General features: G+C 57.6%; 8 protein-coding genes across 21 annotated transcripts; 5 read left to right on the forward strand and 3 right to left on the reverse strand.

Moving 5' to 3' along the window:
• Positions 1–20,036: 20,036 nt before the first annotated feature.
• Positions 20,037–32,135, reverse strand: ZNF623 (zinc finger protein 623). 3 transcript variants are annotated; one of them, XM_028093523.2, is made up of 5 exons: positions 32,054–32,101; positions 27,203–31,190; positions 24,506–24,698; positions 24,001–24,100; positions 20,037–23,845 (listed from the first exon to the last, which is right to left on the reverse strand). In XM_028093523.2, exon 5 carries the CDS (start codon positions 23,779–23,781, stop codon positions 22,267–22,269), a length of 1,515 nt encoding a protein of 504 aa, XP_027949324.1. In that variant the 5' UTR covers positions 23,782–23,845; positions 24,001–24,100; positions 24,506–24,698; positions 27,203–31,190; positions 32,054–32,101; the 3' UTR covers positions 20,037–22,266. The 3 variants fall into 3 exon arrangements, with proteins under 3 accessions (XP_027949324.1, XP_087878836.1, XP_027949323.1); XM_088022710.1 differs by lacking the exon at positions 27,203–31,190 and having other exon boundaries at positions 24,001–24,698; positions 32,054–32,120; XM_028093522.2 differs by lacking the exons at positions 24,001–24,100; positions 24,506–24,698; positions 27,203–31,190 and having other exon boundaries at positions 32,054–32,135.
• A 13,891-nt stretch (positions 32,136–46,026) lies between these two features.
• Positions 46,027–51,073, forward strand: GFUS (GDP-L-fucose synthase). Of its 3 annotated transcripts, none has more exons than XM_028093528.2 (11): positions 46,027–46,113; positions 47,031–47,187; positions 47,480–47,631; positions 48,761–48,889; positions 48,967–49,040; positions 49,233–49,366; positions 49,464–49,528; positions 49,893–49,959; positions 50,119–50,198; positions 50,351–50,450; positions 50,709–51,073. In XM_028093528.2, exons 2-11 carry the CDS (start codon positions 47,127–47,129, stop codon positions 50,762–50,764), a joined length of 918 nt encoding a protein of 305 aa, XP_027949329.1. In that variant the 5' UTR covers positions 46,027–46,113; positions 47,031–47,126; the 3' UTR covers positions 50,765–51,073. The 3 variants fall into 3 exon arrangements, with proteins under 3 accessions (XP_027949329.1, XP_027949328.1, XP_027949330.1); XM_028093527.2 differs by having other exon boundaries at positions 46,033–46,113; positions 47,517–47,631; XM_028093529.2 differs by having other exon boundaries at positions 46,033–46,113; positions 47,517–47,631; positions 48,761–48,808.
• Positions 51,074–53,930: 2,857 nt separating this feature from the next.
• PYCR3 (pyrroline-5-carboxylate reductase 3) lies at positions 53,931–59,232 on the forward strand. Of its 2 annotated transcripts, none has more exons than XM_028093533.2 (6): positions 53,931–54,053; positions 55,794–55,858; positions 56,395–56,574; positions 56,914–57,126; positions 57,441–57,533; positions 57,750–59,232. In XM_028093533.2, the coding sequence occupies exons 1-6, from the start codon at positions 53,954–53,956 to the stop codon at positions 57,930–57,932; spliced, it is 834 nt and encodes a 277-aa protein (XP_027949334.1). In that variant the 5' UTR covers positions 53,931–53,953; the 3' UTR covers positions 57,933–59,232. The 2 variants fall into 2 exon arrangements, with proteins under 2 accessions (XP_027949334.1, XP_027949335.1); XM_028093534.2 differs by having other exon boundaries at positions 56,974–57,126.
• Positions 59,233–59,980: 748 nt separating this feature from the next.
• On the reverse strand, positions 59,981–64,083 carry TIGD5 (tigger transposable element derived 5). Its single transcript, XM_028093525.2, has one exon. It carries the CDS (start codon positions 64,081–64,083, stop codon positions 62,134–62,136), a length of 1,950 nt encoding a protein of 649 aa, XP_027949326.2. The 3' UTR covers positions 59,981–62,133.
• Positions 64,084–64,564: 481 nt separating this feature from the next.
• On the forward strand, positions 64,565–78,488 carry EEF1D (eukaryotic translation elongation factor 1 delta). 3 transcript variants are annotated; one of them, XM_028093531.2, is made up of 8 exons: positions 64,565–64,653; positions 73,349–73,469; positions 73,914–73,985; positions 77,274–77,373; positions 77,457–77,557; positions 77,691–77,909; positions 78,084–78,278; positions 78,386–78,488. In XM_028093531.2, the coding sequence occupies exons 2-8, from the start codon at positions 73,353–73,355 to the stop codon at positions 78,422–78,424; spliced, it is 843 nt and encodes a 280-aa protein (XP_027949332.1). In that variant the 5' UTR covers positions 64,565–64,653; positions 73,349–73,352; the 3' UTR covers positions 78,425–78,488. The 3 variants fall into 3 exon arrangements, with proteins under 3 accessions (XP_027949332.1, XP_087878837.1, XP_087878838.1); XM_088022711.1 differs by having other exon boundaries at positions 64,572–64,651; positions 73,346–73,469; XM_088022712.1 differs by lacking the exon at positions 64,565–64,653 and adding an exon at positions 70,546–71,645 and having other exon boundaries at positions 73,346–73,469.
• A 1,128-nt stretch (positions 78,489–79,616) lies between these two features.
• Positions 79,617–83,040, forward strand: NAPRT (nicotinate phosphoribosyltransferase). 3 transcript variants are annotated; one of them, XM_028093517.2, is made up of 13 exons: positions 79,617–79,869; positions 80,082–80,221; positions 80,324–80,391; positions 80,649–80,779; positions 80,897–81,012; positions 81,214–81,410; positions 81,491–81,631; positions 81,939–82,023; positions 82,120–82,200; positions 82,293–82,395; positions 82,479–82,633; positions 82,737–82,844; positions 82,927–83,040. In XM_028093517.2, exons 1-13 carry the CDS (start codon positions 79,644–79,646, stop codon positions 82,987–82,989), a joined length of 1,614 nt encoding a protein of 537 aa, XP_027949318.1. In that variant the 5' UTR covers positions 79,617–79,643; the 3' UTR covers positions 82,990–83,040. The 3 variants fall into 3 exon arrangements, with proteins under 3 accessions (XP_027949318.1, XP_027949317.1, XP_027949319.1); XM_028093516.2 differs by having other exon boundaries at positions 80,082–80,209; positions 80,309–80,391; XM_028093518.2 differs by having other exon boundaries at positions 80,082–80,209.
• A 1,826-nt stretch (positions 83,041–84,866) lies between these two features.
• MROH6 (maestro heat like repeat family member 6) lies at positions 84,867–89,288 on the forward strand. Of its 2 annotated transcripts, none has more exons than XM_088023069.1 (14): positions 84,867–85,127; positions 85,196–85,348; positions 85,509–85,663; positions 86,267–86,384; positions 86,536–86,720; positions 86,808–86,945; positions 87,059–87,173; positions 87,283–87,426; positions 87,505–87,678; positions 87,847–88,014; positions 88,266–88,385; positions 88,639–88,741; positions 88,850–88,915; positions 89,065–89,288. In XM_088023069.1, exons 1-14 carry the CDS (start codon positions 84,867–84,869, stop codon positions 89,286–89,288), a joined length of 2,124 nt encoding a protein of 707 aa, XP_087879195.1. The 2 variants fall into 2 exon arrangements, with proteins under 2 accessions (XP_087879195.1, XP_087879196.1); XM_088023070.1 differs by having other exon boundaries at positions 85,220–85,348.
• Positions 89,289–92,485: 3,197 nt separating this feature from the next.
• On the reverse strand, positions 92,486–98,199 carry GSDMD (gasdermin D). 4 transcript variants are annotated; one of them, XM_028093515.2, is made up of 11 exons: positions 97,755–98,199; positions 95,639–95,860; positions 95,283–95,475; positions 94,645–94,741; positions 94,331–94,433; positions 94,052–94,114; positions 93,723–93,788; positions 93,432–93,607; positions 93,207–93,348; positions 93,036–93,109; positions 92,486–92,881 (listed from the first exon to the last, which is right to left on the reverse strand). In XM_028093515.2, the coding sequence occupies exons 2-11, from the start codon at positions 95,853–95,855 to the stop codon at positions 92,636–92,638; spliced, it is 1,377 nt and encodes a 458-aa protein (XP_027949316.1). In that variant the 5' UTR covers positions 95,856–95,860; positions 97,755–98,199; the 3' UTR covers positions 92,486–92,635. The 4 variants fall into 4 exon arrangements, with proteins under 4 accessions (XP_027949316.1, XP_027949314.1, XP_087878839.1 ...); XM_028093513.2 differs by having other exon boundaries at positions 94,573–94,741; positions 97,755–98,198; XM_088022713.1 differs by having other exon boundaries at positions 92,486–92,878; positions 94,573–94,741; positions 97,755–98,195.
• Between the last annotated feature and the right edge of the window lie 7,135 nt (positions 98,200–105,334).

Raw genomic sequence — 105,334 nt, forward strand, 5'->3', positions numbered from 1 at the left:
CCCTTCCCCTCCCCCCATTTATGCACTCTCTGTCACCCTCTCCTAAAAAAATTTTTAAAATGTTAAAAAAAATACAGCCCAACAGTCTTTGTCTTTTAACTACAGACTGTAGTTATTTTATATTAGTTGATTTGCAGTATTAGTAGCAGTATTTTTTTTTAAGATTTTTTATTTATTTAACAGAGAGAGAGTGCCCTCGTCCAATAGGATCGGTGTCCTTCTAAGAAGACGGCCATGTGAGGACAGACGCAGGAACACCCTGACGACGGAGGCAGAGACAGAGGCAGAGCCGCCGCGTCTGTAAGCCGGGGTGCGCCAGGTTTCACCGGCACCATCCGAAGCAGGGAGGCCCAGGAAGGACCCTCCCCTACAGGCTTCAGGGGCAGCATGGCACTGCCTCTGCCTGCACCTCAGGCTTCCAGCTGCAGAACCCAGACGACAAATTTCTCATGTTTTCAGCCACCCAGGTGTGTGGTAGTTTGTCACAGCCGCCCCAGGAAGCTGACCCGACCCACGTGCACACGCGTGGCCGCGGGGTCGGCACGGAAGTGTCCTTCGGCTAGGACACGTATTACGGAAGCCCGTGACGGTGTTAAAGGGTGGGGACAAGGAGGGTCCACGCCAGACTAGCCAAACGCGTGTGGAAGGACATGGGGTCTCCACTAGCGTGGAGGCAAACACGCCAAAACCACATGCTTATTTACGAGGCACACGACAAGCGCTCGGGGACACACTGCAGCCTTAACAGACTATCCCTGGGGATGAGGCTGGAGGACAGGGTCTCTGACTTCCTGCTCTGTTTCCCACCGAGAGATACTGAATTCGGTGAGGCTTATGTTGAACTGTAACGTGGAATAAATTTCACTGAAACAACATGCACTTGGCTCCTTTTTTGAGACAAAAGTTGCCTGAGTGATTGGTCAAGGGAACCGGAACGTCAGTGCACCGCCCTCCCCCGGGGTGAAAGTCCGCAGCTTCTCATCGGACAGTCAGACCACAGGGAACTCCCGGTGAGGGGATTTCCAAGGGTCACAAAGGGCAGGGATGAAGTGGCAACAGCACACCTCCTGGGCTTTCTAGGACCCAAATGGGAGGTCCGGGCTACCGAGAAGACCAAAGACAGGATGGCAGGCGGCGGGAGGAGTGAGGAGGGAGCTCCACGTGGCACAGGGGGCCCAGGCCAACCCACAGGGAGCTCTGAGTGTCCCTTGGGGAGAGGGGTGGAAGGCCAGGTCACAGGCAGACTCCCCCGTCAGCCCCCAGTGGCACACCTATTCTGCCGCAAAGTGGACTTGCATCCTCTGCCCCAGATAAATGCAGATAAAAGAGGCAGCATGATGGGGCGGGTGAGGCGGGTGGGGGCGCGCTGCTGGCCTGGCTCGCCTGCCCTGAGAAGGCTGATCCTTCCTCTCCTGGGTCACTCTTCCCCCCGGGGACGTGGGGATGTTCTCGGACCTCCGCGCTCCGGAGCCAAAATACGCCAGGAGCACAGAGTTTGTGGATAAAGAGGAACAGGCAAAGGAGGCTGCAGCGGGCTGATGCCTTCGAACTGCAGACCCGCCCGCGGTACATGGCTGAGGGGTCTTCCAGGAAAAGGCGGGACGTGGGCAGTTCCCACAGGAACCTGGTCGGAGCCAACCACGGTCGTCCTCTCCTCTCGCAGTGTCATGCTGGCCATCGAGTCTCCTTACTAAGTAGCGATGCCGAGTTCCTGGAACTAAGGATTCTCCCGGGAAATGAGGGAGGGGCCGGGGAGGCCTCGCGAAGGAGGAAGAGGAAATGTGTCCAGTGTGCCGTCTAGCCTTGCGGAAGCCCTAGCGTGTCCTGCATTTCCATCCGTCTCTCCATGTCCACACTGGCTTCAGTGATAGCTATGAGCGCAGAGATGCAGACCTCACGGTGCCCTTGCGCGGGTGCCCTCGGTGATCCCCACCGGGGAGCAGCCGCCTCCTGTCACTCGGGGGCCCCTCACCCACCATGTGCCCGCAAAGCTGAGCACAGACAACTTCAGACGGGACTCAGCCCACCGCTGCGGCCTAGCCAGCCGGCGCGGGTGAGCCAGGGCAGCAGGGGGCCTGGCGCACCCCCGTCCCACCGCCACTCGGCACCAGCGCGGCCCACTCGCATCTGTCAGTAAGTGTCATCAGACACAATAGTTGCACAATTCTGTGTTGTTCCTATTTAATTCCACACAATTGCATCATGAAGTGAAAGATGAGAAGCCAGAAACAGGTGACCCAGACACATGGCCAGCTGGTTTCTGCAGGACAGACCTTGAGCTTTGTGAAAGTTATCCTCAGCACTTCTTGCCCACGGATCCGAAACAGGCCATTAGCGCCTGCACTCAAATGCCCCTTGAAGGCCTCACAGCTCCGCACATCAGCGGGAACAAACCAGCCGCTTCCCTGCCCGACTGCTCGGAACTGGGAGAAAATACAAATGCTGCTGGAAACGTTTGGATTCTAGGGATAAAAGACACTCAAACTCTCCATTGGGCAGATTTCCATTTATTCTGGGGGCCTTGGGAGCCATGCCCAGCCTGCCTGCAGGAAAATGCCCTTCTCCAGCTGGTCTGTGGGCCGGGACTGACCCAGAGAAGCTCCTGCTGTGAACTCAGTTGTGTACCCCCCCAAATTCCTATGTTGAAGCCCCAATTTGATGTATTTGGAGGTGGGGCTGTTGGGAGGTGATTAGGTTCAGATGAAGTCATGAGGGTGGGGTCCCCACGATGGGGTTTGTGCCCTGATAAGATCAGACACCAGAGCTCCCCACCCAAGGTGAGAAAACAGCGAAAAGGGGGCCGTCTGCAGTCCAGGACGTGGGTCCTCGCCAGAACCCGACCCTGCCGGCACCCCGGTCTCAGAGGGAGCGTGAGTGAGCTTGTGGGCAGGGTGGGGGCAGTGGGAGAGGGTCTCAAGCAGACTCTGAGCTGAGTGTGGGCTCAGTTGTGCTCCTGACAGCAAAGGGCTGGGGGTGAAGCACAAGGATGGCGCAGACCCCACGCAGGCCTGGCTGGCCATCCACTGGTGTCTGGCCACATGACACTGGGAGACACACGGTCCCAACTGCCTGTGTTCATGACTGTAAACAAACAAAAGCAAGATGCACTATCGGTGGTTGGAGAGGTTGAGTCAGAACAGGGAGCCCACAGCCCTGGGGACACGCTGGCCCCACGCCTGCACCGCACGGGATGCTTTGTCCGCACACAAAGGATTTGCGGAGCACAACTCTCGTCGTGAGTTCCAGCTGCTAACGAAGGTGACTTTCTGATCCTCTGACATGCTCGCAAATGACAAAGGTCCCGGCCACAGGAGGGCCCCCACTTCTGGGGGCCACGGGCCAGACACGGGGCGCAAGTTGGAAGACCCAGACCTATTGCGGAGTGTGGTGGAGAGACAGGGGCAGGAAGGGGTGGGCAGGGGCACCAGGCCCACAGCCCGCCTCCTCCAGTGAGGCCGCTCAGGGGCCGGGGGGCTACCCGGCCACTCGAGGACCTGGCAGGCTTCCTCCCTCCAGGCTGTCAGGGGCAACCACAGCGCCTGGCCAGGGACGGGACACACGGGGCGTTGGGACCCCTCCCCTCTGCTGCCGTGAGAAGCCCAGGTGGGAAGCCTTCCTCCAGGGGCCACACTCGCAGGGCCTCCCGGTCAGGAGCAGTGTGTGCTGATGCCGCTGCCCTTGGGTCACCGGAAGGCCCGGCCACGTGGGTGCACCTGCACGGCCACTCCCCACTGCACCCAGCTGATGCTGGGGGAGGTTCCACCTCTGCCCGAAGGCTTTCCCACAGCTGCCACGGGTCCGGCCTGCGTTCAGGGTGGACCACGTGGTGCTGGCCGAAGCCTGTCCACACACCTCGCAGCTGAAGGGCTTCTCACTTGTGTGCTTTCCCTGGTACTGCGGAAGGTTGGAGACCCACCAGAAGGCCTGGCCCCATCCAAAGCCTGTGAAGGACGCAGCTCCTGTGGGAACCGTCTGGCGAGCAAGAAGCCAAGTGTGACCCGTGTCACAGATAAATGTCTGCCCCTCAGTGGGACGTCCCCGAGGCTCTGAGGCCGGCCACTGCCCGCAGCACAGCCTGCGCTCCCTGCGCCGTCCGGCTGCAATGCCAAGAAGCTGCACGGCCACCCGGTTCAGAGCAAAGCTCTTCCCAAAGGCAGCGCCTCGGCCTTCTCATGCCTGTGGACTTCCATGTGAGTTGACATTGGCCGATGACAGTGTCTCCTTGGTGAAGGGGCACAGACACTGACAGAGCTGGGAGCAGGCAGAGCGGCCAGCAAACAGAAGAGAAGCTCCCAGAAGAAAGTCTGTCGCATCAGCTCAGGTCAGTCGAATGAGGGACTCACTCCAAGCAAGTGGTTCGGGAGGGACAAAGGAGCAAACTATAAATGGCAGAAAACTGAAAATAAAGTGTGGCGTCCCCTGCCATTCCCTGATACTCAGTGAGCTTGAGGGCAGTGGCAGGTGGGCCCCCAGACAGTGCAGTTGGCTGGGGCGTCCCAGCAGCAAGGCCCTGCCCGGCGGCTGGCACAGGAGACAAGAAGCCGTGCAGCCCCGTATGGTTCTGGGCCACTCGCCCTCCAGGCTGTAAGCATCCTTCCGACCAGGTGCCCAACACCCTCTCCGCCTGGGGACCCTCGCCGTCCGGTATCTCCCTGGCTCGCCTCACACGTCCGTTTCATTGCACTTGTGAAAGGATCTGAAAGCAAAACCAAACCGGCGTGCGGCCACCACCTCACCTAACGGAGGGAGGCACCATCATCACCTCAATTTTACCAAAGAGCAAACAGGCACACGGAATAAAGCACCTGCCGAGGCCACACGTGGAGACCCTGCAGCAGGCGTGTCAGCCTCCTGGCCTCGTCCTGCGAATACCTACACCTGGAGTCTCCACAGGACGGCATGGGCCCCACAGACCCCACCCAGACTGTGCGCTGCACCTGCCGCCTGTCCCGCCTCACACAGCCCCACGCGCTTGGTGCTCCCCAGAGAAGTGCTTGGTGCAGGAACGTGGCCTGCCGTGCCCCGTGGGTCCTATAGTCAAGATTACAAAGCAGCTCCCCTCCGCCCCATTCCAGTGGGAGAGGAAAACGCCATCAGGGATGCGGTGTGTCGGGCTTCCCCAGAGGGCTCACCTGGGCAGCAACTCCTCTGGGATTCCTGAAACTCGGGTCCCTCACGCTCCTCAACCCACGGCTCATCTCTCTCTCTGTTCCAGGAGAGATGGGGTCTGGTCTGGGGCCACAGAATCCCTCTCAAAGGAGAGAAAAGGTACAAAGTGAGGGTGCCAGGGCTCAGGCCAGCCTGTGGGGGTTCCTCTAGAGAAGTCACCCCAAAGCAGAGACACTAGAAATGGAGAAGAGAATTGGGGCAGCGAGTCAAGCAAGATGGCCCCCCCCATGACCCTGTTGGTGAGAAAGGCCCCAGAAGTTTCCAGCAACTCAAAGGAGGAAGATGGGGCTGCTTCCAGAGGAGCAATGGAGAAATGCCCTTGGCCAGAGTCAGCCAGGATGGCCCCTTTACAGCACATAAAACAAGAACTTGTGTTTCCGGCCCCTTAGCCTAGCCTCGAGGCCCCAGGGCCAGCCAGGCACCGGACAGGCTCTGGAGGCCAACGGCACAGCCCTTCCCCAGAGAAGCCGAGCTCCTCCCGAAATTGTCCAGCATCATGTCCCAGGACAGGGCCCACTGGCCAGGGTCCTGATACCGCCACTGCTCCCCTGGGAACTGTGTGGACACCTCCTCGAAGGTCACTGGGTCCCGCAACACAGGCAGCTCCCCACCGGGAGCAGGACGTCAGACATGGCCATTCGTGAGGCTGCAGGACAGTGGGAAATGAAGACGCTAAAACTCACATGTTCAGGCTGGAAGAAAAGAAGGGAGACGGTCTCCAAGGAGGAAAACCCTCAAGAGGCCTGCAGGTTAGGTGCCAGGGAAGGCACCTGTTACGGACTGTTTGGGTCCCCGCAAATTCATATGTGGATCCCTGAGCCCCGGGATGGCTGTATTGGAAGGTGGGGCCCTGATGTCATAGCATTAGTGTCCTTGTAAGAGGAGACACCCCAGAGCTTACTCCCTCGCTTCCTCTCCCCCAGGCAGCCGTCGATGAGCCCAGAAGTGGGTTCCCACCAGAGCCCAACAAGGCAGGGACCTGATGTGGGACTTCTAATCCCCAGAGTGGGAGAAAAACACATAAAACATCCCTGCAGGACTGAGTTATGGCCACTCTTGCCAACCTAGTGCCTAGGAGGGCCGTTCTCTAGGACACCTACCATGGTCTTTTTTTTGTTTTGTTTTGTTTTAAGATTTACTTACTTATTTTATGGAGAGAGAGCGAACAGGGGAAGGGGCAGAGAGAGAGAGAGAAACCCTCAAGCAGATTCCATGCTGAGCATGGAGACTGATGCAGGGCTTGATCCCAGGACCCTGAGATCATCACCTGAGCTGAAATCAAGAGTCAGACGCCCCCACCTACCATGGTCTTAATGTAAACGGATCACATTCCCCCAACTCCATAAACGAGAACCAGTGAGCAGGCAGCTGCTGATCTCCTAAGCCACCATCAGGAGTCCCTCCCCGTGGAGGGGCTGGGCACTGGGGGCTCACCTGGGGCACATCTATGGGGAGACGGTGGGGGGGGCCCTCTGGGGAAAGGTAGGTGCAGAGAAGCAGCTGACCTGGGGAGACGATGAAAGTGAGCGAGGCTGCAGTCCAGAGGCCCCTCCTAGAGCTGCACCTGCTCAGTGGACCAAGGGGGAGTCGGGAAAAACCCGTTACATGAGTGCTTTTGTAGGGTCTGCTCCAGAATGGAAGGTGAATTTGAGGGTGGGGAGGGGCTGGCATCACTGTAAAAAAAATGGGAAAGCTGGCTGCTACTGAGTTTCACCTCCCATACGCAAGGACTCAGACATTCCAGAAAGCCATAGTCTGACACCAAATGATGGCTGAGACCAGCCATTTAGGGCTGAAAGCCAACAGCTCTGCTGCAACCACGTGCCTGGAGAATTTGGGGCTAAAAGCCCACTGAGACAGCCTGGGTTCCTCCCCAGGACATGGGACCAGGACATGGGACCAGCCCACACCCATGACACTGCATGCAGAGACATCCTCACGCACTTCCCCACAGATAAGGACACGATGCAGCCTTCCCCCAGAACCACGATGGTGCGGCCCCTCCTTCCTCATTACTCTTCCTATAGAGCCTCGTTATTCTTCACTGGGTTGGGGGACTAAGCCACAACCTCCCCTACACTGTGCAGCCAGGGTCTGCTCAGCCCCAGCTTCTGCCCCCAGCTCTGTTCAGAGCCGCCCTCCTCAGAGTCGCCATGTTCCTCCTGCCGCCAGGGGCTCCTGTGTCTTTCCCAGGCAAAGCAGGAACCCCAAGATACAGGGGAGGCCAGTCCCCAAGAAGGGACAAACCAGCTGGAGGAAGGTGCCTAGTTCCCCGTACCAGGGATGAAAGAACGAGGCCTCACTCCAGACCCCACACACACCAACAGAATCATAAAGAACCATGCGGAGGAAAGGTCCACCAAGCTCAGCCACTGGGTGCAATGGATAAATTCCCTCCAAGGCACATTATGAAACTGAGAAAAGAGAAAGAAACAGACTTCCCCTGGAGAAAGTAGCAGCCCCAGCTGACTCCCGGGTGAACTCTACCAAACCCTTAAGAAAGAGCAGCACAGGCCTCCGAAGCCTCTAAGAGAGCAGAGGACGGGCAAATACCGTCCAGCCGGCCTCCTGAAGGCCAGCAAAGCTGGGACGCCAAAACCTGATAACGACACAAAAGGACAAGAAAATCACAGGCCAGTCTCTCTCATAAGCACAGATATTATTTTTTTAAAGATTTATTTATTTGAGAGAGAGAGCGAGAGGGAGAGCACGAGCAGGGTTGGGGGAGGGTCAGAGGGAGAGAAGGTCAAGTAGACTCCCCACTGAGCACGGAGCCTGAGCAGGGCTCGAACTCATGGCCCTGAGATCGTGACCTGAGGTGAAACCAAGAGTCGGAGGCCAGTCTGCACCCCCAGGAGCCCCAGACACACATATTCTTAACAAAACATCAGGAAGCCTGACACAGCAACTTATACAAAGAACTCTGTGTCGTGACCAAATGGAGTTGACCCCAAGAATGCAACATAGGTTTGACCTTGGTTTGCCGGAGTTAGTGACTCCAGGTCTGGAGGGAGCCAGAGGAGGACATGACCACTTCCTGGAACAACGCCTTCGTCCAGCGACGTTCATGCAGTCAGCGCTCTCTCCACTCATACCTGCCTCACTTGTCCCGCCCTCCGCCGCAACAGCTACTCCGTCTGAAAGTTCTGACAGATGTTCATTCGGTTTTTCCTTTTGACACTCAGTGGGTGTTAAATGTTTTCCTGACTATGTTCTTCAATTGGAGATTTTCTTTACATTTTCAGGAGCAAGGCATCCCCTGTAATCAAAATGTCTTCCCCAACTTTTCCTAAGTCACTTGAAAAGGAAGCAACATAATCCACCACATTAACAGGATGAAGGAGCAGTGCCTGGGGGGCTCAGTCTGTTAAGTGTCAGACTCTTGATTTTGGCTCAGGTCATTATCTCAGGGTCATGAGATCAAGCCTGGTGTCAGGCTCTGTGCTGAGCCTGCTTAAGATTCTCTCTCTCCCTCTGCCCCTCCCCACCTTAAAAACACAGAATGAACGAGAAAACCCAATCAAACCATACAATTACCTCAACAGATGCAGAAAAGGCATTTGTTCAAATTCAGCATCCAATTCTGATAAAAACTCTCAGCAAACAAGGAACACAAGAGAGCCTCCTCAAGCAGACAAACCTGCAGCTACTATCATGTTTAACAAATACTGAACACCGTCCCTCTCAGATCCAGAATAAGGCAAGGCTGCCCACTCTCATAGCTTCCCCTCAGCTTCTATTGAAAGTCCGAGCCAGTGCATGAAAGTAAGAAAAATCCAGCCCTTAAGATGACAGAGAAAGAAGTAAAACTGTTATTATCCAAGGATGACCTGACTGTGTTTCTAGGAAAATCCTATGAAATCTTCAAATAAAAACTAGAGCTAATGAGTGAATTAAGTGAGGTCAAAGAATATAAAAATCCATTACGTTTCTAATAGCAATGAATACTGGGAAAATGAAATAAAAAATTTCTAAGTAACAACAACAAAAAGTCAAATACTTAGTGTGGTATAAGAAATTCCCAGTTCCTGGCACAAAGCTTGAACCCGTGGCACTTCCTGAATGACCGGAGTATCTTCTGTCCAGGGGAGCCCTTTCCATGCTTCTGCTAATGAAGTGACTGGAAAAGGCCCTTTGAACCACAGGACAGGGGCAACTAGAGGGTTGGGACTTTTCATCCCCCACCCCCACCCCCCCCGCAGGAGGGGAGAGGGCCTGGAGGTCCCAATCATTATATATATCCTATATAATGAACCTCCACAAACACCAAAAAGGGACAGGTTTAGAAAGCTTCCAGGTTGGTGAACACCTGGAGATTTGGGGGAGATTGGAGTACTCAGAACATGTGGGAGATCTGTGCATCTCTTCCATCTGGCTGTTCCTGAGCAGCATCCTTTTCTAGGAAACTGGTAATCTAGGAAGTGAAATGTTTTCCTGAGTTCCGTGAGCAAATTAATTGAACCCAAGGAAGGGGTCCTGGTAACCTTTGATCTATAGTCAACTCCATCAGAAGCACAGGTGGCAGCCCATACTTGAGATTGGTGTCTAAAGTTGGAGGGCAGACTTGTAGGATTGAGCCCTCAATCAGTGGGATCTGACACTATGTCCAGACACACAGCATCGCAATTTAGTTAACTGCTTGGAGCTGTGGGAGAAAAACAAAGGCTGCAATACATTGAACAAGAGATGTGCAATCCTCTACTCTCCAAACTACAAACAATGCTAAGCAAACTTGAAGACAGAAATAAACTGAGTGGCATCCCATGTTTGTGGGTCTTAAGCTTTCAATTGTCCCTAACTGATTTAGAAATTCAACACCGGGTGCCTGGGTGGCTCAGTTGGTTAGGCGACTGCCTTCGGCTCAGGTCATGATCCTGGAGTCCCTGGATCGAGTCCCATGTTGGGCTCCCTGCTCAGCAGGGAGTCTGCTTCTCCCTCTGACCCTCCCCCCTCTCATGCTCTCTCTCTCTCTAGCTCATTCTCTCTCTCAAATAAATAAATAAAAAATCTTTAAAAAAAAAAAAAAAGAAAAGAAATTCAACACCACTCCAAGCAAAATCACGGCAGGCTTTTTTGTAGAAACGTACAGGCTGATTATAAAATGTATATGGAAATGCAAAGGACCTCAAACAACCAATCTTGAAAAACAAAGTGGGAAGACTTACACTACTTGGTTCTAGGACAAATGTCAAGCTCCAGTAACTGAGATGTGGGGTACTGGCATATACAGGCGCGTGGCTTGAAGAGACAAGCGGAATGCACAAACGCAGAGAGTTAAATGTCTTGTGACAACCGCACCAATGCAATTCAAAGGGCAAAGGAAAGGGTTTGTTTTGTTTTTTTTAGAGTGCCAGGACAATAGGGGAAGATATTAACCTTAACACCACTACCTCACCCCATACCCAAAATTAATTTAAGATGGATCACGGAAGTAAATGTGAAAGCTGAAACTATAAAACTTCCAGAAGAAAACAGCAGAGAATCCGCATAACCTTGGGGCAAGCAAAGATTTCTTTCCTGGGACCCCAAGACACTCAGATTAAAAGAAAAAAAATTTCCTATTGGGCTTTATCAAAATTAAAATTTTCTGCTTATCAAAAGACAATTCAATGAAAAAGCAAGCCATACACAGACTGGGAGAAAATATTCTCAATATACATTTCTTAGAAAAAACTCCTATCCAGAACTAGAAGTGCTATAAATCAATAACAAGAAGAACAAGAAAGCTTAAAATGAGGAAAATATTTGAACACTTCACCAAAAGATACAGGATGGCCTACAAACACAGGAAAATGTGCACGGAGCCGAGTTACAGTGTTTGTGGGAGAGGCCCTGAGCCCCTCCAAAGCTAACGATCATCCCGATCATCCCCGTGACACGGTGACACCCTCAGCACAGCCCCTTGAACTGGGCATCCCCTGTGCGCTGCGACCCGGGACACCCAGTGCCCTGCCTGTAGCGGGGAAGGAGCTGAACCGGGGACACCCGGTGCCCCGACCGCAGCGGGGGCCAGCAGCCTGGGGCCAGCGCACGCACGCCGTCCCCGGCCGTGGTTTCCCGGGCAATGCAGCAAGGACTGACACAGGAGGATACGGGGATGAGCTACACCTTGGAAAGATCCCCCTGCGGTGCACACAGCAGCAGCAGCCGAACGGAAACGGGTGGGGCAGGCCGCCGGGCGACGCCGCGCGGGCCGCGGGGCGGGAAGGGGGCTGGCCGCGGGCACGGAGGGCCAACGCGGGCAGGCGGGGGCGCTTTAGGGAGTGCAGACGCGGACCTGTGGGGGACGCAGCGCGGGCAGAGGAAGGGCTCCCACCTGTGAACACTCGCCTTCCCGGCGGGGCCGCGAAGGAGGCGCAGGGAGCGGGACAGAGTCTGGATCCCCGCGCGAGCCTCCAGCGCAGCCATCGCCCCGTGGCCCCAGCCTCCACAAACTTTCCCGACGGAATTGCTTCTCCCGCCGCCGGAGGCGGAGGGGCGTCTCGGTGGTGCCGGCAGGGGGTCAGCTGGGCGCTGGGGAAGCTGGCTCGACCCCGCTCTCCTCCCCAGCCGGCCCGACCGCCGGCGGAGCCCCTGAGCGCCCCGCGCCCCGCCGCTGGTCTCCAGTCCCTTCCCCAGGTGTGCGGGGCGCTGCGCGGACAGGAGGCTGGAAGGGCCATGGTGCCGCTTCCCGAGGCCTTCCGTACCGGGGGGGGGGGGGTCCCTCGTGTCCAGCCGCTCGGGCCCCGTCCCTGCAGGGGCGTGCTGTGTCCATCAGGTCCCCGCCGGAGCCCACTGGCTCTCCGCTGGCGCGGTCCCTCGCTGCCCCGTGCGCTGGTGACCGCTTCCCCGGGGCCGCTGGGTCGCCAACTCCGACATGTTTGGCCCGCTGGGGTGCGCGCTGACCTTTATGGTTTCTTATTTTAGATTGTGGTAAAATACACAAAACTCGGAATTCATCGTTGTAATCATTCTTAACGGCACAGTGCACTAATATTAAGTACACTCACAGTGTTGTGCATATAAGCTCCAGGGTCTTATTTTTTTAATTTTAGGTAGGTTTTACGCTCAATGTGGGGCTTGAACCCAGGACCCTGGGATGAAGAGTTGTATGCCCCACAGACTGAGCCAGCCAGGCGGCCCCAAGCTCCAAACTCTTGGTCTTGCAAAAGAGGAACTCTGTACCCATAAAACCACCACTTCCACCCTCAGTTCCGGACGACCACATTCCACTTCCGGTCTTTATAATTAAGTGTCTCAGAGTAAGTGGACTCAGGCAGTATTGGTCTCTCAGTGACAGGCTTAGTTCACTTGGGGTGAGTCCTCACATTTCCCTCATGTTGTAGCATCTGACAGGACTTTCTTGAGTAATATTCCATTGTATGGGTAAACCACATTTTGTTCATCCATTCATCTCTTGATGGACACTTGGATAGCTTCCACCTCTTGGCCCTTGTGCTGCTATGGACATGGGTGTGCAAGGCCCTGCTTTCACTTCTTTTCAGTATTTACCCACAAGTGGAATTGCTGGGTCAAATGGTAACTCTTATTTTCAACTTTCTGATGACCGGTCCTACTGTTTTCCAACAGGGCTGTGCCAGTTCACATTCCCACCAACAGCACACAACAATTCTCACCAACACTTGTTAATGTTCATGGTGGCCATCCTAACAGGTGTGAAGTAGTATCTCATTGTCATTCAGATACGCATTTCCCTGGTGATTAATGATACCAAGCATCTTCTTATGTGCTTATCGGCCACTCAGATACCTTCTTTGGAGAAATGTTTATTGAAGTCCTTTGCCCATTTTCCAATTCAGTTTTGTTGCTGCTGTTTTGAGGAGCCCTTTATATATTCCAGGTATTGGTCTTTAATTAGATAAGTGATTTGCAAGTATCTTCCTCCCATTCTGTGGGTTGCCTTTTTCTCTGTTGATAGTGTCCTTGAGGCACAAGTTTTTAATTTTGATGAAGTAACATAGATCTATTTTTGCTTTTGTTGCCTGTTTGGTGTCATATCCAAGAAATCATCACCAGATCCAATGTCGTGAAGGTTCTCCCCTACATCTTCTCCTAGAAGTCTTATGGCTTTAGCTATTAAGTCTCTGATTCACTTGCAGTTAATTTTTATATATGGTGTTAGGTAAGCACCCAATGTCCCTTCTTTTGAACACGGATGTCCAGTTTTCCCAGCACCATTTGTTGAAAAGACTGTCCTTTCCCCACTGAATGTTCTTGGCACCACTGGTAAAAATCATCTGACTCTATATAAAACAGTTTATTTCCGGGCTTTACTCTATTCCAATGGTCCGTATGTCTGTCTTTATGCTAGTACCTACTGCCAGATTTTATACCCTTGGAAGCTGGAGATCTGGCCCCAACAGATTGAGTCCATAATACTGCATGATTCCATTTATATAACATTGTTGATATGACAAAATTATAGAAGCAGAGAAAACATTAATGATTGCTAGCTGAGAAGGAGGGATTTTAGGCAGAAGGGAAGTATGGCTATAAAAGGGTAGTGCGAGATCTTCTGGTAAGCAAATCTTCTGTATCTTGGTATCAGTGTCAATCTCCCAGTTGTAATGTGGTACTGCAGTCTTCAAGATGCTGCCATTGGCGTGAGGGTAAAGAGAACACAGAAACTCTGTATTATACCTTACACGTGGATATAAATCTGTAATTATCTCAAAAAGTTTAAGAATAAAAATGTGACTGTGGAGGAAGCCTGAACTAATTAAATCAGCTGTGTTCCAGTTGGGTTACCCCAGGGACTGTTAAAACTCTCCAGGGAGGGGCGCCTGAGTGGCTCAGTTGGTTAAGTGTCTGCCTTCGGCTCAGGTCATTTTCTCGGGATCCTGGGATTAAGCCCTGCTCAGGCTTCCTGCTCAGCGGGGGAGACTGCTTCTCCCTCTCCCTCTGCTGCTCCCACTCTGCTTGTGTTCTCTCTCTGTCAAATAAAAAAAGTCTTAAAAAAAACCTCTCCAGGTGATGCTGAACCATACCCAGGGCTGATCTTGCTGCTTCTGGGGCCTCCACATGGTTCCCTCTGCATAGAGCACACTGTGACTATCATGGTACTTGTCAAAGGTTGGGGAGATGGGGAGACCTAGCACACTACGTGAACCCCTCCTAAAGACCAAGTGGGAATTGGAGACCCCAAGACGGATGACCTAGGGGGATAACGCCATCCCAGGAAGAGCTAGGAGGGTGTGCAGACCCCACACAGGAAGTCCAGTGATCTGGTTTATGGACGGGAAGACCTTACCCAGGAAGGCATGTGCTCTGGCACGTGGCTTTGGCTCATTCCCTTGGTGAGGGGATGGTGGCATGGGGAGTAACTGGGATGCCAGCAGTCCAGTGCAGCAGGAGACCCCTTAGCCCAAGTCCTGATCCAATGTCCCTATACCCCTGGGGTCTGCGGACACCTAGCCCTGAGTCCTCTTGCCTTACCTGGGACAATGCTCCACCTAGCTTCCCTCTCCTGCTACTGCCCCAGCATCTTGGTTGACAGCACATGTCCATCACATGCTGCACACCAGGGCACGCCCCACATCCCAAAGCAGGGCAAGACTTGACCCCGTAACACTCAGCCCCACCCGTCACCATTCAGAAACTGTAATGGAAGGGCACCTGGCAGGCTCAGTTGGAGGAGCAGGAGCATGGGACGCTTGATCTCAGGACTGTGAGTTCAAGCCCCACGTTGGGGGTACAGATTACTTAAAAACTGAATCTTAAAAAAAAGAGAGAGAGAAAGCCAGAATGGAAAAGATTCCAAATTTGATGAAAATAATAAATCCAAAACCAATAAACAAATACAAAGCCAATAAACCCTGATCAGGATGAAAACAAAAACTCACCAATGCAGGGGCACCTGGGTGGCTCAGATGGTTGGGCATCTGCCTTCGGCTCAGGTCATGATCCCAGAGTCCTGGGATAGGGTCCCGCATCGGGCTCCCTGCTCCTTGGGAGCCTGCTTCTCCCTCTGCCCCCCCCCCTCCTGTCTCTCATGAATAAATAAATAAAATCTTAAAAAAAAAAAAACCTCACCAACGCACATCATAACCAAATGGCTGAAAGCCACTGATAAAATCTTAGAAGCACCTAGAGGAGAAAAAGACATAAACAAGAAACAAAGGCAGAGATGACTGCAAAGTTTTCATCAGAAATAATGCGAGCCAGAAGACGATGGAAGAACATCTTCAAGGTAATGAAAGAAAACCCGTCACCCTAAAACTTCATATCCAGCAAAAGTATCCCTCAAAACTGAAGACAAAATATAGATATTTTCAGCAGATCAGAGCTGAAACTTTCCTTGGGGTACCTGCAATAAAATAAATGATAAAGCACATTATTCAGGCCGCAGGAAGCAAAATGTAAGCTTGGGCCAGAAATAGCAAATATGTGGGTAAATGTAAAAGCCTCTTTCTTCTAATGTTAAAATTTCATTAAAAGATAACTGTTTAGGGGCGCCTGGTTGGCTCAGTCAGTTGGGTATCTGCCTTAGCTCAGGTCATGATCCCAGAGTCCTGGGATGGAGCCCTGTGTTCTGCTCCCTGCTCAGCAGGGAGCCTGCTTCTCCCTCTGCCTCTGCCCCTCCCCCTGCTTATTCGACCATGCACTCTCTCTCTCAAGTAAATAAAATCTTTAAAATAAAAAAAGTAACCGTTTAAAGTAAAAATAATTATGGTATGGCCATTAGAACACATTTAACAGTAAAAATGCACAACAAAGGACACTCAAAGGATGGGCAGGGGACATGAAAGAATATTGCAAATTTCTTACATTGTCTGTGAAAGGAGACTAGGTATAAGTATACACTTATAGTGTACACACACTATAAGATGGAAAGCAACAAACTAAACAAACAGGTACAGCAAATAGGAAAATAGGGAAGATAAAATGAAGTAACAAAAACTACTCAACCCAAAAGAAGTCAGGAAAATGGGGATAAAGAACAGATGACCAACAGAAAACAGCAGGATGGGAGTTCTAAAATCAGCTATACAGGGACGCGTGGGTGGCTCAGTCGGTTAAGCTTCTGCCTTTGGCTCAGGTCGTGATCCCAGGGTCCTGGGATGGAGCCCCACGTCAGCCTCTCTGCTCGGTGGGGAGCCTACTTTTCCCTCTCTCTCTGCAGCTCCCTCTCTTTGTGCTCACTCTCTCTCCCAATCAAATAAAATCTTTTAAAAAATAAATAAAATCAGCCATATCAATATTGAAAGTAAACAGATGAAGTTCACCAGTTAAAATACTACTTACCATACTGGATGAAAAAGCAAGACCCAGCTGTAAGCTGTCTCCAAGAAAGACACTTTAAATATACTGACATACATAAGTTAAAAAAAAAAAGAACATGGGCGCCTGGGTGGCTCAGTTGGTTAAGCGACTGCCTTCGGCTCAGGTCATGATCCTGGAGTCCCGGGATCGAGTCCCGCATCGGGCTCCCTGCTGAGCGGGGAGTCTGCTTCTCCCTCTAACCCTCCCCCCTCTCATGTGCTCTCTCTCTCTCATTCTGTCTCAAATAAATAAATAAAATCTTTTAATAAAAAAAAAAGAACAATTATACCCTGGAAGCACTAATCATAAACCCAAAACTAGATGCATTATATATCAGACACAGCGGATTTCAGGTTTAAAAAAAAAATACCAGAGATAAACATAGGGTCATCAAAAAACCAACAATTTTAAGTATTTAAGTACCCAAATCCAGAGCTGCAAAACACATAAAAGTTGACGTTAAAGGAGAAAAAGACAAACCCACAATTATAATTAGTGAGTTCAACACTCCTTTCTCAATGACCAAAAAGTAGAAAGAAAATCAGGAAAGATAGAGGAAACTTGAACAAGCAAACCAGACAATGTGACCTAAGTGCCATGTGTAGAATACTCACACCCAAACAATGGCATAACACAGATGCTTTTCAAGGGCACATGGAACATTCACCAAAATAAGCCATCATTTGGGCCATAAAACAAGTCCTGAATTTAAAAAAGTTCATATACATAGTATATTGTCCAATTACATGATGGAATTAAATTAGGAATCAGTAATAAAAATATATTTGAAAAATGCCCCAAGCATTTGGAAATTAAACAGACTTCTACATAAGCCATAGTCAAAATCACAAGAAATCAGAAAATACTTTTTCAGGGGCACCTGGGTGGCTCAGTTAAGTGACTGACTCTTGATTTCAGCTCAGGTCATGATCTCAGGGATCTCAGGGCATCCCAAGCTACTTCTTTAGAAGCAGCAATCAAGGGGCGCCTGGGTGGCTCAGGCGTTAAACGTCTGCCTTCGGCTCAGGATATGATCCCAGGGTCCTGGAATCGAGCCCTGCATCGGGCTCCCCACTCAGCGGGAAGCCTGCTTCTCTCTCTTCCGCTGCCCCTGCTTGTGTTCCCTCTTTCGCTGTGTCTGTCAAATAAATAAACAAAATCTTAAAAAAAAAAAAAAAGCAGCAGCAGCAATCAGGGCGCCTGGGTGGCTCAGTTGGTTGAGCAGCTGCCTTTGGCTCAGGTCATGATCCTGGAGTCCCGGGATCGAGTCCCACATCGGGCTCCCTGCTCGGCAGGGAGTCTGCTTCTCCCTCTGACCCTCTTCCCTCTCATGCTATCTCTCATTCTCTCTCTCAAATAAATAAAATCTTTTAAAAAAATAGAAGCAGCAACCACATTGGTAAATCTCTGGTTAGATTGATGAAAGAGCAGAGGAAGACAGAGATCACCAACACCAGGAAGAGGGAAATTCGTTTAAAATATAACTAATTAAGGGGTGCCTGGGTGGCTCAGTCGTTGGGCGTCTGCCGTTGGCTCAGGTCGTGATCCCAGGGTCCTGGGATCGAGCCCCGCATCGGGCTCCCTGCTCTGCGGGAAGCCTGCTTCTCCCTCTCCCACTCCACCTGCTTGTGTTCCCTCTCTCGCTGTGTCTCTGTCAAATAAATAATCTTAAAAAAATAAAAATAAAACTAATTAACAGATTGTAAAATAGCACAAAATATAAAAATGGAATGTTTTGAACTTTATGCCAATAATATATTAGATAAAATAAGTAATTCCTTGAAAGATAAGCATGTTACCAAAGTTACCAAAATTGGCACAAGAATGGAAAAATCGCAAGTGCTATCTATTAGAAAAATTGAATTTGTAATTTTCTAACAAAGAAATCCCCAGGGTTTCACCAGTGAAATTTATCAAACATTTAAAGAAGAAATAATAGGGGCGACTAAGTGGCTCAGTTGTTAAGCGTCTGCCTTTGGCTCAGGTCATGGTCCTGGAGACCTGGGATTGAGCCCCGCATCGGGCTCTCTGCTTGGCCAGAAGCCTGCTTCTTCCTCTCCCACGCCCCCTGCTTGTGTTCCGTCTCTCGTGGTGTCTCTCTCTTGTCAAATAAATAAAATCTTTTTAAAAAATTAAAAAAATAAAGAAGAAATAATATTATTACACAAACAACTTCAGAAAAAAGATGTGGGCAGACCAAGTCTATATAAATTAGAAAGGAAAAAGTAAAATTCTTTGACTATCTGCCTAGGAAATGCTAAAGAATCTGGAAATACAGGGGCGCCTGGGTGGCTTAGTCTGTTAAGCGTCTGGCTCTTGATTTCGGCTCAGGTCATGACCTGAGGGTTGTGGGTTCAAGTCCTGTGTCAGGCTCCACACTCAGCAGGGAGTCTGCTTAAGATTCTCTCTCCAGGGGCACCTGGGGGGCTCGGTTGGTTAAGTGTCTGTCTTTGGCTCAGGATATGGTCCCGGGATCCTGGGATCCAGCCCCACGTAGGGCTCCCTGCTCAGCGGGGAGTCTGCTCTCCCTATCCCTCTGCTCCTCCCCTGCTTGAGCTCTCTCCCTCTCATAAATAAAATCTATTAAAAAAAAAAAAGACTGTCTCTCTCCCTCTGCCCCTCCCCCCACTTACATTCTCTAAATAAATCTAAAAAAAAAAGAATCTAGATATTCTAAAGATTAGTGGAACTAATAAGTGAATCCATCTAGGTTGCAGGATACAAGGTCAACAAGCCAAAATCAAATGTTTTCTACACACTAGCAATAACAACTGGAAAACAGCTTTTTAAAAACCTAGACAGAACTCAAGAAGCATAAACTATAAAAATTTCTGTGGACTTAATTAAAAATATTTTTAAATCTTATCTTCAAAAGATACATTAAGAAAACGAAGAGATTCTCTCCCTCTCCCACTGCCCCTCCCGCCCAAAAGAAATGAAAAGGGAAGCCAAAGACTAAAAGTATTCATAATGAAAACATATTTGGAAAGAGACTTTCATCTACGAAATAGAAGAGTCTTACAAGTCGGTAATAAGAAGACAAACCACCACATGGGGCGCCTGGGTGGCTCAGTCAGTTAAGCATCTGCCTTTGCTTCAGGTCATGATCCCAGGGTCCTGGGATCGAGCCTGCATCGGTCGCCCCTGCTCAGCGGGGAGTCTGCTTCTCCCTCTCCCTCTGCTGGCCACTCCCCCCTGCTTGAGCTGTCAAATAAATAAAATCTTAAAAAAAAAAAAAAAGACAAACCACCCAATTTAAAAATGGGCAAAAGATGTAAAGACACATCACAAAAGATGAGGCAAAATGGCAATATGCACATGAGAAGGTGCTCAACACCATCACTGAGCAAATACAAATTAGAAACACACAGAGACACCATCACACCTGACTAGGGTGGATTACACTTCAGACAAGTTACAATATCAAGTGTTGGCAAGGGATGTGCAGCAACAGGAACAGACATACTGTGGGAGGAGTGTAAAATGGTACAACCACTACAGAGAATTTTTGGCAATTTCTTATAAAGTTAAAAACACACTTATAACCCAGAAATTAAATTCCTATGCATTAACCCAAGTGAAATAAAGAGGCATGTCCAAATAAATACTTTTACACAAATGCTCATAGCAGTTTTATTCATAAAAGCCAAATCTGGAAACCCAAATTTCTATCAACAGGTGGATGATTAACAAAGGTTTGTCCATACAATGGAACACTACTCAGCAGAGATACCCAAACACATAACTACTTGGTTGAGTCTTTAAAACATGCCAAAGCAAAAGAAGTCAAGACACACAGAATTACATACTGTATGGGTCCATTTATGTGATGCCCCACAAGCAAAACTAATCTACACTGACCCAAAGCAGGTACTTGGGACTAGGGTGGGATTAACTGGGAAAGGGCAAAAGGGAACATGTTTGGGTGATAAGAATGTTATTTTTCTTTATTCTAATGGTGGTTACATAGGTATATGGTTTCTCAAAGCTCTGTACACTTTAAATAGGTGTTTTACTGTATGGAAACTGGACGTCACCGAAGTTGATTGAAATGGTCTGGTAGTATCTCTTCTGTACCATTTGAAACATCTCTAGTAATGAGGAATTTTCCAGAAGATGCAGTACTGTAGGCCCCTCTTTATCACTTACCCCCTGAAGCCTTCTAGTGTTGCTGGAATTTAAGAACTCAGAATATGCCCTCACAGGCAGAAAAACTGGTTCATGTCATTTCAAAACTGGTTGTTTTGGTTAATGTTCAGAGAAAAGAAAATCAGAGGCAGCAACTGAAAGTTGGGCAGACCATTATTTACTGTGTATTACAGCTGCCCAGAGGTGTCTGATGTACCTTATCTGCAGATCCCTCTCCCAGGTCACCCTCTTCTCCAGCTGCCATGGCTCTCTCTCAGCTCTGGGGTCACCTCTTCTGGGAAGCCGGCCCCGATCCTCCACACCAGATTAGTCCCCTCCTTCCTATGCTCCTACACAGTGTGGAACTTCTTCAGCACTTAGCTCTGTGCAGTGATCTTTGTCTTCTCCATTAGACCCAACATCATCTTGTTTCCTAAGTGTTCAGCCCTGGTCCTTCTAGATCAATACATTTTCAGATAAATGACAAAATGAGCCAGAAAGCAGGGAAAGTGACCAGAAGAGGTCACCATGGAACTGCTGAGACAGAAAACCTTGAGCAGTGCACTGGGACTGGGTGCCCCTTGAGTGGATTAGAAAGAGACGCAGGCAACCAGGTGAAGGCAACACTCCCCAAAAGCAAGCAGACGGTCATGGGTGAGCTCTAAAGGCATAAATACGAGGCGTGCTGATCCTCCACGAGCTACTGCTTACAACCTCTGAGTTACATATAAGCAGAAGACATCAACAGGGCTGAGAGAGGATATTTCCAGTAGACCAGTAAATTACACTGTTAGAAAACAACAAAATCCAAAAATTTAAACTACAGCAGTACAACGCAAGAGAAGAGCCAATTACACATAGATGTGGGTGTGCTTTTTATTGCCTTGCACTAAGTACCAGGGACACATAATTAACTACGACCATGTCCTGAAGGAATCAGTAGTGCAATAATGAAAGAGATGGCAGATAAAAACGTAATTTTGATATACCAAAGTGAGTGCAGTAATAGAAGTGCTCACTAGCAACGCAAGCACAGAGGGGTGACTGGCTGAGCCTGACACGATGCCTGAGATGGGTCTTGACTCCTGCTGAGGAGCTGTCCAGGTGTGGAGTGGAGAGCATTCAAACACGGACAACGGGGAGGAGGCAGGCGCAGCTTGGGTTAAGTGGGAATGCCAAGCAGTTAGTGTTGCTGCAGCACCAACCATGTGGCAGGGGGTTAAGCAGTGGGAGACGAAACTCCAGGAAGCAAAAGGCCTTAGAAAGCAGGGCTGGGAGCTTGGAAATTATCCTAAGGACAACAGGGAACCAACTTGTGGTTTTAAATAACAAAAGTCTTTCTCCAACTTGCCTTTTTGATAGATCAAAACTTACCATGTGATATTCTTTTTTTTAAGTATTAAGATACATAGTTCTGCTTTAAAAAGGATTTTTAACTCGGGTGAATTGTGCAATAACATATAGAAAGCTTCTTTGAGACCTAGCCCATCCCCCAGCATTGTTCCAGCTCAGTCAGCTGTCCAGTCACGTGGCTCTCCTGATGTCACACCTTCATAGTGGAGGACAGCACCCCAGTGCTGCTGCACAGTGGTAGGTGACAGCCCACCCTGAAAGCAGCCCTGCCTAGGACTTCGGAAACCTCTAAAGTCATATGAGTTAGGACTCATTCCCTCCCTTCTAAATATCACTCACTGAGTTGGAGAGTCATTATTTTTTGTTATCTAGATGTTCCCCCTGACCTGCAGACTTCTCACCCAAATGTATGGTGGTCTTACTCAAAGGAAGTCCTTCTTGGTGAACACCTTGATTATTTTTAAAGTTTGGGGTTGAGCTGAAGTCTTTCCCATACTGACTACATTCATAGAGTTTCTCTTCAGTATGAATTTTCTGGTGTTGAAGGAAATTTGACCTCTGAATAAAGCCTTTCCCACAGTAACTACATACATAAGGCTTTTCTCCGGTATGAATAATCTGATGTAGAAGCAGCTTGGAGCTCTGAATGAAAGCTTTCCCACAGTCCTTACATTCAAAGGGCCTATCCCCAGTGTGGATTTTCTGATGTTCAGTGAGATGGGCTTTCTGGAGAAAAGCTTTCCCACATTCCTTACATTCATACACTCTCTCTCCAGTGTGGATTTTCTGGTGTCGAATAAGGTACGAACTCAAAAAGAAAGCTTTCCCACATTCGTTACATTCATAGAGTTTCTCTCCAGTGTGAATTCTCTGATGCTGGGTAAAGTTTGATGTCTGGCTGAAGCGCTTCCCACACTCATTGCACACATAAGGCCTTTCCCCAGTATGGATCCTCTGATGCTGAATAAGCTTTGAACTCCGAATAAAGGCCTTCCCACATTCATTACATTCAAAGGGCCTCTCTCCAGTGTGAATTCTCTGATGTTCGATGAGATCTGAGCGATGACGGAAGGCCTTCCCACACTCCTTACATTCATACTGTTTCACTTCTGTGTGGATCTGATAATGTCGAATAAGGCTTGAGCTCCTAATGAAGGATTTTCCACACTCATTACACTCATAAGGTCTTTCTCCTGTGTGAATTCTCTGATGGCGAATAAGCAAGGAGCTCTGGCTGAAGCCTTTCCCACACTCCTTGCATTCGAAAGGCCTCTCCCGGGTATGAATTCGCTGGTGCCGAACCAGGTCTGAGCTGTGATGGAAGGCTCTCCCACACTGCATGCATCGGAATGGCTTTCCTCCTGCATGTGCTCTCTGGTGCTCAGCGAGGTCTGCATAGTGAATGAAGTCCTTTCCACACATGTTGCACACATAGAGTCTTTCTCCAGTGTGACCTCTCTGATGCTCAGCAAGGTGGGAGCTCTGGCTGAAGCTTTTCCCACACTGCTCACATCTGTAAGGTTTCTCCCCAGCATGAGAAATCTGATGTCTAACTAGGTCCGAGTTAAATGTGAAGCTTTTGCCACAAATCTCACACTGGTGGGCTTCCCCTTCCACAAGCTCTCTCTGGAGGAGGAGGAGGTTTGAGCTCAGAACTGGGCTTTCTCCTGATTTACTGCCCACCCGAGCTGCCTCTCCTGCTTGGATCTTCCAATGGGTAACTGTTGCCCCCCTGAAACTGCCCTCCTGAGGGGGGCAGCTCCGCAGGCTCTGCCCTTCTGGGTTTCCCAACAGCCCCCCTAATCTGGGTTCAGGGAATGCCCCAGACTCAGAGGCAGGGGGCTCCATCACTGTGAGTGTTTCAGACATAGTCTGGGGCAGATTTCCATCCTCAGAAATTCAGGCTCCCGAGTCACCTTCTTGACACAAGTTTCTAGGAAATAAAAGAGAAAAAGATCATCTTTTCCCTTTGTCAACAGACAGGAATCTGCTGGAGCAGGTGGAGGACAAAACACATCCACAGAGTGGGAAAGAGGACTATTTCCTCTGCCCACACTCTTTACCCCTGTGTGCATCTCAACCACCTACCTCAACCACTTGAGAAGGCTCCTCTGGGGCTGCACCTCCAACACCCAACTCCAGGGACAGAATGGCTGGGTGGTAGACGGGGAGGGATGTGGCTTGGACTCTTAAAAAATTAAGACATATTTCCAAAGAAACACAAATGTACTGAACTTGCCACCTCTTCATTGTCCTCCTTTCCCTCTGTACCCAGCTTAGATCCCATGCTCTATGGTATTACGTTTATTTGGGGTTATATATTATAATCATCCTAACTCCCCCTGCCCTTCCTCTATCATCCCTGCATGGGAAAACCCCAACTTGGGTTAAATTCCACTTGCTTCCCATTCTGTGTCTGTATCTATGCCAAATGAGTTCTCTCTACATTTACAAAGCCTTGATTAATGAATGGGGCCCTGAGAGCCACTGGCAATGTCTACACTTTCCTCATTCTCCTGCAAGACCACCCCTGCTTTGTCCTCTCTTCTCAAATGCCCAATCCTCCCTCCTCCTTCTCAGCTGATGCCCTTACCTCAATGAGAGAACAGAAGAAATGAGGTGAGGGGCGCCTGGGTGGCTCAGTCGTTGAGCGCCTGCCTTCGGCTCAGGTCATGGGATCGAGCCCCACATCAGGCTCCCTGCTCCGCGGGAAGCCTGCTTCTCCCTCCCCCACGCCCCCTGCTTGTGTTCCTGCTCTAGCTGTCTCTCTGTCAAATAAATAAAATCTTAAAAAAAAAAAAAAGAAATGAGATGAGAACGTTAAATTTCTCCTACCCGATCTGCCAACCTACCTGTCCACACCCTCCCTCCTTACATGTGCTACACTGTCCTTGATCCAATCTAGGGTGAACACCTCCACCAGGGCACTAAAACCCACCCCTCTCAACCACTCAACGGCACCAAGCCTCCTCTGTACAAGTCTAGAGCTGGAATGTTCACAGCATTTATATCCACCAAAATAACCAACAGAGAGATGGGCAGATTGAAGAGTACTCTACCAGAGACTAATATGTAGCAATGAAGAATTGCTATACAAAAGCAAAGATGAGTCTCACAAATGTAATGTTCAGCAGAAGCTAGGCACAGTAAGAGTTCATTGTGATTCTGTTCACATTGAGTTAAAAAACAGACAAAAGCAATTCGGGGGGCGAGACCTGAGACACTGCCGACCTTTGGGGAGAATGTAAGGACCGGCAGGGAGTGTTGGTGATCTACCAGGCACTCTGAATCCCCCTGGCGTGTCACTGTGGAAAAGCTCGTTCGGTCAGGGCTTATTTAACGTCACAGTTGCCGGGGTGCAATGCCCAGCTCCCCGGCTCAGAGTGATGCCTACCCCCACCCTCCACCCCACTGGGAACCATGTGCAGGCAGGACTCTGCCTTCCCCAAGGTCTGCCCCTCCCCCCGAATGCCCACTCTTGGCTGTCCATCACTGCAGGACAAGGCACCACAAACACAGCAGCACAAATACAGTACGTCTGTCACCTCACACCTCTCAAGGTGTGAAGTCCAACCCAGTGTGACTGGGATCCCTGTTCAGGGTCACACAGGAGTCAGCCAGGCTAAGGTCACATCTGAAGTGCTGGGAAACCTGTTCCAAACTCATTCAGATGTCAGTAGGAATCAGTTCCCTACAACCACAGGATTGTCCCTGACCCCTTGCCAGCTGTCAGCTGCTCTCGGCTCCTAGGGACACCTGTATCACCAAGAACAGCAAATAGAACACCTCTCTGACTTCTCTTCTGCCACCAGCTACAGAAAACTGCTTTCCAATGGCATGCATGACCAGGTTGGCCCACCTAGGGCCTTGCCACCTTATGTCAGCTGACTTGGGACCTTAATTACATCTGCAAAATCCCTCCATGGTAGCTGTGAGGAGGTGCGTGTACCTTAGGCGCCAGGAATCTTGGAGGGCCATCTCAGATGCCTACCACACCACAGCCAATGCCTGGTCAATCACAGGAGCCTAGAGTGCCCTGGGGGCAGCTCAAGTGTTATCCCAATCCCAGACCTCCACTTTCAGGGAGTTCCCTCCAAGACGACCCCAAACAGGGGCGCCTGGGGGGCTCAGTCGTTAGGCTTCTGACTTCGGCTCAGGTCATGACCCCAGGGTCCTGGGATCAAGTCCCCCGTCAGGCTCCCTGCTCAGCAGGGAGCCTCTTTCTCCCTCTCCCTCCACCAAATACATAAAATCTTAAAAAAAAAAGATGACCCTAAACAATCACTTCTTGCCCCAAATCTGCACCCGTGGGAAACAGAGCCTGCTGTGTACCCCTGAAGGGATGCCTTCCAGACGCATTTCCAATGTGGACATCAAGGACAAGAACCCGCCCCTGAGGGCAAAGTTGGGGGTGAGGTGGAGCAGCAATGGGAGCAGAAGCAGAGGGAGTAACCAGGTAACATGTGCTCTGTGGCCCCGCCAGGGCATCCTTTCAGCACGTGTTTCTCTTTTATGTGAGCTAGAACTTGCATAAAGCACACATATCTTGATAAACTCCTTGTGACACCTGTTTAACCACCGGCAAGCCAACACAGAACATTTCTGTCATCCAAAAGGCTCCCCCTCCATGGGCAATCACCTCTTTTATTATAGAAGAATTCTGCCCATTAACAAAAGTTCAACTCGGGCGCCTCACCAGCTCAGTCAGTAGAACATGTGACTCTTGACCTTGGGGTTGTGAATCCAAGCCCCATGCTAGGGGCAGAGCTTACTTTAAATAAATAAATAAATAAATAAGTTCATTTAAATAGAATTATACAACATGTTTCTGTACCTGCATTTTATTCATCATATACCCATTTTTTAAAAAAAGCTTTTATTTGAGAGAAAGTGTGCGCGTGGGCGCATACAGGGGGAGAGGCTGAGGGGGAAGGGAGAGGGGGAATCCGAAGCAAACTCTGCGCTGAGCACAGAGCCTGATGCAAGCCCTGATCTCACAACCCTAAGATCATGACCTGAGCCAAAACCAAGAGTTAGACTCTTAATTATAACACATACCATAAAACTCACCATCTTAAAGTACACAGCTCAGTGTTTTTTGAATATTCCTAAATGCAATACCATCACAACCATCCACTTGCAGAACATTTTCATCACTCCCCCAAATATGTATCTGCTTAAACCCAGCATTCTGCCTGGAAAGTCATCAACACTGCAGGCACCAGCAGCTCACTCTTTTCACAGATGGACAGCACACCACTGCATGAATAGGTCACAATCTACTTCTCACCGACACCTGAGTTGTCTGTGGTTTGCGGTGATGATTAAAGCTGCTGTCAACACTCCTGTACTTGTCTTTTGGTAGATGAGGGTCCTCGTTTCTGCTGGGTGTACACCTGGGAGTGACTGCTGGGTCCCAGGTCCCAGGACTGCTCACTTTAGGGGTCACCTGGTCAAGACACTCTTGCAAATTCCATGGGGAACCAGTGCAGCTGTGGATGGCGATTCTTCCCCTTCTTGAGTGGGCGAGTCCATATGGTCATGCTGCTTTTGGCGGGTGATGGAGACAGCATTCAGGGTGGCTGGGGCTCGTATGAGTTACAGTATGACTGTGTGAAGCTGCACTGGCACCTGGTGAGAAAAGGCACACCCCACCCTCTGGGCCAGAGGAAGTACTTGGTGTGGGAGAGAGTGGCCAGTGGGGTAAACTGTGGCAGACTGAAGACTGCCCAGAATCTCTGCTCCCTCTGAGTGACAGAAATGTCACCTAAAATATGAGTAGGCACATGTCCGCCCAGCAAATGACTACACCTTGTAGAGTCCCCTGAAGTTAGGTGTGACCCTGTGACTGAGATCCAGCCCATGAGCTGGGAATGGAATGGATGTGTGCAGGGCCCCTACCTCCACATCTCCTCTCCCTCCTCACGGTGACACATGGGTGAGGCAAAGCAGCCAGGCAAAGTGGAACAAGAAGTTAAAAACACTATTAGAAACACTATTTTGAATCTCTGTCACAGCAACTTGAATAATGCTTAAGTAATACTAAGAAACAAGCTGATTACTCAGACCAAGCCTCCCAGTGATAAAAAAGAAACTGAACCCACACACCAATAACTGGCAATAAGGACAAGGAGCTGAGCACAAGTCTGTGGCAGGCATTTCTGTCCGTGTGAGATCTACCTGGTAATTCATCTGCCAACACAGCCCCCCGGAGCAGCGACCCACTCAGTGGAGCTGTGATACGGCACAGATGAGGCCTGCCTCCTGGCATTCACTGAGGATGTTTTTCAGAGTTAAAGGCTCAATAACTTGGTTTAAAAAAATCTTTCTGCTGCTTATAAAAATTACTTCAGTTATTTTTTCAAGCTATAAGGTAAATTATGCCAATTGAGAAAGCGAAAACAACAGAAAAACTGAAAAAAGAAAAATTATAAAATGACCTTTAAACCCACCACTAAGATTACCAGTGAACATTTTCCTCTGGTATCTCTTCTACACTAGTATTTCTATGAAATCAAGACTATACCACTCAGTTTTACATCCTGTTTTACTTTTTTATCTTTTTAATCCTTAGCCATTACAAACATAAGATACACGTCATAAAAATATTTCAAATAATAAAGAAGTGTAGACAATACAGACAAAATTTAGACGATGAGAATCCCCACCAATTCAACAGATTACCACTGTTAGCTGTTTTGGTAATACACATTCATTGACAGTTTGCTTGAACAAATACAGAAACTCGATTTTCAAAAGTAAAAATGGGATCACACTACACTCATCCATCTGCAACCTTTCCCCTATTTATAATATATCCTGGCGTTCCTCAAGTTTATCCACACAGATGTTAACCTGGTTCTTTGACCAGCACAGATAGTCACTGAATCCCTATTTGGATCAGACACCGGAAGGAACATTCGTCCCTGTGCCTCTGGTGTCACAAGCAGGCATGTGCCCTGAGGTATTCTGCCCACCTGCCTGACCCTTTCTCCTCCCCAAAGATGGAAGGAGTTAGCAGAATTAAAAGTCTGGGCAAGTAACAGGCAGGCAGCACACAACCTGCTCCACAGGGGTGCACACTCTGCTCTGCCCCTCTAAGCCACAGGTTCAGCGGAGCAGCCCCCGAGGGGCCCCAGCAACCAGCGCTTCTGGTGAGCAGGCACCAGAGTCTGTCTGATGCTCTGATCCAGCCTTTGCCCAGAAGTGAGGTGGCAGTTTGGCCATGTGCCTCATTGGCTCAGAACTCAGAAGGAGAGGTGGGGTACAACTTATTAGGTCCCCTCGAGCCCCACCAGGCACAGTGCTGAGCAACTGACTCACATTGTCTCACACACTCCTCTAAACCTTCTAAGGTAGGTGTTCCCTCCGTTATTTACTCTACAAATGAGAAAATGGAGACTAAGAGAGAGAGACAATTGCCCTAAGGTCACTAAACTAGTAAGCAGCAGCACTAAGGTTCAAATCCAGGTCTACCTTCCTCCACTGCCCATTTCCCCATCATAGAAGATTTTTTTCCCTTCCCACGTGTCACCTGTCACAGGATCATATGGGGTATTATGAAAGTAAGCTGATAGTTTAAGCCTCACTTTTCTTAATTAAAAAAGGAAGGGAGGGTAGGATGTTGGGTTTTGTTTTGGAACTAATATCTTTTTATTTTTATATTTAAAAGGACTCTTGTACTCCTTGCAAACAAGCTTACATGTGTCTACAAGAAAATAGCTTTAAAAAGTATGTATTTTAATGGTCTTCATAATTTCCCCTAACTTTAGAGTTATACCTGGCTTTGAATAAACATTTATCTGAAAATCAGCCATCTGTCAGTTTCTGCTTAGCTCCTTGTTTTTTGTGAATTCAAACAAAATTGAACTGATACTCTTTCATTTAAAGAAACCTGAATGAGGGGTGCCTGGGTGGCTCAGTCGTTAAGCGTCTGCCTTCGGCTCAGGTCATGGTCCCAGGGTCCTGGGATCAAGCCCCGCATCGGGCTCCCTGCTCCGCGAGAAGCCTGCTTCTCCCTCTCCCATTCCCCCTGCTTGTGTTCCCTCTCTCGCTGTGTCTCTCTCTGTCAAATAAATAAATAAAAATCTTAAAAAAAATAAACAAACCTGAATGAAAATGAACAAAAGGAAGTAAAAATATATCATGCCTGCGACCCCACAACATACAGAGCTACCATGGCCTACCTTTCTGTTACAACACAGAAAATCTGCTGGATAAAATTTAACATGAAATTGTGCAAATACACAGCTGATGTTGAGAGAGATGGGGCAATCCTTGGTGCTGGAAATGAAGTGGGATCTTAACCTGGAGTGGGACCCTGTGAACTTTGGGATGACAAGTGGGGGGTGTGCACGACATAGGCACTAGCAGCTTTTTCTCCCGAGCACTGGTAAAGGACTCACAGACTGGTCTGAGTCCCTGTTTGTGGCTTACAGCCTTGAAGAAGCAGGAAGGTCGCTGAGCTTCACCCTTGGGAATAACAAGAGCAAGCGGCACCTGAGTGAAACACAAACCAGAGCTGCACGAGAATCTGCACCTGCTCCTGCCGCTGCAGGGATGAAGGGCACTGAGAACCGGGTGTGTGCCAGTCACTGGGCAAGGTGTCTCGTTTTGTCATGTTCTCCTCACAACTATCCATGAGGTCCAGGGAGGTGACTTGCTTAAGGTCAAACCAGCTGCTAGCTGCTGTCTTCTCCCCCTCCCACCCCACGGCACTCTGGTTCCTGCTCCCGAGGATACTGATGGCCTTCGCCTCTCCCGACAAGTCCTGTGTCCTCTCAGCAGGCATCTTCCGAGACCCGAGGCAGCATGGACATGCCTGACAGCTCCTTGAACCACTTCAATGGCACCGCTGGGTTCTGGGTCAGAGGCTTCCCAGACCACCCCTCCCTCTGGCTCACGAGTGTTGTCGGGGCCTTCTCAGCTCTGCCCTCTCTCCACATCATCCCCAAGACCTTTCCAGGAGTCAGGAACCCATCACCATCACTCCAAGAGAGGCTGGAGCCGCGTGTGCAGGCTTGTGAGAAAGCAGCAGTCCCTCCCCCCAGCTCCTCTCTCTATCTGCCCTAAGAGAGACGCTGGTTACTGCTGGCATTAACATACTGTTAGAGGGCGCCTGGGTGGCTCAGTTGGTTAAGCGACTGCCTTCGGCTCAGGTCATGATCCTGGAGTCCCGCATCGGGCTCCCTGCTCGGCGGGGAGTCTGCTTCTCCCTCTGACCCTCTTCCCTCTCGTGCTCTCTGTCTACCATTCTCTCTCTCTCAAATAAATAAAGTCTTTGAAAAAAAAAACAAAACAAAACATACTGTTAGAATGCTGCCTCTGTAACAGGGAGAAAGGCTCCATCTGTGCGGATAGGGAGCAAGGTACCACCTGAAGCCTGGGGTAATGGGCGCCGCAGATCCTAGGTGGGCGAAAGGCACTTATTTCTATCACTCGTCGGGACTGGGCCCCAGGGTCAAGACGTGCTGCAGGGTGGTGATGAGCGCAAGTCTACAGACAAACTGCCCGAGTTCTAAGCCTGCCTCCACTAACATTCCTGGGGGAACCTCAAGCCGAAGATCCCGACGCCATGACGTAACCGGTGTGTGAGGGGGTAACAGGTCCCCCACTTCGGCGGACTCAGCCACTGGGATTGATAAAGTCTTCTAGGGGAACGGGAGCCTTTAGGAAAGCGCTGCATAAGCGCAGCCAACCCCCTCTAGCGCCTGAGAATTCTTCAGGCCCGAGGTGCGGAGGGAAGTCTATTCCTCCCAATTCCCTCCCCATTGCACCCCCACCGGGCCATCGGGGGCTGCTCTGCCCCTCCTCCCGCACCAGGGGCTCCAGACCCCGGGCCCTCTGCCGGGATCGTCTGGAGCGCTCCCTCGGGCTCCAGAGACAGCAGGCAGGCCGTCGGGCCCGGAGCAAGCAGCAGCACTGCCCGCGCCCGTACTCGTCACCTCCGCCCCGCAGCTCAGCCGACAGCGGCTGCGAGCAGCACAAGGGCGACGCCGGGCGCTGGAGCCAGGCGCTCCGCGGCGTGGGTGCGCGTCCCCGGGCGCTCCCCGGGGAGAGAAGGTACGGGGCAGGCCGCGACACCCGCCCGCCCGCCCCTGCCATCCCCGCCCCGGCCCGCGGCCGGAAGCGAGCCACTCACCCGGACACCCGCGGCGAAACGACTGCCGGCCGACAAAGCCCACACCGCCACCCACACGCCGCGGCCGGAAGTCGGCCGAGCCCCGCCCCGAGAGCTTCCGGGGCCGCTCTAGGCGCCCGGAGCCGGCGGCCTCTCGGTGGTTCGGACTTCCGCCGGCCGGGGTCCGGCCTCCGCGCCGCGGCAGCCCGAGCGCCTGTCCCCGAGCGTACGTGCGTCTGCGCGGAGCGGCAGGTGCCGGCGCTGCCGCGGGGCGGAGCTCAACGGGGCGGGTGGGAGGGGGTGCCGCGGGCGGCCCCGGCCGGCGGAGGCTCCTCGGCCCTGGAGCCGGCTCGCGGCCTCCGCTCCCAGCCGCTGGCGGCGTCGCCTAGGGCGTTCCCTCCACAGCCCCGCGGGAAGGTCCCCAAACGCCGTCGGTTGGCAGGCGGGGGCTGAAGCAGGAGTCGGGGCTCGTAGGCGAGCTCTCACAGCTAGTCAGCGGCCAGCCGGCCGCCCCTAGGGCCACGCCCTTACCCTGGCCGCGTGGCCGGTCCTGGGGGTGCAGAAGACGCCTCCGGAGACAGGCCCCCCGCGCCGCGCGCCGGAGCAGGTGTCAGATTAGGCCCCGCGTGGCGGGGGCGGCTCGGTTGGGAACTCCCGCGCTCCCGGCCCCCACCTGCCGGCGATGCACAGGACCCTTTGGGCGACTCCGGGGCCCTGGTAGCCAAGGCCGAGCAATGGGAGGAGCGAGCAGAAGCGAGAGAACCCCCCCCCTCACCGACCCACGGGGGCGGCCGAGGCGGGGGCTGGCTCGGCGGCCCGCGCCGCCGTCCCTGGCTCCTGTGCGTGGGCAGCAACACTTGGCGTCGCTCCGTGCGTGCGTGTTTTAAGCCTTCAAGTGGCAGGTGTGCCTACCACCTCATTGTGCGGTTGGCTGCTTGTACTCAGCATTATTTTAAAATCACCCCGTGTTAACGCACACAGTTGGTCTAGTCCACCCGCTCAAACTGCGCTCTCTACCCCTCCTGATTAATGAACGTTTCGTTTGTTCCCCGCTCTTCTCTACTGCAAATAATGCAAGAGCAGATCCTTGTACAGTATTCCCATGTCCGAGCAAGGATTTCTCTAGGCGACAGGCCCAGAGACGGGATTAAATGTAAGGACTGCAGCCTAACATGTGGCTGGATTTGCTTTTCAGTGACTGTCATAATTTATACTCCGGCTACGGGAGTGGCAGAACTCGTTTCCCTGCATCTTCACCAACACTTAGTGTCTGACTTTCTGAAATTTACCAATCTCAGGGGTGAAGGGCAGTATCCTGTTCTTGTTGCCAAATTCAGTGAGACGTCATTTACAAGCATGCAGGGTTGTTGTTTTTTTTTTTTAAGATTTATTTATTTATTTATTTGACAGAGAGAGAGCAGAAGCAGGAATACAAGGTGGGGGTGTAGGAGAGGGAGAAGCAGGCTTACGGCTGAGCAGGGAGCCCGAGGCGGGGCTCGATCCCAGGACCCCGGGATCATGACCTGAGCCGAAGGCAGACACTTAACGACTGAGCCACCCAGGCGCCCCATATGCAGTTGTTTTTAATAAATACATGTGATAAGTAGTTTCGCCAAATGTATCCGACCGTGTGCGCTCCGCAATAGAACATCGCCAGCCTCCCCAAGTGGTCCCCTGGGCTCCTCCCCGACCCGTACAGCTCCTTCAGTGAACAAATCTGATTTATAATCCGACCAAACCTCCATATTCATTAGTCACTTGAACTGATGAACTCTGGCTGAAATGACCTTGCCCCATTTTTGCACTGGGCTGGCTTTTTCTTTGTGATTTGGTGGAGTTTAGTTTGTAGTCTGGATACAAATTATTGGCATATTACATATGTTGCAAATGTCTTGCCTTTATCTGCTCGCAGAGTTACATGTGCCCTTCACTGACGCTGGTGTGTTCAGGCCTGTCTTTTCCTTTGTGATGTGTGCTCTGTTCCTCCCTCTGTCACAGGACCCTCATGGTGCTGTCTTTTCTCAGAGAGCCTTAACATTTTTACTCTCCATGCTTGGCCTTCCAACCATCTGGAATTTATTTCTGAATATGATGAGATGTTGGAATCTTATCCTTTTCCATATGATGAGCCAATCAATATCCCCGTAAAGTGAGTTAAACAACCCGCCCTTTCACATACTGCCTTGTCATAGAAAAGTGTCTTGAGAGGAATGGTACTGAAAAGAAATGAGTGTTGCAACTATAGTGAGTGGAGGCGTGTGTGGGTAAACTAGGAAGTGAGGGGTCGTGATACATAGGGAGTTATAACAACGTGACTACACGTATGTGTGGTCCACGGAGGTCGGCAAAGAAACACCCACCCATCCCTACTTAAGATTTAGAGGGGTTCCTGGCTGGCTCAGTTGGCAGAGCTTATCCCTCAGTCTTGGTCATGAGTTCTAGCTCCATGTTGGGGGTAGAGAATACTTAAAAAAAAAAAAAAAATCGTGGACACCTGGGTGGCTCAGTCAGTTAAGCGACTGCCTTCAGCTCAGGTCATGATCCCAAGGTCTTGGGATGGAGTCCCACATCGGGCTCCCTGCTCCGCGGGGAGCCTGCCACTCCCCCTGCTTGTGCTCTCTCTTTCTCTGACAAATAAATAAATAAAATCTTAAAAAAACAAAAAGTCTTAGAAATAGGACGGGTTGAGAGTAAGGGATCAGAACAGAGCTGGACCTCTCTCAACCTTTGACTTCTAGAAGCCTGGGGCTGCACCCATGGAACCGGTGGGTCAGTGGGAGGCTGGCTGGCTAGGAGCAGAGCCCACCCTGGATTGGATCTGCAGGCGCCACAGGGGCTGTCCTGGCTAAGCCTCCAGAAGTGGCACTGGAGAAACTGCATGTGTTCATCTCAAGCCTACAAAAAAGCTTGCTGGGGTTGCATGGTTTCTCTTACAGGGCCTGTCTCCTGGGAAGGACTCTGCTGACAGTGCCCAGGTGTTTGTCACTGTGGGAGGGCCACCTGCCTTTGCCCATCAGGCTCCTGTGGGAGTTAATACCTGTTAACCCCTGGGAAGAGACTAGTTCTCTGGTGCTTGAGTCTGGTCGCAGAGAGTTGTTGCCATGAGAACTTGGTGCCAGATGACAGATGCCACCCAAGGGGACCAGCTGTGCTGCTTCTGCTTAACTGCTGACTGTCTACGCCCTCCCTGTATTGCACAGTGGACCCCAAGCCCACATCTGGGTTGTGATGACCTTTAGAATAGCCTAGTCAGAGCGAGGTTTTTGAAGCAAAACAAAATCTAACTGGATTTGGGGAAGGACAATATTCACAAGGCGTGAGATGCCGGGAGCATGGGAGGACTCACCAGGAGCTGTTATAATCAGCAATGTGAAAAGGGGCCCTGGGCCCTGAGGACACATTCCTAACCCCTTCACCCTTAGCACAGCAGGGAAAGCTTCCTGGAGGAGGAGGCCTCTTACAGATGCCTCAGGGAAGAGAGGACAGCCTTTCTTAAAACGTGGGCAAGATCTGGGGCGCCTGGGTGGCTCAGTCGGTGAAGCATCTGCCTTCAGTTCCAGTCATGACACCAGGGTCCTGGGATTGAGCCCCGTGTTGGGCTTCCTGCTCAGTGGGGTGGGGGGATGGGGATTAAGAAGTGTACTTATCCTGATTAAAAAAAAAAGATGTCAAATCTCCCAAAATTAATCTAAAAGTTTAATGCAATTTCTATCAAAATTCCAGAAAGAATTTTAGTAGAGACAGATAAACTTACTCTTAAATTTATATGGACAGGACAGGCCCTAGAATAGCTAAAGATAATCAATCAATCCTGGAAAAGGAGAACAAAGTGAGAGGCTCATTCTCCCTGGTATTAAGACCTACTACATTGCCGCTGTAATCGAGTCTGTGTGGTGCTGGTGGAGGGATGGGTACCGAGATCAGTGGAGCAGAATACAGAACCCACGTCCAGCTGATTTTTGACAAAGGAACAGAAGCAATTCATTGGAGTTAATGATGTATCTATACTGGCTCATCAGTTGTAAAAAAAAAAAAAAAAAAAATGTAAAATAGCCAGACTTGGATTTTTTTGGTTAAACTTTTGTCAATATTATTAATAAGCAACAGTCCATCTCAGATATCTGTGGGTAGTACAAATTCAAGAGTAACCTCATTTTCCACCTGAGACCACGATTTGCTCTTTGAGACTCTTCCGGTGTTTTGCTTAGCTCTTCAGAGCCTTCCGGTATCCAAATTAAACGTATGTGCTTCAAAGCACTTAGCATTCCCATCACATGTCCAAGGCTGGTTATAAGGTTGATTGTGATGTGTTTGTCCAAGATGTTTCATCTTTGGGCAGATCCAGAAAATACTGTGTTTGATCTTTTAGTTGTTCTAGAGAATGTCGTCATGGTCAGCACGACTGAAGTCAGGTCTCCCGGTGACGTGATATGTAGCATAAAAAAGTGCTTCTGGATTTTTGGCCAAAACTTCTGGCTTATTCGTTTTCTCCAACCTTCTCAGCACCAGGGTCATCTTCTTGCCCTCAATAACGTTTTAAATCAATGCCTAAAATTGTTTGTTGCTTTTTTCCAGTCCTTACCTTAAGTCAAATGCATGTTTCATCTAGACCTACATATGTACAAATTCAAGAGAATATGAATTAATATTGCAAAATATTTCTCAGCAACTATTGCAAATACTATATGAATTTCTGAGGACTCCTGGAATCACAGATGGAAACAGGAAGAAAAGCAAGAAGCATCTGACCCGTTAGTTAATTTATCTTTTTTCCTACCTAGGTGCCTCCACCACTCAACTTCCCCTGCACAACCCACAGACCTTCATGGTCTTCAAGAAGTTCTGTTGAGAGGATGAAAGGATAAGCTACAGAAATAGCTCCCAGAAGTGGGAGAAAATACTTGCAAATCACATATCCAACAAAGTATTTGTATCCAGAATATATTGAAAAATTCTCTAAACAAAGAAAGAGGGATGCCTGGGTGGCTCAGTCGGTTAAGCATCTGCCTTCAGCTCAGGTCATGTTCCCAGGGTCCTGGGATCGAGTTTCGCATCGGGCTCCTTACCCAGTGGGGAGCCTGCTTCCCCCTTTGCCTGCGGCTCCCCCTGCTTGTGTTCCCTCACTCTCTCTCTGACAAATAAATAAATAAAATCTTTAAAAAACAAAAACAAATAATTAGAACACAAAAGATCTGAACAGACACTTCACCAAAAATAGAGAGAGACGGCAAATAAGCACACAAGAAGATGCTCACTGTCGTTAGCCATTAGGAAAATGCAAATTACACCCATGATGAGTGTCTATCAGAATACATCTCTTGGAATGGCTAAAATAAAAAACAGTAACAGTACTAAATGCTGGAGAGGAAGTGGGTCACTCCTACATTGCTGGAACAGCATGAGGCAAGAGCTCCATCCGGAAGCCAAGCATTCCCAATCGTCAGAAAGCCTGCCTGTGCACGATGCAGCTTGGACCTCTGTGGATTCGGAGTTATAAGCAGCTGCCAGAAGGGGTGGCTTGAGGCTGCGTAGCCCGAGGGCTGTTGGCTCAGGCTGGAGGAGGATGCCCCAGGGCCAGCCCAAGCAGCCAGCGCCCTGGTGAGGGGCAGTGGGGGGGCCAGACTGCCTCTCCGCACCACAAGCCGACAAGTCAGGCTGTTCCCAGGGCAGGAAGCTGCCAGGCCCACCAGTGCCACCAGGACCATCCTGCAGCCTGCTTGGTCTGCCCCATTGTAACACCAACCTGGACAAACCGAGGCTCTGAAAGCTACCATTTTCAAATGAATCTGGATTGTATTTTTAAACCTACGTCATTGTCTGTCTGCAACATAGGTGGGTTCTGAAGGCCATTTGCACCCAGATGGGCTATAGGGCTTTTGGATGATCTTTCATCCCACAGTGCACCACGAGCACCTGGCAAAGTGAATCTGCAGGTGACAAGATCCCAGTCCTCATTCAGTTCTGGCTTTTTATTTTCAGATGCTGATTTGTTGCCACAGAATGTGATTGTTCCATTTTGGGCAGCTTAGCCCCTGACACTGGTAGGCGCTGGCGGCCTGCAGTCACTTTGGTGGGCGCTGATTTTTTTTGCTTAAGTCAGGCAGTATGAAGTGTTAAACGTGTGCATTTTGTTTAAACTGTTCTTTTTTAGCCTGTCGCTCCACAGAGAAAAAGTCTGTACAGTATGAATGTTTGCTATATGATGATAACATTAAAAACTATGACAACACATGGTGGAAATAGGAGACGAGATCCCTAGGCCAGAGGTCATGAAACGCATAAGAGGCAGGTGAAAGCTGGGTGGGTGAGGGGCGTGTGACCCTCCCGGGAGCGCCCGGCCTCCCTGGCTGCTCACACTGCCACTTCCAGGCCGAGGAAGGGTCACCGCACACAGCCAAACTCTGAATGTGTCCTGCCGATCCCTCACAGACACGCGAAATAACTTAATCACAGAAGCAATCATTACATGGCTGTTGGAGGAAATACAGAAATACAGAAACTTGAAAGGGAGTGTAGTGTGAGGCGTTATTTTGGCTCTTTAGGAATCCTCACGCCACTAGGTCAGCTGATGGGGAAGAGGGCCTAGCGGGTTTCCGCGCGGGCCTCAGTGCCTCCCACCGGCTGCGGAGTCTGCAGTCGGACCGCAGGGAACCTGCTTGAGCTGAAGGACCATGGGATCTCAGAGCCGAGAGGCCTACTGTGTAGTCAGCATAACCGAGGCTAATGGGATCCCTGAGATGCAAAGATAAAATACTACACACATGGAGAAAAGGAGAAGCAGATTGCTCACGGAGGAGAGAATCTGCTTGCCTCAGACTTCATTAGCAGGGACTGTAGCTCTCTCCATATTTATTACCTGAATGTGTCACAGTCATGGCCACGTTGTGTTATGGTCATACTTCAGGGGGGCGCCTGGTGGGCTCAGTCGGTGGAGCATGCCACTCTTGATCTCAGGGTCCTGAGTTCGATCCCCACACTGGGCATGGAGCCTACTTAAGAACATGAAATAAAATCCTAAAAAAAAAAATGAAGTTAATTTCCTTTCTGCTCTAGCTTCTTCCTCCTAGGGTGTGATCTCCATAGTTAAAGTCAACATTAAGTCCATAAGATGCAAACGGATGGAGGAATCTCGCCAGAAAAACTGGAGAAGGTGTGACCCAGAAATACCAGGTGTGAGACAGGATGTAGCCAGGGCAGACACCAGGGCAACTTCCCAGGCCGGGGTTGCGGGGCAGGCGGTTCAGCCGTGTGTGGTAACTGCACTGTGTTGGGAAGGGTTGAGAGGAAGGTGTTGAGGGCTGTAGGGGAAGACGGGCTTCTGCGGATTCTGGGGGGTCCGGGGGTGGACTGTAATGACCATCTCTGGTTTTAGCCTCACACCTCTCCCCTCCCCCTTTCTCTTTGGGAAAACCTTGGTTTTTGGTTTGTGGCACCTCCTAGGATCCGTGGATCGCGGTATTACCAACCTGGGAGTGCCACCCGGTCCACATGTGACTGACGACGAGGCAGTCAGGCTCTCCTCTCTGGAAACCAGGTGCCATCCGCAGGCTTCTTTTCTTCTCAGACCACGTGTCCAACAACAGGGATGACACAGTACTGCCTTCTGTGCCCTGACCCCATCCCTTCCTCTCTCCAGAAGCTCGGCTCCCGCTAGCCACCTACTGGAGACCTTCAATTACGTGTCCTGGAGATAACTCAGATTCAACACGGGGAGGACCCGCCCCGGTTCTGGCTTCCCTCTCACCTCCAAACACAACTGTTCCTCCTCCCGTGGACCTTCTTCCCGTTTGTACACCCGCCAATCCCCCCAACATACGTGCTTTACCCTCACCCTCAACACCCTCCCTCGCTGCCCGCATCTGGACCGCTGCCATGTTCTGCTTTCTTCCTCAGAAATGGCTCTCAAATTTGTCACCTCCTCTCTCTCAGATTGATTTTTTAAAAATATTTTATTTATGGGGCGCCTGGGTGGCTCAGTTGGTTAAGCGACTGCCTTCGGCTCAGGTCATGATCCTGGAGTCCCGGGATCGAGTCCCACATCGGGCTCCCTGCTCAGCGGGGAGTCTGCCTCTCCCTCTGACCTTCTTCCCTCTCGCGCTCTCTCTCTACCATTCTCTCTCTCTCTCAGTAAATAAATAAAAATCTTTAAAAAAAATAAACAAAATAAAATATTTTATTTATTATTTGTCAGAGAGAAAGAACGCACACAAGCAGGGGGAGCAGAGGCAGAGAGAGAGAGGGAGAAGCAGGAGCCCGATGCGGGGCTCGACCCCAGGACCCCGGGATCGTGACCCGAGTGGAAGGCAGACGCTCAACCGACTGAGCCACCCACCCCTGCGATTGATTTTTTTTTAATTGAGTTGAAATTCACATAACATAAAATTAACCATATTAAAGTATAGAGTTCAGGGATAATTCACAAAGTTGTGCAACCATCACCACCATCTGGTTCCCAGAACATTGTCAAGCCCCCGAGAAGAGACCTGCACCATGAAGCCGTCCCTCCCCACTCCCCTTTACCCCAGCCCGGCTCCTGGCAGCCACGCTTCTGCTTTTCTGTCTCTGTGGATTTACCTATTCTAGATACTTCACATTCGTGGAATCATATGGTAATGACCTTTTGTGTCTGACTTTTCTCATTTAACAGAATGTTTTCAAGGTTTATCCATGCCATAGTAAGAATCAGTACTTCATTCCTTTTTATTGCCGAAGAATATTCCACAGTGTGGACACGCCACATTTCAGTATTGACGGGTACTTGGGTTACTTCCACCCCTGGCTGTTATGCATACTGCTACCATAAACGTTCCTGTCCAAGCTTCTGCGTGGACATCTCTCTCATTTCTTGTGGTGTGTGGGCATATACCCAGGAGTGGACCTGCTGGGTCATATGGTAATTCTGTATTTCACTTCTTGAGAAACCACCGAACTGTTTTCCACAGTGGCTGCACCGTTTTCCATTCCCACCACCAGTGCACAGGGGTCCCAGTTTCTTGTTTTCCTACTAGTATTAGTATCACTACCATTGCAGGGCTATGAAGTGGTATCTCATTGTGGTTGTGATCTGCACCTCTCTGAGGGGTTGAACATGTGCTTGTGGGCCATTTATATATGCCTTTGGAGTAATATCCACTAAGGCCTACCCAGGGGCGCCTGGGTGGCTCAGTCGGTTAAGCATCTGCCTTCAGCTGAGGTCATGATTCCAGGGTGCTGGGATCGAGCCTCATGTCGGGCTCCCTGCTCACGGGGGAACCTGCTTTTCCCTCTCCCGCCTGCTCGTGCTCTCTCTCTCTCTTTCTCAAATGAATAAATAAAATCTTTAAAAATAAATAAATAAATAAAATCATTAAAAAAATATAGTCTGCCCAATTTTAATTGAGTTGTTTGTCTTTTTGTTATGGGGTTTAAGGGTTCTTTATATGTTCTGGATACCAGGCCCTTATCAGATATATGATTTGCAAATACTTTCTCCCATTCTGTGTGATGTCTCTTCTTTGTTTGTTTTAAGATTTATTTATTCATTTGAGAAGGGGCGGTGGGGGAGAGGCAGAGGGAGAGAGAGAATCCCAAGTAGGCTCGATCCCACAACCCATGAGATCATGACCTGACCCAAAACCAAGAGTTGGACACTCAACCAAGTGAGCCACCCAGGTGCCCCTGTGGGATGTCTCTTCAGTCTCTTGATAGTGTACTTTGATGCACAAATTTTAAAAATTTGATAAAATTCAATTTGTCTGTTTTCCTTTTGTTGTTTGTTGATGTCATATCTAAAAATCCATTGCCAAAACCAAGATCATGAAGATTTACCCCTGGTTTCTTCTAAGATTTTTTAAAGGTCTTTGATCCATTTTAAGTTGACTCTTGTATGTGGTGTGTGGTAGGGGTTCAGCTTCCTTTTGCACGTGGACATGCGGCTGTCTGGGCCCCATTGGTCGAAGAGACTATTCCTTCCCTGTCGAATGGTCTTGGCAACCTTGCCAGAAATCAACTGAAATAGATGCATTTCTGGACTCCCAGTTCTATCTCATTTGTTTCTATGGCTCTCTTCATGCCAGTACCACGGTATTGTAGTTACTATAGCTTTGTGGTATATTTTGAAATTCAGGGAATGTGAGTCCCCCAACTTTGCTCGTCTTTTTCAAGACTGTATTGTCTCTTCTTGGTCCTTTGCAATTCCACGTGAATTTGAGGCTTGGTGGAGGAGTGCTGACCACACTGACTCCATCTTGCTCGTGCCCACACGATGACCTCCCTCAGGGCTGGTCAATGTAGGGAGGTTAATGCAGGCCCTGTTGGGAGTGTGGGAAGCCTTGTTCTGATCTTCCTTAAAAGTGGTGCACAGATGGCCCCACTTTGGATGACTACACTTTGTTCTTTGCTTATTCAAGGTTCAAACCCTCTGCCCCTCTTACCTCCCAGCCCAATGGTTCACAAGGATTGAGGGGGTGGTTTTCATCTTGCTTTAAGTCAAGAAGTCACAAACAACATTTTTTGTTTTTTTGGATTAAGGAAAAAAACCTCCCACTTTTTGACTGTTGTGAATAACGCTGCTAGGAACATGGTGCACAGATATCTGCTTAAGTCCCTGCTTTCCATTCTTTGGGGTGCACACCCAGACAAGGGCGGCAGCAGCCGCCCCTGTCAGAACCCTACCTACCAGTGGGGCATGAGGGCGCTGACATGTCCACATCCTTGTCAACACTTGTTGTTTTCTGTGTTTTTGACAGTTGCCACCCTAAATGGCATGAGGTATAAATGCATGGTTTTTGAAAGAAAAAAAAACTGGCCTAAGTACTTGTTTTGTGTTACTCAGTAGTCGTCTGCTCCATGCTCCCTCACTCCTTGAAACAGACTCTCCCATGAAATAAATGCAGAGAGTATTGTGAGCTGGAGCCAGCCGTGCCCACATCTAATGTCTGGACACGCGTGGTGCACAGACCCAAACCAGTGTCTGTTACAAGTGCATTTCATTAGACTTCATCAGGGCAAAGACACCAACAACCAATATTTATTGCCTATGATGATGAATTTCCAAAAATGAAAACAAAAGAAAAAATTGATGAGTATTTCACTGATTTTACTCATTGTAAAATGGTACAGGCTTTGACTTAATGTGAAAAGCGTTAAAAAAAAAAAAAACACACACAAAACACTGAGTGGCTCAGTCAGTTGGGGATCAGCCTTCGGCTCCAGTCGTGATCTCGGGGTCCTGGGATTGAGTCTCATGTCGGGCTCCCTGCTCATCAGGGAGTCTGCTTCTCAATCTCCTCCCCACTCATGCTCTCTCTCATTATCTCTGTCTCTCTCTCTCTCTCTCTCAAATAAATGGATAAAAATCTAAAAAAAAAAAAATAGGCTTAGGCAGAAACTAAATTAAAAAAATTAAAAAATAAAATAAATGAATAAATATCGGGACGCCTGGGTGGCTCAGTTGGTTAAGCGTCTGCCTTCGGCTCAGGTCATGATCCCGGGGTCCTGGGATCGAGTCCCGCATCGGGCTCCCTGATCAGCGGAAAGCCTGCTTCTCCCTCTCCCACTCCCCCTGCTTGTGCACGCTCTTTCTCTCTCTCTCTCTGTCAAATAAATAAATAAAATCCTAAAAAAAAAGAAGAAACATGCAAGAGTAATGTTCCAATAAATATGTGAAGTTGAAACAATGAGAAACAAAAATGTTTGTATGACCATGGAGAAAATTCTCACAAAAATAAGCCCAAATGTACACCTGCAACCCAATGCTTATAGCAGCAATGTCCACAATAGCCAAACTATGGAAAGAATCCAGATGTCCATCAACAGATGAATGGGTAAAGAAGAGGTGGTCTGTATATACAATGGATTATTATCAGTCATCAAAAAGAATGAAATCTCGCCATTTGCAATGACGTGGATGGAACTAGAGGGTATTATGCTTAGCGAAATAAGTCAATCAGAGAAAGACAATTGTCACATGATTTCACTCATAATGTGGAAATTAAGAAACAAAACAGAGACTCATAGGGGAAGGGAGGGAAAAATATAAAGTAAGATGAAATCAGAGAGGGAGACAAACCGTAAGAGACTCTTAACTGTAGGAAACAAACTGAGGGTTGTTAGAATGGAGGGGGGCGGGGGGGATGGGGTCACTGGGGGATGGGCATGAAGGAGGGCACGTGATGTAATGAGCACTGGGTGTTATATGCAACTGATGAATCACTGAACTCTACCTCGGAAATGAATAATACACTATGTTAATTAACTGAAGTTAAATTAAAAAATAAAAATTTTTAAAAAGCCCAAATGTAATTTTAATAAAAATGACTGTTACAGATGAAAGCATAACGCCAATTTAAAAAAGTTGTAAATAAATTGAGTCTTTTTAATAATATTCCAGCATTCTAAAACGTGAAAGAACTTATGAAATATTGTAAGTTGCTGCTGTAAGAGATGGTAAATGACACTCCATGGGGCTGAGGATTTTAAATTTGAATTGAAATATTTGCTAACATTTTCCGCAATGCCGGTTAATCGTCATATGCAGCCCTCTCACAATGTGGGAATGTGATGTATACAATGCACGGTTCACTTCTGGATCTAAGTACTGCTTTTGGGATTTTATTGACAATTCCAGTTGCTACTCCCTCAGCAAAGCAGTTTCTCCAAATTGAAGCAAAGTAAAAAACAAAAAAGCAAAATCAAAAAACCATAAGGACTTAGGAAAGACTGTCTAATTTGGTGTTATGGTCAACAGAACACAAATTATGTGACAGATTTTGATTATAACAACACGGTTAGTAACTGGTGAAATGAACACAAGAAAAGGAAGTCGTGTGGGATGAATACACAGCAGTTCGGGAAAGAGGGTCTTCAGTGTCTCGGCCACCCCGCGCCCCATCACCAGAGCGCCCAGACACCCGGGGCCGCGCTGACTTCCAGTCATAGCAAAACCCTACCTTCATGGAGAGTTTAAATGGAGTATATTTTCATTGTAAGGTGGTGTCAAGATCGGAGGACTGCGCGCTTTCTATTTACCGGTGTGTGAACAGGGTCGGCTGCGGGAACTACCTGCATTTAGGGGGAAGGCCCGCGGGTCCAGGGCAGACCACTCACCGGAGGGCCCTAAGGACCGGGCAGACCAGTCACGCGGAGGGGGGCGGGGGTCCGAGGGACGCGGCAGGGCTGTCACCGGGGGGCCCGAGGGACGGGGCAGGGCTGCCACCGGGGGTCCGAGGGACGCGGCAGGGCTGCCACCGGGGGTCCGAGGGACGGGGCAGGGCTGCCACCGGGGGTCCGAGGGACGCGGCAGGGCTGTCACCGGGGGTCCGAGGGACGGGGCAGGGCTGTCACCGGGGGTCCGAGGGACGGGGCAGGGCTGTCACCGGGGGGCCCGAGGGACGCGGCAGGGCTGTCACCGGGGGTCCGAGGGACGCGGCAGGGCTGTCACCGGGGGTCCGAGGGACGCGGCAGGGCTGTCACCGGGGGGCCCGAGGGACGGGGCAGGGCTGTCACCGGGGGACCCGAGGGACGCGGCAGGGCTGTCACCGGGGGTCCGAGGGACGGGGCAGGGCTGTCACCGGGGGACCCGAGGGACGCGGCAGGGCTGTCACCGGGGGTCCGAAGGACCCGTCCCGGACAGCGCGCCGGCCGCCGTCATCCCTTCAGACCCAGCATTGGGAGTCTCAGCCCCGGAGGCCGGCCCGCCGACGGTCGCTGTCCCGGGAGCCGTGGACCGGCGCCTGCTGCTCCCCAGTCCTGAGGCTGCGGAGTCTCAGCGCCGCGAAGCCTCCCCTGCTCTCCCAGCGCCCACCCTCCCCCGCGTGGCGAATGGGGTCTCCTCGCCGCACCCGGAGGCAGCCGCAGCGGGACCTGCCCCGCCGAGGCGGAGCCGCGAGAACTACATTTCCCAGACTGCTGCGCGTTCCCGGACTCCACTTCCCAGCAGCGCCCGGGGCGTCCCCGCGGACTCCTCTTCCCAGAGTGAGGAGGGCAGGCCCGCCGGGGCCCTCCCGGTCCCGCCCCCTCCACCTGGCCACCGCACGCGGCGGGAGACTCTAGCCCTGCCAGAAGCCGCTCTCCGGGCGACGGGCAGGTGGGGCAGGGCGCAGGTGAGACGGCGCCCGGCGCCGAGCGGCCCCGCGGGAAACCCGGCGTGGCGAGCCGGGGCCCAGACCCTGGCTGTTCCCTGACAGCCGGAGAGTCCTGAGGGCTGTCGGGACCCCGAGGGCGTGGAAGGGGAGCCGTGGGCATGGAAGTGGCGTGGGACGAGTCCGAGCAGCGGCGGTGTTTCCTCACCGGCCTGCTGCCGCACTGCCCGCGCGGTCGGGAGCAGCCGATGTCGGGGCGGCATCCCCTCCCGGCCATGCTGCAGCCGGGTCAGAGTCATGCTGCAGGGGCCCAGGCCGATTTTCAGCCCCAGGGATAGACTCCTTAAGGGTGGTGGCGCCCTGAGGCCTGCCCAGTTCTGAGCCGGAAGCGCCGCCTGGCCAGGAGGAACTAGGCTGGCGAAGGCTCTCCTGGACCAGCCGCGGGTGGGCCACCCAACTGCAAACACAGCGCGCTGCCCCTTCCTTGCCTGTGGCATGTGAGCTTTGGCTGGGAGTAACCTTCATGGGCCAGGAGGCCCCAACCCCAAGACTGTCTGCCTCCCCACTTGTCAGCTCGAGATGTGCCATCTGTCCCCTTTCTTGGCCCAGTGTGGGTCTTGGGTTGGGCCTGCAGGGCAGAGCCTGGAACCAGGCTCTCTTGAGGAGGTAGGAGCCCCAAGGCCCCTGAGCGGATCTAGGCAGAGGGCTCCCTAGGGAATGGGGCTGGGAGGGGAAGACTCAGGCCAGCCGGGTCTCTGTGGTCCCCAGCAGGCTCTCTGTCATCCCCAGGGGGTCTCATCCTGTTCCACTTGCCACAGGAAACCCTGGGCTAGCCCGTGGACGGTTGCTGTGGGGTCCAGTGCTGAGGGTAGTGACCCCAAACAGGGGCATCTCCAGGGAGTGGGGTTCCATCTGCCTCCCACCATTTGCCCCAACAGGTGCAGCTACCATGAGTGAGCCTGGGGGGTCAGTACGAATCCTAGTGACAGGTGGATCTGGGCTGGTGGGCAGAGCCATCCAAGAGGTGGTAGCAGATGGAGCTGGGCTGCCTGGAGAGGACTGGGTGTTCGTCTCCTCCAAGGACGCTGATCTCACGTGAGTGGACCCATCCCTGAAGCAAACCCTCCAGACTCAGAGCTCCAGGCCAGCCCTGTCGCTGAGCCTGGTAGCCTCATGTCTGGGTCTTTCCCTCCAGGTGGCTGGCCTGGCTTGGGTGTGTGCAGCTCTGCTTCTAGGCAAACATCCTTGCACCTGTTCCTGGAAGCCCACACCTTCATAACAGCCAGTGCCTGAACTGGCCACTTTCCTTTTTGGCAGCCCCTCCTGCCATCAGCCCTGCCCCCTGCCACCAGCACCCCAACCCCAGGGTGCTAGTTCCTTCCCTCAGGCCTCCAGGGGGCCTCTGATGGCCTGGCTCCTCCCAGGGACGCCGCACAGACCCGAGCCCTGTTTGAAAAGGTCCGGCCCACCCATGTCATCCACCTTGCTGCAATGGTGGGGGGCCTGTTCCGGAATATCAAATACAACCTGGACTTCTGGGTAAGTGAGAGGGCCCCATGGAGCACTAGGAACTTCTTGGTAGTCTCCCCATGCTTATGTTTTGGCCCCAGGAAGTCCCTGAGGGTCACACTTGGCACAGCCTGGTGGGGGCAGTCCCTGTGGAGTCCCCAATGATCCACACTTGCTTGGTAGGTCGATGGGCATGCAGGTGAGCCTGGGGGCATTTGGCTCAATAGGAAAAGCCATGGAGCTGACCGGGGGGTTGGGGGAACTGAAAGAAGCCAGTATTTGCTGTTTGACCTAGGTAGGATTGGTTCCTACCCCCTGAGCCCTCTGGGCTTCTAGACCCTCCTGCTCCCGGACCTCTCTGGTCCAGCTGCACTGAACCAGGCCCACCACGCACTCTGGGGTGCAGAGGTGTGAGCTGGGCTCTGGGTCTGAGGCATCTAGCCTGGGGGCGTGAGCTATGGTGGAAGGGGCAGGAAGAGAGCCTATAGCCCTGCTCCTGCCAGGCTGTGCCCCTGAGGGTTGGCCCCACCATCTCTGGGCATCTGGTCTTGGTGTGATTCAGCCCTGCATCGGGCACAGGGATGGCAGAGGCTCAGATTAGATTCTGCCCAAAGCCCCTGTCACCCCAGGGCTCTTCTTGTCTCAGTAGAGCAGTCTTCCCAGAGGGCTGCCTAGTGGCCATCTCCCCCACTCCTAAGAGTGGTGCAAATGCCCCGTTTCCTCCCAGGATCCAGAGAAAGTGGCGTCTAGGGAGCAGTAGGGCTGGTGGCTTCCCTGCTACTGGGTGGTATAGTTGGGTAGGCCCCTCTGGGGTAGGGGAACGGAGGGGCCCCTTCGTTGCCCCAGGGCCAGATGGGGCCTGCCCTCGCAGCCTGTGTGGGTGAGGTCCAGCCGGGAGCTAGGGGGTGCGGTCCTGTCCTCCGGCGCTCCCTCCCAGAGCCCAGGGGTGGGGCAGGGGTAGAAGGACTGCCTTCCATGGTTTCTGGAAGGTCTATGCTGGGAGGTTTTGCCTTGTCCCAGGAAGCAGTTAGGATAAACTGGCTCAGGTGCTGCCCTCGTGGGAGGGGCCGGAGTGTGTCCTGCTTCTGTCCCTGGAGGGGCAGGTAAGGACTGGACTCCTGCCTGGAGGGGCTTGAATCTGCCCTCCCGCCCACGCCAGAGGAAAAACGTGCACATCAACGACAACGTCCTGCACTCGGCCTTCGAGGTGGGCGTGCGTAAGGTGGTTTCCTGCCTGTCTACCTGTATCTTCCCGGACAAGACCACCTATCCTATCGATGAGACTATGGTGAGGGCGGGGCCCGACGGGGGCGGGGCCCGACGGGGGCGGGGCCAGGAAAGCAAAGGCCTCCTCTGCTCTCCTAGATCCACGAAGGGCCACCGCACAGCAGCAATTTTGGCTACTCCTATGCCAAGAGGATGATCGACGTGCAGAACAGGTACTCCGCCCGCGTGCCCAGCCGAGACCCGACAAGAAAAGGGAGGAGGGCCCAGAGGGTTCCCCCGCAGGGCTCCCGCACTTCATGGCCCCTCTTTGCGGGCCTACGGTTTTTCCATCCATGAGGCCAGGGCGGGTGCGGTGGGTCTGTGGTCCCAGGGCAAGGGCCGGAAGAGACGCTGGGACTTTGCAGGGCCTACTTCCAGCAACATGGCTGCACTTTCACCGCTGTCATCCCCACTAACGTCTTTGGGCCCCACGACAACTTCAACATTGAGGATGGCCACGTGCTGCCTGGCCTCATCCACAAGGTGCACCTGGCCAAGAGTGAGTGCCTGCTTGTGGGGCCCCAGGGCCTCAGCTGGGAGGAGGGGTGGTGGCTGGCACAGCACCCCCCACAGCTGCCCCCTCCCTAAATCTGCAGGCAGCGGCTCCGCCCTGACGGTGTGGGGCACCGGAAAGCCACGGAGGCAGTTCATCTACTCACTGGTTGGTGCCTAGCTCTCCACCCAAACGTTTCCTGGCCTGCCATGCTGCTTGTGGGAAGGCGGTAGCCTGAGGGAGCCTGGTAAAAGAGCTGGGGTCCAGGCTGAGCCTCTGGAGGAGCAGTCACTGGTCCTCACTGGGTCCCTGTAGGCACCTGGCCTCATGGGAGTCGCCAGGTGCAGCACTGAGCTCAGTGAGAGACACAACTCTCTGCTGGGCTGAGCTGGCTAAGAGCTGCCCAAAGGGAGAGACTTCTGGCTCTGATGGAGCCCGGGCTATTCCCTCACTGAGCAGGGGCACTTAGGAGGGGTGGCCTGTGGCCCCATGTGGTTGTAACTTGTGGCCTTTGACCCTTTTTGACTTCTAGGACCTGGCCCGGCTCTTTGTCTGGGTCCTGCGGGAGTACAATGAGGTGGAGCCCATCATCCTATCAGGTGGGCACCCTTTGGCCTCACTGCCACTAAAGCAGGACCAAACCCGTGTCTGTCCTGAGAACAGCTAGGTGGGGAGTGACAGTATTGTGGGGGGGCTGGGTGACAGGAAGGCCAGGCAGAGGAGGCCTGACCTGGCTGTTGGGACCCCGCTCCCCACAGTGGGCGAGGAGGATGAGGTCTCTATCCAGGAGGCAGCTGAAGCCGTGGTGGAGGCCATGGACTTCCATGGGGAGGTCACCGTATCCTTTGGCTCTGACGCACCCAAGATGGCTCTCCCCCTGGCAACTGGAGAGAGGAGGGGTGGTGCTCCCCCTGGGAAAGGCAGAAGAGGTTCAAGGGCAGGCAGGGGCGGGGGGTACCCCTTCTGCTGTGGCCTTGACCAGGCACCTAGTTTGATACAACCAAGTCAGATGGGCAGTTTAAGAAGACGGCCAGTAACAGCAAGCTTCGGACCTACCTGCCCGACTTCCGGTTTACACCCTTCAAGCAGGGTGAGCCCCTGGTCCTCCCATGGCTCTCCCACCCCATCCCGCGAGACCTCCTATCCCCTCCTTCCTGGCTTCGGCTTCTCTACTTCAAGCTGTGGACACCCTTAGGGTTTGGCGTCCAAATCTTTATCGGGGAGGAAGGACACAGAAGGGGTGACTGCATGTGTCGCTGGGGCCTCTGCCCTCCCCATCTCCTCCAGTGGAGGTCAGTGCAGCCCCAGCCCTCACCTGCCACCACCTGTTACCTGCCCACCTCTGCAGCTGTGAAGGAGACTTGTGCCTGGTTCACCCACAACTACGAACAGGCCCGGAAGTGAAGCACAGTGTGGGAGCAGGCGCGGGCTGCCCCCAAGGCCCCGGAGGCACCACCCTCAGACCCTGCAGGAGCGGAGGGCACTGCCCAGCAATCTGGGCCCACGTTCTCCCCTCCACCAGGGTGGCTCTGGGCAGCCGTGCAGTGGGGTCACCATTGATGTCTGTCCTCAGGGAAACCAAGGCCTGGCCAGGCTCTCCCAGCACCTTGCTCCCCAACACCAGTCCCAGGGTCCCAAGTGTGTCCCCTTTGATCCTGCTCTCCCACTCCCTGGGAGCTAATAAAGTCCATTTTCCCAGGCCTGGCCCCAAAAGCTCTGTGCCAGCCATTCCTCCTCCTCACCCCACCCCAACACACACACAGCCCCTGTCTCCCTGAGCCTGGCTAACCCCAAGACCTACCACTCACCTGCTGACTGCTCAGCTCTGGAGAGACACTGGGCAGGGTGGCTCACTGTCCCTGGAGTGGAAGGGCAGCAGCGGCTGGCCAAGTGGGTGTGCAGGTGAGGAGCAGGCAGGCTTCAGGGTAGAGGCGGTGGACAGTCAGTCGGTGGGGATGCAGGGCAGGGTACCTGTAACAGTCCCAGCGGGTGGTGTGGGCTCAGCTTAGCCTCTCCGCATGAGATCATATGCAGGCCTGGGTGACCTGAACTCCCTGGGCCTACCTGTCAGCACGTCGACTTTGCAGGACAAAGCTGGTCCTGGATTTGGACAGGCTGAGTAGGTAGGCATGTGGATGGATCCAAGGGGAGGGTGGTGACCCCAGGAGACAGCTGTACCAGGCCTGGCCCCTCACCTCCCTGGCCCTCAGGTGGCAGCCTGTGGTGGGGCCTGGCCTGCCTTTCTACCCTGGACAGTAACAAGTGTCACAAAGGAGGGCCTGCTGGGCCTGGTGGGTAGGGGTGAGCAGCACAGACCTCCCCATTCTCAGCAGGAATCCAGCCAAGTCCCCAGGGCGGCCACGCAGTGCTGGGGTGTGGACCCAGGAGTGCCCAACTCCAAAGCCCTGAGATACCTTCCCTGGCTTCAGGCCGGCCCTCCTCTCAGGTCACCTCTCTTCTGGGTCACCCTTCATCATCCTCATGCTGGTGGCTCCCAGCTTTCTTCTGACCCCAAAAGTGCCTGGTGTCATGTTAATTCTTTCCTCTGTTCAGGCAGTATTGGCTGTCTTCCTTGTGCCAGGCACGGCTTCCCACCTCTGTCCCTGTGCCCAGCTGCACCCACCCTCTTCCCCCAGCAAGCTGCAGTGTTTACCCCCCAGGGCTCTCCCCCCCCCCCCCCCCGTGGGCTGCAGTGTTTACCCCCCCCCCAGGGCCCTCCCCCAGGGAGCCACAGTGTTTATCCCCCCAGGGCCCTCTCCCAGGGAGCTGCAGTGTTTACCCCCCAGGGCCCTCCCCCAGGGAGCCACAGTGTTTATCCCCCCAGGGCCCTCCCCCAGGGAGCTGCAGTGTTTACCCCCCAGGGCCCTCCCCCAGGGAGCTGCAGTGTTTACCCCCAAGGGCCTTCCCCAAGGGAGCTGCAGTGTTTACCCCCCAGGGCTCCTCTGGGGCTGGCCCAGGACCTTCCCGTCAGAGCCTCCCCCACCGTTTTGGCCTCAACTGATGTGTTGCTTTCTCTGAGTGCCCACTCTGCTGCAGAATTCCTGTGCACTTCTCTGGGAATGCCCGGAGCCTCTCCCTCCCCTAGGACTTGGAGCTCTAGGACCTGGGTCAGCCTTCACTGTGTGTTCTTTGGGCTCCAGCCCTCTGTGAATGAAGGCTCTGCTCATGTCAGGGTTCAGGGAGGGGGTGGTGCCACAGTCAGCCATGTGAAAACATGCGGAGGGAGGCCCAGCCTAGGAGAGAGGCCTGGACACACCTGGCGGGACATAGATCATGGCTGTGTGTCCTGATGAGCCACCCTCTACTGCTGTGAGTATGTGTGTGTGTTTACTGCAGAGGGGCTGTGTCCCCAGCCAGAATGCAGGTCCTCCAAGTGCAGGTTCCGCTGCCTATACTCTGCTGCTGTATGGCCTTCATCACCTGCCCTGCTCATCACCCGCCCAGAGCAGGGCCCACATGCTGTGGGGGCAGTGTTGAATGAATGAGGGGATTTTATTGTTGAAGAGCTTAGACTGTGTCAAAGTAGAGTTTAGAATAACAAAACATTTTTTAAATGCAATCTAAAAAAAAAAAAACTACAATCTTAGATCTTCAAGCCTTATTCCTGTGTCAATTAAAAATTAAAGTACTCCCACCCCTCCCCTCCCCTCCCCTCATTTCAAACATGGCCCCTTGCCACAGCCAAGCGCTCCATCCGCACCCCCCACGCCCCTGGGACCAACAAGATGGACCAGGTCTCCGCTGGGGACCCAGGCCTCAGGAAGGCCTCTCCTGCCTTCTCGCAGCAGCCTGGGAGGCCCAGGAAAACCAGGATCCAGGCTGGCTGGAGGAGCTCCTCTAATCCAGTAAAGCGACAGGCCCCTGCTCACACATTTCACTGGCCGTGCCCACGTTATGCTGTCACCCGGACCCGCTGCAGCTTGGAGAGGGGCTGACAACAAGCCCCGACCAGGCAACCCTGCCCTCCGCACCTGAGTCCGCTCCCAGGCTCCAGAGAACCAGGGCGCCCTGAGGACGCGGCTCCCACCCAGGGAAACCGGCCTAAGGCTGGCAGGGCTCCGCTCCCCAGCTCCTGACGTCCTGATGGTGGGCCAGGGTCCGGACCTTGCCTGCCCCGGTCTTGCATCAGAATCAGGGCGGATGATTCCTCCTGGAAGCTAAGCTGCCCAGCGGCGACCCGCCAGTGCTTTCCCGGACTCTGCAGCGTCCCCGCGAGGGACACCCACCAGGCACGCTCCAGGGCGCAGACCTCCGGGACAGAGTCAGAGGAACCCCACCCTTTCCGACCCTTCGCCTTTGAGTGGAGTCTCTCAAGCTGCCTTCTCGCCTCCCGCACAGGGGCCACATCCTCGGCCAGCAGTGCTGCACCGCGAGGAGTATAGGGTGCCCCGCCCCACGCGGCGCCACGCGGTGCCTCGCTCTCTCGGGCCAATGAGCAGCGGCGGGGAGGGACTAGAGCGCGGCGCCCGGAAGGGAGTGGGCGGGGCGTAAAGTCACGGTAGCCAATCGACGATGACGGGGGCGGGGCGGCGTAGCCCAATTGGCGGGGCCGAGGGCGTGGGGCGGGGCAAGGCCAGGCCCGGCCGTGGCGAGATGGCGGCGGCGGCGACGCAGGGGATGGAGCCGCTTCGCGTGGGCTTCGTGGGCGCGGGACGTATGGCGGAGGCCATCGCGCAGGGCTTCATCCGAGCAGGTGGGGCGCCGCGGGTGTGGGGCGCGTGGGTCCCCGGGTCTCGGAGCCAGCGGGCGTCCGATGCGCGCCCGGTGTGCGAGGGAAGGGTTCACCTGTGCGCTGCTCACCTGCCTGGAGGGATGCATCCCGCAGAGCCCCTGGGCGAGGAGCGAGGACCACAAGGGAGCCCTCCGCGCGGGGTCCTCAGGGTGCAGCGGGGCCGGCCGGGCGGGCGTGGGCAAGGGCGGATCGCGGACGCTGCCCCTGCGGACTCCGCTCTCAGCACAGCAGCGAGGTGTGTGCGTGGGTGGCGTAGAGCTGGTTGTCCCCGCACGGGCCATGAGCCACGTGGGGCCACAGAGCACCTGAGATGTGCTGCGAGTTTGTAGAATAAAATCTGTGTCGGGTTTGGAAGATGTAACACACACAAAAAACGAAAAAGTAACATATTTGAGTAATTTTTAGTGCTGATGAAAACCAGTATTTGGAAGAGTAGTATTTTGTTTACACCGGGTTAAATAAAATGTATTAGAGTTAACTTTATCTTTCTCTTTTACTTGCTTAATGTGACTACTAGAAAATGTGAAGTTAAGTATTTGGTTTCGGTGATATTTCCCTGGACAGCACTACCTTAGAGCCTGGAATCTCCCACTAACTTCTGGTCTGCTGCCTGGGTCGAGTGGGTTGACCTTTGAGACTCCGATTCTGTTTCCTCCTTCTGTGCCAGCTCCACTGCAGTGGCAGGCTGCAGGTTTTCTCCACGTGGGCACTGTGGTTGTTTGGGTTGGGATAATTCTCCATCCTTCACATTGTAGGGTGTTTAGCCACTTTCCTGGTCTCTCCCCACTAGATGTTAGTAGCATCCCCCAATTATGACAGCCAAAGCTGTCTCCAGAGGTTACCACATGTCCCCTGGGGTAGGAGGGCAAAAACTTCCCAGGTGGAGAACCACTGGTTTATTGCAAGACAGGGCAGTGCTGTCCTGGTCTTACTCCACGGGTTTTAGAAACCTTTACGTGCAAGTTAGGGGCTGGCTTTCTGTCTTCAGCCTCAGTCAAGGTTCAGAAGGGTCAGAATCATCAGAACATAGCTGAGTGCACGTCTCAGGTGTTTTACCTGTAGAACCTGGCAGTACCGCCTTCCTGCCAGGGCTGTACGGGTTCAGTATTGAACACAGTACTGGTGTGTGTAGGCATGCGTGGTGGTGTCACTCTCGTGACTGACTGGCTCTGTGTTCAGGTTGTGAGGTGCAGTTCTGCCTTCCTGTTAGACCTTACAGAAACTTATTTCCCAGCCCTGTACGCCACAGATGCAGATGATTTCTACCCAATGGGCTCTTAGCCTCTGCTTGGACATCCCAGCACAGACGTACCCCCAACACCCAGGGAAGCTCAGCCCCTATTGGGCCCCCCTCCCCACCGTGCCCCCTCCTCCAATCTAGCCTTCCTGTCCCCGGAGGCTGTGTACTCATGAGACTAGGCAAGCTCCACGCCCCTGCATCTAGCCCCCCGTGGACTCAGCAGCAGCAGGCAGGTGGTGATGACTGACAAGCAGGATAGAATGGAGCTGAACGCCTGGTCCTGGGTGCACCGAACGCCCCTGCCAGGCCCTTGGGTTCTCACAGAGTGTCAGGCCAGCTAGGGGCCAGCATGGCTGAGCATGAGAGGCCCGGCAGGAAGGGGCAGGCCAGGCTGGGTCCTGCTCTCCCGTCCTTCCACCCCACCTTCTCACAAACCCTTCTGCTTTTGTTTTTCTCTCCAGGAAAAGTAGAAGCTCAGCACATCCTGGCCAGTGCACCAACTGACAGGAACCTCTGTCACTTCCAGGTGAGCTGGGCCCCAGCTCTTCTGAGTTGAGGCTTTTCTGGGGGGCTCATGGTGGCTCTTGGCCCCTGTCCCTCTGAGACAGTTCTTGGGGCCAGGGAAGTGGTGCTTAGTTAGCGAAACTTTTGAGATGGGCTGGGCTGGGGAAGGGGAGGTCAAAGACCAGAAGGAAAGCCAAGGTTGGGGAGGGCTAAGGCCGAGTGAAGGGGGTGTGTGTCTGTGCGCGTGTGCGTGCGCTCATGTCAGTGCACGTGTGTACACGTGTGTTGGGGCAGAGATGGTGGTGGGCACTCCCTGGGTTCAGGGGGCGCAAGGAAGTGCTGACATCAGGCGTCCTGTGAGGTGCAGCGTTGGTCCTGAGCAAGAATGGATGGTCTGGGTGAGTCTGGGCTTTGGGAGTGGGGGTGGTGCAGGCATTTGCAATGTGAGGGACCCCTGGGGACCCCTGGGGATGCAGGGTGGCCTCCAGCAGGAAGGGCCATGGTCTGGGAGGCTGTCCCCCATTTACCCCAGCCCTGATCCCACTGTCCCTACTGCAGGCTCTGGGCTGCCGGACCACCCACTGCAACCGGGAGGTTCTGCAAAGCTGCTTGCTGGTCTTCTTCGCTACCAAGCCTCATGTCCTGCCCACTGTCCTGGCCGAGGTGGCCCCTGTGGTAACCGCTAAGCACATCTTGGTGTCTGTGGCTGCTGGGGTCTCTCTGAGCACCCTGGAAGAGGTGAGTGGCCTGTGGGGGTCATGTGGGAGCTGAGCCTCTGACCTCAGAGCCCATTCTGCTGGTCAGAACTTCCCACCCTTTGCCATCCCAGACTGGTGCCAGTGTGGGTTTAGCCCTTTAGGAAGGTGGGATGGGTGAAACCTGTGACAGACAGCCTCCCAGACCAACCCGAGCCTGAAGAGGTGGCCAGGTGACCAAGGGGGCTGGGGCTTAGGTTCCTGCTAGCACCCTAGCCAGGACACGGGCGGGGAGGGAGCCCACAGTTAGTTGGCTGAGGCCTGGGTCTGCCTGACGGGGCCAATCCCACATGATCCCTGATTCCAGCTTCTCTCTGACCAGCTGCTACCCCCAACTGCACGGGTGCTGCGGGTCTCACCCAACCTGCCCTGCATGGTTCAGGAGGGGGCCATGGTGATGGCACGGGGCCGCTACGCCGGAAGCAGCGAGGCCAAGCTCCTGCAGACCCTGCTGGAGGCCTGTGGGCAGTGCGAGGAGGTTCCTGAGGCCCACGTGGACATCCACACCGGCCTCAGTGGCAGCGGCGTGGCCTTCGTGAGTGTTGTCTCATCCCCCACCCCCAGGCCAGCCCTTGGCAAAGCGGAGACTTCTCAAGTCCCTGCAATGACCCCAGCCTTTGGGATTCGATGACTTGGTTCCTGGGCTGCCTGTGAGCTCTACTCTCTGCTGCGTCGTTGCCTTCCTGGGCCTTTGTCCAGTCAGACCCCTGGGATCAAGCCCCAGCCCTAGTTCCTGCACTGGTGGCCAGTGCTCTGGGCCGTGTTCCTGAAGGTTCCGAGCTTTCTCCAGACCGGGTGCTATGTGCAGGAGAGTGTTGGCTTTGACAGTCTCCGCCCCCACTGCTACAGGTGTGTGCCTTCTCTGAGGCCCTGGCCGAAGGTGCCATCAAGATGGGCATGCCGAGTGGCCTAGCCCACCGCATTGCGGCTCAGACCCTGCTGGTGAGTGAGGGCAGCCCCCGCGGGGTCGTGTGAAAAGGGATGGGCTGCTATGTATCCCAGGAGCAGTGGGAAGGGGGACAGCAGGCCCAAGAAGCCTGGACGAAGATCTGGGATGGGGGTGGGGGGTGGACCCATGATGAAGCAGGCTATATGGGGCTGAGCTGGAGAAGGGGCTGCCCGCTTCCCTTGAGTCACCCCCAGGGTCCCTCTCCCCAGGGGACAGCTAAGATGTTGCAGCAGAAGGGGCAGCACCCAGCTCAGCTGCGGACAGACGTGTGCACACCGGGCGGCACCACCATCTACGGGCTCCACGCCCTTGAGCAGGGTGGGCTTCGGGCCGCCGCCATGAGTGCCGTAGAGGCTGCCACCTCCCGGGCCAGGGAGCTCAGTGGGAAGTAGGGAACGGGCATGGGCTGTGGGCTGCCCCCAGTCCCTCCTTCCTTGCCCCTTCCCCAGGACTGCAGCTCCCCCACCATGCAGGAGCCTCCTGGCTGCCCCCCGACCTCCACACGAGGAAATGAGGGACAGGCCTGGAGGGTTTCACAGGCAGGGGATCCCCTCACCATGGGAACCTCCCCCCCACCCACCGCAGGGCAGAAGGCACCATGGCAGTGGCCCACCATCAGGTCTCGGGATGTGCTGGCCAGCTGCCCCGTGTGCTCAGCTGGGTGGGTTGAGGGCAGGAGCAGGGCTGCTGCTGGAGCATCTGGGTAGGCCCTTCCGACAGCTGTCTGACTGCAGCCGGTTCGGGAGCGGGGGCTAGGGGGTACCCGGACACTGCACAAGAGACCGGCTCCTCCTCCTCAGTGAAGCCAGCACCGGTAGGCCCTCACAACGGTCTTGTCCTCGGGTTGACCTGCCATGGCGGGGGGCGTCACCCACAGGGAGCTAGCCCCTGAGAAAACAATGGGGTTGGCTGCCCTTTGCTCTTTTTCTGGCTCAGGAGGAGCTGCACCGGGTCCTTCCCTTGGGGAGCCCCCATGAACAGAGCCCTGGGTGGGTGGGCCGCAGTGCTGATCAGCAGCAGGCCAGTGCAGGGAGGCTGGGCCTAGCTGGCTGCGGAACAGGGACTTGGCTTTAGCTGGGTGTGGACCCCCTTCCCCAGCTAAGCTGGCAAGTGGCAGGTGGAGCCGGCCCTGATGACCGTTCCCTGGGTTGTCCTGGAGGGTCTCCTGGCCTGGCCTCTGACTGCAGGACATGGCTCTTTGGCACATCCCTGGCCAGCAAAGCCAGGAACTTGGGTCCCCCACCAAGGCCATGGGGCCTTTGGGTGGAGGGTGGGCTGCCTGACTCTTTCCCCCCACACTGCCCCCGAGACTCCTGGAGCCTCCCCAACCCACAAAGGCCCCGGAGTGCTGGAGCTCCCCTCACTTCCACCCGGTGGCCTACCGAGACTGGGCCAGCCACAAAGTGGAGCAAATTGCCTCCAGTTTACCAGCTGAGACTTGAAGCAAACCAGCCCTATCTGTATGTGGCTGATAGCACCCCCACAGCAGTGCTCCCCTGCTCACGCTCCTGTCCTCCATCCCTAGCCTTCAGCCTGTCCTCCCACGCACATCCCCAGACCTCCTGCCCCCCTACCCCATGGTCCTTCCTTGGCCAACTGGCCCTTCCTCCGGTTAGAAGGGTCAGCCCGAGGCCATTTCCACACCTGAGTGATCTGTGAGATGGGAATAAAGGCGCTGTCTGCTAGCACCGAGTGACCGATGTCTAGGCTGATAAAGCAGATTGCAAGGGCCTGGAAGTACATCTGAGCTGAAGCTTGAGACCTGGGAGCAGGTGGTTTGGGGGCAGAGGTCACCCACCCTGGCTGTATGGCACCAGCATCTCAAAGCTCTGCACGGGTACAGTCTTTGGCTTCCTCCCTAGCCCAACCTCTTCCTCCAGTGTACGTTGGTGGGTTCAGCGATGCGTCTTCCCATACAGTCTCCGAGAACCTGGGCGGGTTGGCTTGTGGAGCAGAAGACGCACCTCCGGCCAGCCCTGCCGTGAGCGGGCCACTTGGCGGAATCAGAGGCGCCTCAGTGAGCCCCCAGCCCAGCTGGAAGGGCAGCCGTGCCTCAGGTGGTGATGGGCCTGGACAGGAGTAGTGAGAGTGGCTTTGGGGCTCAGGGCTGCAGCATGATCATCGGCCGGTCACGACTCACCTTCTAGCACAATGCTCAGATTACTTTTTCAAAAGACCGGTGGACGGAATTTTTCATCAGTGTTTATATCTTCCTTACGTTTTCAAATTATGAGGTGTTCTAGATCTAAGCATTGGGTCAAAAATTACAAAATTAAGACCTCAAAAGTACCTGGTTGGCTGAGGCAGTAAAGCATGAAATTTGGTCCTTGGGGTCATGAGTTCAACTGCACGTTTGGTGTAGAGATTATTTAAATAAGTAGAATATCTGCCAAAATCCAAAAAAATATACTAAAATAAGACTTTAGAACAGGGATGCGTATGAAGTTGACACGAACCTTTATTATAAAGCACGTTGGGCCCACCTGACTGGGTGAATTCCCCCAAGGATGGGTGTGAAAAGGTTCCTCAATAGAGCATGCACCCCAAAAGCCCATGGTCCTCAAGGACACGCCCCTGGAGTCAAGGCTAGCCTGTGGGCACCCTTATCTGGGCACAAACAGCGCCCAGCCCCCCTCCCGGGCTCCCCGCAGCAATCCTGACTTGCTGGGCTGGGACCCGGGCTGGGGGTCCCTGGAGGGCACACTCTTCCCTTCACCACATGCCGACATGGTGCCCTGCAGCCCTCCGGCTGTCTGGGGGTGGCTTCCCGGGCACGTAGCCCCCTTGGGCAAGGCTGTGCCTCAGACGGCTCCCTCTGAGGGTTGCAGCTTAGTATCATCCCCACAGAACATGCAGGTCAAGGGCGGTTTTAGCAGAGCCTGCACACTGGCTTGTCTTCACCCAGTGCCCATGGGGGCCCTGAGGTCGGCCTCTCCAGACTCCCCCGGGGGCAGGCCTGGCAGAGCAAAGGCCAGGGCCTCCTAGCCCTAGGTCCCTGAGTTGCCATCGGATGTTACAAAACGTAAGACTTGCTGAAGCCCTGTGCCAGCTGCTTGGCCAGCCAAGACGCCAGCCACAGACGGCCAGAGGTGCCTGTAGGGGCGCGGGCTGGAGGAAGCTAGTAAGTGGAGGGGCCAGAGGGGCCCCAGCCGGGGGCCCCTGCTCCCAAATTCTTCACACCTTCCCTCAACTTTCAGATTTGAGATACACATGTGACACACACACACACTCTGACCGGGGACAGTTCCATGGAACAATTCAATTTATGTTCTCAGACTTGTGGGGAAGCTGCTCTGGGGGCTCCCTCCAGCTGCCTCGGCAGTGCCTGGCCACCCCCTCCCACAGACACACCGTATGCCTGCAGCCGCCTGGCTACAACAGGAGGATGTGGGGCAGGTGGGGGTGAAGGGAGGACAGAGGCAGGCAGCACCTCAGACCTGGCCCCTGCCTCTCACAAGCGCTCTAGGCAGCACCTCCCCAAAGGCCGTCCCTCGGAGGCACAGGCATCGCAGGACTCTGAACTTAGAGCTGGCCAGACACATGAGCCCTTTCCCCCTCCTCTCAAACGGAGCCACTCACACGAGCCCTTTCCTCCTCCTCTCAAACGGACCCACTCAGAAGCCCAGTCCCTGGGGCTACGGGAAGCAGCTCCTTAGCCATACCCTTGGCAGTGCCAGGAGTTCCAGTGGAGGAGCACTAAGGCACTGTAGGATTGTCCCCGTATGGCTGTCAGTATCACAGGCCTGCTCCGGGTAGATGGCGTGGCTCTGGGCCTGGCTGCTGGTCCAGGGAGCTTGCTCAGTCATTGGCCAAGTCACCAGGGGCCCAAGTCTAGAAGGCTGCTAACCCCATAGAATAAGAGAGCAGTTTGGGAATGGAATTTTCTTAAGGAAAACTAACAATCCCAGTGGAACAGAACTCTACATTTGCTGCTGCATCTGGAACGTGAGGATCCCCAATTTTGCTGGGCACCATCCTCCCTTCCCAGCCTCTACAGAGCCAACCTCCAAGACCAGCCCCGGGCTGGGGAATGAGACACCACCCTGGCCCCCAGCAGGGTATCTGTAAAAACAGACTCCGCATGGAGATCTCCGCATGGAGACTGCATGGCTGTGGCATAGGAACCATGAAGCACCAGGGCTCCAGACTTACAGGAGTGCTGGCCCCTTGTCCAGTGCATGTGATGGGCCACCCCGGAGGAGGGCAGGAGGTACGGACAGGCATGGAGCCCAATAAGGGCCAGGGCCGGAAAACCGAGAGCTGCTCTGATTAGCGCGCTATGTTGTGCACGGCAAGGGACCCTGGCAAAAACCACAGACACCACGAGTGCGCTTGCCCAGGGCGGAGGTGTATGAGCCCGGGGCCCCTCTTCCAGCTCCCCCTCAGGAGAATGGGGGGGCCAGTGCAGCAGGATGATCCTCCACAACAGAGCCCCTCCAGACCAGCCTGGGGGCCGGGATCCCTGGAGACCCCTGGGCCATGGGGTGGGCCATCCCAGGTGAACGAGGGAGGGGAGATGGAAGACTGTGCGTGTCTCCTCCCTCCAAGTGCAGCAGGAGAACAGCCGCTGGGGGGCCACTCTGGCTGGCTTGGTCACACCCCATCCTCAGGGACTGCACGAGAGGGACCAATGCCCCCCAGCCTCCGGGCCATGCTGATCAGTGAGCGCAGCTGCACCAGCTTTGGTGGCCCCACCTCCCGGGGGTCCTGATTCTCCAGCCACCGGAGAGCTGTCTCCAGACCCCGGACAGCCTCCCCAGCAGTGGGCACGGCAGCCTCCTCCTCCTCCTCCCCACCTCCCATGACAGAGGGTAGGCTGGCTGGGGGTAGAGGGGCAGCAGGGGCCAGCACAGGGGGCCGGCCAGGGCCTGCCTCCTCCCTGCAGCTGTCGGGCAGCCCCCCATCATCGTCCAGATGCAGCCACTTGGCCACCTCCTCGGGCGCCAGGCGCTTGTAGGCCAGGGCTGCCAGGTGCGTGAGGTCGCTGAGCACCCGGCTGTGCTCTGCAGCCTCCTCGGCCTGGCCGGCTGGCTGCCCAACACACTCCTCAGTGGGCCGGGGCTCGAAGGCCGCCCGCAAGCCGAGCAGCCAGCACCGCTCAATGCTGCCTGCCTGCACCAGGTCCCAGGAGAGGCCGGCCAGGTAGAGCATGTCCTTGAGCATGAAGCTGCGCATGAAGTCCAACGGGGAGCCCCCCGCACAAGACACAGCTAGCCTCAACAGCTCCCGCTTGTATAGCTGCTTGAAGGCAGCCACGACCCCCTGCTCCATTGGGGCAGGAATGTGTGCCCGGCTGCTACCCTTGGACAGGAAGAGCACCCGCACGGCACCATCCGGGGTTTGCAGCTCTTCTGGGGGGCTGAGGGGCTCGGGCCGACACCGCCGGAGGGTCTCCTCGCTCTCCTCCAGAGCGGGCATCCTGGCAGCTGGGCTTGGGCAGGGCGGGTGGGCCACCAGCAGCACAGCCTTCTGCTGCAGGCAGCTGCGACGCAGGTAACGCCTCACGCCGGGGACGAACTCCTCGAAGAACCAGCCCCGCAGCAGAGGGCGACTGAGCCAGGCATCCGGGCTGTAGCGATAGGAGGCGGGGAACTTGTCCTGGTTGTGGTGGCGCAGGCTAGGCGGGTCCGGCAGCTGCCCGATGACCAGCGGCTTCAGCTTGTGGCTACCGGTCAGGTTGGCGGCCAGCAGAACGGTCACCCGGTCACCCCGCCAGCGCCGGCCGCAGCCTCCCGCGCCAGGGTCTCCCGCGCCCAGGGGCGCGGCCTGCTCCGGAAGCAGCTTCCAGTAGAGGCCAGTGACGTTTGCGTTGTAGATCTGCTCGTCGCCGTAGCCGCCCTCGGCGGGGGGCGGCGGGGCCGGGGCCCGGTCGGGCAGGGGGCCGGAGCTGGAGCCGGGGGGCTGCGCGGGCTCCTGCTTGACAGGCGGGCCGGGCGCGGGGCCCGCGGCCAGAGGCTCGGCCTCGCCGTAGATACGCTGGCTGGAGATGCCGTGGCGCTTCTGCCAGCGCCAGAACCAGCCGTGGCTGGCCTTGAAGGTGCACTCGGGCCCATAGATCTGGCGCGCGAAGGCCTCGGCCTGCGCCTGGATGAGCGGCCCTGACAGCGGCACGCCGTGCTGGCGCAGCGCCAGGAACCACGAGTAGACGGCGCGATCGATCTCCTCCTCGTTGGCCAGCCGCATCTTCTTGCGCTGCGTGCCCACCTCGCCGCCCAGCTGCTCCAGGAACCAGCGCAGCTTGGGCTCATCCTTGAGCCAGCCGCGCAGCGTGCCGCCCGGCACACCGAAGTCGCGGCACACGCTAGCCTGCCGCTCGCCGCCCTTGACGCGCTCGATGGCCTGCAGCTTGTCCTTGATGGAGTAGGCCTTGCGGAAGGCCATCTTCACGGCCACCCGGGGCCGCGGCCCGGGCGCCGGGGGCGGCGGCCGCACGGCGGGGGCCGGGGTGGGCGCGGGGAGCCGCGGCGGCTGCGCGGAGCGCCCGGGCAGGGGGTGGCGGGCGCGGCGCGGAGCTGGGCCGGCCGGGGGGCCCGCGGGGTACATGGCTGCGGCGGCGGTGACGGCGGCGGCGGAGGCGGGGGCGCGAGGGCCACACGCCGGCCCGGCCGGCCGCGCGGGGCGGGGCGCTGGGTGCGGGGCCGGCCGGGCCCTCCCCTTTGTCTCGCCAGCTTTGGGGGCGCAGGCGCGCAGGCCCCGCCACCCGGCCCCGCCCCGCGCGCCACCCGGCCCCGCCCCGCGCCGCGCGTCCTCAGGAGCGTGCGGGCTCTTCCGCCCCGCCCCGGCCCGACGAGTCCACTGCGCCGGCAGCGGAGGAGGGTAGGCGAGCTGCGGTCCTGTTCCCGGCTGCCCGTTCCAGCCCCGTGGGGACGCAGCGAGCCCCGTGGTGGTCTCCCACTGCCTTCCGTCTTTGCGGCCGCGGGGAGCGTCGCGCCGCGCCGAGGGCTCTGGCGGCGAGGCGGGCGTGCGCGGGAGCCGCCTCCCCTGCGTGCGCTGTCCGCGGCGCGTGGTACATCCCGCTGCTTCATTTCCCGTGCGCGGCCTGGCCACCTCTTCCTTTCCCCAGCCGTCCCGCGCCACGAGCCCTCCTCCTTGGTCGCCGCGTCCTTGGCAGGTGTGAGTACCGCAGCCCGCGCCCAGAGGAGCCGCACGCGCCGCGGAGGCCCCCAGGGGCCGGGGCGGGGGGGCGGCGGGCGCTCGGGGTTGCGCCCGCGGCTCTGCGGCGTCAGGGCCCGGGGCGTCAGTGCTGCCGGCGTGCGGGCGGAGGGGCGGGGGACCGGGTGCGGCGGGCGCAGAGGGGCGGGGCACGCGGGCCACGTGGCCGGCCGGACCCTGCCGCAGCCCCTGGCCCTGCTGCAGCCCCGGCGTGGGGGGCGGCGGCCGGGGGTTGGGGGTGGCCGGGGGCTCTTCCTTTGTCCCGCACGCGCCTGTTGGCGCACCGGTCTTCGGCCTGGGGGCCGGGCTCCGGCCCAGCCCTTGTGGAACCCTGACGGTTCTTGGATGCGAGAAAGAGCAAGGACGCGTCTTCTGAGTGACTCGAAAGAAGTGCGCAGGGTTCTCTGAGTGCCCGGGAGTCACGATTCGGAAAAGGTTGCCCCGACGGGAAGCGCCGTAGAAGCCAGTGTCTGAAGGGGTGTGGGTAATTCCTCCCGGAGACAGAGGGGCACTGTGAGCGGAAGGGAGAGAGAGAGGCTCCTCCTGGAGCCAAGGGGGTGGTGTGGGGTGGAGGCTGAACGTCAGGGTTCCCAGAAGGAAGGGTCAGCCCGGAGCAAGAGAAATTTTTGGCTAAACTTGGTGGGAGGGGGTCCCTGTCCGAGGGGGAGCACCTCTTTAATTGACCCTGGCACATCCCTCCTCTGAGGAAGTGGGCTTGACCTGAGGTTGGGAAGGACATGTTTTAGGAGGCATCCGCTGGAGCGGCTCTGACACCCCGACCTTCCTGGGTACCTGAGCCTGTAAGTGGGCTGTCTTGGATGGGATCTGGTGCTTCCTGAACCTTCCTGTGCCTAGCCCCGTGGACAGCATCATCTTGCGGAGTGACTGGCACACAAACCTGTCATCTCTGTAGGTCAGTGTTCTGGGCCTCCTGCCAGTCCTGGGCAGCGCCCTCCGGGCCGGCCTTTCCTTCTCTGGAGTGGGGCTTGCAGTGAGGTTCACGGCCTGAGGAGAGCCCTTGATGGGCCGAGACAGCTGCGCTCTGGAGGATCTGGTGCAGGGCCATCTCCCCAGCGTTGCTCCTGGGGAGCAGGGTGAGGCTACCAGGGTGGGCAAAGGTGCTTGACCGATGTTTTCGTGAAAGCAGTTTTCTTGAAGGTGATTTTTTTTCCTTTTTAAAGATTAACCAAAAAATTATCTCTGGCATCTGATGCAATGGTGTCTTCCCCTCACTGACTCAGGGGCTTCCTTTCCCCACTGCAGTTGTCCACGGTGTGTGAGGCCTGGGGATGCACACATGAGGACTCAAGTGTGCACAGAAAGGTTGGGGGAGCATGTGCAGTGCTGGGGTCACCCCGAGGGAAGGGGGCACAGGGACCAGGCTGGTGAGCTAAGCCCAGGCTCTGGCGGCTAGGACAGAGTAGAATGGATCGGCTGCGGCATTTGAAGTACGGACGTTGTCGTGCCTGTGTGGGGTGATGTGGGCAGCTGCAGTGGGAGCCCTGAATCTGACGGCATAGGGGTCCCCTTTCTGCCAGCGGGACAGGTTGATGTTTCTAAGTGGGGCTTGGAGATCCCCCTGCAAAAGGCAGGTGGCATCCCTGCCTTGCACAGCTAGCCTGTGTGTGGAGCCGCGGTGTCCTGGGCTACCCCTCTGTGAGGCAGGCACCCCTCTGTGAGGCTGTCCTTGTTCACTCAGACATGCCAAGTGCTTGTCACTGTCCCTCCGACACGGAAGGTACCACGGAAAGCATTGCTGTGAAGCATGGTCCGACTCTGGGGGCCCAGAGGAGATGCAGCTGGCCTGCAGGACCCCTCCCTTCCCCATACACTCATGTGGGTTCCCACTTCTCCTGGAAGGTGGGCAGAGTTCCTCCGAGTGTGTGACTGGTGGAGTCGTGTCCAGAAGATGGGGAAGTGGTGTGGAAGGCAGAGCCTGGGGAGGGTCCAGCCCTTCCCAGAAACCTTCCCCATTCACCCAGGCTCACAGGGACTGACAGGCGCCTGGCCCTTTGGTGAGCACAGCTGCGGCGGGCCACATCCTTCCCTTCCAGGCCCTCCAGCCAGGAGTGTCCTTTTGGGGGCTACTGCCAGGTTCCCGTTCCAGCTCTGAGAAGAGCTCTGTCTGCGCTTCGGGGCACGGACTCAACTTCCCTGCAGTCAGAACGCAGACTGCACCAGGCTGGGACGGTTGCAGAGGAGGGGCCGTCTGTAGCCAGTCCCAACTCAGTCCGCTTTCAGGAGCAGAGGGTGGGGACACCTGAGGCCCCTTCCTTCTGGGTCTTTGCTCTGGTGTTCCTCAAGTTTGTTCCATTGCTGTGCCGTCTGGAGAGATGGTAGGGGAGGGGGTCCACCTGTTTCCCGGGCAGCCTGGGGTCCCCGCTGTATGGCTGGAGGCTTGCACCTTTGTGTTCTCTAAGGGGATCATTCAAACTCAAACTTGCTTTTCTCCTAGGACAGATGGGTTTTCAGTTCAGTTCTTCTTGGAACATGGGAGCTCTCAGACGAGGGAGATGGAGGCAGTAGAGGTGGGCTCTTGTATCTGAGATGGGGGGCAGGGGGAGCCAGGAGCCCCCTGCTGCCTGGTCCTCCAGTGTCCCTGTGGGTGTAGTTGGTCCCAACACTGGCTTCACCGCTTCCTGGTGACGTTGCCAGTGGGGGTGGCTTGCCGCCATGTGCAGGTGGCCGGCCCAGGGCCTTTTGCGTGCTCCTGTGGGGCAGCTGCTGGTGCTTGTGTGTGCCACGGCCCCCGAGGCCCCGTGGGTGCCCCTGTCAGTGACCTGATGCTGGTGCTCTCGTGCTTCTGCATGTGAGGCTGAGTTCCTGCTGGAGAAAGGAGGCAGATCTCCAGGGGTCTGGTGACTGGGCTGCTGGGCGGATCCCGGGGCAGGGCGACCAGGTCCATGCCTGGCTGCCTCAGCTCCTGGGCTGCCGCCTTTGTTGGATTTGGGGCGCGGCACGTGGTGTTTCCGGCCCGTTTTCCCGTGTGTGATCGGGCTAAAGCCCTGTCCTTGTGTGCACAGTGGGAAGACTGTCTCTGTTCAAGCCTGGTGTGATGGCGGTGTCCTGTTCCAGCACGGGCACCGGGGCTCGGTGGCTGCTGAGGCCCGTGGACCGGTTGTGGTTGTCTTGTGCCTTGTGCAGCGGCCTGGATTTAGTGGCAGCGTCACAGCAGGGCTGGGTGGGGATCCCCTGTACTGGGAGCACTGGGGTGCTGGCTGACCTCTGCCCAGGTTGGAACAGGTGGGAGGGTGCTCAGATGGTGTCCCCCAGGGCCTGCCTGGGCTACAGATAACAGCAACCCTAGGAGCTGCTCCTTTCAAGTGTCCGCCAAGTGGCGCTGCCCCAGGGGGGTGGACTCCTTCGCCTTCTGGGATTTTGGCGGTGGGTCTGCTGGGTGTTCATCTTCAGTTCGCCCCACCACACACCTCCACGCCACCTTCCCAAGCACCTTTTGCAAAGGCCTTCCAGCACGCTTGTGCTGCCCTTTCTGACTGCCTCTAACCTGTTGCTTTCTCTCCATGCCACCCTAGGAGACCGAAGTGAAAGTAAGTACCGCCTGTCCCTGCCGTAGTATGTTCCCTCTGCCCCAGCCAGGGAGCCCCCAGTCCACTTGCCCCAGCACGTGCGGCCCGGCTGCCGGGCCCCCGTTCTCTTGTCCGCAACACAGAGGTGCTGGGTTTGCTGTAGTTGGGCTTCGACCCGGTGGAGTAGGGCAGGGGTGGGCATCTCGGTACTTCCCTGGACCGAGCCAGTTTCTGCCTCAGGGAGGGGGCAGCCCCTGAGCAGGCCGGGAGTGGCCTGCCGCTTCTCTGGGCTGAGCGTGGAGCTGCGGCCCCAGCTGGCCCCTGGTACAGGCCACATCCCTCATTCTCCTGAGACGTCTTAAGCAGCTTCCCCTCCCTGAGGTGCAGCGGCCCCAGAGCTGTGAGCAGAGCCTGGTGTGATGTCAGGAGTCAAGGACAGCATTTAGGCCAATAGGGTCTGGCAGGGCTTCAACCTTGGGGGTCAGCCTAGTGGATACAGCTGAAGGAGCCCAACCACCCCAACTCTGGGCTGCTCTGGTGAGGGTCTACCGGGGGCTGGGTGCCAGAAAGACTGAAGGGCAGACAGGCCCTGCCTGATTGGCCTGCCATCCCCTCAGGGACAGTGGGTGATGTCACAATGCCTTGCCTCCTGGGCACATGCCCCCACCTCCCACCACTGCCTCTGCCTCCAGCCTGGCCTTGGTAAGCACCACTGCCGGCCTGGGGGGGAAGGCACAAGGGGGTGGCTCGGGGCTCCCTCCAAGACTGAGGCTTCTGTCCCGTGGCCTGTGCCATTAGAGGCCCCTGGCATGTCCCTTCACAGTACACGGGGGCTCTTCTCCCAAATCCTGGTGGACAGCTGACATGTCCCACTGGGTAATGAGAACCAGGTTTCAGTTTTGTTTGGGGGTGTTAGGAAAGAGACGGCGATCCTGTACAGGTAGTGGGGAGGGTTTGCTGTCCTCCCGGTGGGGACCTTGTCTCCTGGGGATGAGGGCCCAGCCGGTGGGTGCCCTCGCATAGGCTACACTGCATGACCCCACAGAAGCAGGGGGGGATGACCTGAGGGCACCCTGCTCGGCACCCTGGCAAGTTAGCTTCTGGGTGTTGGGCAGTCAGGGTGGACACTTCTCCTTTGGGGGAGCAGGGCCTGGAGTCGGATCTGTGGCTGGAAGAGATCTCTGTGCTGCTTACAGCCGTTCCTCTAGAAGCCAGCTGAGTGTGAGCTCAGACCACTAGGTACGCCTTAAGAGCAGACTGGCTTCTGGGCCTTTCTGGGCTTGAGCCGCTCCCGGCCAGAGGCTGCGGTGGTGGCAGTGGCCCCGACCCCTCAGTTCAGATGACCGTGGTCTCCAAACGAGAGAACACCACCTCTAGCTAAGAAGCTGGGGGCTTGTCCACCGTAGCAGATGGGACACAGAGCCCCCAACCTGTCTTCCACCACCATCCTGGTGATGGGGCCCCTTACGTCAGATGGCACTGAAAGGCGGGAAGGGCATCCTGACACCCTAGGGCCCAGAGAGTCTCAGGTGGCCCCCCTCTAACTGTAGGTATGGCCAGAGCTGTGAGCTGATGGGGAGCCTGGTTCTTCCCCGATGTGGCCCTGCAAGGGCGGGCCCTCCACCCTCTGCTCCCAGCTGCCCCCTGAGAGGCTGTCCCTCATCTGAGACCCTTGGCAGCTCCCCTTGGAGCGTGTGTTGCTTTGGATGGTGGTGTGGCCCGTGGTGCGTGTGCACTGCTACAGGGTGGGGTGGGCTGTCCTTAGAGACCGCCAAGCATGTTTCTGGAAACTGGAAGCACCAGTGTGGCAGGCGAGGTGCCAAATGTAGCAAAATCAAAGGATGTCCGGTTAGAATTATAGACGAGCAGTGAGTAATTTTTCAGCACAAATGTCGTGTTTCATGGAACATAATGATTCTAAGAATTATTCGTTTATGAAAGTTGGATTAACTGAGTGCACCCTGCATGTTATTTAGCAGCTCCCCGTGGATGCTGAAGTTTGGACACAGTGTTGTCTAGACCCTTGTGCAGAGCCTGGGTGCCTAAAAAAAGATTAGTTTTATGGTTAAACACACACACACACACACACACACACACACACACACACACACACACACACACACACACACACAGGTACGTATTTGTTTTTTGCTTTACTGAGTTTCCCACGGACTTGACTCTAGGTCCTTGCTTGTTACCGCATGGCACCCCCATTGGGGAGCCCTCCCCGGCCCAGCCAGCCCCAAGAGTCAGGCTGAGGAGGGGGGTGGGGGCGCCATCCTCCATGGCGCGCTGTGTTGCAACTGCCTTCTTGTGCTTGCTTTTTAACGCTGTGCGGAAGATGAGGAGCGGGAAAGCCTCCTGTACCCTGGAGACTGTCTGGGAGGACAAGCAGAGGTATGGGGAGGCCGAGCAGCGTTTCTACGAGCAGGAGGCCACACGAGCCGCCACCCCCCAGCAGCTCCTGGCTGAGGGGCCAGCCGTGAATGGGCCAGGGCAGGAGGAGGCCAAGGACGCTGAGGAGGCCGATGCCCCTGACAGCAGCAGCGTGAGGGACCCCAGGAAGAGCCACGATGGAAAGAAGCCTCTGCAGAAGAAGAGGAAGCGTTCCCCAAAGAGCTGGTTCGGCCAGGCGGACCTGGCCCTTGTGGGCCTCTCAGCCGACCACGTTTGGCTGGACAAGCCAATGTTTGACCAGGCAGAGAGCTCATACCGCCAGAGGCTGGCAGATGCAGCCGCCCAGCCAGCTTCCCTGGCCCCCCGGGGCCCCTGCACGCACGGAAGCCAGGTGGCCTGCCACCACGTGACCTGGGGCATCTGGGTCAACAAGTCTTCCTTCGACCAGGCCGAACAGGCATTTGTGGAGTGGTCTCAAGCCTTGCTGTTGGCCGCCGAGGGGAGCGGCAGACAAGGGGCTTCTGACACAGGCCAGCCGGCGGCCGCCCCCGACCTGGCGCTCACCCACCAGCCCAGCCCCCTGGCTGACAGCCAGTCCCCACTGGGCAGCCTGCAGGCGCTGGTGCAGGAGGTGTGGCTCGAGAAGCCCCAGTATGATGCAGCGGAGAGGGGCTTCTACGAGGCCATGTTTGACGGCCACCCCCCCGGGAAGGTGCGCCTGCAGGAGCGAGCAGGCCAGGTTGAGGCGGCCCGGCGGGGCCGCAGAGACCGGCGAGGGCGCAACACTGTGGGAAGCAAGCGGGTCGGGCCTCGGCGGGTTGATGGGGAGGCTTCCTCTGCCCTGCCCTACTGGTACTTCCTGCACAAGGATGCCGAGGCCCCCTGGCTCAGCAAGCCCACCTATGACAGCGCAGAGTGCCGTCACCATGCTGCTGAGGCCCTCCGCATGGCCTGGCGCCTCGAAGCTGCTTCCCTGGCTCACCGACCTGGTGCCCGGTCTGGCCCGTCCATGTCCAGCCTGAGACCCAAGTAGGAGAAACATGCCGAGCGGGTTCCTGGCCTGGGCTTCCCCGGGCTGGGGGCCCTGCCTGCTCTTCTCCCCACCCCCACCCCCGGCATGGCTCTCCCCGACACTCCTGGACCCGGCTAAGTTGGATACAGGAGTGGGTTGGGCAGAGGTAGTTCCTGGGGCAGTGCAGCAAAAACCTCCCAAGGTTTGGGGCTGTTGGGGGGTGAGAAGGGGTTAGCACAGGGCCAAGTCTGCCTTGTGTAGGGTTTCCCTTTTGACGGGGCAACTCCCAGAGTCCCCTCTGGCTGTCACAGGTCAGGGCAGGGGGAGTGTTGAAGGCTTCTGGCCCGAGCCCCACTGGGGAAGGCGTGGGAACCGGCACGTCCTTCCTGCCTTCCTCGTCTGGAACCACCTCTAAGGTGAGGTGAGTGTGTCTGGGACACCAGCATGCTGTCCATTGAGCCCCTTGGCCTGAAGGACACCCCTGGACGAGGCTTACTTGCCTTCAGCTTGGGGACCCAGGGCTTGCCCCAGGATGGTTCCGTGTGGCACCAGCAGTGGTCCGTGGATGCCAGAGCCTGGAGAAGGGCAGGGGTAGAGGCGGGTGGCTGGGCGGAGATGACCGGCTCTGAGGGAAGATGGCATGTGCAGCCGCAGGGGGGTGTGGGCTGTGGGGTGCTGCGCAGGCCAGGCCTCAGGGAAGCCGCACCATCCCAGCCTTGCGTTCGCACCTCCTCCGTGGGGTCGGATTTGCTGGTTTGACAGAATCCAAACCTTGGTGTGAGGGACAGGGTGTGGGACCCCTTGTGTCCCTGTTGGCATTGTGAGGGGGGGGCCATGGAGCTAAACTGTCCATAGTGGCCTGGCTCCTCCTGACGGGGTTACAGGGGTGGGTGGAGGAGAGTCACGGGACCCAGCCCCCTTGTCACCAAGGGCGCACTTGGTGAGGTCCAGTGATAGCCTGGGGCCCTTGGCACAGAGAAGTGGTGACATCGGGTCCATTTCTGTGGCCCTGGGTCAGGCACAGGAGGGGCCGTGCTCAGTGTGGGAGGGCAGGCAGGCCTAGTGTGGCTTCTGGTGGAGAGCTGCGGTTCTCGAGGTTACTGGCCTCCAGACCCCAAAGAGCTTCTCTTACATCTCGATTTTTTGCCACGTTAGCATAGAAAACAGAAATCCTGAAAGTACTTTATTCGTTGAAAAGTAAGTTTGTCACTTGTTACTGTTTACGACTTGTTCTTACAAGTGATGGTTTTCCCGAAACGACAGCTCAGTGAGCAGTGGCCTTGATCGACGTTCTCTACAAATCTCTTTAGCGTCTTGCTTAACAGGAGGCAGCTGGATTCTCACGCTTTCTTCTGCATTCAGTCTGTTGGTGTGAATTGTTTGATGGACATAAATTGAGCCTTGCACAGATGTGTGGTTGGAACGGGAGGACCGTGGGGACCCCCGGACGTTCCTCGCCCCAGTCTGAGAGCCGCCGGTCTTGGGGACAAGCCTGGGAACTGCCAGCCTGAGAACCAAAGGGGCGGGAGCAGGGATGGTGTGGAGGGGCTGGTTCAGCTCTGCCGAGACCCCCTGTGCTCTGACCCGGACCCCTGATCCCCCTGCACCCTTGGTTTCTGGGCTGTTGGTGGGGTGCTCTTGCAGGCCAGGCCTAGGGCCTTCAGGGATGCACCCTTTCCTTCCAGCCGACTGTCTTAGTCTCTCCTCCCCTTTCCAGCAGGAAAATGGCTACGAACTTCCTAGTGCACGAGAAGATCTGGTTTGACAAGTTCAGATATGACGACGCAGAAAGAAAATTCTATGAGCAGATGAACGGGCCTGTGGCTGGCTCCTCGCGCCAGGTAGGGATGTACTCGGAGCACTGGGGGACTGTGCCAGCATCGGGAGGGCAGAGGCATGTTGGGCCCAGCTGGCTCTGCTCCGGGTGCTGGTGGTGGGGTCTTTGGAGGTGTGGCCCCAGATGGCTCCTGGGGTTCTGGATCTGCTCGCGCGTTGGCACGGGGCAGACTGTTCACTTGCACCATCTCAGACCAGCGGGCATACCGGTGCCCATCAAGACGGCGTGGGCCTGAGTGTCCCTCGGGCCCTGTTGTCACAGCTACAAGACTCCGGCCGACTCGAGCCCTTGCGCTCCTTGCCGTCCCGCTGAGCTTTCACTCTGCATAGCTCTTGCTTGCTTTCTGTAGGAGGGTTTTTCTCTCTCTCTCTCTTTTTTTATTAAAATTGTTTTAATGGAAAAAAAACAAAAAAGCAAAAGACTGGTTCCTTCTGCACTGTCTCTACAGGAGAACGGCGCCAGTGTGATCCTTCGAGACATTGCAAGAGCCAGAGAAAACATCCAGAAATCCCTGGCCGGCGTGAGTACCTGCAGGCTCGCACTGGCATGTCTGACTTTGCCCGGTCCTGCTGCTGAGCACGTGGCCGTCGGGACAGAGTTAGGGCGAGGTGCACGGTGCTGGGTTCCCGCTGGGACAGGGACCTGCACCCCCACCACCACAGAAGCCTTCCCTGCTGGGCCTCTCGCCTGCTTGCTGGCGGTCGCCCAGGACTCCTTCCTGCGCTCACCCTGCCTGCCGCTCAGCGCCGTCCCTGGGCCAACGCCATGGTCCTCCAGCGCACTCCGCAGGCACAGGCCTGGAGGCGGCCTCCTTGCTTTGCACCCTGCTTGGGGAGGAGTGTGAGCGGCGGCATCTGCTGCCCCTTTCTCTTGCTCCCTAGGCCCTGCCTCCCCAGAGAGATGGGTTCACGGGCTGTGTGGAGGCCAAATGATAGACTCTGAGGCCCAGAGAGGGGCCGTGCAGCCCAGTTCAGCCTCCAGGTCCCAGATGGGATCAGGGGAGGAGGCCAGGTCCATGTCCAGCTCTGTTTCTAGCCTGGCTGGGCAGGTGTGTCCCTAGGAGGAGACAGACCTGCTTCTCTGCCTTCCTAGGCGGCGGAGTCAGGACCTCATTCTCCCTCTGGGACACGTGGTACCCTGTCCTTGAAGGCGGAATGTCATCAGAGTTGTGTTCCTTCTGGAGACTTTAGGAAAGACTCTCTCGTTGCCTTTCCCACCTTGAAGAAGCCGCCCTCATGTCTCGGCCTGTGGCTTCTAGCCAGCTGTGTCCTGACTCCAGCGCCATCTCACATTTTCTTCTCTTCTGCCTCTCGCTGACACGGGCCCGCCCAGATAACCCAGGAGCATTTCCCTGTCTGCAGAGCCTCCGCTTTGTCCTGTGGGCAGCGTCCCTTTTGCCACCTGAGGCCATCGTTTTGTTGGCTTTGGGGATTAGCACGTGGGCAAGTTCGGGAGCCTCTGCCTGCCACGGCTGGGCGGGACAGCTCTCAACAAACCCCAGGGGCTGTTGCCACTGCTTCCTGCCTCGGGGGCCCTGCTTTATGCTTGGCCCCCACTTGCTGTCGCCTCGCACCCAGGCCGGTGTGCGGGATTCCAGTCCCCCCGGAAGGCCAGGGCCGGGGAGCTAAGCGGCTCAGGGGCCGGCTGCCCTGGGGGTTCTTGGGCTACAGGAACTCTTCCTCTGGCCCTCAGGGCACCCTGGCCGTGTTGGGGGTTGAAAGCATGTGGGCGTTCTGCTAGGACTGCTGGTTTGCTGCGGTTGCTGTAACAAGGCACCCCAGACCAAGGGCTTAAACGGGACACTTTATTTAAAATCAGTCTGGAAGCTAGAAGTCGAAGGTCAAGGTGTGGGCAGGTTCTGAGCCCTATTGTGGGCACGTGCGTGGCCCTCATTCTCCTGTGTCTTTACGTTGTGTTCCCTCCAGGTGTTTCTTTCCAAATTGCCTTTTATGAGGACAGTAGTCAGAATTAGGGCCACCTTAATGACCTCATTATAACTGGATTACCACTGTAGAGGCCCAATTTCCAAACAAGCCCCTGTTCTGTGATAGTGGTGGGAACTTCAGGGGGGGTGTCCTTCAACCACTAACAGGGACCCAGGAAGGACATTGCTGGCCCAGCCCCAGGCTTGGATTTGGGTTGGAGAGAGCTCAGCAGCCATTGCGACCTGAGAACCCAGAGCTTCCTGGGAATTGTGTATGGTGCCAGGGGCAGGGTTGGATGTGGGGATGGAAGGTGGCACTGTCCCCTGTGGCCCACTGTCACAGGCCAGGACTAGACAGGGAAGCCTAGGTCTGCCTCACAGGCTGGGGTTGGGGGCCCTAGACTGCCTGGCATCCTCATTCCTTGCCTGGGTCAGAGTCGGGGTGGGTGAGGTCGTCCCAGGGCATAGACTTCAGTGAGAGACTTGAGAGCATGCAGGGCCTGGTGGTGGTTAACCCAGTGGCCGCCAGCACTCGGGTCTCTGCCCACCACTTTGGCCTTGTGCCAGGTGGGGCCTTGCCTGGAGCTTGCACCCTTGGGACCTGTCAGTAGGCAGTCCCCACTCAGTGGTGACACCAGGGCAAAGGCTTGAGGCACCAGCCTGCGGCCGGGCCCAGATGCATTTGCTCGACAGGTACTGAACCCCAGGAGAGGCGGCTGGCGGGGGGCTTGCTGAGATGGGAACCGGGCCTGGGTGTGCGGGCTGGTAGAACAGGAGGAGGGTGGTCGGGATTTCATCCCTGTGTGATGGAAACTTGCAAATGCTAGTGAGCGTGGCATAGAGAGCTGCGTGCTGGGGAAACAGGCTGGAGAGGAGGCCACATGCCAGGTGGTGGCGGCCAAGACGTGAGCGAGTCCAGCACAGCTTTCCATTGGTGGAGCGAGGGAGTTGAGCTGAAGGAGCGGAGTGCCGTGAGCAGAGCCCACCCTGGTGCCGGTGCTCCTGCCCCAGCTGCATGGCGTCTGGTCTCTGCCTTTGGCTGGGTCTGCTAGGAGCCAGATGTGGGAGCTAGTGGGTCACGGGTTAGGTAACATTGGCCTTGCATTGCTCACTGACCCCCAGCAGGGAGCCGGGCGCCTGTCCTTTCTGGGGACCTTTAGCTTGTCTGTGATTTGGGGGCGTGTTGAGCAGAGGAGGAGGTCGTGGGGCTTGCCCTCACGGAAGGGCCAGGTACACTCTGTTCTCCTGTCCACTCTGTTGGGTATGTATGTGTAGGCCCCCAAGGTGTAAGTCGGGCTTGAGGCGTGGTGCCCTGCTGAGGGGCTCCCGGTGAGGGAGGAACCCAAGGGAGGCTGGCGGGCAGCTGTGCGCCCCGCGTCACCCAGAGCCTTCAAGGGCCGGCTCCATGAGCCAGGTGGCAGGTGTATGGCCTGGGGAAGGCAAGGTGCTATGGAGTGTCTGCACCCTACACAGGAAAGCTCTCTTCTCCTACCTGCACTGGCCCCTGAACCCCCTTCCCTCCTGTGTCCAGTTCCGAGCTGTGCTGCCCGGCCCCACTGTGGCCCAGGCTGTCCCAGGGCTGTATGCAGTCTGCTTCCTCCCGCCCCAAGGGGCAGTGACAGCCAGGGTGTGGGTTCTGCACCACCTCCATGCCAGCGCTCGCTGGGCCCTGTGCTTCCTGCTTGGGTTCATGCTCACAGGGCTTCCTCCCCACTTTTGGGGCTGGAATACCCCAAGTGGACCCAGCGGGGGCTGACAGGAGTCTCTTCCTAGTGTCCAGCAGGTCTCCCACCCATGTTGGGGTTCTGGTTTTCAGTGGCTGTGAACAGGGGGACCCTGGGAGCAGACTGGGGTGCCGCATCCTCACCTTCCCCTGCCTTACAGAGCTCAGGCCCTGGGGCCTCCAGCGGACCCAGCGGAGATCACAGTGAGCTTGCCGTCCGGATCGCCAGTCTGGAAGTGGAGAATCAGAGCCTGCGAGGTGGTGAGTCCCTGGGCCTAATGGGTGGGACGCCGTTCCCCGCTGGCCTCCCCACCCTCTGACCAGCATCCCCTTTGCTCCTGTAGTGGTGCAGGATCTGCAGCAGGCTGTCTCCAGGCTGGAGGCCCGGCTGAGCGTGCTGGAGAAGAGCTCTCCTGCCCATCGGGCCACAGCCCCACAGACCCAGGTGAGTACCTCTCTCAGACCAGGGACCCTCTGCCTGGGCACTGGAGGGGGGCGGGCGGCAGAAGGTGCCCCTGGCCCTCACCCCCAACTGGGGCCCCGGTGGCACGGGCCTCAGCCTCCCTCCCCCACGGCAGCACGTGTCCCCCATGCGCCAAGCGGAGCCCCCTGCCAGGAAGGCGGCCCCTGCCGCGGAGGACGATGAGGACGACGCCATCGACCTGTTCGGCAGCGACGAGGAGGAAGACAAGGAGGCGGCGCGGCTGCGCGCGGAGCGGCTACGGCAGTACGCCGAGAAGAAGGCCAAGAAGCCCGTGCTGGTGGCCAAGTCCTCCATCCTCCTGGACGTCAAGCCTGTGAGTGGCGCGCCTCCCCCCCGCGCCATGTCCCAGGGGGGCTGTCGGGTTAGCCCGCACCCGGGGGCCCTGTAAGGGCTCTGCCTGCTCTGCTGTGCTCTGCGGGAAGCAGGGGACACTCCCTGGGGCCTGCAGCCTCCTGACCCCCAGCCTCCCCACCTCTTTCCCCCCCAGTGGGACGATGAGACAGACATGGCCCAGCTGGAGGCCTGCGTGCGCTCCATCCACTTAGACGGGCTGACCTGGGGGGGCTCCAAGCTGGTGCCCGTGGGCTACGGCATCCGCAAGCTACAGATCCAGTGCGTGGTGGAGGACGACAAAGTGGGGGTGGACCTGCTAGAGGAGGAGGTCACCAAGTTCGGGGAGCACGTGAGTGCACAGGCCCCCAGGCAAAGCCCTGGCCAGGCAGGTGGCCGCAGCGGGTGGGTCCTTGGGAAACTGGGCCCCGTGTGACCACTGGCCTCGCTCGTTCTCAGGTGCAGAGTGTCGACATTGCTGCCTTCAACAAGATCTGAGCCCGAGCACCAGCACCGGGCCTGGGTGTGTGAGGCCCTGCAGCCATTAAAGACTGAGATCGCACTCTCTGGCTCCTGTCCTCGTCGGGGCCCAGGGGGCGGGCACGTTCAGTGAGCAGCGCGGCCAGGCTCCGGGCCTCACGCTTGGCCTCCGCCTCTTTGGCGTCCCAGCGGGGCCCCGTCTTGCTCCTCCGCCAGTGACCCCGGGGCCCAGCACCACCCTCCCTTTTCTTGGTCTCTGCACAGCGTTCTTGTGGCTGTGTGTTCACTCCCTGTCTGCCCCTTCTCTGCCTCTTGGCTGCCCTCCGGATGGCACTCAGCCCTCGGTTACAAGTGCCACACCAGGCTCAAGCTACTGAAGCCAGAAACAGAGTATGCGTTGGCGGCTCGGCGGGGGCTGCCAGCCCCGCTTGAGGCACAGGCGGCCTCTCCACTCCACCTCCTCTGGGTTCCATTCCCTGCTGAGCTGACCCCAGGGGAGCAAAAGTGTCCAGGGAAGAAAGGTTCCAGGGGCCGTCCTGGCCCTGCTGCTGTGACCACAGTCATGGGCCCCCCAAGTGGGACCTGTGGGAAACCCTGCCAGGCCTCCCAGCATGTCCAAGGAGCCTGGCCGATTCCTTCGATGAGGCCCCTGCTGCTCCAACCCTCCAACCCCCGGGGCGCTGCCCGTGTCTGCTCTTTGGCCTCCCCCTCCCCTTCCCCCACTGGAGACCTGGACCCTGGGCAGGCCCGTGACAAATCGACCTGTGGAGTCGTGCCCACGGTCCTGTCCGGGCGGTACGTGGCACTGGCAGCCCCTCCCCTGGACCGTTGGCCAGCGAGGCTGGTGAGACAGCCATTCTGAGTTGGGGACAAAGGGTGTGGGCTGTGGTTACTTCCGGTCGAACCGGTGCCCTCCAGGGGCCCAAGCCGCACGGGAATGGACTGCCCCCCCCTTGACGGCGGGGGCCCTGGGGGTCCTCTTACTCTGTCAGCACCACACGTCCCTGAGCACCGCCGACGTGCCCCCTCGGAGCAGGCTGTGGAGTCCCCGGCACCGACCGCCCCTCCCCAGGGCAGGCTGGGTGTGGCCTTAGCGCGGCTTCGGGCGCCCGCGGTGCTAGTTGCCCTGCCAGGGGGGCGGGCCCCGGTCAAACCTGGGGCGGGGCGTCACGTGGGCGCGGGGCGGGGCGCGGGGCGCGGGGCGGGGCGCCGGCCGGAGTCCGGGCGTCGGGGCGCAATGGCGGCGGAGCAGGACCCCGAGGCGCGCGCTGCGGCTCGCGCGCTGCTCACCGACCTCTACCAGGCCACCATGGCGCTGGGCTACTGGCGCGCGGGGCGGGCGCAGGAACAGGCGGAGTTCGAGCTCTTCTTCCGCGGCTGCCCGTTCGGCGGCGCCTTCGCCCTGGCCGCGGGGCTGCGCGACTGCGTGCGTTTCCTGCGCGCCTTCCGCTTGCAGGACGCAGGTAGTCCCACCCTCCCCGGGCCGGCCCCCATGACCCTGCTGGTCACCTGCCACCTAGTCGCGTCTTTCCCTCCCCGACCCCTCGCCTGAGAGCCCCGGCCCAGAGTCCCCCATGGCCCAACAAGCCTCCCAGGACCCCCGACGGTCCCAGCCCCGACGAGTCCTCCACGGCCTGCGCTAGCTCCAGCCCACAAGGGCCTCTGTCACCCCCAGACGTGCAGTTTCTGGCCTCGATGCTGCCGTCCGACACGGACCCCGCGTTCTTCGAGCACCTTCGTGCCCTCGACTGCTCCGATGTGACGGTGCGGGCCCTGCCCGAGGGCTCCCTCGCCTTCCCTGGCGTGAGTTGCAGGGTGAGCTGGGGGGCAGAGGGCGTGGGCCCGAGCGTGCCGGGCAGCGCCGAGCCGACAACTGCCCCCCCAACCCCCACCCCACGGCAGGTGCCCTTGCTGCAGGTGTGCGGGCCGCTACTGGTGGTGCAGCTGCTGGAGACGCCCCTCCTCTGCCTCGTCAGCTACGCCAGGTGGGGCCCCGCCCGGGTGGGACCCCGCCGGCCTGGAGGCAGACCCGGGGTAGGAGCTGGGCCCCAGGACGACGAGCGGGGACTTCCGGGGGGGCGGGCCTTTGGGATGGGGCGTGGTTCCGCCCAGGAATCGGAGCGCGGGGCCAGGGCTCTGGAGAGGGGCCTCCCGCGCCCACTGGAGGGCCGCGAAGGGGGCCGAGGTCCGCGGTGACTTCGTGACCCTCACCGCAGGTCCCCTGCTCCCTTGTCCCCGACAGCCTCATCGCCACCAACGCTGCGCGGCTTCGCCTGATCGCGGGTCCGAAGAAGCGGCTGTTGGAGATGGGGCTGCGGCGAGCCCAGGGCCCGGACGGGGGTCTTACAGCCTCCACCTATAGCTACTTGGGCGGTAAGAGCCTGAGGAGGGAGGCAGGGGCCGGGGAAGGAAGACATCTGCCAGACGTCCTCCAGCCCGTCTGATGCTCGCCTGACGCCCTCCTGACGCCCTCCTGACCCCCTGGCTCAGGCTTCGATGGCAGCAGCAATGTGCTGGCAGGACAGCTGCGGGGCGTGCCCCTGGCCGGAACCTTGGCGCACTCTTTCATCACTTCCTTTTTGGGCACTGAGGTGCCCCCCAACCCGGTCAGTACCCCCCACGCCCCCGCTGCGCTCCAGGGGGCAGACCCCACAGCCAGTCCTTGCCCACCTGAGCTCCCGGCAGGTAGCCCCAGTGCTGGGAAGCTGGTAGTGCGGGCTTTACCCTGCTCAGACCCCCAGCTGGCGGTCAGCCAGTCCTCACCCTGCACTGTGGGCTGGAGAACCTTCACCGGCCCCTTTCCGTAGATGTTGGCTCCAGCTGCCAGTCAGGGCCCCATGGTGGATCTGGCTGCTTGTGTGGAGGCATGGCTGGATCGCGTGTGTGCCCATCTGGGACTGGGGGTTCAGGAGCCCCACCGGGGAGAGCGGGCAGCCTTTGTGGCCTATGCCCTGGCTTTTCCCCGGGCCTTCCAGGGCCTGCTGGACACCTACAGTGTGCAGAGGTAAGGCCCAGGTCGTCCCTTGTGTGGGCTCTGCAGAGCAGCCGTGGCCCCTCACCGACCCTTCTCCTTCCTGCTGGCAGGAGCGGTCTCCCTAACTTTCTGGCAGTAGCCCTGGCCCTGGGGGAGCTGGGCTACCGAGCAGTGGGTGTAAGATTGGACAGTGGTGACTTGCTGCAGCAGGCCCAGGAGATCCGCAGGGTCTTCAGGAGCATTTCGGCCCAGTGAGTCCCCTGGGACGGGTTATGCCCACTGAGAGAGCGTGTTGGGAGCAGGAACGTTGGGATGGGGCAGGGGAGAGAGCAGTTTGTTCCTCCCAAAGTGGGGAGATCTGATGTGGTTGCTACTGCAGCAGAAACATTGGGACCTTGGCAGGGAAATCAGGGCTGGGTTCACCCAGGGGCTTCTAAGCAAAAGGCCAGGACCCGTGTGGCTGAGGGCAGATTGTCAGGTGGTGGGGGGGGACGCGTACCTGGGGAGGGAGAGTGACCGGATGCCTCAGGGAACATCTGAGGGGCTGCCCCATCACAGGTTCCAGATGCCCTGGCTGGAATCCGTCTCCATCACCGTCAGCAACAACATTGATGAGGAGGAGCTGACCCGGCTGGCCCAGGAGGTGGGGCGGGCAGGGGCAGGCCAGAGGGGGGCCAGGAGGGCCCCGGGCTTGCAGACGTCAGCTAGGTTCACTGCCACCTTCTCTCTCCTCGTCCAGGGCAGTGAGGTCAACGTCATTGGCATCGGCACCAATGTGGTCACGTGTCCCCGCCAGCCTTCCCTGGGCTGCGTCTACAAGGTTGGGTTAGGATCTGGGATCCAGTGGGGTGGGCCAGAGGGATCAGGGGTTGGGGGAGAAGAGTCCAGCAACCCCAGCACACGCGTTTGCAGCTGGTGTCTGTGGGAGGCCAACCCCGAATGAAGCTGACCGAGGACCCTGAGAAACAGACGCTGCCTGGGAGCAAGGCTGCCTTCCGGCTCCTGGGCGCTGATGGTGAGGCCCTCCCACGCCTCCTGCTCTTCCGCGGTCCTTCTCCCGTCCCCAGGCCCCCCGCTTTACTCTTGGTGTGCACACAGGGTCTCCGCTGTTGGATTTGCTGCAGTTGGCCGAGGAGGCGCCACCGCAGGCTGGGCAGGAGCTCAGGGTCTGGCCTCGAGGGGCCCAGGGAGCCTGTACCGTGAGGCCTGCCCACGTGGAGCCTCTGCTGAGACTCTGGGTCCAGCAGGGACAGGTAGCCGCTTCCATCTGCTTCCTTAGTCTGCTCCTTCAACCTGAGTTCCCTGGCCCCTGACCCTGACCACTGACACAGCTCCTGCCTTCCCTTTTCCCCCCAGCTGTGTGAGCCCCTTCCATCTCTGGCCGAATCTAGAGCCTTCGCCCAGCTGTCCCTGAGCCGTCTGAGCCCGGAGCACAAGCGGCTGGAGCAGCCTGCACAATACCGGGTGGGTGCACGCCCATGTGGTCAGCTTGCGCCACGTGCCCTCTGTGCCCATGGCCACCCGTCATCCTCTCTTCCTCCTACAGGTGGCGCTGTCTGATAAGCTCCAGGCCTTGGTGGCCAGACTGCGGGCCGGAGGATCCTCGTGAGCACCGAGCTGGGGCTGCCTGAAATCAACATGAATCAGTCACTGTCTTGCACAGCTTGTCATGTGTCCTTTTTTCACCCAGCCTGCCGCTCACTTGACCCCCCCAGGGCCTCCAAGGGTGGGCTGGACTCAGGGATCAGAGCCTGGGTGCATGCCCCCTGGGGGAGGCCCAGGCTCTGCCCTGGGGAGCGGGGGAGGCTGCCTTTTGCTGGGGTCTGAGGGTGGCCAGGCGCTAGGCCAAGGCTGGTAGTCAGGGGCTCGTGCAGCGGGACTGCGGGGCCAGATCTGAGACTCGACAGGACAAGGCTCTGGGGAAAGGGAGGCTGATAGTGCCCACCTAGGAGATGGTGGGGCTCTTGCGGGAGGCCGGGGAGGGGGAGCCACGGGGTGGGGATGAGGTCCCAGGAGGAGGGCCTTGGGGATTTCCTGTATCCAAGCATGGCCCCAGACCCCACACCAACCAAGGGCATTGCCCCGGAGGAGTCAGTGGGACACCTCATGCCTGCCAAGCCAAAGAGAAGCCCAGCTGTCCCTGGCCACTGCAGCGGCCAGCCCTGCAGGACTCTGCCACTGGGCGCTGCGCTCACGGGCTCCACCATCGGTCATGGGGTCAGCCAGGCCTGACCCAGGAGCCTTACAAAGGGACAGAAAGTGGCATTAGAGCCAGCGAAGAAATGAACGGTGCTGGGCTGGTCCTGCCTCTGTGCGCACAAAGCTAGTCAGGTTTCTACTGGCTTTGGCGACTTGGGTTCCACAGAAACCACTCGGGAGAGCTGTTCTCAGCTACGTGGGGTGGGCGGGCCAGGCCTCTCGGATCCAGGCAGCACAAGGGGGCAAACGCAGGCAAGGGCGTGGAGGGGTGCTGGCTTCCTGCGGTGCTTCCTAAAACACTTCCGCCTCTTCAAGTATCTGACCAGACTGGCTCTTCTGGATCCCAAGGCTTAGTTAGGCTGGGCAGTGCCGTGTGTCACTGGGTGAACATGACAAGATTTGGGGCAGAGACCTGGTCAGGCCAGCCCTGGGGAGCATGAGGCTTGGAGAGATACAGACTCACAAACACCCACATGGCAGAATACAGGCCCCAGATACCCCCACAGGTCCACCACTTCTCAGCTGTGCACTTCCTCTGGGCCAGGACCCAGGAACCCCGTGGTCCAGTGTTGGGTGGAGGGGGCCCCTCAGAACGGGCTAGGACCCAGGAGGCCCACCCCGACGATGGCAGCAGGGGCACTCCTCTCGCCTCTGCTCCAGCCCAGGCCTGCCTGAGCTCAGAGGTGGCGACATCTTTCTCAACCATCCTCATCCCCAAGATGCCTGGCCGGCTCGGAATGCAGTGGGGACGGCCCAGCTCCTGGCCCCAGGCTCTGCCTGGACCCAGCTGCTGCTTTAGGGCTGAATCAGGCAGGGCCTTAGCTCAGGGTTGGGCCCTGACTTCTGGACCCTGGACCGTGCTGGGGTCTCCTCTGGGCTGTCCACACCTGCCGGGGGTTTCCCTGCCCAGAGGGACTGGATGTCAGGGTGAAGGGCCCTTCTCCCCCTCTTCTTGCAGATCCACCACCCCAGGGGTCTCATCCCTTCCCAGGGCCTGGTGGGCAGAGCAGACCCCACACACCCCAGCTTCAGGCTGCTACTCCCTGCCAGCCCCAAGGGCAGGCAGGCCCCTCCCGGGCCCCCGATGTGTACACCTGTGGGTGCCTCTGTGGAATGCCCCAACCCCCACACAGGGAGAGTGTGAGCGCACACGCATGCGCCACCACGCCTCTCCCTGGTCCTGCCTGCCCTGGGCCAGCTTCTAGGTCAGGCCTGGGCACGGCTTCCTGGGAGAACCAGCGGCAGGCGCTGCAGGCTGGATCCAGCTGCTTGGGGTGTGCGGTGGCCATGGCTTGGGGGGCGTGGGGCCGGGCCCCTGGGGGCCCCGTGGGGGCTCTAACCCTGACAGCTCTGGCTGAAGGGATCCGGACCGACCAGGGGCAGACCCCAGGCCGCTCTCCCCTCGGCCCTCAGCCGGAACACGGGCTTGAACCCGAGGTGGAAGCTGAGGGTGCAGCTGCCATCCCCATGGTTGGCAGTGAGGCCTGTTCCCTGCCAGGCAGGCGTCAGGTGAGTGCGGAGGGAGGGTCAGGGGACCACCCGGAGGAAGTGGGGGGTGCTGGGGAAGAGCGCTGGGAGAGCCAAGGGGACTCTACATCCCACCCACCCTGCCCTAGGACCCCCTGAGTCCCTGGGGGCAGGGGGCCCTCGCCGACCTGGCGGTGTACACGGCTGCCTGCCTGGAAGAGGCTGGCTTTGCGGGAACCCAGGCAACTGCACTCACGCTGTCCTCAGCTCTGGAGGCCCGGGGGCAGCGTCTGGAGGACCAGGTGAGCCCCCCCCGTCCCTGCCCCCGCCCCGAGCTCCTGCTGTTGAGTTCCAGGGCTGGGGGCCGGGAGTGAGCACCCGCCAAGCACACTCGTTTCGGGCTGCACCTGCCCCATGGGGGTACAGAGTGGTGCACCGCGGCCATCTGCTCCACCCTGCCAGGTGCACGCCTTGGTGCGGGGACTGCTGACACAGGTGCCCAGCCTGGCCGAAGGGAGGCCCCGGCGGGCGGCCCTCCGGGTGCTGAGCGCGCTGGCCCTGGAGCACGCTCGGGAGGTGGTGTGTGCGCTGCTGCCGAGCTCGCTGCCCCCGGACCGGTAACCTGCCTCCCCCAGGCCAGCAACCCCATCCCTGAGGCCCCCACGCAGCTTCCTTCCCCCTTCCTGATGCACGGTGGAGGCGGGCCTTGGGGCGGGGGGGGGTTGTGGAGGGGGCAGAGCCTCTGAATTCCCTCCGCTTGACTCCTGTCCTCCATCCACTCCCCACCCCTCTCGCCTCGGGGTCCCTGGCTTGGGGGGGCCTGCTTTCTCCCTGCCCAGGTCACACCAGGAGCCCAGCCTGGGGCTCCAAGGGGGGACGAGCGAGCCAGGTGGCTGCTTCTCCCCGACGCCCCTGGCTCTTTGGTCGGTCTGCCCGGGAGAAGTTATGTCGGGTCTCGCTCTGTACAGTGACTATGTCTATTACCAGGTTTGTGGCCCTGCTGCTGGCCCCCCAGGACCCTGCCAGCCCCCCCCCCCCCCCCGGGCCGCTGCAGACAGTCTGCACAGATGGCAATTGTTTGGTTTTTCTGGGGTTTGCGGGTGGAGTGCCTGGGGGATGCTTTACCCCCTGCTCCCCATGCTGGAGTCCTCGAGGCCACCTCCCACCCTGACCTAGGGACTCCCCACGTCGGACCCTGCCTCAGGTGCTCGTACCCCCAGGGCAGCAGCTGAGCTATGGCGCAGCCTGAGCCGGAATCAGCGCGTGAACGGGCAGGTGCTGGTCCAGCTGCTGTGGGCACTGAAGGATGAAGCGGGGCCTGAGCTGGAGGCCTTGGCGGTAGGTGACGAGCCAACACAGCCGGGGGCCACCCCCAGGGAGGGTCTGGCCCCAGGGGTGCGGGGGCAGCAGGCTCTCACTGGGGTGTCCGAGCTTTGTCCTAGTGTCTGTCATGGCGCCCAGAGCCTGAGCTGGGCTGCTCGTTCCGCAGGCCACGCGGGCCCTCGGAGAGATGCTGGCCGTGTCTGGCTGTGTGGGTGCCACGCGGGGCTTCTACCCACACCTTCTGCTCGTGCTGGTCACACAGCTCCACCAGCTGGCACGGCGTGGGCACTCTCCTGACACCCCGAAGGGGTGGGCCCCATTGCACCGAGGGCCACCGCACAGCCACGCCAGGTGAGGGGCCCACAGCAGAGGGGAGTGAGGGCTGGGCCACTGCCCTCCCAACCCTCCCCACCCACTTGCTCCCTGCCCCCACCCCAGCTGCGCCGTGGAGGCCTTGAAGGCCTTGCTCACCGGGGATGGAGGCCGTATGGTGGTCACGTGCATGGAACAGGCTGGAGGCTGGAGGAGGCTGGTGGGAGTCCACACCCACCTAGAAGGCGTCTTGCTGCTGGCCAGGTGCTGGAGGGGGGCGCTGGGGAAGAGGCCGGGGCGGGAGGGTGGTCAGGTGGAGGCTTCTCAAGGGGTGAGGCGGTGAGAGGAGGAAGCACCCCCATCTCCGCCCCACCCAGTGCCATGGTAGCGCACGCGGACCACCATCTGCGGGGCCTGTTCGGGAGCTTGTTGCCGCGGCTGCGCAGCCCCGACGACACGCAACGCCTCACGGCGATGGCCTTCTTCACCGGGGTGAGCCTGCTTCCACGTGGGTGGTGAGGGGTGCCGGTGGACCTGGCCCCTAAGCAGGGCCGCCGTCATGGGGACCTCGAGCACGCTGACCCCAGGGCCTCTCTCTCAGCTGTTGCAGAGTCGGCCCACAGCAAGGCTCTTGCGGGAGGAGGTCATCCTGGAGCGGCTCCGGGCCTGGCAGAGCGACCCTGAGCCCACGGTGCGCTGGCTGGGCCTGCTGGGCCTCGGCCACCTGGCGCTGAACCGCGGGAAGGTGAGGGAGCGGCCTGGGGTGGGGGGGGGGACCCGGGCAGGGGCCCGAGGGGCCGCCCACGAGTCGCTGCCCCCGCAGGTGCGGCACGTGAGCAAGCTGCTGCCCGCGCTGCTGGGTGCGCTAGGCGAGGGCGACGCGAGGCTCGTGGACGCCGGGCTGGGCGCGCTGCGGAGGCTCCTGCTGCGGCCTCGGGCGCCCGTGCGGCTCCTGAGCGCCGAGCTGGGGCCGCGCCTCCCTCGGCTGCTGGACGACGTAAGCTCCGCCCCTCCGGGCCGCCGGGCGCCCCCCCCCACACCGCAATCCGCCCCGTTCCTGCCCGCCCACCCCCCCCCCCAGGCACCCCGGATCAGCGCCCAGACTGCCGCCCTCGCCTAGACTCTCCCGGTTCTTGGTCTGCCCTGACCGCGCCCTCCCACGCAGGCCAGGGACTCGGTCCGCGCCTCGGCGGTGGGGCTTCTCGGGACGCTGGTGCGGCGGGGCCGGGGCGGGCTCCGGGTGGGCCTCCGCGGCCCCCTGAGGAAGCTGGTGCTCCAGAGCCTCGTCCCCTTGCTGTTGCGCCTGCAGGATCCGAGCCGTGACGCTGCTGAGGTCAGCTGCCCCCCAAGACTGCCCCACTGCTGTCCCCATCCAGCCCTACCCGTTCCCACCCTGTGTGTCTCCTAAGATTATATAGGTCAGGGCTTTCTACAAGGACCTCAGGTGCCAGGGTCGAGGGTTCCCGGGTTCCTGGTCTTTCCTGGACCACTTGCCCCGGGCTCTTCCACCCCTCATCCTGGCCACACCCCAGCTACCTCTTGCCACTCTCTGGACCCTAACCCTGCTCCCTTCCCCTGTCCTAGAGTTCAGAGTGGACCCTGGCCCGCTGTGACCAGGCCTTGCGTTGGGGCCTGCTGGAGGACATGGTCACTGTGGCCCACTACGACAGCCCTGAGGCCCTAAGCCGCATCTGCCACTGCCTGGTCAGTAGGGGAGGACAGTGAGAGCGATGGGGTGTGGTCAGCTGCACACTTGGTCCAGCATACACCAGGGCACTCCCGCCAAAACTGAGTCTCCTTGCTTTCCCGGCTAAGGTGGTGGCAAATCGAAGACCTCAGGCCCTATGCCTTGCACTGGGGGCTCCCCAGGGGACCTCAGGCCCTGGGCTTGCATCTGCCACCTTCTCTTCACGTGGGATGGGTCCTCCTGTACTGTCATAAACCCATCTGCCCCCAGGTTCAGCAGTACCCAAGTCACATCCCCAGCTTCCTGAGCCAGACCCAGGGCTACCTGCGGAGCCCACAGGACCCCTTGCGCTGGGCAGCTGCTGTGCTCCTAGGTGAGAGGGTCCTGGTGTCTGTCCCTCAAGCTCAGAGCTCTGGGAACTGGACCAGCCCTTCCCCGATGGGGGCCTGGGGCCAGGGCTCACAGGCATGTCTTGGTCCAGGTTTCCTCGTCCATCACACCAGCCCCGGCCGTGTCAGCCAGGACCTGCTGGACTCCCTGTTCCAGGGTAAGGACCCAGCCTGCTCACCAGGGTGTGGGGTCCTGGAGAAGCTGGCGGCGCTAGGATGAAGTGGATGGGAATGGATTGGGTGGAGGGCCAGGGACCTGGGGTCCTGAGAGCCCTCCGACCTTGCCTGAGCTGCCCTATCCCTGCAGAGCTGGGGCAGCTGCAGAGTGACCCAGAGCCCGCCGTGGTCGCCGCGGCTCACGTGTCCGCCCAACAGGTGGCGCTGCTGGCCCGCGCACAGGCCCGGCCCCGCCGCCTGCGTCAACTCCGCCCAGGCCTCTGGCACCACACCCGGCCCCTGCCAGTCTATGCCAACAGCCCATTCCAGCCCCGGAGCTTTATAGGCCGCTGGGGCTGCCTGGGACCTGGCTGAGCCTGACCCCAAGCCAGCCCGGAGGGTACCTGGGGTCCGAGTCCAACAGCGCACTGCTGTGTGGCCAGTCCTGGCAGGGACGGGTCTGCGGAAGAGGTCCGCTTGAGGGCCGCCCTGCACCTGGTACTGGGTGCACACAAACCCTCCCTCTCTAGGAACGCACGCCACGGCAGCCACGTGACCTAGGACAGCCGCGCCTTCTGTGCGAGCACCATCTTGCCCTCGGCCCCCCCCCCCGCTTGCCTCTTGCACCCATGGGTCCGTCTGTCCCCACTTGGGCCTGTTGCTCTCCCAGCTCCCTAGAGTGTGCCCTGTTCCCAGCCTGGATGGCACCTGGCCTCCCGAGCTGGGGTCCGGTGGGGGACACTGTGAAACTGGTCCGACCCTGCGAGCTGGTGCCGCGGTAGGCTGCCCGCTTCCTGGGTCTTTGCGCACAGCCCGGCTCGGCCTCCCCTGCCTGTCTGGGCTGTCCTTCCCAGCAGCCCATCGTCCCCCTTGACATGTCCCAGTCCTCAGTGGCCTGCCCCCATCCCCCACACCTCTACTCCTGTGCGTCGTGTCTTCTCCAGATTTCCCCTGACTTGCCCCCGGAGGCTTGGGTGATAAAGTGGCTTCAGGTGTGAGGTGCCGCCATCTGCATGCACTGGACTGAGCCCTCAGCTGGCTCTCCAGCGCCCTGCTCGGGCTTGAACGAGGATAGCATGACTGCACCTGCTGGGGAGAAGCCTCTCTGGGCCCTGGTGGGCTTCTCCACTCAGAATGCCTGCCTTGAAACGTTCTCCTGCCTTTCAAGGCCCGCCCCCAAAGCCATCTCCTCAGAGAGGCCTTGGCTCACAGCCTCTTGGAGGGTTGGGACCAGTCCCCCCAGTCTGGGGACCCCTTGGGGTCCTGCCTGCCCACTGTGGAAAGTGTTTAAAATAAACACAGGTGGATTAAAAGGGTCTGGCGTGTGTCTGGGGACTGGGTCTGGGCCAAGGATGGAGTCCTGATGACCTTGGCCTGGTCCAATATGCGGCTCAGGCTGGGATTATAGATAAGGCAGAGTGTAGCCAGGAATAAGGGTCAGCCCGCCGGGCAGGGTTAGCGTCAAGCTGGTTCCGGGTCCAGGTTTACGGCCAGGGTCAGGCAGGGGTTTGCCTGAGACAAAGAGAAAGCTCAGGAGCTCAGGCAGGAAGGAGGCTAGGTCTCTCTAGGCCCAGGCAGGGTCAGGCCAAGGGCATGGGTCTGTGCGGAACCAGGGGCATGGTTTGGTGTATTAGTTTAGACCCTCCAAAGCATATGTCAAAACAAGATGAAGCTACAAGAAGAGGCCCTCTGACTCCCGGAAGGATGGGAGGGCGAAGGAAAGGGTTGTTCGGGGTGTCCTGGGAGGCTGTACTGGCCGGGGGGCTCTCAAGCCGGTCACCCATCCAGGAGGACCGCAGCTCCCAGGATAGGGTTGCTGGGCAGAGCTGGTCTCCCTCTTCAGTTTCCCTCGAGGCAGCTGGTGTGTGCGGGGAGCATCCTCAGAGCCCCTGATTTAATCTGGGCCCGAAGCTGGGCCGAGCAGGGGCCTCATGCTCCCCTCAGTGATGGCCCCTGAGGGCAGAAGCAAGCCCGGCCTCCCCACAGCTGCAGCCCAGGAGCCAGAACCTGGGGTGAGTGTTCGCTGCCCACTGCCGTCACCAAGCAGAGCACGGCTGTGCAGTGATACCCTCTCGGAAGGAGGTCCCAGGCTCAGATGAAGGCTCGGGCAGGCAGCACCCGGGCCCTTCTCACCCCACCCCCGTGGCGCCCACACCCCGCCTGGTTAGCAGGAGTGCAGGCTGTCTCTTGCACAATGCATCTGCCGGCTCGTGGCATGTGTCCACCCCCACCTTGCTATGCCCCCTCCTCCGCAGTACCTGCAAGCCCCCCTGGACTACCTGCCCACCAGGTGTGAGGTTCATCAAAGTCCATGTGGCCTGAAGGCCCAGACTGTGGCTGCGCTCTGGGAGAGAGAGTCTTCTCAGGGACTTCTCTGCTGGGCTGCCCCGTCCCATGGCCATGCCTCGGCCCTATGTGCGGGTGAGTGTGTCCAGCCTGGGGGGGTGGTCTGCCAACCTGCTGCTTGGGTTGGACCACGCTTGCCGCCCTGGTCTCAGTGCTCTCAGGGCACTGATGGCCTTGGAAGCTGAGGACCAATGGTCCGACGCTGCAGCTGGGGCTTGGTGGGGCCACCCAGGACCCGCCTTCTCCCCTGCCTTGAGGGTGATCTCAGGGCCCAGGGGCTCCTGCTTCTCGAACACTTCCGAAGACTGGGGCTATTGCAGTACTCCTTGTTCACCTTGGGTTGCCTTTCAAGTGCCCCCTGATGGGGGTTCCCAAAAGAGAAGCATGGGCCCTAGAGAAGCCAGACAGGCCTGAGAGGCATTGAGCTTTTTCCTGCAGTTGTGTAGCCTGGATCGGGGACGTTTGGGGTGCAGTCTGCCTTTGTTCTGATATTAATTTCGCTCTTGGGCTGGGATGCTAGATATTCACTGGGGCTAATGCCCTAGCTCCCGCCGAACCTCCTGTCCGTCCTCTTCGGCGAGGCCTGAAGCCGCCTGTCAGTGACGGAACCACCCCTTCCCTCTACCTTCCAGCATGCAGAGGAAGGCTGACTGCAGTTCCCACCAAGGAAAGGCAGATTTCCCGGCTGTGCACATTCCTGGAGACACGGCCACGTCAGTCACCACCTGTGCCCATGCCTGGGGCCGCCTCTGCCGCGGGCGGATGAGGCCCGCTGAACGCCCAGGGATCTGCAGCTCGGGGGCCAGGAGCTCCCACGTCCAGGGACGGACTCTCAGCTTTGAGCAGAGGTGTTCGGACGAGACCTGACTGTTTAGACAAGGTCTCTGGCGTGGGTCACTGCCTGTCCAGGAGCCTCCATGCAGCCCCAGGAGGACAGGTCTGTGCTTGTCAGCCGCACCTGCTCTGGTCCCCTCTGCAGCCCCAGTTCTCAAGTTCCCCAAGACAGCTGCACACTGTCCTGGGCGAGTTGCTCTGCCCTGTTCTTTCACGGGCCAGCCCATGGGGGAGGGGCCAGGGGCCCAGCCACACGGCTGGTCTCTCCAGAGCGGCCAGGTCCCTTAGCCCCGTGGCACGACAGCAGCGAGACCACGGAGGGGCACCTGCTCAGCCCCCGCCTGTGCTCCCTCCCCGGATCTGGGGCCCCCCCGGAAACTCGGTGAGCCATCTTTCCTTTGTACATCACATTTATTGACTTTCCCCAACTCCCAGGATGAACTGGCTGCAGGCCGGGTTGGGCTCTCAGCCTCCCAGGGTTGGCAGCCAGGGGGGCTACCCCCCCCCACACCGCAGAGCTGCCCAGGCGAGCAGGCTCAGCCCTAACAGCAGTCCTGGCTCAGGCCGAACAGCAGCGCCAGGCAGGCATAGAGTGCGCACGTGCGGCCCTGGGCCTGGGGCTCCCAGCACACCTGGGGAACGTCCACCTGTACCCCCAGGCCGCATTCCTCCAGCAGGACCCAGGCAGGTGCCTCTGGGTCCCAGCTGCTCCCCAGGAGCCCTTGCGGCAGGGACACATCCCTGCGCTCCTGCCAGGGGGTGCTCTGCTCCAAAACGCTCCCCACCTGCTAGGACGGGGAGGGAGGGTGTCAGTGAGCTACTCGTCCCCGCCTCCCCCCAGCGTCCAGCACCTGCCCACGTCACTCCATCCTAGGAGCACCTGGGGCCCCACACCACAGGCCCAGCCCCTTCCCCTGCAAGCTGCAACGCGCGCTCTCTTACCAGCTTGAACTGCCCGGACAGGCCTCCTGTGTCCAGCATCTCCACGAGCAGCTCACGCTGGCTCTCACTCAGCACTGGGGGAAGACTTCAGCTAAGAGGGGGTTCCAGAAGGCCCCGCTGGGACAAGCCCATATCCCTGCCCCTCCCTGCCCCAGCCCAGGAGCTTCTCACCAGCTAGTGCTTCCACCAGGTAGAGGATGGGGCCGGCCAGGTGCACTTCCAGCTCTCCGGAGGTATGCACCAGGCACTCGAGGACGGCATCCACTGGACCATCCAGGCGGGCCACTGACCCACAGCACAGGCCCCGTTCCAGCTGGGGACACGTGGAGGGGCCGGTGAGTCCGAGGGGCTGGGCGCAGGCCCCTCCCGTCTGGCCCAGTCCCCTGGGCTGCTCACCGCATCCTCCAGGGTCCGCAGGGCTGGCTCTTCCCAAAGCACCTGCACCAGGCCTGCCAACAGCCGCTCACACAGTTCCTTGGACAAGCCCTGCAGGACCTGGGCCTGGGCCCCCACCTCTGCCTGCAGGCCCCGGAAGTCTCCCGTGACTGCCGACCAGTCCTCCACAAACCCGTCTGTGGGGAGAGGGCTGGGACTGACCCTGGAGAGCCCTGGTTGGGAAGGGCGGACTCCCAGGGGGCAGAAAGGGGTGCCCGCCCAGGTGCCCAGGGTTGTCAAGAAGGTACTGACCAGACTCTAATTTGAAGCGGCCGGAGAGCGGTGACTGGCTGCCTGCGCCGCTTGTAAGCTGGTGGCCTGGGCGGGGCAGGGTGAGTCAGGGCAGGGAGCAGGCCCCTGGGCCTCACAGTGCATCGCCACCACCCCAACACTGGCAGCCCAGAGCAGGGGTGAGGCTGGGCCAGGCTAGCGCTGGTGTTGCCTCGTAGCGCCCCCCCAACCCAGCCTGTGCGTGTGCGTGTGTGTGTGCGTTTACTCTTGCTCCTGGTGCCTGGGAGCCCCCTGGCTGAGCTGGGCTGTGCAGAAGGCCCCAGTCTGGGTGGCAGGTGCACAGGCCTCACCTTCCTTGGGCAGTCTGAAGGTCCTCTGCTTCTTGTGCGTCTTCTCCGGGAAGAGGAGGACATCTGGCAGCCAGGTGGGGGCACAGATGGGGGGGGCAGGTCGGCCAGTGACCCCGGCCTCTGCCTCACCCCCGGCCTACCCTGCACCGTTGGCTCCGTGTGCCCCACCCCCTCACACGCCAGAGCACGGGTTCCTCAGCCGCCCAGGAAGCTGTGCAGCCGAATGCCTGCCTCTGCCATGGGGCTTGGGCCCCAGGAGACACCCTAATTCCAGCTCACCCCAGTCTGAGTCAATAAGCAGCTGCGCCACCTGGAAGGCAAGGATGCTGCCTGAGGGGATGGTGACTGTCTTCTTCCGGCTCCGGCGGCCCTGGCCTTGGCCCTGAGGGATGGACGTGGGCTCAGGACTGGGCTCTGGGTTGTGGGGTTGGGTAGGCTGGGTGCTGGGGGGGTGGGGCTGCCTGGGGGCACCCCCGCCTGCCTTCCTGCCCCCTGCCTGATCCGTGGCCCATGCTGTGCACCTGGAAAGATATGGTTCCAAGCAGTGCAAACTGGCCAGAGCCCTCCTGCTTACGGGTCTGGGTGACCTTCACCTCCTTCTGCGTCTGCAGCACCTCCGTCACCACGAACACGTCGTTCCCACAATTCCGCAGCTGCTGTAGGACCTTGTGCTCGGGCTGCCGCAGGTGCCTGTAGCAGGGGGTCGGCCCGGAAGCTGTGGGGGTGTGTCCTGCCCTTCCCAGCCCCGGGCCACGCTGCTGGGGGGCTGACGCGGCCCAGGCACAGGATTCCCATGATCCCCTCCCTGGTGGCTCCCAATAGTGTTTGTGGGGGGGGGGACAAGATCCAGGGATGCTAAGTGGACACCTGCAGACCCCTGGAGACACCCACCCCCTTGGCCGGGTGCTGACCTAGCTGCTTCTCCCTCCATTCCCTGCCCTCCCTGGATTCAAATTTCGAATCTCTACCCTGAACTAATGATCCTCCTCAGCCCGTCCCTCTGTCTGCTCTGCTCCACCCCAGCCCTCAGGATGCAGTCCCCCATTACCTCTGCAGCCTCCTTCCCCTCTGCCCGGCTCAGCATGCCCCCGGGGACTGCCCGCCACCCCCCGCCCCCGGCCTCTGTGCTGACCCATGGCCTGGCACAGACACCCTGTGACTCCTGACGCTCTGGGGTTGTGACCCAGCGGCTGCTTGGGGTTGGCAGAGCCCCACCCCCCGGGGGGCTCACCTCTCTTGCTTCATGGCGTCCCAGATGTTGGGGTCCACTCGCAGTGTACGCACCTTCATCGAGAGGCTGAAGGTATCAAACACCGCCGCCCCGCCTGCACACCTCCCCCGTGCTGGGGCTTCCAGCTCCCCGCTGGCTTGCAGCTCCCCGTCCATGGAGTCGTAGATGTGGATGGGCGCGCTTTGTTTCACAGCTAGAGCCAGACCAGAGCTGAGGCCCCATCCTCCCGCCCGCCACCCATCCCACCTGGGCAGAGGGACCTTTAAAAAGGCCCTGTCCTTTGAAACCAGAAAGCCCAGAAGCCCGGAGTAGACAGCAGGCTGGCCAGTTGCGTCGCCTCCCAGCAGGCGGGGTACCTGGTTCTGGGGCATCAGGCTCCAGAATGTCCCTGATGGAAAGATTGATGCTCTTGTAGCGGGGTTTCCAAAACCACGATCTCGAGCACCTCCTTCCCAACAAGTAGTAGGGCTGGAAGCTGGTGGAGCTCCGCAGGCTGTCCACGGGGATGAGCTCGCCGCTGTGGTCCAGCTCCCGGACCACACTCTTGATCACGCTCTCAAAGGCAGATGCCATTGCTCCTGAGGAGGACAGATGGGTCAGCCATGTTGCCCTCAGGGCTAAAAGAGGCGGGGGGGTTGGGGGCAACAGTTGCTACTTGGATGCCTCCAACGACAGGGAGCTCTTTTCTCCACAGGCCAGTCCTGGGACGCTCTGACAGAAAACTCCTGCTCCTGATCATTACTCAGCACAGAAAGAAACCAAGTGTCTACCCTGTCATGCATTGCAGCATCTCTCCATGGGGCTGGTGAGCACCTCTAGGCTGGGACAGCATGCACACCATCTGTACCATGGCCAGTGTGCCCACAGGAAGCCTAGGAAAGCGCTGGGACTCTCAGAGCTGGGCGGGGGGGGGGGGGGGGGCGGGGAGGGCAGCCCTCAGCCACCCACAGAAACTTTTGTCACTTTGTCAGCCCAACAAGGCTTAGAGCCACTCCTGAAAAGCAGCCCCCGGGGGAGGGCAGGGCAAGGCAGGGGCCTCAGGGGGGACCCCAGCCCAATGCTCTAGCTGCTGCAGGAGCTGTCTCCCTGGCTGAGGTGTTCAGAGAGCAGGAGAAGAAGCAGGAACCACCAAGCTTCTGGGGACTTGGCAAGGGGCCCCCAGCAAGGTCCAGCCACAGCGTCCCCAGCTTCCAGGTACATCCTCTAGGGCTTTTCCTGTGCCCAGAGTTCCATGAGCCACCAGTCCAAGGCTGAGGCTTCAGGGACCAGAGGCCAAAGCAGGCCTGACCCAGGACATAGGAGGCCTGGGCCCCGGGCACAGGAGGCGGACTTTCCCGGCCATTCTGGTCAGTAGGAAACCTCTGAGCCTCCGTGCTGGTCTGAATTCAGAGTGGGCCAAGGGGTGCCTGGAAGGGCCCCCCCGGAGTCAAGCCCAAACCCAGATGGGCTTCCCAGAGGCCTCAGGCTTCCCTAAGCTGGTCTGGGATTGCGGAGAATCCTGGGAGGGTGCTGGGACCAGGTGATCCCCCAAAAGGGCCGGCATCGCCCCCACTGAGCATGAGCTCCAACCCCCCTCAGGCAGCAGGGAATGGCATCGGGTGCGAGGTGCAGTGCTCACCGTGACCGTCACCCCAGGTTCCTGGCCCACGATGGGAAGCAGGTCCGCCCTGCAGACCTGAGTTGTACTGCTGTGCTGGGGAGCTCTGAGCAGGTGGACAGGGCGGGTGCCCAGACCCAAAAGTGAAACTTTGTTCTAGTGACGCCCGGCCGGCCGGCACTCCCAGAAACGCCCCAGCCGGTGCACCCCGCGGGGCCCCTCCGCCTGCCCAGACTGGGGCCCACCAGCGGCCCCCGCGCCCACAGCCTCCACCTCCAGCTGGTGGCACTTCCCGTGGTTTCCTGCTTACAACTCAAGCCCATCAGACATTCCTCCAAAGAAGGTCAGCAAGCACCTCAAGCTGTTCACGTCGTTAACCAGCTGAGAGCCGCAAGCCCGACCCCGCTGAGGAGCCCCTCCGGGCCCCACAGCCCTCTGCTGCCCCAGATCCCACCATGCAGGGGGGAGGGCGGGGGAGGGGGCGAGAGACTGGAGCCCCCCGCACTGCTGGGGGCAGGGCGCCCCCAGCGTCCAAAGAGAACCACCCTCAGCCTCACTCGTGCTCCGCTCCTAGCTGGGCTCAAAAGAAATGAAAACACGGGTTCACACCAAAACCTGCCCGTGAAGGCTCACACAGCATTATTTGAAAAACCAAAATGTAGAAACAACCCGAACGTCCATCAGCTGAGTAAAGGGCACGTGACATCCGTCCTCGGAAGACCTAGGAGAGAAGGGCCCTAGGCCTCGGCAGGCAGGAAGGACTGACGGGCCGCGACACGCATGGGCACGGACGGGCCTCCAAAGCAGCGGATCCACAGACGGAGAGTAGACAAGCGGCGGCCGGGGCGGCGGGGGGGGTCACAGCTAATACGTACGTGGTTTCTTCTGGGGGGACGAAATCCTCTATAACCGGTGGTGGTTTCCTGACTCTGGATATGCCAAAGCCCGCGGGGTTTTCCACCTTAAGTGGGTGGACGGCGTGGCGTGTGAATTACGCCGATAAAGCCGTCATTGAGAAAATCTGGAGTCGGGCTTCAACACGCAGGCCCCTCAGCGCCCCTGTCGTCTGGGTCGTGGAGAGTCGCACCCAGCGGGCTCCTTCTCGCCACCACTTCCTGCCTCGCCCTGATCCCGTGACGCTCGGAGCCCTCACCAGAGCCCCGCCGGCGGGCCTCACGCTCCCTAAGGCTCTGCCACACTCCCCCGCTCAGTCCACACACAAACCGGTAAGCCATCCCTGGGGGGGGGTCTCTGAGGCCGCTGAGGCGGCTTCTCTCCCCAGGCCACGAGCCCAGGGTGCGGGCCGGAGGGCTCTGTGGGGCGGCGGGCGCACAGTCTGCTTGGCGTGGGGCCCCATCTGCTGGTGTGAGAAGGGGCCCTTGCCGGCGGGGAGGCTCCAAGAGCCTGAGGCGCTCGGGCTGGGGGGGTGTGTTCGCGTGTCTGTGTGACCGTACGTGTGCGCGCGGACACGTTAGTGCCGTCGCGTGTCTGTGTGAGCGTACGTGCGCGCGCGGACACGTTAGTGCCGTCGCGTGTCTGTGTGACCGTACGTGCGCGCGCGGACACGTTAGTGCCGTCGCGTGTCTGTGTGAGCGTACGTGTGCGCGCGGACACGTTAGTGCCGTCGCGTGTCTGTGTGACCGTACGTGCGCGCGCGGACACGTTAGTGCCGTCGCGTGTCTGTGTGAGCGTACGTGTGCGCGCGTGGACACGTTAGTGCCGTCGCGTGTCTGTGTGAGCGTACGTGCGCGCGCGGACACGTTAGTGCCGTCGCGTGTCTGTGTGAGCGTACGTGCGCGCGCGGACACGTTAGTGCCGTCGCGTGTCTGTGTGAGCGTACGTGTGCGCGCGTGGACACGTTAGTGCCGTCGCGTGTCTGTGTGAGCGTACGTGTGCGCGCGTGGACACGTTAGTGCCGTCGCGTGTCTGTGTTCGTACGTGTGCGCGCGGACACGTTAGTGCCGTCGCGTGTCTGTGTTCGTACGTGCGCGCGCGGACACGTTAGTGCCGTCGCGTGTCTGTGTGAGCGTACGTGCGCGCGCGGACACGTTAGTGCCGTCGCGTGTCTGTGTGAGCGTACGTGCGCGCGCGGACACGTTAGTGCCGTCGCGTGTCTGTGTGAGCGTACGTGCGCGCGCGGACACGTTAGTGCCGTCGCGTGTCTGTGTGAGCGTACGTGTGCGCGCGTGGACACGTTAGTGCCGTCGCGTGTCTGTGTGAGCGTACGTGTGCGCGCGGACACGTTAGTGCCGTCGCGTGTCTGTGTTCGTACGTGTGCGCGCGGACACGTTAGTGCCGTCGCGTGTCTGTGTGACCGTACGTGTGCGCGCGGACACGTTAGTGCCGTCGCGTGTCTGTGTGAGCGTACGTGCGCGCGCGGACACGTTAGTGCCGTCGCGTGTCTGTGTTCGTACGTGTGCGCGCGGACACGTTAGTGCCGTCGCGTGTCTGTGTGAGCGTACGTGCGTGCGGACACGTTAGTGCCGTCGCGTGTCTGTGTTCGTACGTGTGCGCGCGGACACGTTAGTGCCGTCGCGTGTCTGTGTTCGTACGTGTGCGCGCGGACACGTTAGTGCCGTCGCGTGTCTGTGTGAGCGTACGTGCGTGCGCGGACACGTTAGTGCCGTCGCGTGTCTGTGTGAGCGTACGTGTGCGCGCGTGGACACGTTAGTGCCGTCGCGTGTCTGTGTGACCGTACGTGCGCGCGCGGACACGTTAGTGCCGTCGCGTGTCTGTGTGAGCGTACGTGTGTGCGTGCGCTCGTGCGTGCGGACACGTTAGTGCGCGTCGTGTGCCATCACGTGTTGGGGAGCTGCAAGGCCTAAGCTGTGCCCACGGCTGTCGATGCCGGAAGGCTGTCCTCCCCGGGTCCTCTCTCCTGCAGTGCAGCCTCTTTCCCTGTTCCTGCACACAGCCACCCCTGGGGGACTGGGTCTGAGGCAGAGGTGCCAGGCAGGAGCCATCCGTGGGCGGGAGGGGCAGCGCGCCGGCCACGGCAACCACGGATGGTGGCACACGGTGCCCACCTGCCTTGAGGCTGTTACCTGGGGCTGCCACGCCTCAGGCTGGGTGGGGTGGGGCCAGGGCATGGCTGCTGCAATTCCCTGGTCCCATTTTCAGTTCTTCAGCAAAAACCAAAACAGGAGGGACTCGGCAAGTCATTTGCCTATCACCTGGACTCCTGACTCCTGACAGAGGACAGAGGTCAGCCTGACAGGGCAGGAGTGACCTGCTGGGGAGAAAAGGTGGAAAGAAGGTGGGAGGGGCTGGCCCTGCACCCTATCCCCTCCCTGACTCCCATTCAAGAGGTGAAGGGCGGTCACCAGGACATTTTGAGGGCCAGGAACTCTGGGGCGACATTATGTCCTCCTCGAGCCTGCCCTAGGTTACACTGAGGTAGGTAAGGCCACCCTGGCCAAGACCTGGGGGTCCACAGCTAGAGAGGACACATGTCTCTGAAGGCAAGCTGTGACCCCAGACAGAGCCAGGGAAGGCACCTGGAGGGGTCAGCAAGGCCGGATGCCCCAAGGTGGAGGAAGCTCTGGGCAACCAGGGACTCTGCCTCCACCCACCGGGTGTGAGGGGCTGGTGCAGGGCGTGGCAGTGGCAATCCAGCGCAGACCCTGCCCTGGGGGTGCCCAGCCCCTGGCAAAGGGCATTCAGATCCCAGAGATAACCCAGAGAGCTCTGGAGGGAGCGGCCCCATCGCGGAGGAGACGGGCGAGCGGCCTGAGGCAGCTGAATTCCAGGCTCAGGGTGGCGCGCCAGGGCAGGTGCCAGGGGCAGCAGGTTCCGTGGGGTCCGTGATGGGGGCCCGTGCAGTGCCCTCCAACCCGCCCGCGCGCGAGTGGGAGCCGCCCTGGCCCGCTCCACCCAGCGCCGACCCTTCCAGGGACATTCCCCAGCTTCCCGCGGTGCCGGGAAGTCGGTGCCCGCGCCCTCCGCAGGCTCCCTCAGGTGCTGGGCTCCCCTTCCTCCCAGCGTTGCCCCTCCCCGCCTGGTGCCTATGTCTCTGTCCCGCCCTCGGGGCCATTGGGAGCCCTTGCTCCGGAAAGAAAAACAGATGCTGTCAGGATTAGAGACACCTGTCCCAGCGGCTGCTGCAGGGCCAGGGGGTGCTAAGCGCAGGCAGAAGCCCCAGAAGTCCCATCTTTTTTTTTTTTTTTTTAAGATTTTATTTATTTATTCATGAGAGACAGAGAGAGAGAGGCAGAGGGAGAAGCAGGCTCCCAAGGAGCAGGGAGCCCGATACGGGACTCGATCCCAGGACGCTGGGATCATGACCTGAGCCGAAGGCAGACGCCCAACCATCTGAGCCACCCAGGCGCCCCAGAAGTCCCATCTTTTGGGGACTGAGTCCCCCGCGGGGCATCCCTCCCGCCAGCGCCACGGCCACCCATCAATAGCCCGGACGCTTGGGCGCATCTGCCCAGCACTGCTCAGTCAACGGTGGGCAGATCTCTGGGCGGGGGGTGGAGGGGACAGGTCAGCCCCAGAGCAGGGCAGTGTCAGTTCAGGGGTGCCCCAGGAGTCAGGAGGGGCGTGGGCGGCAGGAAGGCAGCGGGGCTGCTGCTTCCTTTCAGAGTCCCCTGCCCTGGGACCTGCTGTGATGTCTCTGGTCCCCTGAGCTCTCTGCCTGCTGGGGCGGGGGCCACAGAAGCCCGTGCCACCCCAACGGGGCCTCTGCCCGAGGAAGCGCACCCCTTGCTCTTGCTTCTGGTTTTCCGAGCCTCACTCTGCCCCAGCTGGGAGAAGCGCTCACTGCTGGAGTCCAGGCCTCGCTGGGGCAGGAGGGGAGTAGTTATCGGCTGGACACTAGTACCGAGGTTCGCTCAGTACTGGGCCTGCGGAGCATGGTCTTCGTGAGATTCATCCATCCTGGTCCCTGAGAGCCTTGTGGAAATGCCGCGATTCTGGGAACAGGAGACCAAAACACTTTTCTCCCAGAAGGATCTGGCCCAGAGGGTCTGAGAGTCATGCTTTCTGGTGAGGGTTAGGTGTGGGGTGGATGCTGGGGTGAAACAGGGGTCCATAGGGCCCCTGAGAGCATTTGTCTTCCACAGTAACGTCCCACTCCCTTCCCTCTGGGATGAAAGGTGAGGGGGCATCCGTGGGGTAGTGGCCCCAGCCTGCCAGCCACCTGTTCCCACCTGAGGACTCCCACCTGCATGCGTATCTAGAGGGAAGCAGTTGACAGGAGGGTCCCCAAGGGCTGGGTGTGCAGGCTCGGTGGGGGGAGATAACGCAGGACAGACTGGACATTCTGTGCATATTCCCTGACAAAAGTGCGCTTGGTATGGCTACACTGCATTCCCTTTGGGGGGGTGCTGCGCCCCGGGGTAGCTTTATGCTGTGGGGCAGGGCGGAAGCGGCTGTGGTGGGACGAGCTCAGGAGGGAGGCAGCCTGCCTGGGCTGTGGGGCAGAGAAAACACGCAAAGGGAAAGGGGAAGCTGGGTGTGGGAGAAGGTGGGGGCCTCCAGGGCTCGGGGAGAAGACAGCCCTGCGAGGAGAGAGAAGTTCTTCACAACGGACGTGGGCACCCGGGCAGCCCTCTGGGAAGGAGCACCTCGGGGTGGGGGAGAAAGGCTGCCGGCAGTGTGGGTGGTCAGCAAGAAGACAGCACGGAGGGGAGACGGCCACCCAGCAGCCGGCCTAGGATGTGCAGGACGGGGGAGGCCCAGACACGGACCTGTCTCTCAGACGGAAGCGACCCCGGAGACGGTTGTTGTGGGACCTCAGTGTGCTGATGTCTTGACACCAGAGCAGGGCCTGGCATGCTGTAAAGAGCTATCAACAGGCTAAGTATTTTTGTCTGGTGTTCATACAGAATGTGTCATTTGAGGGGAATTCCTAAAAATGCAATTACTCAGAAAGTACTCAGGGTCTTGGCACACATTGCAAGTTGCCCTTCAGAAAGGCTATGCCGATGTCCAGAATAAGCACTGTGAGTTTCTGCCCCCCTGAGCCAACACTGAAGGCAGATTGGTTTCATTTTTGCCAGTCTGATGGGCGTCAATGAGTTCCGAATGCAACTGTTAAGATAGGTTTTAGTAGGTTAACTGTGACAGCACTTACATCCTATTTACAGTTTCTCAACCCTAGGAGACAAATCTCCACACCGTGTATCCTCTTGGCAAGTGGCTGGGCTCTCCTCTCCACCACCCCTGGACCGGACAGCTTGTCCAGACATCCCTGGTCCAGACGCAGAAGAGAGCAGGCTCAGTGCTAGACTCACGAATCTCGGTTTGTGCTGTGTAAGAAATTACCCCAAACCTTAGTGGTGTAAACAACATCTGCTCATTCACTCACAGATATGTGAGTTGCTCTGAATTATGCCATTAGGCTGGACACAGCTGAAATGGATCATCTCTGCTCCACTGGGTATTGCCTGGGTTCACAGCTTTGGAGTTAGCTGGCAACTAATCCTCTCACGTGTCTGGCTGATGGCTGACCATCAAGAGGGTCAGTGGTATAACTGGACACGTGCTGTCCATCCTCTATCCAGCCAGCCCTGACTCGTTCACAAGGTGATGGTTGTAGGGTTCTCAAGAGAAGTAACACAAAGTAAGCCCAGAGGAGTGCTTTTCAAGATCCCTCGCAGGAAATTTCATCTCACTCATTCTCTGAGAACGCCCCTCCCCTGCCCTCAGAGTTTTGCCAAGACCTAAGGATCTTACATCAGTCCTGATACATAAGTCACCCTGAGCCTGTCCACAGGGGCTCCCACCTAGGGTGCCTCTGGCTGCTCGTGGGGGAGGAAGAGGGAAGGGGAGAGACGGACACTCTAGTTAGGGTTCAGCCAGGACAGGGGCAGTGGGAGAGGAGGACGGGTGGACAGAGGATGGACAGGCCTGGGTGGCACTTGCAAAGGGACCAGAAAGGGCACAGGAAGTAAAGATGGTTCCAGATCGGTTGTGCCGCCCCTCAAAGACATCTGGGTTGGGAGGGATGCCCAGCTGGGGTTCTGCCCCGTGCCAGCCAGCCAGTGCAGGCTGGTCTTCTCGGCCTGGCATGCCACCACTGCAGAAGAGGCCTTCAGAGTGTCCATTGCTGTCTGTGAAGTGAGGCAGCACTCAGCCCTGGAGGAGTTGAGGCACTAACCTGGGGGCGGGTCGTGGGCTGTCGCCTCCAGCAGACAGTGCCTGTGAACCCCTTGCATCATTGTTGGCGTATGTTTTACTTCTACATGTGGCATAAGCCACAATGATTTTTTATGGAAAGCTTCATGGATTTGTGTGTCATCCTGGTGCAGGGGCCATGCCAGTCTCTGCCTCAGTGAGCGCGGATGGTATGTTATCATTGTTACTATTCACACTTTCATTATTTTTTTGCTGTAACTGTTTCTTTTAGAGGATGTAAGAAAGGAGGGTTAACATTTACTAGCAAATTTTCCACTTCCTGCCCTCTGCATGTATGTGTCTCTGCCACATCATCTCCCTTCCGCCGGAAGAATTTCCTGTAACACTGGCCATGCTGCAGGTCGGTGGCAAACACGTTCTGTCCGTTTCATTTTATTGTGGTAAAAAAAAATCACAACATATTAGTTGTCCTATGACTGTTTTCAAGTGTCCAAATCAGCGGCATTAAGTACATTCCCAATACTGCACGGTCATCATCCTTTCTGTCCACAACTTCTTCGGGGCTCCGAACAGAACCCCTGACTAAGCACCTAAGTCTCCACTCCCCCTTCCCACAGCCCCTGGGCACCTCTGGTCGGCTTGCCGGCTGTGTAAGTTGGCCTGCGCTGGAGAGCTCACATACACGGACTCAGGCAAGAGCTGTCCTTCCGGGACTGGCGTACTTGGCATCACGTGTCTGAGGCTGGTCCACGGGGCCGCAGCGCCTCCCTGCGCGAGGCTAACTCAGCGCGCTGCTGGGGCGCCCGCACGGATGGCCGGGCGACTGCGAACGGGGCTTCCCGGAACAGGGCCGTGCAAGCGGGGCGTGCGTCCCTGCTCCCACTTCTCTAGGCCGCCCGCCCGGGGGCACGGGATCGCTGGGCCACGTGCTGCTATTTCTAATTTTTTGAGGAACCTCCAGACTGCTTTCCCCAGCAGCTGCACCATTTGACACCCCCCAGCAGAGTACAAGGCTGGGTGCATCTGTTTGTGCCCCGTTTCCACTGATCAACCGAAATCTTTCATGCTTTCGGAGGTTCCCGACCCAGGGACGCCTCGTTCTCGGCCTTCTCCCGCCCTAGCTCACGGAGCAGCGTTAACAGCGCCACCAGGTCGCCCCCGCAGAGCCTCCAGTCTAACCCTCCGCGGCTCCCGGTCTCGTCCTCCAGAGAACAACAGCCCGCGGCCCGGGTTTCGGCGGCGGCCGCCCCAGGCCCGGACCAGCCCGGCCTGGTCGTCGCCCCGCCCCAGTGCGCTTGCGCCACTTGCCGGCGCTCCCTACTGACGCAGTCCCGTCCCTCGCTCTGCGCTCGCGGGGCCCCGCCTTTCCGCAGCC

The sequence above is a fragment of the Eumetopias jubatus genome, unplaced genomic scaffold, assembly GCF_037043125.1.
Source record: "Eumetopias jubatus isolate StellerSeaLion01/CBP00866 unplaced genomic scaffold, mEumJub1_p1.0 scaffold_4, whole genome shotgun sequence".
Classification (NCBI taxonomy): domain Eukaryota; kingdom Metazoa; phylum Chordata; class Mammalia; order Carnivora; family Otariidae; genus Eumetopias; species Eumetopias jubatus.

What these genes read in the sequence shown, in the direction of transcription:
- MROH6 (XM_088023069.1), top strand. Translation starts at nt 84,867, where the DNA reads ATGGCTTGGGGGGCGTGGGGCCGGGCCCCTGGGGGCCCCGTGGGGGCT. An exon ending in CAGGGGACCACCCGGAGGAA is followed by an intron (nt 85,128 to 85,195) that starts GTGGGGGGTGCT and finishes ACCCTGCCCTAG; the next exon opens with GACCCCCTGAGTCCCTGGGG. An exon ending in GGCAGCGTCTGGAGGACCAG is followed by an intron (nt 85,349 to 85,508) that starts GTGAGCCCCCCC and finishes CCACCCTGCCAG; the next exon opens with GTGCACGCCTTGGTGCGGGG.
- NAPRT (XM_028093516.2), top strand. Translation starts at nt 79,644, where the DNA reads ATGGCGGCGGAGCAGGACCCCGAGGCGCGCGCTGCGGCTCGCGCGCTG. An exon ending in CTGAGGTGCCCCCCAACCCG is followed by an intron (nt 81,013 to 81,213) that starts GTCAGTACCCCC and finishes CCCTTTCCGTAG; the next exon opens with ATGTTGGCTCCAGCTGCCAG. An exon ending in TTCAGGAGCATTTCGGCCCA is followed by an intron (nt 81,632 to 81,938) that starts GTGAGTCCCCTG and finishes GCCCCATCACAG; the next exon opens with GTTCCAGATGCCCTGGCTGG.
- ZNF623 (XM_028093522.2), bottom strand. Translation starts at nt 23,781, where the DNA reads ATGTCTGAAACACTCACAGTGATGGAGCCCCCTGCCTCTGAGTCTGGG.
- GFUS (XM_028093527.2), top strand. Translation starts at nt 47,042, where the DNA reads ATGAGTGAGCCTGGGGGGTCAGTACGAATCCTAGTGACAGGTGGATCT. An exon ending in AATACAACCTGGACTTCTGG is followed by an intron (nt 47,632 to 48,760) that starts GTAAGTGAGAGG and finishes CGCCCACGCCAG; the next exon opens with AGGAAAAACGTGCACATCAA. An exon ending in CAAGGTGCACCTGGCCAAGA is followed by an intron (nt 49,367 to 49,463) that starts GTGAGTGCCTGC and finishes CTAAATCTGCAG; the next exon opens with GCAGCGGCTCCGCCCTGACG.
- TIGD5 (XM_028093525.2), bottom strand. Translation starts at nt 64,083, where the DNA reads ATGTACCCCGCGGGCCCCCCGGCCGGCCCAGCTCCGCGCCGCGCCCGC.
- PYCR3 (XM_028093533.2), top strand. Translation starts at nt 53,954, where the DNA reads ATGGCGGCGGCGGCGACGCAGGGGATGGAGCCGCTTCGCGTGGGCTTC. An exon ending in GCAGGGCTTCATCCGAGCAG is followed by an intron (nt 54,054 to 55,793) that starts GTGGGGCGCCGC and finishes TTTTCTCTCCAG; the next exon opens with GAAAAGTAGAAGCTCAGCAC. An exon ending in TTGCGGCTCAGACCCTGCTG is followed by an intron (nt 57,534 to 57,749) that starts GTGAGTGAGGGC and finishes CCCTCTCCCCAG; the next exon opens with GGGACAGCTAAGATGTTGCA.
- EEF1D (XM_088022712.1), top strand. Translation starts at nt 70,561, where the DNA reads ATGAGGAGCGGGAAAGCCTCCTGTACCCTGGAGACTGTCTGGGAGGAC. An exon ending in TGGCTGGCTCCTCGCGCCAG is followed by an intron (nt 73,470 to 73,913) that starts GTAGGGATGTAC and finishes CTGTCTCTACAG; the next exon opens with GAGAACGGCGCCAGTGTGAT. An exon ending in GAATCAGAGCCTGCGAGGTG is followed by an intron (nt 77,374 to 77,456) that starts GTGAGTCCCTGG and finishes TTGCTCCTGTAG; the next exon opens with TGGTGCAGGATCTGCAGCAG.
- GSDMD (XM_028093513.2), bottom strand. Translation starts at nt 95,855, where the DNA reads ATGGCATCTGCCTTTGAGAGCGTGATCAAGAGTGTGGTCCGGGAGCTG. An exon ending in TTGGAACCATATCTTTCCAG is followed by an intron (nt 94,434 to 94,572) that starts GTGCACAGCATG and finishes TCCATCCCTCAG; the next exon opens with GGCCAAGGCCAGGGCCGCCG. An exon ending in TGTCCGGGCAGTTCAAGCTG is followed by an intron (nt 92,882 to 93,035) that starts GTAAGAGAGCGC and finishes TCCCCGTCCTAG; the next exon opens with CAGGTGGGGAGCGTTTTGGA.